Here is a 142,766-nt window from a genome sequence, read left to right as displayed (position 1 = left end):
ATGGGGCAGCCCATGAGGCCCCGCGGCAGCATTACTGGGGCGGGGGCGCGGTGGGGGCCGGTCTGGGATGGAGGCAGGGCTGGAGCAGGAAAGCAAGATCCCAGGTTTCCCTCCAGCCCCCGCTTTGCCAAGGGGGCCAGCCCCAGCTTTTTCCTTCCCGCGCAGGTGTGACCCACACGCCGTCGGGGGGAGCTGGTCTGTCCCCTCAAGTGGCACCGGGACCTCTCGGAAAGCGATTCATCCGTTTGCTCCAGCCTCGGGGAACAGCCTGTCGGAGCCACCGGGGGGGGCGGGGGGGCTTGTCCCGGACCCAGCCGGGCCGGGGCTGACAGCCAGGGCTGCGGGGCGGCCTCTAAGGGGTCTGGGTGCCCCTAGACGGCGCAGGGCCCCACTCCCCGGCGGGTGCGGGTCGCCCACCTGCGCCCTGTGCGGGGGCGAGCGGGGGAAAGGTCCGAGCCAAGCCCCCGGCCCGGCTCCCCGGCTCCCGGCCCCAGCACGGAGCGAGCCCGGGGACCTGCGCCTGCCTGGCGCTGCAAGGCGAGCTTCGGACCCCGCCAGGCCCGGCCCGGCCCGGCCCGGCCCGTGATGGGGGGCTCCCCCCCCCAGCCGGCTCCCCCCGGGCTCTGGGGCCGCTGCCGGCGGGGGGGGCCTGAGGTGCGTGGCAGCGGCCGCCGGCAACAGGCCGCTTGTGTCGCAGAGAGAGTCAGTGTGTGAGTGTGAGTGTGAGTGTGTGTTCGTGGCATGTGTGTGAGCGAGTGTGAGTGTGAGGCAGCTGGCGGTGAGTGGTGGCAGCGTGTGTGTGTCTGTGTGTGTGTGTGAGTGTGAGGCAGCTGGCGGTGAGTGGTGGCAGCGTGTGTGTGTGTGTGAGTGTGTGTGTGAGTGTGTGAGTGTGTGTTCGTGGCGTGTGTGTGTGTGTGTGAGTGTGTGTGTGAGTGTGAGGCAGCTGGCGGTGAGTGATGGCAGCGTGTGTGAGTGTGTGTTCGCGGCATGTGTGTTTCGTCTTGGATGCATGCTTTCCGTGTGTGTCTGTGTGTGAGTCCGTGCCCCTGGCAGCCAGCCGCCGAGCCGAGCCGGGCCAGGCCGAGCCGGGCCAGGCCAGGCCGGGCTGACGCGGGGGCTCTCCGGGTCACACACGTGTCGGGGCTGGGACCGGAGCCCGGGGGCCGCTCGCGGGGCCGCCCCAGCTGCTCCAGGCACCATCCCCGCAGTGCTCCCCCCGGGTAAGGGCCCGGGCCCCGGCCCCGGCCCGAGGCAGACCGGGTCTGTTTGGGGAAGGTCCTGTATTGTTTCTTGACTTTAGCAAAGCTTTTGACACGGTCTCCCATAGTATTCTTGTCAGCAAGTTAAGGAAGTATGGGCTGGATGAATGCACTATAAGGTGGGTAGAAAGCTGGCTAAATTGTCGGGCTCAACGGGTAGTGATCAATGGCTCCATGTCTAGTTGGCAGCCGGTATCAAGTGGAGTGCCCCAGGGGTCGGTCCTGGGGCCGGTTTTATTCAATATCTTCATAAATGATCTGGAGGATGGTGTGGATTGCACTCTCAGCAAATTTGCGGATGATACTAAACTGGGAGGAGTGGTAGATACGCTGGAGGGGAGGGATAGGATACAGAAGGACCTAGACAAATTGGAGGATTGGGCCAAAAGGAATCTGAAGAGGTTAAATAAGGATAAGTGCAGGGTCCTGCACTTAGGACGGAAGAACCCAATGCACCGCTACAGACTAGGGACCGAATGGCTAGGCAGCAGTTCTGCAGAAAGGGACCTAGGGGTGACAGTGGACGAGAAGCTGGATATGAGTCAGCAGTGTGCCCTTGTTGCCAAGAAGGCCAATGGCATTTTGGGATGTATAAGTAGGGGCATAGCGAGCAGATCGAGGGACGTGATCGTTCCCCTCTATTCGACATTGGTGAGGCCTCATCTGGAGTACTGTGTCCAGTTTTGGGCCCCACACTTCAAGAAGGATGTGGATAAATTGGAGAGAGTCCAGAGAAGGGCAACAAAAATGATTAGGGGACTGGAACACATGAGTTATGAGGAGAGGCTGAGGGAGCTGGGATTGTTTAGCCTGCAGAAGAGAAGAATGAGGGGGGATTTGATAGCTGCTTTCAACTACCTGAAAGGGGGTTCCAAAGAGGATGGCTCTAGACTGTTCTCAATGGTAGCAGATGACAGAACGAGGAGTAATGGTCTCAAGTTGCAGTGGGGGAGGTTTAGATTGGATATTAGGAAAAACTTTTTCACTAAGAGGGTGGTGAAACACTGGAATGCGTTACCTAGGGAGGTGGTAGAATCTCCTTCCTTAGAGTGTTTTTAAGGTCAGGCTTGACAAAGCCCTGGCTGGGATGATTTAACTGGGAATTGGTCCTGCTTTGAGCAGGGGGTTGGACTAGATGACCTTCTGGGGTCCCTTCCAACCCTGATATTCTATGATTCTATGATTCTATGATTACGTGGTTGCTGAGGGGGGCTTATTCAGCAGGCTGCTAAACAAGGTGGCAAACAGTCACGGCAAAACATTAAGGAAGGGGAAATTAGGCTGATTAGCAAGACCACCCTTATTGCTCCTGTAATTGCCAGAGCTGCTCTCCCCCCTGAGGCCTGCTTCCCGACGCAGCCAGGAGGCGCAGGGTTTCTGAAATGATTTGTGTCAAACAGAGGAGAAGCCCCACAAAATTGATTTGAATAATTGTTCTGCAGAAACATTTGCAAAGCTGAGCCTGGAGAATTTGACCTCCTTGTTCCAGCGAGCAAAACAGATCCAACGGGCATCGCCATTTGGATATATGTGGAGACCGCACTGCTATTACTCCGGCTTGTTCTGGGTTCGAATTCCTCCTCTTGTAGCCTTAGTCCCACCGGTCCTGGCTGGCTTCTTTGAGTCCTTTTGCTCCCCCATTCCAGTCTGTCTTGGAGCAATTCCTTGGGAAGTCCGCGGCTAATCAGATCCTGGCCCATGACATCCATCCATCTAATGCTGTGTCTTCCAACCCTTCTCTGACCCTCCATTCCTAAATGTAACCCTGTTTTTGGTACTTGCCTAAAGCCACCTAAGCCTGGATTTCCTCAGCCTTTCTGTAGTTGGTGCCATCTTCCCACTTCCCCTGATTTGTTCATTCTGAACATGGTCCATCAGTGTAGCTCCAGGCATCCATCCAGCTCTTTCATTTCCACTTTCTTCAAGATCTGCCCCTGATTCTTCCCCAATGCCCAGCATTCGGAGCCAGGCACCAGTACAGGCCTAATTACTGCCCTGTAGAGCTTACGTTTCAGTTTGAGACATTCTTCTACTGCTGCTCACTTCTCTTCATTTCGTCCATTGTAATTGAATCTTCCCAGCTACAAATCCATCAGGCGGAAATCCTCACCTCTCCGTGCCTGAGTTTCTCCTGCTGTGAAATGGGGATAATGACATTGACTTGCTTTGTAAAGTGCTTTGAGATCCACAGATGAACTGTGCTAGGTAGGCGGTAGGTGGTGTTATTCTCTTCATCCTGCTCGCAATCTCACCAACCCCAAATGATAGCGTGATGTGCCTGGTCCCACATCCTGAAGTTGGCTTAAGAATCATGATAGGTTAAAAGTAAAATAATTTTAAGGTCTTTTTATTTGCCTTCTGAGTTTGGAGTGTTTCAGGGCCACATTTTCCAGCTTTTCTCTGCAATCATGAGGGCTAAAACTTACTTTTTCTCTTAAATAACACCAGAGAATTTCATGGAGGGACTCGAGCAGATTTGCAGTTTTTCAACACAACTTTCTTTTGTTGGAAAAAGCGGATTTGTCAAAACTGAAACTTTTCATGGCAGTGTATTGGTTTCAAGGAGACGTTCCTCGGGAAGGTCTCTCAGGTCCAGGGTGAAATTGAGAGTGACCCCAGAGCAGCCAATAGCTCATGGTTCAGGGCAAGTGCCTAGGATGCAGGAGATGTGGGTTCAGGGCTGGGCCATACCCCTGCTGGTGCCCTAACTGCTTGGCTATAGTTTGCTTGGGTGGGCTCTTTCAGTGCCTCCTGATGAAGCCATTCCATTGTGGATACATTAAATACTGAGGGAGGGAAGGAATAACTCTCTAGCCTGGTGGTGGTTGGGGGCCACTAGCAGGCACCTGTAACCTCACAGAGTTTCCCATGTGAGAGGAGGGAGAATCTGGCCTGCAGCCACTTAGGGGTAGAAGCTACTCTTGGGGGAATTCTGCATCACTGCACATGTGCAGAATTCATGTCGCCCGCAGATTTCTTTGCTTCCCTGTCAGAAGTCAGATGATTTAGTTGGGGATTGGTCCTGCTTTGAGCAGGGGGTTGGACTAGATGACCTCCTGAGCTCCCTTCCAACCCTGATATTCAATGATTCTATTCTATGATTCTATGAAGCCATTTTTCTGTGGGGACGCAAAGGGAAGCCCGCAAGAGTGGTCATGCACCTCTCCCTGGCAGTGCAGGCAGGTTGGTTTGGGCGCCTGGAGTAGCTGGTAGAGACATAAATCACTGCTGGGATGGGGTGTGGGTGGGAGGCTGTGCAGTCGTGCGTGAGAGAGAGAGACGCTCTGTCCCTCTTGCTCGCTATCGCAACATGCTCAGCATGGAGAGGAGGGCTTGGGGGTGTTTCTTAGGAGGTAGACGTGGGGCAGAGCAGAATGTAGCAGCCTGCCTGCTTAGTGAATTGTTCCCATTGTCTTTGTGAATTCCCCCAGGAATATGAAACAGGTGTAAAAGTTTTAAGGCTCCTTTACACTGCCAGAGTGGTTAAAGGACATCATGGTTTTAGAAATGCTTACAGTGTTTTAGAGATTAGAACTGGTCTAAATTTTTGGAGTGAAAAAAATTCCTATCAAAATGTGCTCCATGAACTGTTTGGTGCTGACCTTTTTGGAGATGGTCAATAGCCAATATAAATTCTCCATCCCTCATTTGCTCTTCAGTTGCCTATGATGTAACACGGAGCATTTGGCTCCATATATTTGTTGCCTAATAACTGGAAATAAAGGGTCAAACCAAGCTACATTACTATTAGACAAAGGAAGTTTGGGGATTTCCTCCAATCTGCCCCACTCTAATTCTCCATCCATTGTATTGTAGTTTAAATAAATAATTTCCCCCCCAGTTAGAAATTACATAAACGGGGTTATATTAATAAAACAAAACAAATTTTATTAACTGCAAAAGGTGAATTTTAAGTGAATATAAGAGATGACGGACAGAACAAAGCAGATTATTGATCAAATAAAGCAAAATATGCAAGCCAAGCTCAATATACTTAAGAAACAGGTTACAAAATGTACATTCTCACCCTAAATGTTATTTTAGGCAGGTTGCAAAGTTTCTGTGGTTCAGAGTTCCAGTTATATTCTTTTTCAGACTGGACCCTATCTCAGTCTGGACTCTCCCGTGCCTTCCCTTCAGGTGGCTTTTGCAGTCTTTCTTCTTGGGCAGACAGGCCATGGAGAAGAGGAGTCCTGTTTGCCTTCCTCCCCACCCTTAAATTGGATTTACATAAGGCGGAAATCCTTTGTTTCCCAAACTTGACTCCCCTTCCCTTCCAGTGGGAAGTTACAAGAAGTCCCAGGTAATGTTTTAGTATCAGGTGACAAGACCACCTGACCCTGTAGTATCGCAGTGTCCATGAGTCAATGGCAGTATGCAGCGTTCACAGGAAGGCCAAGCTTTTCACAGCCCATTGTCCTTGCTGATGGGTCATCACCCTGTCTGGCTTTTCTACTGTTGTACCTGAGGTGTTAGCAGTGGGCGTCACCCAAAGTAGCATAGTTGAAATACAGATAATAGTCAATATTCCTAACTTCAGATATAGAAATGATACAGGCATACAAATTGGATAATCACATTCAGTAAATTATAATCTTTCCAATGATCTTACAAGACCCATCTTGCATAAAGTACATCTCAGTTATGTCATATTCATATCATAAGCATATTTTCATAAAGAATATGGAGTCAAACATCACATGACTCAACAGATGGATGTGTCTCATGTGTATCAGCTGACTGTCCTCTTGCATTATGTGCTACCTAGTGGAGCAGCTGAGCATTTCGAGACCTTCATAAACATCATCAGCCACACAGGGGAGAAACTTGCCTCGTACCTATTCGATTTCCTCACCGAAAATGGGATTGACATCAGCCTTTGTCGTGACCAAAGCTATGACAATACAAGCAGTATGAGTGGCAAATATTCAGGGAGGCAGGCAAAGCTAAAAGAGTGCAATGCTTTGGTTGGTTACATGCTGCCCACTCGCTCACCCTTGCTGGCCAGTCTGCCATGGATTGTTGTATTGAAGCAGTTTCGTTTTTTGGATTTGTCCAAGAATTTTACAACTTTTTCTCTGCATCAACCAGTCATTGGACAATTCTTAGCGATTCGCTACCAAAGGGATGCCTGAGTGATGCAATGCACACTTTGGAAACTGGTATTTTGTGTGAGGTCTGGAATGATACACTTCAGCCATTCAGCAGGTGCAGTCTAAGCTTGCAAAGTGCTCAGATTGACCTTTCCATTGCTGTAAATCTAATGAGGAGTCTTGGAACTGTTCTTCAACAATTGCGGGATAGTTTTGATGAGTATGAAATTCAGGGGGCTGCAAGGACTGGTAATCATGAGTATAAGTCAGCCAAACGCTGGAAAAGACAGAAGACATGTGACAATGTAACTGCCCACTCATTCAGTGACAAGGAGGCCTCCAGAGTTAATACCTTCATTACAATCATCAACAAACTGAAGAGTTCATTAGAATATTGGACCAAGGCTTATGAAAATATTGACAAAACCTTTAGTGTACAGACACATTTTTCGCCTAACATTTCAAGTTCTGAAGTCAGTGAAGGTATCAAACGTCTGTGTCAGAAGTTCCCAGACAATGTCCCAGTAGATTTTACTAAAGAGTTTCTCCAGTTTGTTGAATTCACATCACATCACTCTCCGAGAGAGAGAGAAAAGATGACGAAAGCAAATCTATTTGGATGTACCGAGTTATCACTGAGCCCAATGTGATTGAATGGTTCCCGAATGTTGAAACTGCCTTACGGCTGTATTTGTCACTAATGATCACTAGCTGTAGTGGAGATTGTTCCATCTCTTCTCACAAGGGTCAGAAATGTCCTCGATCCACCATGACTCGAGAGCTCTCAGTGTTTTGTCCCTCTTGAGCACTGAGAATGAAATCGTCAGGTCTTTGGATTATGATGACATCATTCGTGACTTTGCCACAGCTAAAGCTAGGGGGAAAAATTGTTTGTTTGAAGAATTGAGTGTAGTGAGAGTAGAATAAACTTGTTAATTTGTCGTAAATAAATAGTATGTAAATATGTACGTAGATAAATGTTTGATGACTTCATACTTGTTTTTGCAATACGTAATTCATACTTAGGCCCTTCCCTCCCATTAGCTGTAGACCCCTCATAACCCTAGTCCGGCCCTGCCCCGGAGCAGCAGCAATGGGGCCTGGGGCAGCCCCCCGACCCGTGCCGCTTCCCCACCCCCCAGAGCACCTAGGATTTAGTCAGGGGTGTTTATAATACAAGTCGTGGACAGGTCATGGGCCATGAATTTTTGTTTATTGCCCGTGACCCGTCCATGACTTCTACTAAAAATACCTGTGACTAAATCGTAGCCTTATCCATAACTGATGTGGTAAGCCCGGAGGTGCCAGGGCTCTGAACTGCCAGGCCCAGAGGTGCCAGGGCACAAATCAAGCCCTGCCTGTGTCCCTTTCTCTGGGTGGCTCATGCAGTCCTTGTGCTCAGGTGAGAGGAAGACTAGGACTGCCCTCCACAGTGCATGAGGGTCGAGAGGAGGATGGCCCCTTCTCCCACCCCTTCCCCCTAGGGGCAGCCCCTTTCTGTCATTATCGTTTGACTCGGAAGGACTGACTACCAGTTGGTCGCGAGGGGCCAGATTCTGGTCTCATTTCCCCCCGCCCCGCAAGGCAGCCACCCCAGGGCAGGCTCTGGGTTCCCCCCCTTGGCCCCAGGGGAAGTACCCCTGAGTGAGCTGAGCGTGGCCAGCGGGACGGCTGGTGCTGTGGCTGTCCTGCACTCCTGCCAGCCGGCTCAGCCTTGTCTCTGCCTTTCCCAGAGGAAGGGGCCGCGTCGTCGCTGGCGAGTGCCAAGTCTGTGTTCAGTAGGAAGGCCCTGGTGAAGATGCAGCTCCTGAAGGACGTGGTGGGGAGCGACACGTACAGAATCAACAACAAGTACAACGACGCCTACACCCCGCTGCCCGTGGAGGAGATCATCCGGCGCTCGGAGTTCCTCATCGGCCAGGAGGTGTCCTACGACCTCCTCGGCAACAACTGCGAGCACTTTGTGACGCTGCTGCGCTATGGGGAGGGGGTCTCCGAGCAGGTAGGGGTGCCGTGGGCATGCAGCTGCATTGAGTATGGGGCAGACAGGCTGCTGTCTCCTGCACGGGGCGCGCTACTCCCCTCTCCTCCCGGGTGTCCCGCAGGATCTGCACCGTGTCCACACGGCACCAGCTTGACCAGCCCTGCAGCAAGCTCTGTGCAAAGAGGCCAGCACCTAGGGCTTTTCTCGCTCAGTTTGCAGCAAGGTCCCCCTCCGAGGGGAAGGGCTGGTGGGGTGGGACACAGTGCATGCTGCAAACTCAGAGCTGCTGAGCCTGGCCTGGCTTGGCCGGCTGCTCTGCCTTGATTGCAGGACTTGCCCAGCCACACAGCTTGCTAAGGAGTCCCACTTCCTCTGGCTGAACCCCCCCTGTTTGCAGCGAGTGAGACTCCTCTCTGCTCAAAGCTGCATTATCCCAGGGGTAGCAGCTGCTCTCCAGCTGTGATCCCAGCATGCCCTTGTCCAGCAGCGTGCCCTTGTCCATCCACCTTGTCCAGGGGGCTGCGGGGGTGGCTTCCACAAGTTCCCAAAGCGAGGGGGGACGTTTTCTCAGTGTGGAGCTCACGCAGAATTTGGTCCTTTCTCCCTGATGCAGAGAAACCCGCGTGGACTTGGGCGAGTTTTGTTAACTGCAGGTTTTGTCGAGAACAAACCTGATATATGGAAGTCCCAGCAATTTAAACCTGTTGTGGTGAATTCTGGGTGTGTTTTGTTGGGGGAGATTTAAACCCCGTGGCCTCTACTGGCTTTGCACTGGGGACACTGCTATCGTGCTGTGCAGAGAAACCCCTGCACACTCAACTGAAAATGTGCTTCTTAAACCCGTCCTGCCTCTGGCCACAAGGGCGAGCGATATGCCGCCTGACCACGACCCCCACTGACTTCAGTGGGCTTTGGATCAGGCCCAGGACGAGAAGCTGAGGACCAGATTCTGATAACCAGGAAGTCAATGGAATTCACTCCAGATTCACAGTGGCATAACTGAGAGCAGCGTTTGACCCCATGTACTGTCTGTGGACTGAGTGCAGAGCAGACATTGCTTTGCTCAAAGGTGAGTGACCTCCTGACATGAGTCCTGGGCCTGATTCTGATCTCACGCTTGCATAAATCAGTAGTTACTTGGAAGTCCCTGAATTCCACAGGCAGGAAGCCAGTGTACTGTGAGATCAGCATTCGGCCGGCTCTGCTCTGTCTCGTGCATGCATCTCTTGTATCCACTGTGTTCATCACGAGAGATTGTTCAAGTGTGAAAAACCCAACGTTCGTGATGTCGTCAGGCAGTTTTGTGTTTCCTTTGCAGGCTAACAGAGCAATCAGTGCCATTGGGTTTGTAACAGCTGCTGCGGGTGCCGTCTCATTGTTGGGCTTTTTCCAGAACAAATCCAGGGAGCGGCATTATTAACCACATACCATGGTAAACTGACAGCATGTGATGGTTGGATTCCAGATTGGAATGGAATCAGCTCAGTCCACGGATAAAGCTACAATAGACGCTCGTTGCCAAGGACGTCACTGTTGCCAAGGTCACTAGCTGTATTTTTTGTCATAGCAACTTGTATTCAATTGCAGATGATGATTTTCTTGCTAGCCTCAGTTGACTCCCTGGCAAATTCATCCTCATTGGTGCTGTTTTGCTGGTGACTGGGCCCGTGAGCCAACAAAAGAGCTTTATACACAATTGCTGCTGACAGTGTTTTTATAGACTTGACTTGCTGGGTTTTTTCAGTGAATAATTTATATTTTTTTTACCTGTTTGGAGAAATGTTTTTATGGGTTTTTAAAAAGAATATTAATGAAACTTACAAATATTCTGCGGGGCCTTTTCCCCATCCCACGACCGGTGGGTTTTACAAGTGGAAAATCTCAACTGCTTAGATTGGTGGTGTGTGCTGTGTGGTGTGTCACTGTGCACCAGGGCGTATGCTGCACTTGCAATGCTGGAACCTACAGCTGCTCTCCAGGCCACAGGAGATGGGATGCAGGAGCAGGTCCCTTCTCTTGAAGAGGGAGAGAAGGGTCCCTTTTTATTTTTAAATGAGTGTTTTGTCTTGGATGAGATGCTCTTTTGCTTTAAGAAACAGACCTGTTTCCCACCTGTGAAATGATTCCTGCGTGCTGTTCCTCTGGACCGGTCTAGCTCACTCTCAGACCACCAAGTGGGGGCAGAACCAAGAACGCGACCGCAGCATTTTCTGGCTACTCTGCGCTCCTGCCCAGCCCCCACTATTTTTCTAGACTGCCCGTGCTCAGACGGGCTGCTATAGCGGGTACCTGCTAGCATTGAACCCTACCTCTCCGGGTTCCTTAGTGACCCCTGGGGCTTGGACCTGCCGTGAACCACGATGGGGAAAATAACTCTAAATCCTGCAAAACCAGTCCTTGGTCTGGAGCTGTTCACCCCCCAGAGCCTCAGCCAGAAACTGAGCTTGAGCCCGTGTTTAAATTCAGTTCTTGGGCGTTTCCTTCTGCTGGTTGGAGGGTAGATACAGCATTCCTGAAGTGGTGTGGGGAATGTGCCAAAGAAAGCAAGTTGCATGTATTGCAGATTCTGTTAGCATCGGTTCACCTTCCAGTCCCATGTGGGTGACACCTGGGTTTTTTGTAATGACTCTGGTTTTGTGCTTGAGTGATTTAGCAGCGTTCTCACTGGCTAGCAGCTGGTGTAACTGGCCCATTGGTTTGGAACTGTTCTTTGAAGCCTGAAAACAAGATACTAACTCCAATGCACACTGTGCCACTCCATGGACTGCAGTCGTGCGCAGGCCAACCCCAGGTCCGGCTCAGGGTACTTACTGCAGAGTTGTCTGCTGTTGAACACGTCCCTACTTGAATCAGAGCTTTTTTATTGATGCTTGTTTCCGTGTCTGGGGGACTGAGTCTGACATCTGGGTGTATATTGTAGTGCACTGTTGTCTAGTATTTCCCTTTCTTCTTAAACTAAACTGGATATTAAATACAGCAAAAAACAAACAAACACCTACTTCCTATTATAATAAATCTGAAAATAAATCTGAGCGTGTGTTGTGGAGCCAAGGGCCATTTCTTGGCAGATGTTATTGGACGGGTAAACACTTTCCGAGTAAAGGAGCTGCATTTAACCAAGGTCTGTAGGCGCTCAGCCTCTCATGCATGGATGATATCTGAGCCCTGAACTGCACTGTTTCAACTTTCACCATCAGCAAGGTGGGTGTGAAAACAAAGAGGACCAGACTTTGCACTAATTCCCCTCATTTAATCCCTTGAACTCAGTGGAGAGACATGATTGTTACATGAGGGCTGAATTTGGTGCAGTATGTATACATGGTTCAGCCATATGAGTCTGAGCCAGGGAAAATCAGACTCTGGGCAGCGAAGTAACAGGTGTTTTCTCTCTGGTTCTGCCTGCAAATTCCCATTACAATGGATAGGTTTTTGCGGTTAGATTGAGAGATGACTAAAACTTGATCTTCCCTAGCCAGGCCTAAGCCTTATAAATCAAATTTACCCCACTCCACACTGAAGTCACTGGGGTTGCACTGTTGAAAAGTTGTGAGGGATGTGAATGGAGAATGTGTCTCATTCTCCTTAGTATAAATATAACTGTGCGTGACTATGCCCACCCCCAGCCCAGCCCCTAGAGGAAAATTTTCAGTGTTTTAGGCCTTCATCCGCTGCATTACGGTAGGCTACTCCTCATTGGTCCCATTTCTGCAGCCAGTACCTGTGCAAGAACTGGAGGATGCAGCTCTGGATGGGGATGATGTGGGGGTCTGGGTGGGGATAACATCAGGCTTTGTGGGGATTACGTACGTCACCTGTCGCATCTTTAGCTCCTTCAGGTAGGGAAGAAATTTTCTCTCTGAACAACACATCTTTGCCATTTGGTCTTTAGGTTTCCATATTGGGCTGGATTTTGCAAATTTACATACACGTCTTTCCCCATGCCCAGAAAAGTCATGCAGTCCCAATACACCACCCAAATTCATGAAGTGCTATGCAGGGATCAAAGAAACATGACCCCAAAAACTGCAGCTTGAAATTCTCCCAAAGAACTTTGAAAGCAAAACCCCAGGAAAAATCAACTCTATTTTTTTTGTAATTGTAGTTTGGCAGCTTACACAAGAGTCTTAGTAGAGTACATTGACTAGCCTGGCAGCAACAGCGGAGAATCAGATGCTCATTGTTTTACAGGGAGTTTGCAAAACTCTAATCTTCTTCAGCATATTTGTAATTGGACAGAAAAAGTGCTCAAACAGTCAATAAAGCTTCATAGAAAATGGTAATTCGCCATAAAATAATTCCTGTCAAGGGTACAGCTGTAAGAGACACTGCCTGCATCTCTCCAATGACTTTGGGTTTGTGTGTTTACACAAACCCCCCTGAATCTTTTACCAATGAAACTGAAAATATTCTAGGTTCAATATAAACAAGGAAAAGTTGTCATCTTTGGCTTCTAGTTCTCTTTGTCATGTTCATAGATTGGGTTGATGTAGATTTCATTCTTGCTGTTTTCTGCAAAGTCTTTTCTCTTCAAAGGAGGCCACTTTGGATCCTTCTCCAGCTTCCTCTGCCACTTCCGATACTGGCTGTGAGACCGGAATCGAAAGCATTTCTTAATCAGCAGCCAGAGATGTCTGTTTTGCAGGACGACATCCTGTGAAGTGAAATAGAGCTGCTAATACTGGCTCCCCTTAAAGCTCTGAAGTGAGTGGAGGAAGCCTACACCTGCCATTCCCCTACTACTAAAGCAGCGTGGGTAAAATTCTGCCCTCACACACAGGAATATTGCCTAGCCAGGGCCTGATCCCACACTCATGTGCACCCCAAACTCTTCCAGGCTTCCAGATAGGTTCAGTCTCATGCTTCCAAAGGGAATACAAGTGAGAAGGAGCAGTGTAGTCCGCACACCAAGGTGTGCAGAAATAGGGTTTGGTTTATTTATCAGGTTACTTGCATTAGACGTGTTTAGGGTACGTAGTTTTAAAGGAAGATAATGTTGCAGCTGAAAGGGAAAGAAGAATCATAGAAAATGTTGGGCTGGAAGGGACCTCAAGAGGTCATCGAGCCCAGCCCCCTGCACTGTGGCAGGACCAAGTAAACCTGGACCATCCCTGACAGGGGTTTGTCCAGCCAGTTCTTAAGCACCTCCTATGACGGGGATTCCACGACCTCCCTCAGAAGCCTGTCCCAGAGCTGAACTCCCCTGAGAGTTAGAAAGAGTTTCATAATACTTAACTTAAATCTCCCTGGCTGCAGACTAAGCTGTTACTGCTTGTCCTACCTTCAGTGGACATGGAGAGCAATTGATCACCATTCTCTTTAGAACAGACCTTCACATATTTGAAGACTGTCAGCAGGTCCCCCTCTCAGGGTGTTTTTCTCAGGAACAAACATGCCCGGTTTCTTGAACTTGTCCTCAGAGGCCATGTTTTCTAAACCTTTTATCATTTTGTTGCTGTGAGGCAAACCCACAGCCAGACCGGGGCTGCTCACTTAGCTAGAATGACTCATCTAGCTCATTCAAGGAGCCGGGAGCACAGATGTGTACCTGGTGCAGTTCACCCTGCTATCCAACACCTGACACTTCTGCGGCAAGAGGGAGACCCTGGCGCATATCTACCTCGAGTGTGCCAAGTTGCAGCCCCTTTTCCAGCTCCTCCAGAATCTCCTCCTCAGGTTCTGGCGGCACTTCTGAAACCCCATCTATGGCCCCACGAAGTCATGAGACCTCCTCATCAACCTTCTCTTGCTGCTGGTCAAGGCAGCTGTCCCCCATACCAGGAGGAGGAAGCTGGACAGGGAGGTGTTCTGTGACTGTGGGGCCTATTTCTGATCCTCCCTTAGGTCACGTCTCTGGGCAGAGTTCCTCTGGGCCACGTCCACTGGCTCCCTGGACGCCTTTGAGGAGCAGTGGACGGTGTTCAGGGGTCTCTGCTCAGTGTGCCCCTCTGGATCCCTGCTTTTGACTCTGTGATCCTGACTCCCGTCCCGGGGGACATATGTTGTCCCTGGAATTATTTGAGCTCTGGGTCCAGTAGCTCCTCCCCTTTGGCTGGGGGGTCGTTTAGATGTGGGCAGGCTTCTGCCCACCCATTCCCCACCCCAGATGCTCAGTACTACAATGACTCACCCCTCCAGCAGAACCTGCAGTGTCTCATCTCTCAGGTGTGCTGCAGCAGTCTATCCTGGGGCAGGGCCTGGATCAGATAACCCCGGGCACATGTATTTCACTCTCACCGCCAGAGCCACAAGTTAGTCTGTGCAACAGCAGCATTACTCGGCTACGAACCCTCCTGCTGCCTCGGGGTTTTACAGAACCCTGTGCTTATAGCCCGCCCTAGATCCTGACCCTGTTCCTGCCCCACCCTTGTTCGAGCCTTGTTCCAGCCCTCTTCAGTCTTGTCTATGCCCTATTCTGACCTTGCTCCAGCCCTGTTCCTGACCAGTTCCTGACACCCAGGCCCTTGGACTGACTCCAACCCAGCTCTGACCTTCGGTCTGCTTCCAGATTGTGACTACAATCCTGATTTGGCTTGTCTATGGACTCTGAGCCTAGTTCTGACCCACGGTGCATCCCCAGGTACCAGCATCCCCAGGTACTGCTGCTCTCAGCCTCTCTTGACTCTCAGTCCAGCTTTGGCCCTTACTGCTGTTCTAGACCGCCGCTCCAACCGCCAGGCCTGACTGCCTAGAATTCAGAGCCTGACAGTTGCTCTTCTCTGGACTCACTCCAGTTTGTCCACATCTTTTGTAAGGTGTGGTGCCCAGAACTGCACACAGGACTCCAGCTGCGGCCTCACCAGTGCTGAGCAGAGCAGGATAATTGCCTTCTATGTCATACATACACCGCTCCTCTTCAGAGGTGCCGACTTTCTTCTTTCGGGGTGGGTGCTCCACCCCCGAGGCCCCGCCCCCACTCCGCCCCTTCCCCAAGGCCCCACCCTCGCTCCGCCTCTTCCCTCCCCTGAAGCCCTGCCCCTGCTCTGCCCCCTCTCCTGAGCACACTCCACTCTCATTCCGCCTCTTTCTGCCCCCTCCCCCCAGCGCCTCCCGCCTGCTGCCGAACAGCTGATTGGCCAGTGGCTGCCCAGCATCCACCATTATTTTTTCCCCTTGGGTGCTCCAGCCCCAGAGCACCCACGGAGTCGGCGCCTGTGCTCCTATTTCTACACCCCAGAGTGATATTAGCCCTTTCTGCAGCTGCATCACATTGTGGGCACACGTTCATTCTGTGTTCCACTGGACCCCCCGGATCCTCTTCAGCAGTACCTCCACCATGCCAGCTATCCCCCCTGTCGTATTTGAACAGGAAGAACTCAGCACTTCCGCTAGACTTCATGGTCCTCAGGAAAATGGGTAAACTAAAACACTCACCTCCACAAAGACCGATACACAAAATGTGACAAACAGCATGATTAAGATGTAAACCCTCCAGATCGTTGGAGTGCAGAGAAGCTGTTGGAAAAGAAATGCAAGTCATTTGATTTTGAATGTGGTTTTAAGATTCTCATGGATTTCTAACAGTCTATAAGACCAACTAGTTTTATTTTTACATGGATCAGCACTAAAGTTAAAGAAATCTTAGTGCCATCTTATCTTCTCAGAGATCCCTGAACGGATTAAGTCATGTTAAAACACGGATCCTCTTCTTTTGCTTTCCTAGGGTGCAAATGACCTAAATGTATCTGAAGCAGCTGCTTGAAATGGGTTTAGTGACAGACAAGGCAGTAATTGCTTCAGCACTGAACATTAATGAAACCCTATTTAAGATCATGGGGTGGGGTGGGGTGGGGGGGAAAAGGAAGGATGAAGTGCCCACTAACTGTGTAAAAAAGGCTCCATTCTCCTCCTCGTCTGTGCTTGGAAAGGAGTTGTCAGGACCAGTGGCATACCCAGTACTCCCTCCCGCTATGGCATGCCTTTCCAGTGAGATTGGGGGAAGTTCCTCCCCAATGTTCAGGCTGTCCTTGTTTGGGGATAAGGCAGAAAGCAGCTCTCTGCACCATGCACCTGTATTCTAAGGATGAGTGCATTAAACACGGATACCTTTCCACAGAAGTTTCTGCTATATAGACACGGAGGAAAGTTAGCCAATGGTAGCATCACACCTGAAGGATGGGTGCTGGCAGGGGAGTAGTTAGGACTCCCTGCCCAGGAATATCCCATGTAGAATACAGGCCTGGTGGTTTCTATCATTTTGCTACCTGGTTGTGAGTACACCAATCGGAGCCCTGCCCTGCAGTCACTCCATGGACAAAATGTCCATTTAACAATGTGGAGTTTTTCTATCAGAGCAGGAGCATGGGCAAATCTGTCAATAAATCTGTAATACCATCAGATTCATGGATCACACTCTGCATTGCTTGTGCAAAGGTGGGTGCACAACTGGCTGAAGGACTCTGCTCCAAGAGTAGTTATCACTGGTTTGCTGTCACACTGGGAGGGTGTAGGTAGTGGAGTCCTGCCAGGCTCAATTCTGGGTCTGGAACTATTCAATATTTTCATTAATAACTTGAACAGTGGAGTGAGAGAGTGCTTATAAAATTTGTAGAAGGAGGGGTTGCAAGTACTTTGGAGGACAGGATTAGAATTCAAGATGACCTTCACAAACTGGAGAAATGGTCTGAATTCAACAAGATGAAATTCAATAAAGTCAAGTGCAAAGTACTGTGCTCAGGAAGGAAAAATAAAATACAAAACTACAGCACGGGGAATAACTGGCTAAGGGACAGTACTGCTGAAAAGGTTCTGGATGTTCTGGTGGGTCACAAACAGAATATGAGCCGACCAGGTAATGCAGTTGCAAAAAGGCTAATATTCGGGGGGGTTTTAATAGGACTATCATATGTAACACACGGAAGGCAATTGTCCCGCTCCACTAGTCACTGGTGAGGCCTCAGCTGGAGTATTGTGTCCAGTTCTGGACACGGCACTTTAGGTAGGATGTGGATAAATTGGAGAGAGTCCAGAAGAGAGCAAGAAAAATGATAAAAAGTTTTAGAAAACCGGACCTATGAGGAAAGATTAAAAAATGGGGCATGGTTAGTCTTGAGAAAAGCAGACTGGGAGGGGGACCTGATGAGTCTTCAGATATCTTAGGGGCTGTTATAAAGGACGGTGATCAATTGTTCTCCATGTCCACTGAAGGTGGGAGAAGAAACAATTGGCTTAATCTGCAGCAGGGGAGATTTAGGCTCAATATTAGCAAAAGCTTTCTAACTCTAAGGGCAGTGAAACTCTGGACTAGGCTTCCAAGGGAGGTTGTGAAATCCCCTTCACTGGAGGTTATTAACAACAGGTTGGGCAAACACCTGTCAGGGCTGGTCTAGATTTACATGGTCCTGCGTCAGAGAAGGGGTCCCATCCAGCCCTACATTTCTGTGATTCTATAATTGATCAAAATGCAGAGAGGGTGAAAAGGACACGCAACTTCAGTTCCACTTACCAGCATTCCCTTGTATACAGCACTGATATCAACAAAGAGGAGGAAAAGGCAAATTCCAAGCTGGATGAGCAGCAGGACTGAAAATATGTCTGGGGGAACAAGAGCGTTGTGGCACTGTGAAGTGTTTTGGTAACCAGAAAAACCCCTGCTACTGGACTGGGTTATTATTTATAAAGGGCTGGCAGCTCCTGTGACGTGTTGCAGAATTGCTATGCAGCATATCTCCTTGTTTAGCAAAACTTCCCAATTCTACCAACAAACAAAGGGAGCTGCAGAACTGAAACAAGAATGAGACTCCACACCATTCTGTCAGTAAAACTGCACATTGGTGTTACTGCCTGGGCGATTTGCCAAATGCAGGCTTTAACTAATTCAACCAGTGTAAACTAAAAGCCACCCTGTGGAGACACAAGCTTCTCACCAGGATAACATGGTCTCAAATGACAGGTGGTCTTATTCCCGATGTATTCTCTGATCCATATGCATAACCAGTGAGAAGAGGGTGAACTCCACACATGGACTATGGGAGCACATGATCCTCAGTGGTGTTGTGTTACCTGGGTGAAAGTATTCCCTGAAGTAAGGGCCGGATGGCTCAGGGACTTGCTAATCAGACACAGAGCCTTACGCTTCCAGGTTGCTAATATGTATCTTGCCCATACCCTCTATGTATGAAAGCTGTTGCCATTCTGCCTACTCAAGTGCAAGGAGCTGCTGGTTGCAGAGCAATTCCATGTGGCCAGGTATCCACATCACAAAAAATGCTGTCACAGCTGACACCAAGAGGCAGCCTTGGTCATTGCCTTGGTAAAGCAGCCGAGGCTGAATGGGCCATGGCGAGCAAACTGCTCTGTGACACCCTCCAGAGCAGGGTGAAGCACGTAGGAGAGGTGAGGAAGCTGGATGTCAGCAGCACCTTGCAGGAGCACTGTAACATTTGCCAAAAGGCAGCTCCCATTAAGAGCATTTGTGCCTGTTTGTCAGCATAGAAGAAGACTCTTCACCAGACTCGGCTTGGGAACTTGAAATCTGGCAGCTACCCGCCGACTGCTGCTCTACAGAACACCTTGGGGCCTACTCCAGTCTAAAGTACACACTGGAATTAACCCTCCTGTGGCTGAGCAAAGCTTTCCTCTTGCTTCTCTAAGCACACAGCTGCAGACAGAAAGGAGCTATCTGTTAATCAAGAGCTACTAGGGGGTCGTTCAATCACTCTGCAGAACTCAAATGAAAGTGATCGAATTTTGTGCCTTTATCACAGACTTTTTTGCTCCTGTCCCACAGAACGTATGCCGGACAGAGCTGGGTACCTTAAAGATCACAAGGAGATCTTGTTTATGGAATTTCAGCAAATAAATCTCCCCCTTTTTGTTATCTGTCTTCAAATTTTAACAAACAGTTCTGCCATTAATTGCTGTGTCGCTCTCTAAATGCCCACTTCCCAAATATGGCCAGTTCACCTCTCTTGGGTCATGCTGGTATAAAAATTAACCTTGGGGAAAAAGCCTATACTTGGGGCTTTGGCTGAGTCTGGCCTCCAGCTGGTGAAATGGGAGCTGTCTTCCATCAATAACAGCTTGCTATGCTGGTCATGGGTTCAAGTCCAGATAAATCACAAAAGGTGGAGGTAAATCAAAGCATTACTCTTAGCAAACTATTTGTCCATGTTGAGTAAATATCTGGAAAGCACATATTAATGCAGTTATACTTACAGTTAGTATAGATGGGTTTCCTGAATGGCTTTCCCTTGGAAAAGACAAATGCTAGAATTATGCAGTTGATTGAAGTTAGTGGCCATAGAGTGGTGTCTTCGTAGCTTAGAACACTGCTGGGGACATCTGTGGCATTTGCAGTTCCATTCCTATTTAGAATGGTGCTGACAGAAGACAGGGAGTGGTTTGCTGGAGGGCACTCTCTGCAAAGAATCACCAGTATTTATGAGGACAGGTTTCAGAGAGGTAGCCATGTTAGTCTGTATCAGCAAAAACAACGAGGAGTCCTTGTTCGTTATAAAAATAAATTTGTTAGTCTCTAAGGTGCCACAAGGACTCCTCAGTATTTATGAGGCACTTGCTAAGCTGTGGCTGGCTAGAATAAAGCAGCTTTCTCTATCATAATTTATCCACTCTGTGTTTCTACTGTGCCCATCACTGTAATGTCCTGGTGTCACACACCAGAATAAAAGCTATGTTTAATTCTGTTTCAAAAAGGCCTAACCTCCCTGCTCCACCTGGTTAACGCCTGTGCTCTGGGGGCAGCGATGGTAACTGGCATCCTAGCAGCCTCCACATTCATTGGCAAGTGTTCAACCATTAAAGTACAGAACATCATCGGCAATAAAGGGGCCCAGTCATAGCCCTGTTAATCCGGGAAAGTTCCCACTGCAAACCCTTGCCATATTTTCTGCCCTGAATGTGCATTTCTCCATGATGACAGGATATAAAGGGCTCCTGGATTTGGAGAGAGATTTTAAACTAAATAACACACAGAGAAGGAGCCTGATTCCCCACTCCGTTACAACAGTCTCCCCTCTAAAGTTAATCAAATTACACTAATGAAAGAGAAGGGAGAATCAAACCCAAGGTTGTCTTATGCTCCCAGGAGAAGCCATCTCACAACAGGATACCAGGAGAGGGCAGCATGGAGGGAAGCAGAGAGCAAGAAGTGGATTTGTTTGTTGACAACATGAAACTGAGGTTTGGGTCCGTTTATCTTTTTTTCTTGCATTAGCACCAGCTTGCTTCACGGTCCTGGCTATTCACTGTTGACTATGTGCATAAGGCTAATAGCAATATTCTCACTTTGGGCTAGACACTCCATTCTGCTGCATGCTGCAGAAAGGAACAAGTTCATAGAAGAAAGGAGATGAATAGATGAGAGGAAGAAAGTGGCTTCTGGACCTGTTCCCCATGCCAGGCCGCAGGCAGCCACTCCACAGCCGACTCTACAGTGTGCATGGGATGTGGAGTGTGACTAGCTGAAGGATGGAGAAGTCCTGGTGAGTGCCCAGTGCCCCCAGATGCTGCAGTACTGTCTTGTATTTCAGCATGCTGTCTCGGCTGGCAGCAGGATTTTGCAAGACTGGGATTAGAAATGGGAAGCAGAGGAGTTACCTGTGGTTGGCCATCTCTGAGTACCAAGGCTGCTGCTTCACAAAAAGGAAGCCACAGACCAACATGACTGTAGTAATGCCCGTATGGAGAATGACTGAGAGCAGCAAAGGAGGAGAGATGAGCTGCCCTGGAGGTCTGTAAGGGGCCAGCTTCGGGTAGGCCTGGGTCAAACTCACTGAAAAAGAGAACACACATTTCCTCTCAGAGACAATGCAGCCCTGGCTACTCCACTGCTGGGTTGGGTGCATGACCAGTCCGAGCCTGAGGCGAAAGCCCTCTGCATGTACGGCACACTGACTTGCCCACGTGTGAAGACTGCAAGGTTTGTCCAGTATAAATGGGAAAGCTGTGGCCTTATTCGCCCTGCCATGACTGCTTCTGTGGCTACATCCTGCCCTCCAGCCCTTCAACAGAAAAACTGCACCCCACTGAACAGCAAAGCAATGCATGTTACTCCACCGTCACCTGCTCACTCCCATGTCCTGGCCCTCTGACACTGCTGCTTAAGTACCTGCTGGGAGCCAGTGGGTTTAGTCCTATTGGCCCTTGGCCCATTGTCATTCAAAATTAGCACCGGAGTCTGAACATTGCCACAGAAAACATCACACCTTGGTGCTATGGGTTGTTGCCCTCTCAAAGGGTCTCTATAGGTCCTGCACTGTGTTTCCATGGGCCTGGTCTGACAGCCTCAGCCTGTATGATTATGAATTACTTGTTTTCCCGTAGCGCCCAGTGGCCTCAGCCAAGATCAGGCCCTGCAGTGCTATGTGATGGATACACAATAAGAGCCAGCCCCTGCACAAAGAGCTTATGATCTAATAGGCAAGGTATGCAAACAGTAGGCGAAATGGTGCATTATTGTCTCCACTAACAGATAGGGCACTGAGGTACAGATTGATTTACTCAAGGTCACACAGGGAGGCTATGGCAGAGCTAGGACTTGACCCCAGCTCATCAGAGTTCCAGCCTAGTGTCTTAATCATCAGCCCACCCTTCCTCTTCCAGCTGCCGTAGGTGTCTGAATGCTGAATGCTCTGGACAGGAGAACTGTGGTTGTGGGTTCTGGGCCAAAAGGTTCTGGGCAAAACCCTGCTCTCAGTTCCACCCAGGTAGCCCCACTGAAGTCAGTGGTTATGGTGTAAGCATCAGCAGCATGTGGCTCGCTTTTTAGATTTCTAAAAGAAAGCGAAGTCGATTGTTTACACACACAAAGACTTAAGCACACCCTGTGCTGAGCTGCTTACTTGTTAAGCAAACCAGAAGGGTGATGACAACATCTTGCATAAGGTACTGGTAGCTCCCAAAGATCTGTAGTTGCTGAAAGAAAGAAAGAAAGAAAAAAAGCCCATCCAAGGTTCCCAGGATAGCAGGTTATTTCATTGTGATACACATTTCCATGGTACCCACCAGTTGAGTATCAGCCCAGACCAGTTTATCTTTGTCCTGTCTCTACGAAAGCATAATATTTAATATGACTTCAGAGCTACATAATGCCACTCCCGGTACTCTCAAGTCGAAAGGCCCAGCCCAGTCAGTCTGATGGACCAGCTCCACAGCACAGCCCCACTGAAGTCAGTGCCAGTGTACACCAGCTAAGGAGCTGACCCTGTACAGGGTTCCATGAACTGACACAAATGACGGGGCCAATTTCAGCCCTGCCCAAAGCACATACAATTGGCAGTAACTTCAGTGGGAGTGGCCGTGCTGCCAGGCCTGCCATTGTCCAATGTGAGGGGAACGCAGACGAAGCTGTTAAACCAAAGTTGGTGGCCGTGCATATAGGGTTAAGACTTAGTACCTGGTTTCAGCTATTCTGATATGAAAACAGATTAGTTATTTTATTTAATCAATAAGTCCTGCAGAGCTGATTTTTTTAAATAGCAATACACTAGCTATGCACAGATTTAAATACTACAACAGCAATCTCCTGCCGTTTCTGTGCTTGTACATGAATGATCTTTGCCGGCTGTGCTTGTCTGCTCTTCCTGTGACATCACCAGCGTCTGATGTTACTGTGTTTACCAACTCTGCAAACATTCGTGTGCTTCACTTTACATACGTGAGGGGCCCCACTGAGCTCCTTCACACTATGGTACCTGTGCAAAAGGAAGCACATGCATAATTCAGCAGGAGTAGAACTTGCACAAGGATTTCAGTATTTCTCCTACACAATAATAATAATAGTCTTGTGCTCAAGCAATGACACACAGAAGAAACCCCTTCCTCCTACAGCATCTTCCTCATCTTTTCTCACATAAGAGCTTTCCCCAGCATTCCTTTGTGGAGACTGGCCCTTTAAATTTGGAAAGCGAGGCAGCTGTACCCCTAAAGGAGCCATTTTGTTACCGGTCCTGCTTGCTGTGTCTCCTTCTCTTCCAGCTGGTGAGTACTCCTAACTACTCTGGTGTTTTCCCTTTCTTCTGGGGGAACCGGCCCATTTTCACAGGACTCATTCTGTTGCCCCCTAACAGTAAATGTGACTGAGTTCCACTATTTGTTACCCAGCTCGTAACACCTTGACAATCCTTTGGAGCAATGCAGAATTTTTCTTCCTAGCTATGGGCTGTTAATTAGGATTACAATCTGGAGAAACACACAGCTCATTGATGAGAGATTGGTTTTAGACACATACCCAGTAAAGCAGAGCAGTGCCAATAAACTGAGTCAGGCCGTACAGGGTCAGGTACTTAAACACAGCAAAAGAAGCAACCAAAGCAGCACGACCTTCCCTGTTAGGAAAAAAATTCTATGGTGACTATAGAACAAGCAATTTTAAGAGCTATAGGACTCTGCCTAAGAAAAGCAGCTCAGTTTGTTTGAATTTTAGTTCCCGGTGTTACGAGGAAATTTACTTTGTTTTTTCAGGACCCATTTTGGATATTTATATGTGAGTGTACTCCTGATTTTGCACTAAAGGTTTCAGGGTAGGTGGTGACTGTTGTGTGACTACAGATAACAGAAGTTGCATAGGGAACAATCCTGACGCAGTGCTTTGAAATAGCAGTGTGTAAATAACATACTAGAGCAGAAAGCCCATGGTGAGATTGCTTTACCTGATCAGCTTGGGCACACACTCTACGTTGGGGGTTTGCGAGGTGAAAGGCGAAGCCACCGACGCCTCCTGCTCTGACAATGATATCCCTGCGTGGGCCATTTTCAAAGCCTGAAATACACCAGTGTATGAGCAGGACAAGGCATTACTACAGAGTCCATCACCCTGCGCACGTGAACTTGCTCCTCACAGTATGTCCTGTATGTTTTCTGGTGTTTTGTCCAATCTTGTTCCAAATGTCCTGACCAACTGATCAGCCTCTATTCCAAAGTCTAGTGTAACCTCATTGTCAGGAGGTTTTTCCTTCCCTTCCTTCTTTTCATCCCATGATTCCTATTTGTATCCGTTTGAACCCTAATTCCTTGCCTGCTTTGTTTACACCCTTCCAAAATCTGTAGGCTGTTACCTCCCTTCTTAGGGCTTGTCTTCACATACAGTGCTGGAGTGGCGCAGCTGCAGGGGTGAAGCCGCTACTATGCTACGCTACACCTGTCAGGGATGGTCTCGATAATACTTAGTCCTGCCTTGAGTGCAGGGGACTCTCGAGGCCCCTTCCAGTTCTATGATTCTATGCCAACAGGAGAGCTGCTTCCGTTGGCATAGTTACTCCACCTCCCTGAGAGGCGGTAGCTCTCCCGTTGACATAGCCCCGTCTGTTCGGGGGGTTAGGTCAATATAACTACGTCACTCAGGGGTGTGGATTTTTCAGACCTCTGAGTGACATAGTTATAGTGACACAGATCTGTAGTGTAGATCTGGCTTAAGTAGCCTCTTGGCCAAGGTGTTATATCTAATCTTTTCTCTTAGATCAACCCCTCCCGTCCCCTACTCATTTTTTTTTAATGTCTGTGAACTCCCTTGAATTTATTAATACCTTCAGACTTCCTGTTCAGTACCCTTAGAATATGTGAGTGATTTGTGAGCCAAGCTGTGTAAAGCCAGTTAACATATTTCATAGTTAGAGCCCTACCAAATTCACGGCTGTGAAAAACACGTCCTGGGCTGTGAAATCTGATCTCCCCGGTGAAATCTGGCTAATGCAAGGGAGATCAGATTTCACAGAGTTGGGTGACTGGGGAATAGCGGCTGCTGGCGGGGAGCCCAGCGCCGAAGATAGTACCCCCGCCAGCAGCAGCGCAGAAGTGAGGGTGGCCTGGTTTGTGGGGGGTCGTCACTTTGGACTGGGGCAGGGCTGGCCTTACAGGTGGGTGAGCGGGTGACCACCCAGGGCCCCGTGGTCAGGGTGGTGCTGTGGTCACACACCCCCCATACACACACAGCCAGCCGAAGGCCCCTTTAACTCCCAAGCGCTGGGCCTGGAGCTGGGGAGGGTCAGGGCTGGGGGCACCCCAGCCAGGGGCTCCTACTGCATGCTGGGCTACAGCTGCTAGTCTTGGACGGGCTGCAGAGGGCCAGGACTTCCCTTTCCTCCGCAGGGGCCGCTCCGGATGCCACTCCAGGAACCTCCCTCAGCTGCAGGAAGCCCTGAGGCTATCCGCCGGAAGTCCAGCTCTGAAGGCAGTGCGGCTGCCAGCAGCAGCGCAGAAATGCGGGTGGCACGGTACGGTGTTGCCACCCTTACCTCTGCATGGCTGCTGGCGGGGTGCTGCCTTCAGGGCTGGGTGCCTGGCCAGCAGCCGCCCTCCGGCTGCCAAGCTCTGAAGGCAGCAGCACAGAAGTAAGGGTGGCAACACTGTGATCCCCCTACAAGAGCCTTGCGATCCCCCCCAGGACCCCGTTTTGGGTCGGGATTCCCACCGTTACAATACTGTGACATTTCATATTTATCTGAAACCATGAAATTTACAATTTTTAAAATTCTGTGATCGTGAAATTGACCAAAATGGACCATGAATTTGATAGGGCCCTATTTATAGTTAATGACTAGGCTATTCCACCATGCATCCCAGAAGATTACACTGTAAAAATATAAGAAAGGAGCATTCCTATCCAATGTTTTTCATCATACTGAATAACTCTAGTTGGATTTACATTTACATGAAGAATTCCATAAAAGAATGTTTCTAAAAGGGACACATTGAAGGATATATTGTATGTTCTGACAACCTCATTTGGACAGTGCTGTTAGAATGTTTCATGGCAGTAGATTAAGCTACTCTTTTCATGGCACTTGGCAGAAAGACAAAAGGAAGGACACCGTTTCAGGAGAATGAGGGATTTTTGTTTCTACGTACCCCGCAATCATTGGCTCCATCTCCGCACATACCCACATAGTAACTGAGAGGGACAAAGAAAAAAATTAATAGGTGAACTTTGTTTTATCATTTAACATACTCTCTCATACACTCATTTAGGATCTTCAAATATGTCACATCAGAACGAAGAGGTGACTGACTACACTTCACCTACTGCCCTACTGCAGGAGAGTGTGTTGGTCGGGTTAGAGGTGGCTGTTTTCATATGGTACTTACTCCAATTTTGTGTTTTGTTTTTAACTTGCCTACATTTTAACTTTCCCAGATCGTTTATGCATATGTCAAACAGCACAGATCTCAGTACAGCTCCTTGGGGGGCCCCGTATTTGCCTATCTCCAAACTGACCATTTGTTCCGACCCTTTGGTTCCTATGTTTTAGCTGGTTACTGCTCCATGAGAGGACCTTCCCTCTTATCCCATGACTGCTTAGTTTGCTTAAGAGCCTTTGCTGAGGGACTTTGTCAAAGGCTTTCTGAAAGTCCAGTTACACTATACCATAGTTTTATCATTGAGTGTGGCTGGAAAGAGGCAGACCCATCACCATGTGACCAGCCAATTCTTCACAGACAGGTTTGGGAACCTCTGCACTAATATCTATACAACATGCTAGAAAGTGGTTTTGAGAGTTCAGTCGTGTGACCCATTACTGAGTAACAAAGGAGGCTGCAGTGTTCAGCATGGGGAAACCTACGCTGTCTTTGTCCCTGCTCTGCACTACCTCAACAGTGTATAAGCAGGGTTTTCAACCTCCAGAGTGGTCATTGCATCAGAAGCAATCATTTTACCTTAAAAAAGTTACAAAAAGTATTTCTCTTGCTTCTGCATTGCAGACAGTGTTTACAAACAGTGTGACATCTGGCCATGGGAAACATTAATTTCAACATTAATGCCTGAATGAGCCAGTTTCAGTCCAGTATCATGTGCCAGATTCTGACCTGCTTTTCGCAGCCTGGGGTAACTCCACTCAGCTCAGTTGGAGCTACGCTGTGGTAACTGAAATTAGAATCTGACCCATGGACTTTTATTTCATCCTGCCACTCGTGCGTAGTGGTGCCTTTTATATATTATACTGTAGAGTGTAGTGGCTAATATTGGTCTAAGGCTAAAGTCACTACAGTTGTGTATAGATAGATTAGGTGTGAATTTGGGTGGAAGGGGACCATACACTGTGAGCTCAGAGGGTACATAGAGGTTTTAAGCCTGGAGAAAGGGAGGGGGAGAAAGCTGAGTTCGTAATCAAACGTAAAGATACGCTGTGCTTTACTTCTCTGTGTGGCACTATCTGTTGTAATTATGGTTACAAAACGTTCTACTGAGCCTACTTCAGTTTTTGAAATTCTTCAACGAGGCTGGATTTCTGCCCAGGAGACATTCTAGCAAAAACAGTCCCATTCACTAGTATCTGTAGAGAGAAGAACGTTGAGGTACTAGATTGAAAAAAAAAACCCAAATATTTTTAGCGCTGTTAGGAATCCAGTGTCCCTTGTATGATATTTAGCAGCATAAGGGAGAATTCAGCCCTGCTTCATTATTGAATCAGCTGCAATAGCATCTTATTGCTTTTTATAAAACCGTTCACTTTTCTTCTTTGATCTACAGACGGCATTGGACCAAACCCCCCACTCTGAACCTCCCCCCACATGTTGGAGTTTTTGGAATCTGAACCTGATTCTTCTCATAAAAAGCTGTACCAAAACCCAGGGTCACAAGACCCACAAACTTCGAAGTGTTAAAAATCCAGTTCCAAAATAAGGGCATGACACCAAGTCCACTGAGGTCAATGGGAATCTTTCCCATGACTTTAATAGACTTTGGATCAGCCTGTAGGAGTTTGCAATGTGATCCCATCTCTGTGTGATCATTTTCCTGCTCCATGAACAGTATCCCTTTAAATTTAGCTCAACTCTTCAGGATCAAGTAGGATCGCCAGTCTATGTGATCCTTTTATCATTCACCAATAGCACTAGTGACCAGTTTTATTAGTTACTACCACAGCTCTAGAAATGCTGATTCATGCCTGTGTGTTTCCCTAATTAGACTGTTACAATTAAATGAATTCTGTGCTTCCTCTTATCTCCTTGTGAGACAGATGAACATTCAAAATGCCCTAAATGGGCCATTTTTATATACTGCTCATGTGAAACCATGATGTTATAATAGGATTTTCGAACTGCACAACAGACAGTGACAAATTCTCAGCTGGTGTAAATTGGAGTGTCGCTTCATCAAAGTCAATGGCACTACAATGAATTCCAACAGCTGAGAATCTGGCTCAGAGATTTTAAAAGAGCACTTCTGTGGTCACTGCATGTATCATGGGATGGGCAGCAGGAGGTGAAGATTTTTGCTTTTGAGTTCAAATTTTCACAGTTCAAATGCAGCCCAGGTTGATAGTGGCCACTAGTCAATGGCTGTGTTGGTGGCCGACAAGAAATGAGTTGATGTTCTTAATTAAATTCTAAAGGAAAGTGGTAATTCCATTATACAGCTCACTCCACAATTTTCACTCTTATTTGAATCCTCAGCAGAATGAACACTGAGACCAGCTAAGAGCAGAACATTCAGGATAAATTTGGGGAACATGGGGGCCATTGCATGGTCATGGTCTCTTTGTTGAGAATGAGCTGAGTGACTCTCACACCTGTTTATCAGTATAGCACCTTTGAAATTCAAAGTTTTTGTAAGAAACAGCTCTTTGTTTCCTCGCAAACTTACTTTTGGCAGCAAACTCTTGAAATGCTTCACTATAACCAGATAGGATTTTCCATTCAAGGCAAAATGGTAATTGTTACTTTCCCTTTCAGGAATGGTCCTTTCCTCAATATTAACACATGTGTCCTAGAAATCAGACAAGAGTTACTCCTAGACTGGGATCATAATGTCTTAACGTATGATTAATGAAGGGGACAAATGTAACTGCTCAAACCACGACTGTATTGCGGTCTTAGTGGCTAGAGAAATGGAATCTAGAAACCTGGGTTCCACTGTCTTGTAATAGACCTTGGAAAAGACATTTAACCACCTTGTGCCTCAGTTTTCCATCAGTAAAATGGAGAAAATATTTACCTCACCTACCACCCCTTTGTAAAACTTTGTGGCTCTGTCTCCATGTGACTACTTAGTTGTGATCTAACACTTGTGAATTACTACATGTTAACCAACGTGATTGTCAGTTATGCTATAGAAATTACACTGAAGTTTTTTCCAGACACAACATATGTTTCTAGTTGTATTTAACCATAGAGCCCTACTGGGTGAATGAGACATGCTATATATCTGCAGAGAACTGTTATTATTTACTATTATATTTTATGAGTTGTTCTGAGCTGATGGCTATATCAAATATCACTCCCCCAGCTGATGGAAGATTTAAAAAATAATCCTTCATGTTTCCTCAATCCCTTCATGTCACAGCAACTTCAAGCCTATTGGGCAAAGCAGTAAGAAAACCACTTTTCACATGTTAAAAGCCTCAAGGCTTCATTAAATCCCATCAGCATTTGAAAAGTGACCAACACCCCCAGTTGTGCTTACAGTGATTCCAGATGCATTTTGTTTGCTATTTTCCATAAGTTGCCAGGTAATGGATGCTGGGGTGGGTCCTTCTGGTTCACTTGCTTCAATGAGAATCACTTTGCTGGTCTTGGAAATCATTTCAGAATTTTTGGCCACAGTAACAGCTGTCTGAAGGTTGTCACCTAGAAAACAAACAAGTGAGGCAGACTGTGGCAACAAATCTGCTCTTCCGTCTACTGTAACTTTACTGTGCTACACACTCTGCCCACCCCCACTTTTCTCTCCCCAGTTTTTTCTAGAGACCAGAGGGCTGATTCTCCACTGTTACACTAGGGGTATGCTGCTGTAACTGTTTAATTCAGTGGCGTTGCTCTAATCTAGAGCTAATGTAACAGGGGCAGCAAGTCCATGGACCAGATCCTGCGAGCCATCGGCTCATGGAACTCCTACTGTCCAATGTGGGAGTTCTGCACCTGGAGGGCTACAAGGATCAGGCCCAGAGATGATACCTGTGACCATAACGCTCCTGATGCGGGCAGCGCTGAGTTCTTCCAGGACAGGCTTGGTCTCTGCTTTCAGCCGATTTTCCATTATCAGAAGGCCAAGGAACGTGAGGTCAGACTCCACCTCCTCCCTGAGAATGAAGATAAAAACACCCAGTGAGATTGTTTTGATAGTGTTTGGGTCGGGAGGAGAATCTCAGTGCAGCATTTGTTTTATATAGAATCCACACGGGAATGGCAATGCACCTTTCTTTCCAGTGAAACGTAACTCATACTGAATTCGAAGCAAAGCTGATTCATTTACATTTCTACAGCTTTCCACAGACTGCCATGCCTCTACAACATGGTTGTGTGGACTAAGCAGGAAGCATAGCCAGGGCACACACACAGACGCGAGATATCTTCAGGATCAGAAATCTGCTGTACCCCCTGGAAGACAGCGTACATGGGGAGGAGACATGCCTCCTTTCTGCTCCCATCCCCAGCTGCTCGTCATGCTGGGCTGGCAGCATGCCAACACAGAGCTAATGCAAAGATGAAGGTCATGGGGGCTGAGTTTAACCCATTAGCTTACTTGGCAATTAGCAGTGTAGGGATCATGCTGAATGGCTTAGCTATTCCTGGATCCCTCTCCACTGGCAGGTCGTGCAGAGTTGGAGTGGAGAGGTATGCAGTAGTGATAACAGGACATTAGCAAAGCTTACCTCTCTAAGTTGTCCAGTTCCACGTCCTTTCCCATGTTTAGTGCTTTATGTGCCAGTGCAATCACTCTGAAACCTTGGGTCGTGTAAACCTTAAGCTCCTTTATAAAATCAGCTGGGACTGTTTAGAGGAGAAAAGAACATGTGGACAAGTCTTATGGTTTTAGTGACTTAAAGAACATCCAGTCTTTGGTTCTTTTCTTCTATGGCTTAATTTCTGGGGAGACAAGTTGTGTGCATATTATTTTTTAAAGAAATAATGGACTTAATATAATTTTATTGTCCAGGAGAGGACTGGACAGTACAGAACATACATTTTTAGGGAAAATCTGGGACTGGGGGCATGTTGGGATCACCCTGCAGTATAACCCAGGCTGGTGAGAGCCTGAATGTAGTCACTCAGGGTGTAGCATGCATATTGTTTGTGAGCAGCCCAGGGGAGAGCTACTTCAGCAAGGCACTGTAAGGCACCTAAGGTTTCAGGAGTGTCACAGCCCAACCACTCCCCCCGGGTAAGGATTGTATTCTGGTATGCCACAGTAAAACCCACCTATGATCTTGGTTCCAATTAGCAGCCTCTTCATAAAATATCTCCCTTGTTTCCTGGGCCCGTCTGCCTAATTCAGTCATGTCAGGGCCAGTGTGGGGAGTCCACAGCATCACATAGCCCATCCTGGCAAACCCAGGCCAGCAGAGGGTGCCCATAGAAAGGGTGTAACGTAAGGCCTAGCAGGTCTTGAATCTGGGCATGCAGAGCTGCCAGGCATGCAACACTTCCAGTGGCAGCTGTAATTAGCTTGCGCTCCACTATTCACAACTGCTCTGGCCACAGCCCACAAGAAGTCCCACCTCAAAGAGTCTGACAAGCAGCAGCCTCATGGCTCCTGATTGGCACCCAACCCTATATAAACCCACAGGACATTCTGGGAAGTGTTCAGGCAACAGTGTGGATCTTCTATGCCACCATGACCACGTCTGCCCTTGAATGCCTGGCTTTGACCTCACCTTGATGTGGATCTCGTCTCCTTATCTGGACCCTGACTTGGACTCTGGTCCTTGGTATTGACCCCAGCCTGGAACTTGGCTATGAACTTCTCCACCAGTCTCAACCTCAGGTTTGACCCTGCTCTGCACCTTTCTAGTCTGAGTTCTTCCACTTAAATGCTGTGTAACTTTTTGGGTGAATCACCTAATATTTCTATGCCTCAGTGGGAGCTTTCTTTGATGGCAAGCAGCTGGCTTTGTGAATGGGCTGGGCTGGGTCCAGGCCAGGACAGAGACGTGAGAAGCTTCTGTTACTGCTATAATTTACACTGGTGGGGGGGAAGGCCCAGGACCAAGAGAGGCACAAAGGTGAATTAAAGCTACTTTTGCCTCTTGTCCCTCCCTCAGTTGTGCACAGTGTGAGTTGGAAGTAGCTAAGGCTCAAGCCTGCAATCTACAGTTGGATCTGATAATTCCATACAGAGATTTTAAAGGCAAATGTAACTTTAGGATGGTCTTAGAGACTTTAGGATGCATCCGATGAAGTGAGCTGTAGCTCACGAAAGCTTATGCTCAAATAAATTGGTTAGTCTCTAAGGTGCCACAAGTACTCCTTTTCTTTTTTCAGATAGAGTAAATCATCATAGCATCTGACTGTACATCAAATCAGCTACTGGACCATGCAAGAAGGCCATGGTAACTGTGTCAATGAGATTTACAGGTGCACAGTAACTCTCAAGGGCAATTCCCTTTTGGACTGAGCAAAAATAAAGATATATATATATATATTTACACACATATATATGTTTCCATACCAGTTTCTGGTCTGCAAAAGCTGGTCACCATTTCTGGTGCTCCTTTCATATACAGATCATATGGGTCCTTCCCAATCTGCTGGGTAATGACAGACATCCTCTGCAGCCCGGAGGAAAATGGGAACTGATGTAGGATTGCTATCCCATCCACTGGAGTCTGAGGAAAGGTCAGGAAGGTAAGATGTTAATTAGATGCTCAATTCATTTTGCAAACAGAAAATCTATCCTTTGGCTAGACTGGTATTTGTTTCCTATTGTGAGTTCTCTCTGGAGTTGAGTTAATTAGTCTGAGGGCTTTTCACTTGCTACCTTTAGCACATGGGATCACAGGGACCAGACACAAATTGCACAACATCTAATCTATTTCCATACACTTTCCTCTAGAAAATTCAGGGCTGTTCCCTATAGCACATTCTTCAGTGCTCAGTCCCGGCTAGCTTTTAAATAGTCTCTGAGGATGGGGCTTCCTACCACTGCTTCCTGTGGCAAACTATTCCACAGCTTATAGACCTCCGTGGGTTTTTTCCTCCCTGATAGTCAGCCTATGCTTTCCATCCTGTTTTGTGCTTTGTTCTAGTCTGCCTTTCATTAGCCATTTTGCATTTATTTGTGTGAAACCCTTTGAGAGCTAAGGGAGAAACGCTTGGAGTAAAGTAATACCTGTAGTGTTCTGTTTATTTTTTTCTCAGTGTGTTACAATGCACGTCTTTTCCTATAGATTAGTTCAGTCTGGTAACCAGGGTATCTGATCCCGTTCAGGTGATTTGTTAATATCCAGTTGTGTCAGCTGTTCCCTGCACAGGTTTCACTTTGAATAGCCTAGAAAAGCACGTTTGCTTTGTCATAATGTTAGAGTCCTCCTCTCCGAGGCGTCTGTCCTTACTTCTTAGAATGTCTATTTTTCATCTCTAAGACTCTTCCCAAGTGTGTGAAAGAAACATGCAGGAAAACTCTGCTGCTACCAGTATAGCAAATAGTTTTTGCCTCAGCCACTCAGGGAGCAGCCAGTGAGGGTCCAGCAGGCGCATATAGAAGGAGCTGCGGGGAGCGTGAGTGCACTCTGCTTGCAGGGACTGGGGAAGCAGGAGATGCCCCTGTCTGGTTGCAAGGGTTAGGCACGTAGTTGCTGGCAGGGATGGGGAAGTGAGGGAATAGCTTTTGGCTAGCTGCCAGGACTCACTTAAGACAGGCCAGGGGGAAGGGACTAGGTATGGAACTGTTACCTCCCGGAAGGGGGCTGACTAGACTGACCCAGCTGGAGAGCTGGGGTCAGAGGACTAAAGGCCAGGCAAAGAGTCCGCAGGGAGGAAGCCCTGGGAATGCTGCTCCACTCCAGAGCAGGAACTTCACATGTAAGCTGGCCAACTCAGGTATTGAGACAGGCCCTGTTGGTCAGACTGAGGACCAGGGCGGGCTACAGAGATGTTGGTGCTCAGGGAGGGCTACAGGGCATTACTGAGGACTTTGAGATAGGCCCGGTTGGATGGTGTATTCTGGAAGTGGGGGACAGTGTACGCAACTCAGCCAGAGGACTGACTCACTGAAGACCTGCCGAGACATCCATCGGTTGGAGGGGGGCGTTCGCGAGAGGTGGGTGCTGCCCTGCTGAAAAGAACTGAAAGATTGCAGGCACTGTCGGTCAGAGAAGGGGGCACTCGTGAGAGGCAGGTGCTGACCCCGTTACAGGGACACCTTTCATAAGATGCAAAAATAGCATAAAAGAACGGTTGAGGCAATTTAAAGCTACCAGCCAATTCTCAACATCGGAGAGGTAAATGAATGTTACTTCTGCTAGAAGTTACTTACACACCATAATCTTTCTGTTAAAAACAGAGAACTCACATTTCTAGCATTCGGTCCTGGTTTAACGATTACACTTGTATCTGGTACTCCAACCTTACTATGAGCTGTACTGGAATCTTCCATTTCCTTTGTGGGGGAGGAAATTACACCAATAATAAAATTAGGACATTGACCAGGAAGCATTCAAATATTCAACCTACACCTATGGCCACAGGTATACTTAGGGATGTGCAAAAGTTCCAGTCTTTGAGGGGTTAAACTTTGTGCTCAAGTTTTCACCATTTCATATTGGTTTCTTTGCACTTCTAAAATGTGGCTTTGCAATATTTCACAAGCGAGGTTTGTTTGGTTTTTTTTGCTGTGAGAATGCAAAAAAACAAAAGCCAACCAACCAGAAAACATACCTTTCACTTAAAATGTCACACTCACAAAACTGCCAGCAGAAGCTGGATATCTCAGCTCTCCTGGGCTGATCCCATGGGTGCTCATACATGACATCCATGCTTTCATATGTCTGTCACCAGTGTAAACACAAAGGGTGATGGAATACAGGTAAATTTAACATTCATGGGTTTTACAAGATGTTGAAGGTAGACTCATTTAGACAATGAACCAATTGGTTATGTCATAATCCCTTGTTTAAAACAGGTTAGGTAAGTCTCTGGAAAGAGTAATACTGGACCCTTCCTGCTTTGGTCAGAGCATTTGGCTAGACACACTGGGAGGTGCCTGCCAACCACAATCTGGGGTGTCTATGGTTATGAGAGATCACATTTTTCATTGGCTCATGCTGTGAACACCTGTTCTGTTGGTAAGTCCCAGAGTGTAATGCCCACTTCTCCTGAGCGCTAAACAACAAAGTAACACGCTTCTATAAAAAGCACAGGTGCATCTGGAAGGCAGTGTTTAGAAAAGGGCCTTTAATGTGTCCTCACCCATGTTAGGTCAAAATTCTCCTCTCCATTATGCTCAGTGTCTCCATCATATACTGCACAGCCACAGGTCAGCCACGCTGCTATTGCTTGGGGGAAGAGGGGGCAGAAAGGACCATGAAGGAAGAGTCATGGGGCTCTGTGGGATTGAGGGTTGTCATCTTTCTGAGGTAAGTACATCTGACCCTTTCATGGCCTATTTGAGGGCACCCTAATTGGGTTTCAGGCCTGTACCCACCACCCCTCTCTGGGCAGAAACCTGCCTCCCCCTCCCTCCAGACCAGGGATTTAGGCTGCAATTTTCTCCTACAACTCACTGGTCACCTGAACAAGTCTGAGTTTTGTTCAGCATCTGCCAACCTTCTCTCTCCTGGCCACTATGGCAGGGCTAACCAATGACCAGCCAGCCATCATACAGTGGAGTATCTATTTAGAACCAAAGCATTAGAGAGAAAACATAACTTGAAAACTATACCCAGGTGATGTGAATGCCCGTCTGAGCAGGAGTCGCCCATCTTCCACATGGAGACCCCAGTAGGTTTGAATGTCCCTCGAACCCTTTCTGTAGTCTGTCCCTCTTATCAGTTCTTGGAGCGAGTGAGAATGACTCTTCTCCCATAGCAGGCTGCCCACTTTATACAATTCTCAGTTCTTTGTCTGCTAGTCAAAACCACTGTATGCAATTTCCCCAGGGGGGTGGTACTCCTATAGCCTTGTTTACCTGTCTAAGGATTTGCATTAATTACCCCCTAATGATTTTTAGTTCCTGATATCAGAAGCATGAATAGACTAGACTAATGCATAGACATTGCATTGCTTGTTCTGTTCCAAAAAAGAAATTAACACTTTCACACCCGGCAGGTAACAAGATGACATGGGAAACTGTGTCACAGTCTTTCATAAAAACAAATCAGATGTTTCCCAGGTCTCCATCTCTCCTTATTTTAAAAGTGGACACAGCAAGGATACTAGACCAGTATCCTAGGGAAGGCCATAGGCTTGTGACCTGGAAGACACATCTGCAAGTTATTTCTTATTTCAAATGTCTATTCATATAACACATTTTCCTAACAAGCTGGCATACTCTATTCATTAAACAGTACAGAGCTGTTTGATAACCATCCCATATTTTTTTCTTAGTACCTACTGGAGGGATATGCAGTGGGAGCGCTCTCACATGCCCCCTTAGCCATGGGTGGCAGGTATCATAGGCTGGGGGAGGCTGTGCCTCCCTAAACAGCCTGGGGTGGTTCCACCCACACTCTGCCCCAAGACCTCCTCTGCAGTTCCCAACACTCTGCCCTGGCCCATGTGGTGCTCCGGGGCTTCAGGTGCCGGGGGCACTGCAGCCGTGCCACCCAGCCATGGTGGGGGTGCTCTGGGCTTCTGGGGGGGAACAAAAAGGGAGAGGGAGGGGGGACAGGACTTGGGCAGAAGGGGAGGGGCCAGGGGCTAGCCTCCCATAATGGCCGGGTCACCGGCCGTCCATGCCTGAGCCCTGCCTCCCCAAAACCTTTGGAAGTGAACCTGAGACTTGGGCTTTCCACTCCTGCCTCCCATCCAGCCCCTGGAGAGTGAGGCTGGTGACCCTCTGCTTCTCAAAGTGTCAGCCACTCAGCAGGATCTTGGGGGTCCCCACCCATTGGGTATTATAGGAAGTAACTCTTTGGGGATGTGGGGGGAGCAAGGTAAGGCTGGCTTTCTGCAAAGCTGCTCTTAACCGTGCAGTGATTTTACTAGCTGAGGGATCCAAACCCTCTGCCGAGGAAGCATCTTCCCCACTGCCAATTCCTTTCTCTGCCCCACCTCCTGGTAGTCAGGGCTTGGGGACCGCTGTGGCATCACTCCAGGCTCTCTGGGGGAGGAGGTAGTATACTGACATCCCCACCCCACTGAGTTTCCCATGTGTTCCCCACACGCTGAGCTGAGCCACCCTGCTCAGGGTCATTCACAATTCAGGGATCATCAGGCAGTCAGAGTGGGGGAAGAAGTCCCTCCCCTTCTTCCTGGCTGTGGTTACCTCTGCTATCTCCTAAGCAGCTACTGTATACTTGGGCACTTCCAGCCTTTGGGTGGATACCATAGATTTGGCAATGCTCCTTAGCTGCCTCAGGTTCCCCACTTTCAGCCTGAATCTCAGCCACAACCATGCTCTGTTCCACTCAGACCTCGTTCTCAGTGTGGGAAACTCACATCTCTCTGCAGATTTAATCCAACACAATGAATAGGTTTACACTCAAACTTATTTTCACAGTCAGCACAGCTCATCCACGTTCCTTTCTTGCATCCACCATGTGGGGGAGATTTTTAAATGTCCTGTTGAAACACACTGCCAAAGCCTTCACTGCAAGCAGGGGGAGGTCGGGTTCTGCTCTGTTACACTATAGTAACTCATCTTAAATCAGCTTTGTTGCGCAAGATTCACATCAGTGTAACTGAGAACAGGATTTGGCCCAGTGACTTTAAAAAGTGCCTTGATTTTCTTTTCTTCTGATCTGGTTTTTTGTTCCAAAGATTTTGGGAAAACAAAGGTCTTTCATCAAAAGGACTGAGAACTGAGACTTGGTGGGTGCGAACAATCCACACACCTGAGCACTGTAGCTATGTCGACTCCACCCCTTGTGTGGAACCAGGTGGGTCAGTGGAAGAATACTTCTGTTACCTAGCTACTGCCACTTGGGGAGCTGGCTTTCTTACAGCAATTGAAAAACCCTTTCTGTCACTGTAGCCTGCATCTACACTATGGGATTATGACAGCACTGTGTAGACATGGCACTGGAATTTCATTAGTTATTACATATTTCTTCCACCAGGCTATGTAGTTGCTTGCCTGATGATTAAGGGAATGCTCTCAAGGATTTGCATACTGTGTACATGCAGTTAGAATAATTGTCACGTTACCCAGCAAGTGCCCTCAAACATTTTCTTGTCCAGTGGGTCTCCCTGTATCGTCTCATCCAGAACTATGAGTGAATGACAGCTCGCCATGGCTCCACACAGCAGTCCCCAAGGCAAAGGAGTACCAGAGGCAAAGCTGTGGACGTTCTGGAAACTGATTTAAAACATAGGGTTAGTGTCCAATTTCTTTACAAATAGAAATGTTTAGATTCATGGGGACAAATCCTCAACTGGCGTAAACAGGTTCCTCTCGGCTGACTTCAGTGGAGCTATGTCTATTTACAGCAGCTGAGGAGGATCCAGGCCCCAGTCCATTTGATATACAGGCCTAATCTGCTCAATGAGCCAAAGGTGTCTTAAACATAATTAGCATGGAGCTTTACATTTGAGCTTCAGACTGTGTTATTACTGGAAAGATAATCTCTGAGGGAATCGGGTATGAATACTACCGTTAACACAGGAGCTTTAGAGCCCTGCTTGACAACTCCTGGTATTATTTATTAAAAGAGATATCTTGGAAACTTAAGACACAACAGAAAAGAGTGATGACGCTTCCTGTAGTCTGCTACATCTCACTGAGCGAGACAAGGTAGGTGAGGTTATATCTTTTACTGGACCAATGAAAGATAGATATTACCTCCCCTACCTTGTCTCGTTCATATCCTGGGACCAACACAGCTACAACACTACAAACATCCCACTGAACAGTTTCCTTTGGGAGCCCAACAGAGTGTTGGTGAAGTGTCAAAGTGACACGCTTGACTTCACTGGGCCTGATTCTCCACGGCCCTGCACTATGAGTTATTATTTACCTCGGTGTCAACACCTGTGAGGGGCCGCTGCTGGTGTGAGTGGAGAATTCTGACTTGTTAACATTTTACATCCACCCAGCACAAGTGTAAATGATGACACAAGGTGCAGTGCAGAGAATTATGTCCAACCCCTTCATTTATATAAGTGGCCTTAACATCTAAGGACCTGAGACACCTCGCACTTACACCTGTTTTAAAACCTGTATTACTCCACTGATTTACACTGGGGCAAGTCAGAAGAGACTCAGGCCCCGAACATTGCAGTGTAATGCAACTTTCCCTGAATATGCTCTCTCCTCCTGCCTGAGGCAGACACGGAGCATAAATCAGTTTGGGCTGAGTGAAGTCTTTGCAATTTCATCCTGGATTATTTCTCCCCCACTATAATCTTGATTCTTCTCTCTTTCCTATGGCTCTAGGACATGCACCTACCACACAGCCTAGCACTGTCTGTTTTCTTTGAATGTATCTGCTACGTGGCATATTGAACTAACAGGAGGCCCATTAAGTTTGAGGTGAGCATAGTAAAAAGAAGCTATAATTTATTTATCCTCCTTTACTACTAAATCAGACATGGTGAAATGCAACCCATGTGGAGTTCAACAATGTTGAATATGGCAATATGAGATCAAAAGCAGCATTGCATTGTGGATCCTGTAGTCTCTGTGAGCCACCAAAATCTGTTCCATTTCAGGCAACTTAGATAAGCCCTTGGACTCTTACTGTAATTTGGCAAATTAATTAACTAATGCTTGTAAAGCATTTTAAAGCAATTAAATGCTGTATAAGCTTTCTTGCTGTTCTTTTATCTTGTTTAAAAGTACAAAGGACATTTCACATGCTGAGTGAAATTCCTTTACTGAAGCTGCATAGGTTTCCGAGGGGTAGCCATGTTAGTCTGTATCAGCAAAAACAACAAGGAGTCCTTGTGGCACCTTAGAGACTAACAAATTTATTTGGGCATAAGCTTTCGTGGGCTACAGCCCACTTCATCAGATGCATGGACTGAAAAATACAGTGAGCAGTGTAAATATTACAGCACATGAAAGATGGGAGTTGTCTTACCAAGTGTGGGGTCAGTGCTAACGAGGCCAATGCAATCAGGATGGAAGTGGCCTATTCTCAACAGTTGACAAGAAGTGCTGAATATTAAGAGACGGAAAATTACTTTTTGTAGTGACCCATCCACTTCCAGTCTTTATTCAGGCCTAATTTGACAGTGTCCAGTTTGCAAATTAATTCCAGTTCTGCAGTTTTTCATTGAAGTATATTTTTGAAGTTCTTTTGTCGAAGAATTGCCACTTTTAAGTCTGTTATTGAGTGTCCAGGGAGACTGAAGTGCTCTCCTACTGGTTTTTGAATGTTACAATTCTTGATGTTTGATTTGTGTCCATTTATTCTTTTGTGGAGAGACTGTCTGGTTTGGTCAATGTACATGGCAGAGGGGCATTGCTGGCACATGATGGCATATATCACACTGGTAGATGTGCAGGTGAACGAGCCCCTGATGGTGTGGCTGATGTGGTTAGGTCCTATGATGGTGTCCCTTGAATAGATACGTGGACAGAGTCAGCAATGGGGTTTGTTGCAGGGATTGGTTATTGGGTTATTGTTTTTGTTGTGTGGTTTGTAGTTGCTGATGAGTATTTGCTTCAGGTTGGGGGGCTGTCTGTAAGCAAGGACTGGCCTGTCTCCCAAGATCTGTGAGAGTGATGGGTCATCCTTCAGGATAGGTTGTAGATCCTTGATGGTGCGTTGGAGAGGTTTTAGCTGGGGGCTGCAGGTGACGGCTAGTGGCGTTCTGTTACTTTCTTTGTTGGGCCTGTCTTGTAGCAGGTGACTTCTGGGTCAGCTGATACTCACATCTTCTTGTCAACTGTTGGAAATGTGTGACGTCCACCTTGATTTCAAAATCTGAAATGATGCCCCTGTTGACACCTTATAGAATTTCCTAGTACATCAATGTCAATTTTATTTGCAGATAATATCTTTTACTGGATGTGACAAAGTTCCTCCTCTACCTTGGTAGGTCTTGCGCTTATTGGTGGATTTGCTTGCCTCAGAAATTAACGGCAGCCCTCAGTTTCATGGTTTTTGTGAACCCACAGTCCAGGTCAACTTCTCCTGTGTCTGACCAGGAGTTGGGAGGATTTGGGGGGAACCCGGGCCCGCCCTCTACTCCGGGTTCCAGCCCAGGGCCCTGTGGATTTCAGCTGTCTAGAGTGCCTCCTGGAACAGTTGTGCGACAGCTACAACTCCCTGGGCTACTCCTCCCAACACCTTCTTTATCCTCACCACAGGACCTTCCTCCTGATGTCTGATAATGCTTGTACACCTCAGTCCTCCAACAGTACGTCTTCTCACTCTCAGCTCCTAGTGCCTCTTGCTCCCAGCTCCTCACACGCCCACCACAAACTGAAGTGAGCTCCTTTTTAAACCAAAGTACCCTGATTAGCCTGCCTTAATTGATTCTAGCAGCTTCTTGATTGGCTGCAGGTGTTCTAATAAGCCTGTCTGTCTTAATTGTTTCCAGAAGGTTCCTGATTGTTCTGGAACCTTCCCTGTTACCTTATCCAGGGAAAAGGGACCTACTTAACCTGAGGCTAATATATCTGCCTTCTATCACTCTCCTGTAGCCATCTGGCCCGACCCTGTCACATGAACCAATCTCTGTTGGTGAAAGAGACACCCGGTGGCCAGAACCTGAAGAAAAGCACTGTGTAAGCTCAAAAGCTTGTGTCTCTCACCAACAGAAGTTGCTCCAATAAAAGACATTACTTCATCCACCTTGTCTCTCTCATATCCTGGGACCAACACAGCTACAGCAATGCTGACTACACTGAACTGCACAGTTAACTCAAGTGAAATAATCATGACATTATTCAGGGCTATTTTCCTTTTTGTGGTTTCTGAGCTTTTTGCCAAAGAAAATGTTCGGTCTCTGCCCTGTGGGAGACTCTTGGGGCTTGTCTACACTGGCACTTTACAGCACTGCAACTTTCTGGCTCACTTTATCACTCATCATGATACAATTAGCTCCTCTGTGCTGAAGTACCCGACATGTTGGCAACCACTGCTAAAGTCTGGGATGTTGATATAATGCATATGCTGATCCCCTGCGAAAGATGATGGGCAGCTAATCTCTCCTCAAATGTATTTGAGCCAAATGGAATATGCGCAGTGCAATGTGGGTTTAAAATTAATTTTAGAACCATGGTATGCACAACAAACAGCTGATTTTTGGCTGTAATAAACAAGTTGTGAAATTACACACCACTTGTCACCTCCGGCTCTCAAAAAATTTTGGAAGGGGAATTGAAATGGAATTTGTTGCAGAGGGGTGGAGTCTGAACGTTTAAGTCTGATGAGCTTGGCTGGTAAGGTATGTCCGTTGAGGGTGGTCTGGATGTTAACAGTGGCCTAAGTAGTTATTTAATTTATTTTTAAAGTTGTTTGCGGGACAGATGGTTGGCTAGACAGAACAGAACAACGAGGGAAGTGAAAGAGGCAAAGCAACTTGTCCAACAGGCGAGGGAATGAGCTGTGAGGAGAACCCAGTTCTCTTGACTCCCACGCCACTGTCCTAGTCACTAGACCGCATTGCCCCTCTCTTTACTATAGCTGGGCATATGAGGAAGCTCCCTCATGGGTAAGGTTTGGATGAACTCTTGGCTGTTTAGACAATATAGCTGAGATCTGCCAATCACTAAACACAATCCCAAAATACAAAATCCATTTGTGGACAAAGATCTTTACCAGCTTCCTTCTGAAGGGATCAGCCCCCAGAGGTCCAGTCCATCTTCTGTTAGGGTGCCAGTCTAGGTTCAAACAAACATCTGATTATTTTATTAGAAGTTCAGGCCCTGATTCTCTGACTAAAGCTAGTGTAAATCAAACTGCACTGAAGTCAGTCATGCCAGTGTAAAACTGGTGTAGTTGAGAGGAGAACCAGGAATACAAACAATACATTTACAACAAACTGCAGCAGGCTGGATACTCAGTTGTGAAAATCATCCTAGCTCTGCTGAAATGAATGGAGCTGAACTGGTTCATCCCAGCCCAGGAGCTGGCCTTGTATAGCTGCAAACATGAAAATTAAATGGTATATTATGGGCAGAGAGAGTCAAGACATCTCAGGAATTTAGAAAGGGGTTTTAGAACACAAAGCGTGAGCATTGGGAATAAAAGGAAATTATGGACCAAATTCCCAGCTTACCTAAACTGGCACAATTCACACAGTGCAGTGGGACTGTGCTGGTTTGTACTTGCTGTAAATCTGTCCCATTGTTTTCAGGACAGTTTCAGTGTCTGGAGTTATATTATTCACCACGTGTTAAAAGACAACAGAATTAATGTAAAAACCAAAGAAAGATCCAGAGATGAATCTGGAGGCAGTGTCTGGGGGGAACCAGGGTCTGGTCCCAGTCTGGAGGCAGTGTCTGCCTGGGGGTGGGGACCACGTTTTGATCCAGTTACAGCCCTACACAGAGCCCCAGCATTGGTTGTTCCTGCCTGAGGTGGAGTCATGTGTGTGAACTCTGTGAGGTTGGGGGACTCCACAGCAGTTGAACCCAGCCTCTTCCTGCAAACATGCACAGGAAAGAGATTCTCAGAGACCACAGGGACACTTGAGAAACTGGGCTTTCAGGAGCTAATCTGTATTGGGGCTGGGGACGGGTGTGAAATAGCAGCCACTCCATGACCTTTGTTGTGTGTGATGGTTCCTAGGCAAGCACAGATCCCAGGGTCCCTCTGCACCATGCCCCAGAGCTGGCACAGAGCATGCCTCGCTGGCAAGCAGGCTGCGTGGTGGCACTCATGCCTGTGTGGCTACTGCCCCCACCCCTTCAGCTCCCTGAAGAGGGTTCTGCCTGGAAAGCTTTGTGCTGGTCCTGGGTCCAACATACCCAGAGCAGGCAGCTTGAATTTGACTTCTTGGCTGTGAACGAGCAAGAACAAAAGTGCCAAGAACATTTATGGCATTAATAGAACAAAATCCCAAACCTGCAAAAAGCATTAAAATCTATTGTAGCAATCTTGCTTTAAAAGCCATAATACGTTTCTTACTTTGTCAAAGCAAACCAGGTTTATTTGCCCGCATATATTGATCCTCTGGGGGCTGATGCAGAAAATTTTCTTATTCTTCAGCCTCTTTTGGGCATAAACAATCGCTGTTGTCAAAGCAGCTGGTATTGCAGGAGGGATAGAAGTAGTGAAGAGGAGTAGCGCCATTGCCACTGTTTCAGCTACTGGTTTCTGGAAAAGAAACAAACACAACAAACCTGTTGATGATCTTTTTACTCTTTGAAGGTTCAAAAGCGTGGACTGTCTGAACAGACGCTGCATGTGCAGTGTGATGTTCCAAACACCTGCCTTACTCAGGGCTCAGAAGAAAGGAATTTCAGTGGGGAAGGAATTCCATGATCACGTTACTAATACTTACCTCGTGTTGTACATACACACACACTGTATAGATCAGTCCAAGCACACCGATTAGTATAAGGATTATGATGAATTTTAAGGCATCTCTGTAGAGTCTGAAATTCATGGGCTTGGGGTAGAGGATGGACCTCACCAGATCACCTTTGGCTGTGTTGAACCCTATATTAAGACAAGAACCACAAATTGTATATGTTATCTAATGGCATGCTAGGTTGAACACAATTGAATTAGGAGATGGATAGTATTATAAAGACTTTCTGAAGGCAATACAAAATATCTGGCCAGCTCATGTAGGGTGAAATTCACCAACAGTCAAAGACCCTCCATGTCATAACACCCCACTTTACACCTTCACCTGGGTGGTGGTAGCAGATCCCTCAGTGCACTCTGTGCCTCTGGGAGGTGGATTTCACCCCTGCTCTGAATGCACAGGCATGGATGGGTGAGATCTGGGGAAGGATCGTTGTACCTATGCTTATAGGAACCCCTATACTGGGAGCACAGAGGGGAAGCAGGAGACACTATTCTGTAGTAGGGCTGGAATAGCAGCCACAAAGGACCTTGTCTGTGGGTTTGGGCTTTAGTCCGTAGGCTCCGTCTACACTGCATATGGGAGCAAGCTCCCAGACAAGCCCCCGGAGGGTTTTGTGAGGTAGACAAACCCAGGCCCATCTACTGAGACTGCCGTCAAGGGAGCCCAGTAACACTGGTCGTCTGGAATGTGGGCCCCTGTCCACTAGGAACTAGACTGAGACCCACCAAAACACAACCATCAGATGGGAATAAATAACTTCCAGTCTCTGACATGGGCTGGATTTGAACCAGAGATGTAGCTTTACTATATGTCCCCTGGGCCATCTGGTCCCCACCACCCTGACCAGTAAAATCAAAAATAAATACCAGTTTGCAGCACAACAGCTCTCACTGGTCCTTTGCCTGTGGGCTTGGTCTGGATGACCTCTGTTCCACAGAAGAGGACATGTCTTCGGTAATCCTCTGCACTATGTGTTTTCCAGGACCTGGTGTTCTCAGTATGGGGCAAAGCGGTTTTAGAGACTGGAATACTTTCACCTAAAGATCATGTTGTACAGTTCCAGTTAGGATGTATTTAAATTCCATCAGATTCTGAATATATATTAATTGCACATTCCCTATTAGCAAGAATTTTTAATAAATAAATAAATAAATTCACTGAATGATGGCTATGATTTTTAAAATCCGAGCACTTCAGACACCTCCTTGGTAGTTTTCAATCTAAAGACGTGGGTCAAACTTTGCCCTCAGACAGACACAGTTTTATAGTGGCTAAGTGTATATGCGTGACACCGCATTCTGCTACTGAAGTGTGTGTATCATTATCTGCCCACACAGAGCGCATTACAACATCCGAGCATTTAAAAACCATTTTTTTGTGTTTGATGTATTTCCTGTTCCTGACAATACATTACATAGATCTGGTTTCATTTTTAGTAAGAAATTGAGTTATGCTGAGCAATTTAGAACTAATCAGAAGCCCTTCCCAAGGAGACTGCAAATTATTCAGAACACTGTCTTTCCTTATTTTGCAACAACTCATTCTGACATAGGATAAACAATTTGTAATCAGAATTGATAAAAACATATCTCCAGAGAGAGAGCAAAGAACTGCATGGAGACAAAAGACAAATCAAAATCCAAGTTTATACCTGTGAGCATGCCTTCATCTACAATACAGCCTCCATCGATCAGGATAGCATCACATGGCAAAGAATGCTTCTTTCCTTCTAAAACAAGGATGTCTCCTGGGACCAAATAACGAGACTCCAGCTTTTTGCAACCTATAGTAAAATATCAAATGAAGTGAGTGCTCACTTAGACACAGGTTATGATCCACAGGAACATATTAAGGCCTGCACTACACAACCAACCTGCCTTCCTCCATTGGTTGGTTTCGGAGGAACCACACTTATGGATCTACAGTGGTACAAGTGAAGACGCTTGTCTGCCTGCCTACCTTGAAGTGATGTTCCGAGGCTTAATTAGTTAATGTCTATAAATTGCTTTGGATAGGAGAACCTGCCTAAGGTACCTATGGGCCCCATTACCATGGTATCTGAGCAACTCACAATCCCTAATGGACTCAGCCTCACAATATCGCTGGGAGGTAGAGTGTAATCCACGTTGCACAGATAGAGAACCAAGGTGCAGAGAGACAAACTGAAGAAGTACTTGTGGCACCTTAGAGACTAACCAATTTAGCTACAGCTCACTTCATCGGAAGCTTATGCTCAAATAAATTGGTTAGTCTCTAAGGTGCCACAAGTACTCCTTTTCTTTTTGCGAATACAGACTAACACGGCTGTTACTCTGAAACTGAGGTGAGGAACCCTGTAGTAGAGCAGGGAATTGAGCCCTTGTCTCACATGTCAATGGCTAACATCCTAGTCACTGTACTATAGAATTACTTTACCCAATTTGTTCTTGATACTGAAATACACCTGCAAGCAGATAAGCCTAAGTATGTCTGTGTACTTCCAAATGCAGAGTTTGACCCTCTATTGAATTAGAAGGGGTAGGGGGAAGAAGGCCAACTGGACATCACTCACCTCCGTCCTTTGTGCAAGCTGTAACCTGGACTTTGTTGTGTTCCTCAACAAGGTCATGCAGCTTGACAGATTGCTGTTGATTGGGTAGCAAATTAAGTGTTGAAATACTAATACAGAACTTGTGCCAAGCAAAACATTATACTTTAGTGATCAAGAGTAAGCTTCATAATAGTGAAACTGAACTTAATTGGATTATAAGAGGTAAGATTCATACTCCCTATGTTTTCCTTACTAATCAGGAAATGTGTTCAAAAGGTTTTCCCCTAGTTAGACAACAGAACAAGCTATACAGTGTATTGAGGCCTGATTTTCCACTCATTCAAATTTCACAACAGTAAAGTTACTCCTGCTTTGCAACACTAAGAAATGAATCAGGCTGTTTTCAATGACATTTCCAGTCCCCAAGTAGTGAATTTCCACATGTTGGTCCATTTTCTTCCCTGCTAGAAAGGGGCTCAATAGAACAACTGAGTGTAAATATACAGTTATTACAGAGGTTACTACTGCAAAAAAACAGAAACAGAATCTATACTTTTGGTCATTTTAGCTAGGTATCTCTACATGGCAGGTGGCTGCCTGTAATCCAATTTAGCAATTTGCATATCCAGAGTTCTAACCTGATGAGGTGAAGTATCACAGGTTTGGGCTGTGTACAGTATTGTAGCAGGGATATGTCACCTTAATTTAAAAGTTACTTATAAAATCTAGTCATAGGTGTGGGCTTCTTAATCAGTGTTCTTCTTATGAAAACTTCATACCAGTTGGAAGAAGACCCTGAGGCTCAAAAAGCTGTCACTCTTCATGCTAAAAGCTTGGACTTTGACCTTGCCCAAGAACACCGCCTAGCCCATTGTTTGTGTTCTGGGTGCACTGGAATGCTGGATGTGCACACCAATTGAAATGCCACACTGGGGCTTGCTTAGACCTGTGTGAGGTTTGTGCTGTGCATTTGAGCTAGGACAGTAACAAACTAGAAGTAACTCGGTGCCATAATCTACTCCAACAAGGACAGTAGATCATCTGTCTCCGGGGTGGTGGTGAACAGGGCAGAGCCCACTATCACTTGCTCTAGGATTCAATTCTTGTAAGTACGTGACTTAGTAATTCAGTGGAGGTCATATGTAAAAGATGTAGGGCCATTTTTCATTGGTGACTCACACTGTAGCTTGTTACACATGGTTTACAACCCATGTTTAAGTGATAAAGCAGTGTCCCTTGCACCAAGATGACAGTCAGTCGGAAGTCTGAAAGCTGACTTTCCCACTGCCTCCCCCTTCCACTGCCACCTCAGCAATGTATTTATGTCACTCAGTTTGCAAACCACGGAATGCCAAACTGCTGAAATTAAACTACTTTACCACCCAGCCAAACCTTGTCCCAAATGCCTGAATTGCCTGTTCCTTGAGCTTTGAAAATAGGGTTATTTTTCTTTGTATAGTTTTTTGCAGTCGGAGTTCGCTGCCTGGCCAAGATGGCTGGCAGCTCTGAATACCAGGAGAGGCTATTCTCTGTACTTTTAGCCTGACTTAAAGGCAGGAAGTGCCAGAAATGTTAGGAGTATTTGTCCTCACAAACAGCCTGGTCCTGCAAAGTGCTGAGGTCCCAGAGCAGTGGGCAAGTACCTCATCAGGTTGAACTAATAAATTCTAAGCCTGGTATGCAGACTAAATGAAGCGATTCAGGTACATCTTGGATAAGCATGTTAGCTTTGGGTGCATAGGCCAACTCGGAACATTTTTTGTGGCTTCATCTGAAAAATACAATATCCTTTTCCTCAGAGAATGACTGAGGTAAAGTGAAGTTACTGGAAGATGTGTCTAAAAGGCAGAAATGTATTAACTCATCTGAGAATTTAAAACTACTCCCACATATTTTTTTTTTATGTTAAGGCCTGTTATTTGCAGGCTCTGAACCCCCTTGCACTTTGGGGAAATCCAAGATGGATCCAAAATTCATGGATGGCCCAACTCTAATCTTCAGTGAATTTGTGGAATCTGCAATAATACCAGCTAACCAAAAGCACTGAGTGCAGAAATTGCTTCTTATTCTGTGTCTGAGAGAAATGAAAGCATTACTGCTGGCTGAACTGGGAAACTGATGACACGAATAGCAGCCTTACCTGTCTGAGGTCATACACTGTTAAGCCAATAGAAATGACTGACAAGATTATGATAGCCATGGAATACTCGATGTAACCTTGGCTCAGCCACAGAGTCAGAGTGAAGGTTTGGAACACATAAAAGGGATTTAAAATCTGCAAACACAAATGTATCACACCGTCAGGAGAAATTCACAGGTTGTTCAGCGGCCGCTTACATGTGGGACAAGATGAAAAGGTTTCACCAGAGATTTCAAGGAATCTTTTCAGTGTAATTTAAACCAAAATTGTGGTGCTCGTCACAAGCCAACACTCTCCCATGGTGGTTCAGGGGACTGATCGCTTTCACCTCCACCTTGTCGATTTGATCTGGCTCAGAACTAGTTGCCATCTGGTGGCTGTGCAGTGATTTCTCCAGAATGAATTGGTGGTCTCAAGCTGTCTAGATACTAGCCCTCTCTTCAGTCATTAAACTAAAGGCTCCATTCTGGAGAAGTCAGCATACCCACTGAAGGCAATGGGATCTTTGTCTGCATAAGGCTAGCACTGAGTAAATAATTTACTGAAAAATTTAACTCCTGAATGAAAATTATGGGAACACACTTTCACAAATATTCGCCCAGGTGTAAGGAATGAAGGGTCAGGAGCAAAACAAAGATGTACGCTCAGCCAATACAGTAGTAGCCCAGCCAATATTACCACCAGGGCACCCCTTCTCTGACACTTCCTTGTGCAAAGCACCACAGCTTTCAGAGACCTGCCTAGAGGCACAGTCCTAAAAACCGTCACGCATGAGGCTGCACACTTTGATGCCCATGTAAAGTTCAAATTAACTAGCCTGTTTTAAAGTGCTCTCCTGGAGTTCTCTTGGGCATTACAATTCCCGCACTCAATACTGAGTGCAGTCACTTCTGCAGAGAAACAGCAGCTGTTTAGCAAGGTACAGCAGTATGAATGAATAGTTTAGGATACAAAGTCAAAAATACTTTCTGTATTTCAATTGACAAGGAGAATTTAAGGAGACAGAATGTAGGACACTCGGCTAACCTCTATCCTTGCAAAACGTGCTATTGGATTATTAATGATCAAACCTGAAATTGTACACCTCGTCTTAAAGATGGTGACTCCTCACACCAGGATGGGTATCAATCTAGTACTGACCCCGAGGGAACAAGTACTAAGTCACCAACACCACTTGCTGTGAAACCTATATTTTTATTGGGGGCTGGTCACCCATCAAGGTACCGCTCATGTCTGGCTCATCGTATGAGATACAATGAGTTCCTAATCGGAAGTAGTGTGGCTACACCCTATATGGATGTGCTCATATGCAGAATAGTCCTGATTTCTCTCTTACAGAAGCTTTACACTAATGTAATTTCAGTGGATTTACTCTTGATTTATACCACAGTGACAACGAGACCAGAACAAGACCCAGCAATCGCATTTTTCTTTTTTAATGCGCCATCTATTTTTATTTACACTGTACATAAAGGGTCAAATTGTCCTCTGTGTTATACCCGTATAACTCCATTGTAGTTAAAGGAATGGAACTGGCATAACTGAAGGGATGACTGTACCATGTATCACTGAGTTTTTTCTACACTGCTTTGTTTTAGTAAGAATCTAGGCCATCAATTGCTGAATTCCAGGGTAGAAAAATGAAATATTACTCTCAAACGTTTCTGAGCTATCTCTGCAAGTTGCAGTGGGGGAGGTCTAGGTTGGATATTAGGAAACACTTTATTCACTAGGAGGGTGGTGAAGCACTGGAATGGGTTACCTAGGGAGGTGGTGGAATCTCCTTCCTTAGAAGTTTTTAAGGTCAGGCTTGACAAAGCCCTGGCTGGGATGATTTAGTTGGGGATTGGTCCTGCTTTGAGCAGGGGGTTGGACTAGATGACCTCCTGAGGTCTCTTCCAACTCTACTCTTCTATGATTCTACGATTCAAATAACAAGACTTAAAAGTAGAGATGCAGCTTACCTCTCTAAAAAGTAACTTCCAAATAGGACGAATTTCAACTTCAATGGCATTGGGCCCACACACTAACCTCCTGTATGAGATCATGAATTGGTTAATATCAGAGAAACAAAGTTCCCTGGCATACGCCCTTATAGAAGGTCCCTAGCTCTTTCAGTTCAGACCTCTGATGTAATTAAGAATTCACATACACAAAAAATGACATTATAAAATAATGGTAAAACCATATCTTAAAAGTAATATCAAGAACACAGATGGTTGATTGGGACAGAAGTCTATCAAGAAGCTATTGAATCCAAGGTGGAATTACGCTGAGACCAATGTTCACTTGTCTCATGCAATTCATGCAAGTTTTATAAAAGGCCGAAAAGAGTCTTTGATCTACCACTGACTCTTGCTGTGAGCCTGGCTTGGTAGACTGGTGAAACATGGCAGCACCTCCTCCCTTCATCTCCCATTCTTAGGGCCAATTGTAACCTCATTGAGTCAATGGCATTTCTCCAGATTTACATTTCTGTCACTGAGGACATTCATGATTATGCTCCTCAGAGTGAAAGTTGCATTCATTTTTGTCCACCCTCTCAATGTCATCAGTGCACTTTACATTACTACTGAAGTAAATGGCAATAAACTGATGTGAAATGTGAGTACGGAAGAAAAGAATTGGGCCCGTACGCGTATTTAAATCTGAAATACTGAATAGACTAGAAATGCTGTGGACTGTACCTGATATTCTGTTCTTCGCACGTCAGACCAGTTCCAAACTTGTGATGTATGTCGTAACATGAGTTGTTGTCATCTAGCGATCTAGGATAACCATGAGAAAGCTCAAACAATGATGTCCTGAAAGGAGCTTTTGCTTCTTCAAAGAACTTTGTAACAAGTGGTTAAACTCACCCAACTTTCTGGAACTGCTTCACAGAGAGATCCCAAATATACCGGATTTTCTGTACCTGGATGCTTCTGACCTGCAAAACCAAATAGCACAAATGCCATTTAGAACACCCAGATTCACTGTATTACAGGGCCAGTTCTCTTCCTTGATGTGTGGATATAATTCCAGTCAAAGTTAATGGGAGCCACAGGAGGAAATTGAGATAAGAGCTTTCATCCGCCTCTTCACCTAACACCACGTATTGTATACATCCATCCATGACTTACTTTTAATTCTGGCTTCATTATGGCTCTGTTTATGACAGAATCTTTGTCAGCAACAAAGAGACTATCTGATGTATCTCTAACTGATAGATTCATTGTGGACAAGTCGATCCAGGTCACCTTCTTTCTGGTGTATTTTTGAAATTCATCCTAGAGGAATAAAGAAAAGTTCAGTGTGCTTTGAAGGAATGACATATTCTTAGTGTAGGTCTCCGTGTAAAGCCATGGCAGAGACTGGTAGTACATAATTACAGAACTTTTGGTTAGGAGCCAAGAACAGAGAGCTTCATTACGGTCTGCTTCGCCTAATGAACTCTGTCTAGGTCTAAAACATCGCCCATTTTAATCATGCTTCCTGACCCTGGAAAACATGTGTTTCCCAAAATGAGGGCTGCAATATTACTAAGACCTTGCTATAGTAGAAAATGAGAACCAGTGTAACTAAATTTGATCTAATTACACAAGTGCAAATGCCTAATACAAATGCACTTAAACCAGTTTAAATTGTGCTTTAATCAGCATAGCTTGGTGTGGTCAGTTATTAGTCACTATTACAACAATGCAGTAAGGTATTAATTGTTTTAAGTGCATCTATATTCAGGATGTAGTGCATATATTGGGGATCTAATGCATATTAGGTGTTTGCACTGATATAATTAGTGGAAGTCTAACATAACTCAGGCCTAAGATACAGCTCTCTAAAATTCAATCCTACAGAGTTTCTCTCATGATATTAGCCACATGCATTACACAAAAGACAGGCTCAACCATATTTGTTAGGATTGACCCCTCTGTTGTGTCCTGTCTTCTGCATTCTTGGGGGTAGGTAGGGTAAGCAAATACAGAAGAAGTTAGCATTCTGCAGTGTTATGCAGTAATCACATTGGAATGAGACCTACTCTGATGCTAGTGGTTAAGCAATGGGGATATGCAGTGTACACGAGGCATCTAATACTCAGTGGTAAAGTATCTGAATTCTAGTTAGTGTAACCCTAACCTCTGCACAATAGTTTTGAATCACTTTCCCTGAAAATGTCTGTATGGAAATGATTTGGAGTTAGTGGGCTCCTCAAATGCCTGAATTCTCCCTGCCAGTCTACATCTGAACTCGAGTATTTACACTGGAAAATACTAGAAAATTGCTATTACACACTGAGAGAGTAGGACAGGCTGCTTAAGTGTGTGTGTGTGTGTCTGTCTGTCTGTGTGTGTGTGTGTGAAAGCTTTATATGAATTAATAAGATCTCCAGTTAAAAGTACATTTTACAGTGTGCACTTACTGTTGTTCTAAGCAATATGACATCTGCTTCTTGCAAGTTACATGGGATGCAGTTTGCCCACACATCCCATGCTGGCTTCCAGTAAAACAGAAGGAGAAGAGCCCCACAGGAGAAGATATATCCAGCAATGCACATGGCTTTCCGGCAGCCTTGAGTTTTGTAGCCAAATATCTCCTGTGGTACAAAGACAAGACATTATTTTGAAACGGTTTGACATTGAGACTTGTTTTAAAGGGCAGAGCTGCAAAGACTTTCTAGCTAATACACCCCCTCTAAGCAACCCCGTTTTCAGTTTGGGAGATGAAACTGTGTATCAGCTAAACGTCATTAAAATTAAGGCAAAATATACACCAAACCCACCAAAACCAGGCAGTATCACATATTTAATATGGAAGGAAAGGCCCATTCTCAACCTTCCATCCATGTAGCTTTGAAGAATTAGCTTGATCCTATAGTTTTCCCTGCCATAATCCAGCTGTCTGTCACAGTAATACTTCTACTTATCTAATTCATATATAGTCTCAGAGCCTTAAAACCCCAGCTATCCTGCAGCAGCGGAGTGTATTTGTACAGGAACTTTGTGTTACTGCGGGGAATCTACCCTGCAGGACAGAAACCCCCTTGAAGTTAGGAAGACTTTGCATGGTTCTGAATAGTATATCTCTGAGTTTCTAATGTGCTATCAATGTAGTATCTGGGTGCCATATACATAATTAAGGATGCAATTTTTTTTCCTGCCTGATGTCCCATAATGTGGTTCTTAATCATACACAGAACCCTGACCACCTTTCTATGATCCTTCATTATCTTCCCTGTTTGTCCTTCCACTTTCATAACCTGGCATGCTGTTGTAGTCATAATAACATTCTATTGTTAAAAAATTATTACTGCGTTTTCTAATCCCCATGTTTCTCCTCCAACTGCACCTTGGATTTTCATGTACATTAGTCTGCTTTATGTTTGGTCCACACTTCTGACAATCACCTGTTATGTGTGCTGTAGCTCGTAATGCTTTTATTATGGTCCGTCCCTTGCACTCAGGACCCTGGGTAGGTGTCTGTGCAATAACTCCACACCTACAAATCTGTCTAAAGTGAACAAACGTGTAGTGAAATCCTGGCCTCGCTGAAGCCCAACAGGAGTTTTGTCGTTGGCTCTAATAGGGCCAGGATTTTCACCCCCTGAGTCTGCTCCTTCTCCACTCCACAGTAGCTCCCAGGCTGGTGTTTTGCAAACCAACTACTGGGAAGACCTGCTGATTCACAAAGTGCCCACTTGGATTTCCACAGCCAATACTTCACTGACACTGAAAGGCCGTTTCCAAAGTGAGTACAAATGAGATCCTTTCTGCATAGTGCCAGAGGGGTCAGCCCTTCTTAGCATAGGGCCAGAAGGCCCAACCCTTCTCAGCACAGCGCTGAACGGCAGGCACAGCAGTTCCGATGAAACTGCATGCAGCAGCCTCTGTCTGTGTCGCTCCTCAAACGCCATTTTTCCCAGATGTGGGCAAGTGAATAACTATTTTTTGCTGCCTGCCTCCACCTATCTTCACCTTCATTGCTCTCGCTCCTCCTTTCCCCTCACTGTTCAAATGTTTCCCCAGTCTGCTTTGTATCTCTCCTTATTTCTTAGCCCACTTCCTGGTTCTTTCACCCCCCTGACTGAGGCTCACTGAACTCTTCCCCATCACACAAACCACGAAGGCATGTTATTCCATTGTCCCATCCCACTGCCCTTCCCCGCAGATTACTCCCCTCCCTGCATCCGTCTCTACTCCCAACACTCCTGGTTCCTTTCTTCCCTACGACTCCTGTCTGTCCTCGACACACGCCGTCCGGGCACTCCCACAATGTCCTGTGCCCAGCCCCTGTCTCTGTCACCCCACTGCCAGCATAGGGCCTGGTTCCCTACCCAACACATGCATCGTTCTCCTCTTGCCCCTGCAAGTCCTGTTTCCCTTCCCCCCGCCTCAAAAATCCCACCCAGGCCCCGTCTCTCCACCCCACACACAGTTCCCTTCCCCAAACCAGGGGCCTGTCCATGTCCCCACCCTCCTCCCCTCCCTCACATTCTGCCCCTCCAGGGACCTGTCCCCCCCGCACCAGGTGTGGCTCTCCCACTCCCACACACGGTGTCCCATCTGCCCCGCCCTCCTCCGCCCGCCCCGCCAGCCGACACCGGCAGCCGCCCTGCTCTGCGCCCCTCCCGCGCTCCCCCCCCCCCCTTCCTCCAGCACCCAGCCGGAGGCCGGGCTGCCACCTCTGAGGGACAAAAACCCACCACCTCCTGCCGGAGCCCACACCGTTGCCCGTGTGCCCCTGGCGCCTTTCCCGGGACCGCCACCTCCCAGAGACCATCCGCGGGACACCTGGGGAGGCAGCACCCGGGCAGAAATCTACCTGCCTCTCTGTAAGAGCGGAGGGCATTTGAGTCACCCTGTGACATCCAGCGCACCTCTCACTAGCGGGGGGTGTTGGCCAGAGCTTGGTCGGTCGCTCCCGTGTTCATGCTCAGCAGTGTAGTGCAGGAGACACCTACATCTTGTCACTTGGGATAGGGGAGGCGAGGACTGGCCGTGAGGGCCTCTCGAGATCCCTTCTGTCCTGTGATTCTATGGCTCACGCAGGTGCAAACTATAGGCACACTCAGGTTTTAAGGTGACTGGACTCGGAGGAACCTTAGACCCCAAACAGTCACCAAATCCTTATGGGAAAGTCCTATGGAATTTAATAGTAGTTAAAACAACAGCATTCTCCAAAAGCTTAATCGGATTACCGAGAAAAAATATCTGCTGACTTAAATGGTGAGTGAAATCCTTTCTTTTTCTTTCTTTTTTATATATAGTTCCATAGCAAGAATATAATTTTCTATTAAATTCTCTTGGTTGGTTAAAAAAAAATCTGTAGAGAGCTATCATTCTCTATCAATCTCTATCGGGTTTGTGTAAAAGGGAAGGGTCAGCATATTCTTCCATATGTTCATTTGAAATACAAGCATGAAACAGACATCACAAACTTCTCAGGTCCTGCAAGGTGAATGGGAACTATATGTTCACTTCAGAACTTTGCTCTGATTAATATTGCCTGTTTGTAGAGTTCAGTGATATGTCTGAATCCGTAACGGACTGGATTTTGATTAACCAGCTTACAACGGAAAGATTACAGAATTGGTATTATTCACTTTTGGGAATAATGGACTTAACATATTTTGTACTGTCCAGGAGAGGGCTGGGCAGTACAGGACATAGATTTCTCCCCAGAAATGTAAGACGGGGTGTATTGGGGTCACCCTGCAGTATAACCAAGGCTGGTGAGAGCCAGGGTATAACCCGTGTGTGGCTGGCAGGCTGCAGTTACACACAGACACTCTGGGTGTGGCATGCATTCTGGAAGGCTGTTTGTGAGCGGCCCAGATGGGAGCTAATTCAGTAAGGCATTGTAAGGCACCCCAGGTTGAAGGGCAGGGGTGACACAGTCCCCCACTGCTCTGGATTGTATCCTGGTATGTCACACATCCATCCTATTTAAATTTTTAACTAGTGAAAGGCCCAAGCCATTGGATTTCAGTCTGGTTTCAAACACTCTGAATTTCTGCAGTGTGGTTCAATCTCTGTTGAGACAAGGACCAACTGCATAATTTGTATCTTGAGCCAGATGCTGAAACATCAGACAGACATATGCACATTTTGATGCTTGGATTCACGCCCATCTTTACTCTTCATCCCTCTCCCAGCTATACACAAAGTACTTACATTTCCTCTGGCATGAGCAACTGTATCTATAGACTCAAATCTTGTATAACTCTATTGTCTGTAAAGAACAAACCGCCCCAGGCAGTGGAGGAGGACTTTAAAACTGGATGGGTCATTTCCATTGCTTGTCATTATGACTTAGGGTTGTTTTTTTTCTTCTGCTGCACCTTTACAGATCCTTCTCTTTTGCCAATATGCATTTTCCAGACTGCAAGGGTCTATTCCTCTCTCTCTCTCCCTGGGAAAATCCTCAGAGAATTACCTAGACCCACTTTAGGATTGAGTCAGCTAAGACAAGGGAGACCCCATGTTCAGAAATGACTGGAGGAAATTCACATGGGTTCAACACAGTCTGCTGCGCATGACTATAAATCCTCTTAATTCCTTTTCCCACCTTCATAATCCCTGAAAGTAATGCCTCGCTCAGGAGAGCAAATGTTGCCAGCCACCCACATTTAAAAGGCTTTGCAACTAATAATCAGGTTCTGAGAATCAAATTATGCCAGCAATATTGTGTCATCCACGCAAGCTAAATAAAATATAGGTGACTACTTAAACCACTCACAGGACATTGTAGGTCCCCACTTGTTTGGAGGTATGTGACTCCCCAGACCCAGCCTCTGTTAATAAGTACATTTAAAAAAGAAAATTTCTATTTTATTTCATCCCGAAGGATTCTCAAACTGCTTAACAGCACTTGTAAACTTAATATACTCACTATAGTAGGGATCACATACTCCAGCACTGAAATACAACCACCTCTGTATGGGGTAGGGGAGGGAGTCTCAACTGCTTAATCTTCTACAGGATAGAAACCAAAGAAGATCATATCTGGTGGAAACCACAGGGAGTTTAGGAAAACAGAATGTAATTCCACATGTTGGAACTTGGCTAGCGAAGCCAAACTCTTAGCAAGTAGGTTTCACCAGTTTAATCTAAGGTGGGATTTTAAAATGATTTAGTTAAACAGACATAAAGAACCTGTGTAGACACTCTTAGTTCAGTTTGAGAGTGGTTTATTTGATTTAGCTTAAACCTGTTCCTAATCAATTTAAATTAAAGCCTGGTTAAACTGAAATAAGAATATCCAATGGGAGCTGCTGGAAGCGGCACAGGCCGAGGGACGTACTGACCACCGCTTCCAGCAGCTCCCATTGGCCTGGAGCAGCGTACCGCGGCCCCTGGGAGTCGCGATTGGCCGAACCTGCGGACGCGGCAGGTAAACAAACCGGCCCGGCCTGCCAGGGGCTTTCCTTGCGCAAGCGGCAGAACAAGTTTGGGAACCACTGCTCCAGTGGAACTAGTTCGCTCATCACTTGCTAATTAGACCAAATGATGCTGAGCAATGCGAGGATGAGAAGTGAAAGGACTGGCTGTCACAAAAAAACATGGCAGCATGTCCAGCTATGTGGCCTCTCTAATTCTGTGTCCCCTGAAGCCTGATTGAACTATATTGAACAAGTTGGACTGCAAAGGAGGAGTTCACAATTGATAGTAGATCATGCTTTTGCATTCTTAAAGTCAATGAATTATGTGCCCATCGTCGTGGCTTCTGATCTCTGAGGCACACTCAAAGACCGAATGCTGTGCAGGACAGCCCACATCCTGCCAGAGGAATGCTACTCCATCGATCAAACAGTAGTTTAGGTGGAAAGAGGAGCCATGGGCCATTCCCCATCTGAACCAGACTAGCAGGCTATCAGAGCGTGTGTGTTCTCTCCACTGAAACAGCCTGCCTCCCCTTCTTCCGAATAAATGGACTATGAACAACCCAATGGCTTCCGCTGACCTTGTCCTTTGTGATGGTGCATAAAGAGGTGGGCACTCGTAAAGGAGGTCCCAAATCTAATGCGTCTTTATAGATTAAAATTAACACCTTTTGCTGAACCTGGAAGCTGATGAGACACTAGTGTTCATCTATGCTGGTGAACTCTATGTTCTTTACTAACTGATGTAACTTCTTGGGGTTATCCCTTCGAAGTACCCAACCAGGACTTTAGAACAACCAAAGAACAGACTGCCCCCAGAGATCCCATCCCAGGTTTTACACTGAACCTAGCATAGGAGTGAGGGTATATGCCCATGCACTGCACACACAGTTGGGAAAGCTCACAATAAAGTACCTCACTGTCAAGTCTCCGTGCTTTGATTTAAGCAGCTCCCCAGTCACCTGGGACCTGACCGATGAAGCTGCTGAGTGCTCATTAAGTTGAGCCCTGAGTGGAGCCTTTGAAAGAAAACGTGCGCTAAAAACCTGAAGAAAATTGGGCAGATCTTCAGCTGATGAAGGTTCCTGCTGCAGGGTATATTAAAGGCTGGTGAAATGGGATGGAACAGGTCCAGATTCTCCTGACTTAGTGTTGACATAGCAGGTAAACACTTGCTCAGCAGCCAAAGTGGGGTTTGGTTCTACACCATGTTGTTGACCCTATGCCCTGCATCCCATCGACAGGATCATCCAACACAGATCCAGCACAAGAGGAGCCAGCTATGATAATGTATGGACAGACAGCTCTGGAAGCCAAATGCTTAACGTTCAGGCGATAAAACGTATAGAAGAGAGGAACTGAGGGAAAAGACAGGACATTGATGATCATTTCTGCTGAGCCTAGGAACCTGTTTGTGGCATTAAAGATGTTGCAGGATGATGCCACCCAAAGGCAACATAATACTTGGGAATCAGGCGGCCATGGCTTTGGCAAGCAGAGCTGTGACACATTCCCATGGCAACTCAGCCCCATTCCAGCAGTGCTTTGTCTCTTGGTCTGATGAACTGGCACAGAATGTGCTGAGCTGGAGCCTTCAACCTCCTGAGCACACGCTCTTCCCTGCCACAGATGAGTGCAACCAAAGCACCACATTGTGCAAGGTAAAGAGAGAGTGTGTGAGAGAGAGAGAGACATCCTTTAACACCCCCCCCCACTGGGGCCAGACATGAGAGTACAGGCCCCGTGCGAGGCTAGGACTTGTAACAATAACCTCTCAAAGGGGTAATGAGCAAGAGGAGGATTCCTCCTGCTCCCTCTGGCACTCATGAGCAGTCTAGCTGCCCCATCTACAAGGGAGGGGAAAGGTGCAGGAAGCCTTTCATCTGTGCACCACCCAGGAAACAGCCCACAACTTTGTAACAGCATTGGGACTCCCCAGAGGCCACTGTTGCAGGTGGTCTCGGCATGTCTGTTTTTCTGACTGTACAGGAATTAGAACTTTGAGAAATGCTTTTCGTTGGTTGTGGTGCAGTTATTTTCAGCTGCTGGCCATGTCACCAGCAAAGTCTGCTGACAGCCTTGATTTGGCTAAGAATCATTCTTCAGCGTAGCTGGATGATGTGCCCAGGCTAGCCAACAAGACATTAAAACATTCCACCCCCGCCGTCTTGCCCTGTATGTGATATAGGAGCCCCTGCCATTCACCAGGGACTGGATTGAGACCCTCAGCTCTGTTCAGGGATGCTGCTTAACGCCAAAAGGCACTGCTAAAATACTGTAATTTACAAAGCTCAGCTATAAGATTTATATTTCTTAGGAAGTTGGGGATGGGTAAAAAGCTACAGTTGCATCAGGGGGAAACCTGAGAAGCAGCTCCTGGGGGCATTCTGCCAGCAGAGGACAGAGGCTCAAAGGTCCTCAGGGGGCTGGGTGAGGAGAGAGTGGAAACTGCTCTACTGTCAATGGGTGTAGCACATGCCCCTCCCAGCAGCTGTCCGCAGTGGATGCAGAAGGGTTAGGGTCACGGCAACTCTCCTTTCCTAGTCCCTCAGGAGCATCTGGCACTGAGAATGCTGCTAGCATCAGAGCATGGGCACCCGGATTCTAGCTACCCCTTGCACAAGTGCCTGGGAGGAGAAAGCCCCCTTCTCTCGCTCTCCGCACCACCACTCCTTTGTGCACACTGCCTGAGCTGCTAAAATGTGGAAGTAATTGTACTTCCAAAGCACTTCCCCCTGCTCCACCTTTCCCACCTCCCCCAAATGCTACAATCACACAAGAATGCTCACCACAGAAAAGAGATAGGGCTGATTCTATGAACATTAACAAAAGCATCCTGAAGACAGAGGTTAGATTGGCAAGCACATCTGGAGAGCAATGGGATTCCACCCTGGGGGCTGCAATGGCAAAGCTTAGTCACCCCCAGACTTACAGCATGGAGGATAGGACCCCAGAAATCCTCAAGCAAAATTGCAGCAGGGTGTGCCTCAGCAGGAGTGACTCAGTCCCAGCTTGGAAGAACTATGCAGGGTTGACTTCAACCAAGGAAAAAGAAAAATGTGACCAGTTTATAAGCATCTTCCCTGTGATCTGTTCACCTGCAAGGTGGTGTCCCATGTGAAGGGGTGGAAGCCCCATTGCTAAGGATGTTACGATTAGACTGGAGAAAGCCTGAGGAAAAGTACTGGTCAGAACAGTCCTTCACTGGCAGGGGCACTAGGTCTTTTTCCTTTCTCATTTCTGTGGGTTGAATCTTGATGTTCTTACTCAGGCAAAAAACCCCAACTGACATCAGTGAATAAATGACCTCAGGGTTTGACCCTCTGATTCAGCCTTCAACCAGAACCTATGCTGAAAACACCAAGCCCACTTTGAATGCTGAATTTAGCTGTAGAAAATACAGAGATCCATTGGAAATGGCACAGGCTGAGAGGGCTCAGTGAGGTGTAAAAGAAAACCAGAAATCACCCCCCTCCTTCCTTTACCAGCTCGTTTTCCTCTTTGGGGTTGAGCAATGCATGGTGATCCTTCCAGGACTTTTCTTCCATCAGTCTGGGTTAGTTTCACTCCAGGTTGTTGTCTCTTGGCTGGGAAGAGAGGTCTCGGATGCTGCTACTGACTTGAACTCAGGACATCAGTTAGTTCTCACCATGGTCCTATCCACTGCCTCTAAAAATCCCTGAGCATGCACCTTTGTTGTTGAACTGGCAACACAGGAAGGAAATCCATTCTCGCTTGTAAAGCTCTCGGGTATTTACTTATGCAACTCCTGCACGCCTCTCCCATCTAGTGTTATTTTGCTCAGTCATGTGAAAATTACCATTTAAAGTGACACCACCAAAGGCAAAATGAGGGAGGGAGCAAATGAGTCATGCCTCCTGCTGGGCCCGCCTAGAGTTCTGGGCACCTCAGAACCAAACAGGAGCTGACAAATTGAAGGGAAATCAGAGCAGATCAGTAACGACAAGGCATTGGAGGGGATTAGCGTCCATAGAGAGACACATATTTGGATCCCGAAGTTGGGAGATGTTGGGCTACTGAAGTCGGGTTCATTTCATTGGAGAGAAGTCTCCATTTGTGGTTCAAAAGAAGAGTTCCTCCAAAGTTTGAGTCTGGGATTTGGTGTGGCCCAGGCAAGGAAGCCGGGATGTGGTTATGATCCAAATTTCCCATGGTTCAGAGCACTGTACAGAACTATGGTTTTGGTACAGCTGGATGTGTTATGTGCGGTCAAGCAAACAGCCGATGACCCTCAGACCTGCAAGTGGCATTCAGTGGGAAATGTTGCAAAGCAGGGACCTGGAGGGGGGTTACCCTCCATGAGTTCTGCTGGCAAGAGAGGAGCAGCAGGGCGGCTCTGCATGTATCCCTTGTAACATTGTTTAGCAGCCACCTGCTTTGTCCACTGCTTGCAGGAAGAGCAGCCCCTTGGAGCGAGCTGGTGGGGGCCTGGAGCCAGGGTGGGCCAGCAGCCCCCACATCAGCTCCCCTAAGATCCCTGTGTGGCAGCCACCCAGCAGGAGATCAATTGCTGGGCAGTTCAGCTGTCCCTCCCCCACTGCCATGTGCCGCTCCTGCCCTCTGCCCTGGAGCTGCTCCCAGGAGCCTCCTGCTTGCTGTGCAAGGGTGGGGTGTCTCCCTGCCCCCCACTCCTGTACCCCTTCTCCACAGAGCTGTGGGGGGTGGAAGACACGACAGGGCTCAGGACAGAGGGAGCTTGCGGGCAGCAGCTGCTGTCTCAACTTGCTGATCTACTTAAAAAGGCAATGTACTTAGAGTGGGGTCAGCATACTTAAAGGGGCAATGCGCGTCTCTCACACACGGTGTGTGTCTCTGTCTCTCTCTGTCATGCTGCCTCCCCTCCCTCCATTCCTCCTGCCTTGCCTTGTGAGGCTACATTAACAACAATGTGTTAACCCTTGAGGGCTCAGCTGAATGCTAGTTTACCATTTAGCAGTAAGGCATTCCCTGGGAAATATCCCACCCTCTTACTTCACCACCTCAACCAAGCTTCACAATCACCATTGCTGTTAAATTGTTAAATTTTACAGTGTTAAATTGTCTATTTAAAACTTATACTGTGTATATGTGTGTGTGTGTATATATATATATATATAAAATATAGTCTTTTGTCTGGCGAAAAAATTTTCCGTGGAACCTCACCCCCCTTATTTACATTAATTCTTATGGGGAAATTGGATTCGCTTAACATCATTTCGCTTCAAGTAGCATTTTTCAGGAACATAACTACAATGTTAAGTGAGGAGTTACTGTATTTTAAACAGTCTTGTCCCATTCCTACTCGCCAGCCCCGTGTTTTGCAGAGCTAGTTATTAGGTATTAGCTTGAGGCAGGAATATAAATATTACATTACTTTGTGTTCCCTGCCCATTCTCTTTCTGACACAAGGTTTGATACATGGTTGAAAACAGTCTTTTGTCAAGGCAAAAATCAGAGGTCTTGGGGTTTAAAAATGTGCCAGCTTTTGTCTTGTTTCATTGCTACAAAGTACAACTTTGCATTCATTCATTAGGTGGGCCTAATCCTCCCTTGCCTGGCATGCTGGGAAATCCTTCACACTTGACTTTAGTAAGGCTTTTGATACTGTCTCGCATGACCTTCTCATAAACAAACTAGGGAAATACAACCTAAATGGAGATATTATAAGGTGGGTGCATAACTGGTTGGAAAATCGTTCCCAGAGAGTAGTTATCAGTGGTTCACAGTCATGCGGGAAGGGCATAACGAGTGGGGTCCCGCAGTGATCAGTTCTGGGTCCGGTTCTGTGCAATATCTTCATCAAAGTTTGCAGACGATACCAAGCTGCAAGTGCTTTGGAGGGTAGGATTATAATTCAAAATGATCCAGTGAAACTGGAGAAATGGTCTGAAGTAAATAGGATGAAATTCAATAAGGACAAATGCAAAGTACTCCATTTAGGAAGGAACAATCAGTTGCACACATACAAAATGGGAAATGACTGCCTAGGAAGGAGAGCTGCGGAAAGGGATCTAGGGATCCTAGTGGATCACAAGCTAAATATGAGTCAACAGTGTAATGCTATTGCAAAAAAAGTGAACATCTTTCTGGGAGGTATTAGCAGAAGTGTTGTAAGCAAGACACAAGAAGTAATTCTTCCACTCTACTCTGTGCTGATTAGGCCTCAACTGGAGTATTGTGTCCAGTTCTGGGTGACACATTTCAGGAAAGACGTGGACAAATTGGGAAATATTCCAGAGAAGCGCACCAAAAATTGATTAAAGGTCTAGAAAGCATGACCTCTGAGGGAAGATTGAAAAAACTGGGTTTTATGCTCAAATAAATTGGTTAGTCTCTAAGGTGCCACAAGTACTCCTTTTCTTTTTGAAAAAACTGGGTTTGTTTAGTCTGGAGAGGAGAAGACTGAGAGGGGACATAATAACAGTTTTCAAGTACATAAAAGGTTGTTACAAGGAGGAGGGAGAAAATTTTTTCTTCTTAACCTCTGAGGATAGGACAAGAAGCAATGGGCTTAAATTACAACAAGGGAGGTTTAGGTTGGACATTAGGAGAAACTTTCTAACTGTCAGGGTGGTTAAGCACTGGAATAAATTGCCTAGGGAGGTTGTGGAATCTCCATCATTGGAGATTTTTAAGAGCAGGTTAGACAGACACCTGTCAGGGATGGTCTAGATAATACTTAGTCCTGCACTCAAGGCAGGATAACCTCTAGAGGTCCCTTCCAGTCCTATGCTTCTATTCCAGGTGAGTGCAATTTGCTGCCACTGATGGGAATGGAGAGTTCTGACTTGCTAGAGATTTACATGCACTTTGCACGGATGTCTGTGACAACATAAGGTACCAGGCAGGGGAGAATCGGGCCCAGACACTATAGTGCTTCACATCCAGAGGCCTCTGTGCTTCCCAAGGGATTCATCCTAGAACATACACAATCGACAGGCCGACACAATATCGGTGAATGACCTGTTAGAGAAGTGAAACCCAGGCCAGGTGCATCTTTCTTCTTTTTAAAACAGACCAGCATGGGGTCGGGTTAGCTCCAGCTGGCCCAGAGGCCACTGCCGGATCTCACTGCACCAGTGTTCTGGAAAGATTCACCCCAGTGCAGGCTCAGGGTGCTCCAGTTACTGTCCGCCCTGGAGGGCTCTGCCAGGGAGGCGGTGTCCACTGGAGTGCTGTACTGCAGCAGAGATGGGCGAATTGCTAGGGCTGCTTGACAAATTGGAATTTTTTTTTCTGTTTTAAAAAACCAATGACCTATTTTTCTTTGATAATTTTCAGTGGGGAATTTTAAAGTAAATGAAAATATTGAACTGAAATTTTAATTTAGTTTCAGTTTGGGGATTTGCCCCCACCCCCATTTTCTCTCCCTTTTCTACTTTCCTTCCCATTTTGCCACCAGAAAAGGTGGAAAGTAGAAACAGGTGAGGAAGGGGGAACCTCCTTCCCCTCCCCCCCATCCTCTCTAAATATCTGAGAACCAAAACCAAAAATGTTTTGGGGTTTGCAAACAGACACAAACCATGGAGCTCAGTGCGGCACTAAATAGAAGATTTTGTTTTGTTGAGAAACTTCCCATGAAAAATTTAATCAAAACTCTATTTTTTGATGGGAAAATTTTTCAGCTGAAAAATTCTGACCCGCTCTAGCGAAGAGGGTTTCTCCTGGCTTCTCACCCCACCCGCCTGGGGCAAAGCCCAGGGGTACCGCTGCCGTTGCTGACTTGGGAATTAATTGGCTCCTTTGTACTGTAGCTCAGTGCTACTCAAAGTGGTGATCCGCGGACCGCTGCCGGTCTGCGAGCCATTGGCTGCCAGTCTGCGCGCACACTGGAAAATAAAATTTCCGGTCCCCCACATCAGATAGCTACAGCCGTGCTTCTCAAGCTAACAGTTCAGCTTCCCCAGTGATGGCAGCCAGGTGTGTGTCACTCCACAATAATCATGTTCAGTTCCACACGTTCACCAACAGGTGTTACCAGCAAGCTCTGGCTTGATGGATTCTGCTGCTGGCTTGCCTGTGTGCAACTCCCATTAGACCTTACACGACCTGACCCTCACAAGTTGTTCTCCTTTGTTGAACGTATAGACACCTGTTTCCAAAAGAGGCCGCAAGGTGGAGAGGCATCTTCTGTCCTTCCACCAAAACCAGTCGCCCCAGTGAGTGGTCCTATTCTGAGAGCCAAGGCTCATGAGCTAGGCAGAATTAAATCTACTTTAAGAGCAGGGAAGTTGCCTGTGACAAACTGAGGCCTATAGACTTTCCAAGGGATGAAAACGGAGTGTGTTGGAAGAATTCCAGAGGGTTTCGATGGATGCGAGGTGGAAGGAGAGGAGCTGGGTCTGACGTACATGTGACTCCAGCGGCAGCAGTTCGGTGTCATTCAAACTTACACATTAACAAAGCCACAGGCAGGAAGTCACCTGTATAGCTTGAAAAGAGATCCTGGAGTTAACAGGACTGAATTACTCCCCGCACACTTTCAAGAAAGTGAGCAGGGGGACCAGTGATGCTGCAAAATTTGCAGCTGAGATAAGATTATTCTGGTTACTGCAAGTGGCAGAAGGCTGAGGTGCACTTCCAGGGAGCCAGGGATTGGGAAGCAGGGGGCAGGTGAAATCCAGTGGTAGTAAATGCAAAATACTGCATGGTGGGAGAGAGAGTTTGAACTACTCAGACCCCATACATCTTATTGGGCTCTAAATTAATTGTAACTACTTAAGAGAGGACGTGCACAGGTCAGTTGAACCTCTGCTCAGTGTGCAGGTGCAGTTAAAAAAGCAAACAGAATGTGAGTGTACATAAGGATGGGGATGGAGAATATCACCATGCCTTTATATAAATCAGTGGGGCAGCTTCATCTGGGTGCTGCATGCAAGACTGGCCACCGCAGCTCAGTAACAGTAAAGCAGGAAGAGAAAGGGTTCAGAGATAGGCTGCAAGACTGATCAGGGGTCTGGAAAAAATACCATATGAAGAGAGACTGTAAATCTTAGGACTGTGTAGAGTGTAGAGGTGAATAGAGGGGGATGAAGTGGAGCATGCAAAATGATGACTGTCAGAGAAGGTGCTCCTATTTAGCCACTCCTGATACACCATGGGGCAGGGTCAATGAAACTGAAAGGCAACAGATTTCACTGGTAAAAGGAATTTTTTTTCCATAGCATGTAATTAGCTTGTGGAACTCATTGCCACTAGATATCATCGAGGCCAAGAATTTAGCAGGATTCCAAGAGGGGCCAGATGTTTATGTGGCTAATGGGAACATGCTCAGTTACCTGAAACAGTGCAAAACAAAGTCTGTAGGCAGGATCTAAACCTACAGGCTTCAGAGCATAAGGCAATTTCAAATTGTTGGGGGTTAGGAAGAAACTATGGTCAGGTTATTTCACAGCTGTCCACTAAGGGTGTCCTGCACCTTCCTCTGAAGCAGTTGGTGCTGGCCACTGTTGGAGAGAGAACATGGGCTAGATGTACGTCTGGTCTGATCTGGTAGGGCTTTCCCATGTTCCTGTCTGTTCTCTGGCCGAGTACCTCCCTCACCCATGAGGTGTAAGCTCCTGGCCTTCCCACAGTATTCTGGCCTCATGCAGGGCTTCCCCAGCCTCCAGCTCTGCTCTCACTCCTTCTCACCCCTTCACCCTGCTTCACCACTCCCTCCACCTCTGTCTTGTCTCTGTGCCTCCCGCTGCCTGGGCAGCTGCCCCTCAATCCTGGAACACCCTCCCTACCCCTGTGCCAAGCCCCTGCCCTCCACACCTCCAAATCCCTCTTTGAGTCACCCCCCGAGTAACATAGCGCTGAACCCTCAAAACACACCGGGGACCAGCTCAGCCAGTCTGGTCTCCTCCGATGGCAAGCCCTTTGGGCAGGGACGTGCTGTGGCCCTCAGTGACTAATCCAGGGTTGTAACCAAGAGCCAGGCGCTGAACGGCTCCCTCTGTTGTTGCTCAGACCCTCGGTTTGGGCCTGTCCCTGCAGCATCTGCACGCCTGTGACATTGGGAGCAAGTTGTTTGGGTTCTGTCAGGCTCCTTTGGTAGCTGGGGAAAGGCCGACTCACTGTCCTAACAGGACCTGCTGGCTTGGCAATCAGACTCCTTGTGGCTGAGGCACGTTCCAAAGAAACATAATCAGGGGTGTAGCTGCTAAAGGAATGTGAGTACTTGGGAGTAATGAGCATTGTGCAACACAGACTCAGAAACCCAGCACATCCCTCTCTGATGTGACTGGGCCGGATTATGATGGTGCTGTCCCAGGTGACAGCTTGGCCCGATAAAATGAGCCTCAGTTCAAGGTAACAACTAACATCAGTGGCTGTAGAATTAACAGTCCCTTCCCCAAGGTCTATTAATCTGGCAGGAGTCACTCACAGATTCATAACCACTGAGTGAGGAGAATAGATTGTTCCTCACAAAAATTCAGGGCATGTTTCCCTGGAGAACGTCCCCAAATGAACCTGATAAATAAATGAATTCACCCTCACCCCATCACCTCCCTCTGCCAGCAATACCAGGGCACTGGAGTGGGCATTCGCCTCTAGGGAGATCACACTGGTCCCTTTGCCGGGGCAGGCAGCTTTCGGTTCTGATGGGAGCCCTGCTGGGGTGGGGGACACAGCCCTGCAGGAGCCTTGTAATGAGCTCAGTACCCTAGTCATCGGGGAGGCCAAGGGGCACTTGCCTCCTTAAGCCACAGAAGAGCTCCCACTGCTCCCCATAGGGCATTGCCTCCAATGCCATCCAGAACCCACTGGGCATGAGCTGGCCCCTAGATTTTAAACGTGTGGTGGCTCTAAGGCATGTCTCCATGGGGAGGTTATTGCAAAACAAGCTAGGGGTGAATTACAAGTGCACTAGCTATTCTGCAGTAACTCTCTAAGTGGGCACTGTTCTTCCGCACTGAGTGCCTTTGTGCTTAATCCACTTCCTAGTGCCCCTGGGGTGCTAGAGCGGACTAGCTAGCATAGAATGCCTTTTCTGGGCTATTTCCCCATACAGACATGCCCTAGGTGAGCATAAGTGGGGGGCTCTCTTCCGTAAGGCTTCTGGACATTTTGCACCTGCTGCCTGTGGCAGGCAAACAGACTAAGGTGCCTTGATGAGGTGTATTTCCTGGTGACCTGTTGCTTGTGCCCAGGATCCATGTGCTCCCGGTTGGGCAGTGAAGGAAGCAGCTGTCGTCAGACCCCCACAGCGTCACTAGTTGTAGTAGTTGGAAGGTGCGTGGTGATTGGGGCGGGGGATTGCAGAAAGAGAAGGGGATGGTCTCATGGTTAAGGCAGTTGAATGCTGTGCGGGGGAAATGGATTCTCTCCCTGCCTCCGCCTCCGCCACAGAGTTCCTGTGTGGTGCTGCTAAAGTGTCGACCGAGTGAGGCTTTCCTGGTAACCGAAGCCCTCATTCACTGTCCCTGGAGCTGGAGAAGTTGTGTAGAATGAAGACCCCACCCCCTTCTGACAATGTTTCAGGTGGTGTTAGCAGGTCGTGTTGGGGTTGAAAAGGGAGGTTTGTTGCGAGGGGCAGGGCCTGTTGTTGTTATGGTCTGAGCCCATTGCCTTACAGAGAGGGGAAAGGAAAGAACAAAGACAGAAGATGCACTTCCTGGTGTTGGTGCTGAGTCCACCTGCAGCCTGGCTGCTGGAGAAACACAGGCCTGGCATGGCACAGGGTCTGATCAGCTGCTCCGAGAGCTGGCAAACTGGTACCAGCCTCAGGCTGTCTCAGGCACTTCTTTTAGCTGCCGGACTGGTCACAGGCTCACAGCAGTGTTGCAAAATACACAGTCTTGGCCAGCTAAGCCAGACTCTTATTACACGAAAGGCAAAGGGAGGGAGAGAGGAGAGACGAAATAAGGTGGGAAAGGAAAAGGACACATGAGGGAGGTGGTGACAGCGGGAACCTGAGTCTCACATCCCAGGCAGTGTTCAGGATTTAGCTGGAGCCGGTGGTGATGACTGGGGGATGTGGGGTTGGTGACTCCTTTTGGTACATGTGCCCAGCCTGGTGAGAGGGTGCTGTGTTAGCATAGGGACCGTGGGTCAGATGGGACATAACGCTGGTCCTAACCAACTGCCATCCTTAAACGCCACCCTGCCTCGTTGCAGTGGCAACGACTGACCCGATGGCCTAGCTCAGTTCCAACCGGCTCAGCATTGCTGAACATCCTCACACCACTTTTATTTAGGTGCCCAACTTACTTTTCCTGCCACCCCCACTGCCATTTCAATCAGTTCTTCTTCACATCCCAGCCCCAGCCATTGCACGGTGTTCCCACCTTCACCTGCTCCAGGTACAACTGCCCCATTTCACCACGGGTACAGCCGTGTGTTGGAGGCAGGTAAAGGGATCTCTTCCTTTAGCTGGCGGAGCTGTTGAAGCCCTTTCAGTTTCCTGGGGGTGACGGTTGCTGGATGAATGTCAGTTGTGACAAATTCAGGTGCTATTGCCCAGCCTGTAGCGTTCCTGCAGCTACCTACTCACTTGACGGGGGCGGATACGTTTCTGTACATGAGTTCTTAGGATTTGTTCTTTTGCTTTCTCAGACATTATGGAGCGGCTCTGGCCTCCAGTGAAATGATCCTGGGGTATCTAGGGATGCGATTAGAGGAAAAAGCTACACGAGCCTGCCACCCTAGTGAAACCCGGAACTGTAGGAAATGCTCATAGCAAGATATGAAACCACATGACATTCGACTGGTGTCAGGGTTTGTCACTAACTAGAAACTCACCCCAGCTTTGTAGAAAGATTCATGAACCAATCTGACCCTAGTGTAGGTATATCCTATCCTGACAGAAGAGGTTTTTCCATCGGTGTAAGAACGTCACCTCTGTCAAGGCTCATTCCCCACTCTGGCACTTCGAGTGCAGAAGGTGGGGGCCTGCAAGGACTTTAAAAATTAAAACTGGCCACTCCAGGCTTGTATTAAACTCCCAAGGTTACAGCTTTTCTCTGACCTTGGATTGGTAGATGCTGCCACCACCCGAGTGCAAAACCCCTTTGAGAGAACAGGAAGGTGCCCTTGGGAATTCCTTCCTGTGGGGTACCCTCAAGCTCTTTCATGCCCGCCCTCTAGGGAAGAGCTGGGGGGGGGGAGGGAGGAAATCAGCTGTTGCCACCAGCTAATTAAGTAACGTGGACAAACCTCTTAAGACACAAAAATCCAATTCTGTTCTGAAGAAAGGTAAATTTTATTAATAAAAAAAGAAGAAAATACATCTGGGAATTTTGCTAGATTTTAAAAAAACAACTACAAGGGGTAAGCGTTAAGAATAGCTCTCTTGAGGTCCAGCTTAAAGGTCACAAGCAAAACAAAAGCACCTGGGGTTAGCACAGAGGAATCCACAAGCCATAAAGAAATAAAAGGGATAAACCTAATCACATCTTCCTAGACATTTTCTGATCTGCTTACATAGCTGGGGTTTTAAATGAGTAGTTTCTAGGTATGATAGTGATGGTTTTTCATACCTGGCCCAAGCTTCTCACAACATAACTGCTTCCTGTCTGCGTCTCCCTGAGAACAACAGTAAGAAAAAAGGGAAGTCTTGTTTCAATTTTAAAAAGTTCTAGCCTTCCATGGGCTCTTTTAGCCAGGTGCCCACTCACTTCCTTTTACCTGTGCATCACAGTGAGACTTTTTAACCCTTTACAGGTAGAGCAATTAGAGAACAGCTACTAAGAGGGATTTTATAGCTATTGGCTGGCTGGGTGTCCATAAAAGGGAGCTACCCTCCGCCCCCTTCATTTATCACCACCTCCCTGAAGGGTGGTAGCTACATTGACAGAAGTCCTCTTCTGTCGACATAGCTGCGTCTACACTGGGGGAGGTTGGCAGCATAACAGTGACAGTCGGGCAATTTTTCCTCACACCCCCTGACCAAGGCACTCTGTCGATAGAACATTTTCAGTGTAGACGTAGGCTGGATGTGAGGACACAGCGAGAGGTCCGAATCAAAGATGACACCCAGGTTCTGGGCCTGAGTGACGGGCCAGGTGGTGGTGGGTGATAAAGGAGGTATCAGGGAGGGTTTAGGGTGTGTGGGGAGATTAGGGGCTGTGGTTTAGCTACGCTGAGCTTGAGCTCAGATATACGTGAGGGGTGTTAGAGCGACAGGCCGAGATTTTAGTCTGGACCGAAGGAGACAGGTGTGGAGAAAAGAGAGAGATCCGGGCACTGTCAGCATAGAGATGGTAGTTAAATTTGTGTTTGCAGGTGTGATTATGCAGTGAGAAGGGGACCCAGGCAGAGCCCTAAGGAATCTCCACAGAGGGTCTGTCTGCACTGGGTTCCAGCTTGAGCAGACCTACCCAAACTAGCTATGATAACAAGCGGAAGGAGCAGTAGGAGAAGAACCAAGATGAGTCAGAATCCTGGAACGCAAGGAAGGACAACATTTCGAGAAGAGCATCAGCAGCAGTGTTCAAGTCGGCTTGCCCGTCAAGGAGGATGAGGATTAAGTACTACTTCTGAGGTTGGGCTAGGAAGAATTCTCAGAACAGACTTTGGTGAGAGTGGTTTCAGGATGTGCCGGGTTGAAAGCCAAACTGGAGAGGGCTATGATGGAGAACACACGCACACTCATGCTCAAGTGTTCCTTTTAGAATGAAAATGGCTTTTCAATGTTTCAGATATATCAGTGTGAAAAATTCCTAGTCTCCTGAAGCGTCACAGAGAATGACAATATGCAGGGTGTGAAACCACATGAATCAGTGAACAAAATCCCTCTTCTGTTGACTATTTTATCAGCTTTGTTGCCCAGCCCAAGAGAGCTGGAGGAGGGGAGCAAGGCTGGGTGGGAACACTTGGGAGCCTGGGAGACCAGCACCTGGTCATTGGAAGCCTGCTGTAGTCCATAGAACGGGATACTTAATTTGCAAATCTCAGCAATTTTATTAGATTTTGGTTTTTTAGAAAATGGAAATCCCAGAAACACGCACTAATCAAGGAGAGACTATCTGGAGTCAATGTTTTAATATCTGGAAAATAGATTTTAATTTGAAAATAAAGTGCAGTCTCATACTACAGCTATATCATTTAAAAGAACAGCAAGAGTAAGAGCATTTGTGAGCATTATTAGAGATGGGCCTGACCCAGATTCCCGATCCAACCTCCAAACACAGAGATGGGGTATGACTCTGCGTTGCCCTAAGGTCCCTTTACGTTACTCTGGCAATGTAAAGAGGTGCTGAAGGCCTCCAATCTCCCCTTGGAGATTCTCATAGACTCATGGGGTCTGTCTATACTGCAATTAGCCACCCGTGGCCGGCCCATGCCAGATGACGCGGGGTCGCGGGGCTCAGACTTAAGTGCAGTGTACACGCTGGGGCTTGGCCTGCAGCCCACGCTCTGGGGCCCTCTCACCTCACAGGGACATGTACACCGCAATAAAACAGCCCCTTAGCCTGAGCGCCGCGAGCCCGAGTCAGCTAGCACGGGCCAGCCGCGGGATTCCACAGGCGTCACTTGACCACTGTATTTGGGGGGGGGCAAAGCACGCAGATGTGCACATTGAAGCCGGTTCCCTTGGCTCACTGGCGCTCTCCCCCCGCCTGCCGTGGTACCCGGGCTGCCGGTGCTGGAGGGGACGGAACAGCTTAACAGGGGGGCCCCAGGTGCTGCTGGCAGCCACTCAGGCACCGGCTGCTGCAGCCATGTCGCCGCTCTGGTGCTGCTGGGGCCACCTCCCTGTTGGGGCTGCTGCTGCCGCCAAGGGGACGCCACCTGATGGGCTCCTGCTTCCCCCCCCCATCCCATCCCCTTCTCTTCCCCATCCCCTCCCCCTTCCTCTCCCCTCTGTCCTCTCCCCCAGCCCACCCCCCCTTCCCCATTGTCTCTTCCCCCCACACCACCCTAACCCCTGCTCTGCCCCCCCACCCCGTGGGCACTCACCATTATACAGGAAACAGGGGGGCACTAGGACCGCTCCACCCCCTCTGCTCCCCACAAGCCGAAATGTGCTGTGGGGGAGGTGCAGCGTGGGAAGGACAGAGCCCCTCTTCTCACCCCCTCCCACCCCCGGCAGGCCGAGCAAAGCAAGCCCTGCAGGGCAGGTTGGCACTTGTAGAAATGGGGTGGGGGGAGTGGTACATGACCCCATGTAAACCCCCCACACCTCGCTTCTGTTTGGGGGGGGCAATGCCTCCCCCCACCTCCTCCAAACTACATCCATGTGGGTTTTTAATTGCAGTGTAGACGTAACCATAGATGTCAAGGCCAGAAGGGAACGTCAGGATTTCATAGGATCCTCTAGGCTGCCTCCTGCACGTTGCAGGCCACAGAACCTCACCCCCCTCCCCACTCCTGTGATAGGCCCCTGACCCTGGTTGAGTTGCGGAAGTCCTCAACGATGTTAAAGATTCTCCGTGTGAGCCAGCTCCCGGGCAGCAGAAAGCTGGTAGAATAGCTCTGCACTGTCCCTGTTGCAGCCTGGCTGGGTGATTCTTGGAGGGGGCTCGGGCTCTGTTGGCTGTCTAAGCCCCCGAGTGGGCCATGTGCAGCTCAGGCAAAAATCGGAGCAGCTGTGAGGCTGCTCTAACATACTGCAGGGGTGAGCCAGGGCCAGAAAAGCTTCCTTTGGTCCCTCCAACTCTGTTCCCACCCTGAGTGCATCTCAGCCTGGGTGGGTCATCGGGTCCCCGGTTTGGGATCTGAGCTTACCGCTCCAGTCTACCACCGTGATGGGCTGAATCCAAACACCCTGAACTGCTGGGATCCAGATTTCCAACCCCCAAGCTTCCATGACAGCTCAGACCAGGCCAGGACTCGGGGAGACCTTGTGTGGCAGCAGGAGGCCGCAGAAGCTGGGAGCTAGGGAACCAGAGGGTCTGTCTGTGTCCAGCCTCAACAAAGAGCTGAGTTCTGCATGCTCTCTGAGGGGCACTGCGGGCAGGAGCGTTGGCTCTGCTCATTACCAAGATAAGGCCCTGGCCTGCGCCGTGGCTGAGGACTCCTCTGACTTACCCCGGTGCCAGCAGCCACAGCTCGCTGGGGCAGTGCCCGCAACCTGGGCTGCCGGAGGGGGAAACCGTGTACTGGCTCTGTGCCACCAGAGCCAGATTTAGGGCCACGTTATGCTTCTGGTGTGTCACAAAGCGACCCTGGCATGGGGAATGTGGGCCCAGAAGTTCAGCCAGGTGTGGGGATTCGGCCAATCCCAGCTCTAGCCTTACATCTTTCAGGCCTACTCCTTTCATGGCCAGCTGCAGCCTTTTCCTGGGCATCTGCCCTGCCACTTCCTTCAGACCATATCCTCATTGCTTTCAAACACTGGATTCCTGTAAGCTACCCTGTTGTCCTCCACTGGTATCATCCTGGACTCTGAGAAGACGGTTTCGTTCAGAGGAGGCCAGGCTGAGTCCTGCTCCAGCATCCTTTGCAGCCTCTTGTAAAGGCTCTTGGACTGGTACTGGAAGCATTTTTTGAGCAGCATCCAGAGGGCTCTGTTTTCAATGACCGCCTCCTGCAAGAGTAAGGGCCAAGAGTGAACTACTGACAAGACTAGAGCATGGCTTTCCCCCTTCTACCACAGGACAGGCTTGGTACAAGGAGTGGGAAAGCAACTCTCCCACCCTGTCCTGCTGATACACATCACCTCACAAACCCTGGGCTGTCCACTTCAAACCCTCAGCTCTAACGCTCCTGTCGCTAGTTACACCCTAGCAACCCCACTCAAACCACTGGGCCTTCACAGCTCTGAAAATCAGTCCAAGGTACTGAGGGCTTCTGGCAATGTGGTGGATGGTGCTTCACTCCACACTGCCTTATTACTGGAAGGTGAGAGAGGAGTTCATCTCTCGATGTTCATTCAGTCCTGGGTCCCTTGGGGTAGCTGCCAGCAATGGGTGCCAAGCAGGGCCATTGATCCACTAGGATCTGGAGGGGGATCACCAGTGCTGCTCACATGGGCTTCCCAGCATCCACTGCCGGTACACCATTTGGCTACTGTTGACTTGGGATAGAATCGAAGCAGTGACCTAAAGAGTAAAGGTTCCCGTGATCAACACCCTGAACCATCCTCTCTGCACACAGGCAGGTGTATTTCCTTTAACAAACTCTGTGTGGCTCCAAGGAGCTGGGAACTCTTCAATACCCCATAGGTCTAAATTCAAGCTGCAACTCGCCTCCCTTCCCCACCAGCTTCACTGACCTGCTTCATTGCCATGCAGCCAGTGTGGGGGGGGGAAAGGAAAGAGGGTCCAGCATGGAAATAAGCCAGAGCCACATTGTCTCTACAGAGGAGGAATCTCATGCTTTCTGCATGCACACAATTAACTTCTGCTGCTGTAAACCAGAAGGGATCGCCAGTCTATGAATAATTCACATAAACAGCTTCCCTGAGAAGCTAAGTTGGGGGGTTTCTGGTCAAAGCCCACTCTGGATGATCACATTCAAACCTATCTAGGTGGCCTCTGCAGTTTCTGCAGGATATGGTGTTCTTCACCGCCTGCCCTACACCGCTCTCTGCAGTGTCTCTGCAGCTCGTGAAGCTGTTGCTGGATGTGTCCATGGTGGGCAAATGGAAAGTTACTCACTAGTAACCAGTAGTTGCTTAAGGACATTGCCCCATGCCTACCTCTGGGCACAAGCCGCCTTCTGGAGGAACCAGCCCGCTGGGGCTGCGTCCCTCCTTGTGGATATGATCAGTCAGGTGTGACTTCTCAATGAGAGCTGCCTCCCTTCCATCCACTAATCTGCAGCATTTGAGTGGAAAACTCTGCAGATGAGGAAGAAAATCCAAACCCTTCTCTGGCCCTGAAAGATGGGCCAGCACCCAGCAGACGCAGTGGTCCCAGTGCCGGCAGCTCATCTCATGGGGAAAGGTGCTGAGGCTGGCATGCAGCAGCCTACTGCCAGGTTTGGACATTTGGATCCCAGTGAGCGCTGCTTTTCTAGATGTTCCCGTGCTTGGTTGAGCCGGGGCAGGGACCTCTGCCATATGGGAGTGATATGCAGAGCTAACACCCTGGGAAAAGCATCCTTCCCCAGAACGCACTGTGGAGTTTTGGGAGCCGGTTGGGCTCCCTCTGCAGAAAGAGCCCTGCCGATAAGCTACTGCAGGGAGGGGAAGAATGAAATTCTTAGCAGCACGGGAGTCCCCCACATCTGGTGCCTGACCTGCCCAGTGCCGGATGCCAGGGATATAGTCCATAATTAGCCAATTGGGCACTGTGGTGCATAGGCCAGGATAGCAGAGGAGGTGGAGGGAGTACACAGTTCCTCTTGACCCCTGTAGTAGTAAATGTGCCCCCCAAGCCCAGGGCTGCTGTCGGCTGTTCCTAGCAGCCCTACCCGCGTGAGACTGTTGGTTATGAACGGGCCCATCTACAGACACAGCATTTGGCACTATGAGCCTGTGTAGCCGCGAATGCCACCTCCAATTCCACCGTGCAACCGAGTCCTTCCTTTCACCCCTTGTAAAAGTGTTTGCCATTAATTCTGCAAGTGACAAGGGAGTGGGGAGTGTCCAGACCCATTCTGCTATCTGGACAATCTTAAAGGTGAAATTAAACACAGGCTCTCACCTCTACAACAAAGGACACAGCAAATGTGACCAGCAGCATTATCACCATGGAGATTCTCCAGAAGGTGGGGGTGCACACGAGCTGGGAGAAAGGGAGATGGAAGCCAGTCAGCAATGTGTGTGCACCTGCAAGCATTTGTGTGAGCTGACATCATCAGAGCACAGCATCCTTGTTTGGCTGGATGTAGTAGCCACTACCTGCTGAGCTGACGGAGGTGAGCTTGCCCTCTAGCATGATGAAACCCTCATAAAGAAGAACTGAAATAGCCTTTAATCTCATGACTCAGCAGAGAAAATAGAGCTGCAGCTTTGCAACAGGAAATCTAATTTCTCTCTTTCTTTTTTAAAGACCAAGAGCGAAAGAGAGGTCATTCCCGCTCCGAATCCAGATCCAAACTTCCCAAAGGTTGGGTGTCTTGGAATCTCTGGTGTTGGCTCAACTCATTTGAGGACTGGAGCCCAGATCCAAAGTATGGATTGGTGCTTTCACCCAGAGTTTGGGTTCCCACGTTTTTCTATTTTTCCTCACCAAAGATTAAGGCTTTATCTATGATGTAAACTAAATTCCTCTCTTCCAAGCAGATTCGAATAAGATTGCTGTCATGACCATTCTTCCCAGAGCCAGTTTTAGTCTGTTACAGCAGCGATGGTGAGAATGTGTTACTGTGGGTATGGAACTACCTGGGATAATGCTTCCTTTAAAGTGCCAGCCAGTGGCTGATTCTGTTAACTGTAGCTGTCCAGTTACAACATGCTCTGCTTGCTGGGAGTTGCTCTGGAGGGAGAGGCATTTTCAGCATGGCTGGTTGGTAAGGAGCAGTGAAATCTCAGATCTGTTTCCTGCATGTCCCTATTTCCTGATGCAGTTACTGTAGCCCGGACATTGCTATCTGAACTCAAATGCTGCTTTAGTGCACTGTGGGCTCGGCCATGGTAGACTCTGGACTGTGAGCATGTGCCACACGTTAGACTACTGTTGGGTTTTCACGACTGTGACTCTGGTGTTGGTGCAAGGCGCTTGCCGGCAGCCCCAGGGAATGCCGTCCTCTCTCTGCTTGCAGAGCAGGGCCAGCATGGACGGCAGCCGTGCAAGCTTCCACACCCCGCCCCCGCCCCATGCTTTAACACTGACCTGGTGTGGCCACCTCCAGGTGTACCCAGTCCACAAGGACACCGATTGAGGTGGGTTTGATAATGTAGACACCTCTCCGGTAGGGACTGGACCGAACAATACACGTAGGTCTCTATCCAGCTATCAGGTGGTAAGAGTGCCCAGATCCAAGCTGGTTTCAGTCTGGCAACATAGAGGTGACCGAATGCATATACCCAGAGCCCCAGGAACTGCTCGGTCCTTCTCATCTGACTCAACCCTACTTTAAACTTAGCGTGGCTTCAGACTTACTGGAACACCCAGTGAGACTCTGTGCCTGATGTCAGAGGTGATCCTAGTGCAGACTGTTAATGAAATACCGTATGCAGTGGTGTTGTAACCATGCCAGTCCCAAGGTTTTAGAGGGACAAGGTGGGGGTTGTAATATCTGTTATTGGACCAACTTCTGTTGGTGAGGGAGACAAGCTTTCGACCTCACCTCACCCAGACCTGAGGAAGAGCTCTGCATAAGCTCAAAAGCCTGTCTCTCTCTCACCAATAGAAGCTGGTCCAATAAAGGATATGACCTCACCCATCCGGGGTCTCTAATGAAACACGGGGTTAGAGCACAGAGAACACGTCCTGACATGATACTTACATCCAGCTGTGAGTAGAGACCGTCAGTGTCGGCAAACACAAAGAAGACACAGATGCCCAGCTGTGCTGCTAGCACAAGTACAAATATGTCTAAGGGACAAGAGCAGTCAGGTGAAACAATGTGGCTGTGAGCGTCCTCAGCTGCTCACATGCACTCCTGAGTACCTCCCCCATCATTTACCATGCCATGCCAAACTTCACTGAAAACTGGGAAGAGTTTGGAGCAAAAGGAAAATAAACCCAGTAAAAGAAACCCAGCATTGGTCAGTCAAGGGCACACATGCGAGGCTGAGACAAGCCTTACATATATAGGTTTTAAGGCCAGAAGGGACCACTGTGATCTAATCTGACCTCCTGCATCACAGAGGCCAGAGAACCTCACCCAGTGATTCCTGGATCGAGCCCGGTAACTTGTGCTTAGAAAGAAATCTAGGGTGAAATCCTGCTCCTGTTGAAGTCAACGGGAGTTTTGCCATTGACTTTCATGGAACCCAGGACATCACTTCTGATCTTAATTAAAGACTGTAAGTGACAGAGAATCTATCACATCCCTAGGTAAGGTATTCTAGGGGTGAATTACCCTCCCTGTTAAAGTGTGCCCCTTATTTCTAGTCTGAATGAGTCTGTTGTCAGCTTCCAGCCACTGGATCTTGCTTTGCTTTTGTGTGCTGGACTGAGAAGCCCTCTGCTATCAGAAATCTCTTCAGGCAGGTACTTGCAATCACAATCAAGTCACCTCTTAACCATCTTGTGGAGAAATGTGATGCTCACGCCCTTCCCCGCCAGTGCCCCTATCAAAGAGCCAGACATGCAGTCCTCACTCTGGGTTAATTCAACCCTAAAGCAAGAAAAATTCCAAGAGAGTTTTGCCTGATTGGGAACATTAGGACCAGCCCCTCAGAAAGGATTATCAACCCAATGAACACCTCCCATTGCAGTCGTCGGGGCTGGACCCGCTGAGCATTTCCTGGTGGAATCTCACAGAGGTGAGGAAGGGAGAGCTGTGCTGCAAGGCGAAGACCTAGACAGCTTCCTAGGTTTTCTTCATTTCTGACTTCTGGTCGGGCCTTGTGAGCGGCCAGCTGGGGGCTCAGGAGTGCTTTCTCCCAGGTGGGCACCAGAGGCCATCAGAGCGCACTCCCAGACAGAGCCAGGGACTTTCTCTTTTTCAATTTGTCTTTGTGGGGGCCAGGCAGTGAGTTAATAGGCAGTCAGCTCTGGATTCTTATTACTATTCTGGCCCTTGACTGGGTGATGTTCTGGTTTTGGTTTAGTTTTCCTTTCGGATGGGCCCAGACTAAAGCCCTGAATCCTAATCCTCTCAGACACTGGTTTATCAACATGCTTCAGGGAGCACAGGCCTTCTTAGAGATACCCAAAGCAAAGGCTGGTGGGTAGCAGGCACTTTAATTCTGGTTCTTCTCTTTTTGACGTGTGTGTCTGATCCACATTAGCCTTGGAAAGGCCGCCCACCCCACCAGCCAACCAGACACCAAATACCATTTGTTTGTAGTTTGTTTCATACCAGTTCAGGGGAGCTGATAAACAGGCTGCCCTTTTCTAGATTCCTGTCTTACTGAAATGCACCCCAGTCACCAGCTCAGATCCTGAGCATCAAAGATCCACAAAGCCTGGGCCAAATTCTGAGAGGTGCTGAGCTCCAGGAACCATTGTAGCCATGCGTCTCAATCAGTTAGATGCTTTTGAAAAATTGTTGGTCCCCTATTTTTGAAATGTTGGCCAGCAAAGCTGTTGCCAAGGTGTTTCCTAGTGAGCTGGCTTTCTCGGGCTCTGAGCCAGGCCATGCTCTGCCTGTCGCACACAATCAGTGCATTGTACTCACAGTTAGTGTATACGGGCTGCCGGAAAGGCTTTCCCTTGGAGAACACCAGTGCTACCATGAGGCAGTTGATGGTGCTGAGGAGCCAAACTGTGGTGTTTTCATAGCTCTTGTAGCCATTGTCCACCCCCTCTCTGCCATCTGCATGCTCCATCCCGGTGAAGCTGATGGTGGCAGCGGAGGAAGAATTCTCCACATGGCTTTTATTCCCGCTGAGGCAGGCACTGCGAAGGAGGAGGCCTTGTGGTCAGTAATGGCAGCTGGCAAGGCTGTACCAGCCTCCAACTGGGACTCCCAGAGCGTTCTCAGTCACTAATGAATGGGCCTCCGGCAGCTCTGAGAAGGAGGTACCTTTTGTTATCCCGACTTTACAGATGAGGAAGCTGAGGCAGGGAGAGGGGAATTGACCTGCCCAACAGTGATGCAATGGCAGAGGTGGCAGTAGATCCCCAGTCTCCTGACACCCAATGCCTGGGTGCAAACCACTAGACCACACTTGCCCTTCCCAGATCTTTGCCATCAGTTGTAATGGGACCCAGGCGGCATATTGACATTTCCATGGAACCAAACAGGAACCTTGGCAGCAGTAACTACTGCCCAGATACTCTTTCTTTTGCTATTAGAAATTGTACCCAAGTGATCTAGAATTCCTGGACTATGCGTAACACACCAGGGCCAATGACTCGTTCAAGGAAAACCCCAGCCAGTCTCCACCAGCCTCCTCAGTGTGGCTGCCGAAGCAGACGCACGCAGAGTGAGTCTGAGCGCTGTGATGAACGTCATCAGGTGTTCACCCTCCCCTTGCCCCACCTGGCCTAGCAGTACTTGTGCTCTGGGAGCTCACTCTCTGGTCTCTCCTGCTCGACCGTCCTGCTGTGAGTTCAGCAGCAGCTATATTACACATAATTACTCCTCTGGGGCTGGGCCTAGCCCAGTTCCCAAGCTTGTCAATAGCTACATGTACGCCAGCCCCATTGTGTTTGGAGTCCTGAGCACGGGGCTTACCTGTAGATGTTGTGCTGAGTGTACCAGGGCTGCTTCTGGACGGTCACAAAGCCAAAAACCTGCATGCACAGACTGAACAGGATGTTCAGGACCACGGACAGCAGCAAGGGGGGGGAGATCAGCTGGCCCGGAGGCCTGTATGGGACCAGCTTTGGGTAGGCACCGTTCAAACTCACTGATAGAAGAATGGGGTTTTTTTTACTAGTACATCCAAGATACCAGCAGCTTAACACTATATTATCAGCCATTTAGGGTTAATTAACAGCATCTGACATCTGTGAAGTTATTTTGGAAAAATCCCAGGCCTGCTGTTCCCCTCCTGGGCACACTGGGGGCTAGCTTGGCTTCAGGGGAGTTACTCCTGATTTACCCTAGCATCAGGGAGAGGAAAAGCTCAGGGGAATATCCTGATGCCAAGCAGGGGGTTCATAGCAAGGAAGCTCTCATCAGGCACCAAGAGTCATGGCTGGCACTTTTAAAACTGATGTAATCGCGGTCTTTCCCCAGCTCTCTGAACCTCACCACGTGCAGAGCACTGCTGTCTGCCTTCACACACACACAAAGCACTGCAGGCCTAGCCCCCCGTCCTTACTCTCCGTGTTCTTCGAGCTCCCTAGGGATTTACTCTTGTCTGTCTCAAACTTGTCTTTCTCTTTTCCCTTCTCTCTTATCTAGCACTGGTTTCCGCCTTCCACCAGCGGTGCCCAGCTTTCTACTCCACTGCTTCTGACATCTGGCACGTCCTTATTGCACGTCTCTGCCTTAGCTCTCCGAACCATTTTCAACCTTAAACGAAAACCTCTTTCCTGCCTGGCCTCTTTTTTAGATCTGTGCGTCCACAGTGTTAGATCTTATGATGTAAATATGTAATCCTGGTCTTTAAATGTGGAGAGTGCTATGGAGAAAATTCATAGTAAAGCTGTCTTGTTTGTCTACAGTGGCAAGATAGAGCAGAGGAGAGTGTATCCATGAGGCTATTCCTTCCCCCACTTTCCCTTCTAACGTTACACTCACCTCTTTAATGCACAACGGCAATGCGCTGTATGGGCATTCAGTTTATTATATGCTGTATTATGAGTGGCCATCAGCTGCAGACCCATTCTCTCCCATACAGGCTTTTATGGAGCTGACTTGTTACAGCTGTTGCAGTGAATTATAGTGACAAGAGCCAGATCTCGGAACAAGCTGTGAATCCCCAAAGGGGTTCTAAACAAATCTGTTGGGCCACCCAGTGCTGGGTTCTACATGGTCACGCTGGCTGCTTGCACAAAGATTTTACTCTTTGGTCCCAGGGATTTTAACCTGTATCAAGGAGCGAACAAGCTTCTCTGATTGCAGTTGAACTGGGGACTTTGACCTTACCCCACTGGTTATGGCTTACTATCGGGCCCTCCCGCAGTGTACCCCTATGCTCTTTCACTTCCGCATGGCTTCCTCTGTAACTGCTGCCCCTGGGATCTTCCAGCCTTACCTCATGAGTAGAGAAGGCCCTGAGTTTCCTTTCCACCTCAAGTTTCTCTGCACGAGCTGCTGTTGTCTCTCTCCCATAATGACAGGTTCCAGAGTAGCAGCCGTGTTAGTCTGTATTCGCAAAAAGAAAAGGGGTACTTGTGGCACCTTAGAGACTAGTCTCTAAGGTGCCACAAGTACCCCTTTTCTTTTTTCTCTCCCATAAGGAATTCTCCTAGGTACTGAGAGTCACTCCAGATCTGGCTGCCTATCAGCCCAGCCCCGAGGATTTCCCATCTGCTCACAACCCTTTTCTCTTATTGCGCGGTAAGCCCTCTCTGCTGATTTAAATATACTGTATTCACTGCAGGGTAGCTTTCTTTTTCTTTTTCAGTGTGCAGGATTATACACATCCAGGGGGAGGAAATTAGCTGAGATCTATTCTCACACCGACACAAAAGGTGACTATGGAGCTTACTTGTTATACCAATTACAGTGGTAAGAGCCAGATCTTGGAATAGAAATTGGTAATTCCCAAAGGAGTTTAGTTGCTGAAAGGAGAAACAAAAAGAAAACAGAAATCAGACATTTGCCTTAGGGTGGTTTGTTTCATAAACCCACAGTGTTTCCATAGGGCTAATAATCTGCAGTTTGTTCTGAAAGCCTTGGGAATGCTATTCAGCCAGATAATCCGACAAAGGGGGTATTCACCCATGAAAGCTTATGCTCTGATACGTCTGTTAGTCTATAAGGTGCCACAGGACTCTTTGCCGCTTCTACAGATCTAGACTAACACGGCTCCCCCTCTGATGCTAGCCAGATAACGTGCACCATGAGTGACAGTCCTTCCAACAGAGGCACAGTCGCAGAGCTTGCACTAAATACAATCGTTTTGTGCATGGACATTGTGCAGGCTAATGATCCTTCCAGCTCATTCAAAAAAATGAAGAGAGACTGATCTGAAGGGGCAAGTTCTTTTCTTGATACCAGATGATTTCTGAATGCAAATCCCTCCTCACTAAATGGGAAGGCTCCATCCAAAGGCAATTTAGGGCGCCCTGGCATTAATAGCCAATGCACCCTTTTAACAGCTGAAAAGTTTCCCTGTGCTCATCTGCCAAAGTACCTCTCTCCTCTCCTACAGCCCCCCCTCTGCAAGTAATCCCTTAGCCTCTCTTCTCACCCTCCATCTCCTACGCACATGCCTTTGCCTGAGATAGCATGCTGCATCTTTCTTTCTGTGTGTGCATTTGTCCGGCTCTGCTTTGGGCCTGGCCCTTCTCCCTCTGAACTCAGTGGCAAAAGTCGCTCCATTTTACAGATGCGGAGACTGAGGCACAGAGCAGATCAGCAACTTGCCATAGGTCACACAAGGAGTCTGTGGCTCAGCTGGGAGAAGAAACCAGCTCTCCTGGCTGTGTCTTGGCCATTAGACCCTCCTCCCCCTCTACGGGAGCAGTGGCCTGCTTCTGTTCTAACTGACAAACTCCCGGTCCCAGAGCCATACCCAGTAAAGCAGGAGAACACCAAGATACTGGATGGTGCTGTACAGTGCCATGTACTTAAACATGCAGAATGAAGTGACAAGAGCAGCGCGACCTTGCCTGTGGCGGAAGAGAAAAGATGATACTGATTAGAGGATGGCGGGGGGGCGGGGAGTGCAGCTTTCCTCAGTCCTTTGAAAGTCGGGTTGAACAGCAGTGCATGAGTTATGGGATGATGAATCCCTGACAAATTATCGCCTGGGCCTGCACTTCTTAATCAGAATTCGGTAGCAATGAATTCCTTTGCCGCAATGCTGCTCTGCAGCAATAGGAAGTGACCCTGCTACACCCGACTCATGGGAGCAGTCCTGATGCCGGTCGCCTCAAGACACTGGCTAGCTAATGTTTATAAAGTGCATTGAAAATGTAAAGTGTGCTGGGGGTGCGAAGAGTTCTCAGTAAGGCAACAATACACCAGGGGGCTCTTCCCTGAGCTTTTCAAATCAATGGAGGAACACGGCTGTCTCAGCTGCGTGAAACCAGGGCCCTGGCCTTCCGACAATGAAACCCAGTAGCTCATCAATTTCAAGTGCAAACAAAGCAGAGGAGTGTTCTGGGAGGCAGCAAGCCTATTAGTTAGAGCAGTACCCTAGCAGTCAGGACTCCTGGGTTCTATTCCCAACTTTCCTACTAGCTCACTGTGTTGTGTAGATACAAATCCTGTCTCTTTAAGCTGTGGTGGGTGGGTTGTTGGAAAAGGCTCTAGGCAGAAGCTCTACAATAAAGCAGCAGAGAGAGAAGTGCTAAGGATAACACTGTTTCCCTTATTCTGATAAAGATCCTTGTTCAATGTCGGAAGAAAGTGACTTGTTCTGTGATCCTTGACCTTTGTCACATGATATGTGTAGCCTTGGGCAACTGATTTAGAGCCCAGTCCTGCTTCCCTTTGCTTCAACAGGAGCAGGATCTAGTCCATAACTTCCATACCCTGGTTTTCCAATCAGTACAATGGGGATAATGTTATTTCCCTACCTTGCAGGGCATTGCAAGGGTTCATTATGAGCTTTGAGATCCTCAGGGGATGGCACCGCAAGGTGTTATTTTGTTAGCTGTTTGCACAGTGTGGCAAGGCCCTGTGATGGAGGACACTATAGCAGTGCCCAGATTTAGCACAACAGACACGTGTGTCTCTTTCTATAGCTCCTTCTTCTTCTTCCTAGTTCCCTGGCACTGAACCCATTCTTAGCCACATGCTCCACAGCTGTGGCAGGCCTCCCGCTTCGCGGCTGTGAGGAAATGAATAGTCCTTGTAGTGAAAGCTGTTCTCTTAGACAGGAGCAGTGCAAAGCGCATCCTCAGGGCCATGGAGTTTGATGTATGTTCTGCTGTGAAAGCCCAGCTGTAATGTGGGACAGGAACCAATTTCTCTGCGATAGCAGTGTGCGAAGAGCCTGTGCTCACCTGATCAGCTCGGGCACACACTCTATGTTGGGGGTTCGGGACGTGAAAGGCGAAGCCACCGACGCCTCCTGCTCAGACAATGATATCCCAGCATGGGCCATTTTCAAAGCCTGAAATACACAGCGCTGGTCAGTACCCTCCTGCCGGCAATGCACACTGACTGGCCAGCCAGCCCGCCAATCAACGCCATCCGTGTACTCTACGGGGGCACCGGGAGCCAGCCAGTGTCACCCCAGAAGTGCCCAATACAGGCTGGTGATGGGGCATGGCCAGTCCCTCTGGGAGATGCTCTAACGCATCTCCTTTGTCCCCTCCTATGGCATGTCAGCTGTATCTTCCAGCTGCCTTCCCTGGCATACACCAGGACATAGGAGCGGGAACCAGAGGTGTGGGGGGTGCTGCAGCACCCCTGGGGTCCCAGTTGCTGTCCCCATGCACCCAGGGTCTCAGTTGATGTCCCGCATGCCCCGGGTTCCGGCTGCCAGCCCTGTGTGCCTGGAGTCCTGGCCTCAGCTCATTGGCTTTTAGGGGAGATGGGATTGGTCTCAAAGGCCCTAATTCTGTAACAAGCTCCACCTGTGGATGGCTCTGGTCCCTGGGTGGAACTCACTGAAGGATCATGGCCTAAGTCCGCTGTCCTTAATGCAGCTGCTCTGTGGAGAACTTGCTTCTCCAGGGCTACTAAATCTGGAGTATTTCCCTGGCACTGAAATGCGCTTCTCAAACAATGTTTAAGTTGGGTTTCCACTCACCCCACAGTCATTGGCTCCGTCTCCGCACATGCCCACAAAGTAACTGCAAACCAAACCAAACAGCATTTCAGCACGGGCAAAAGGGAGCCCTGTAGCGAGTGGGGGGGTTAGTTTAATGTTTTGATGGAAAGGGCTGCAAGGACTTGCAGGGCTGGAACCCAGGTCTGCTGGCTCCTGGGTGGCTGTGATGTCTACACCACCTCCTGACAGTGTGGGGACATAAGGAATAGCAGCTGGTAAGCCCTACGGGTTCTACCACTGGATGCCCCACCCACAGAGATCCTGGCTGGTGGAGCCTGCCACATTCCCTGACTGGCCCAGGCACGCTATTTAAGGCCTAGGGAAAACTGCCGGAGGCTGCCTTGGCTACTAGGCAGAGCACTGGCTTGCTGCTGCGAACAGCCTGCGGTGCACTCCTGACACCTTGCCTAGCTCCTGGTCCTGGTGCCCTGCTCCATTCCTGACATCTCGCCCTTCCTAGCTTCCCCTAATCCCACTTTGGCTGGCTCCCTTGGCTAACCCAGTGTGGCTCCTCGACCTTCACGCTGACCTGATCCTACACCGTGCCACCCGCATGGACTGCTGCTTCTGGCCTGGACCGTGTACCCTGAACTCAGACCATGTCCTCTCCAGCCTAGGCCCTGTCCTTGACCCGCCCGCCTCCCATAACTGGGGTCCTGACAGGAGCTACATTAGTGTAAGTTATTCTTTATGTTTCATTGGAAAAGTCCCAGCTGGCAGGCTGGGTGACTGAAATACGTCATGCCCAGGATTCTGGATTTTGTGTGCTCCTGAACTGGACTCACCTCAGCTGTCTATACTGAAGATTTTCTGAAATTCTCCCAGTTCCTCTAGTGCTGGTGCAGACTGAGCCTAGCTGCTTGTTCCACTGTGTTCTCTAACCCCAAAATAGGTCTTGGTGAGAGAGAGGTGAAAATGCCACCAGCATCAGCAGAGCTGCAACTCGGGGAGATTTCCCTAAATCTTGTGTGTAGGCGACAAGCTCCTCTTTTTCTTGCCAGTGAAGCAGCAGGACACATGTGAGATGGGTGAGACCACAGGAAAGTCTGAGTGCGGGACATGTTATGTTTTGGGCTGCCCAGCCTGCTAGCTGGGACTATAAGGCTATCACAGACCCCCTCAGTGGCTCTTCTTTAATGTGCTTAGGGGAAATATTTTCCAAGCTATATTTTCGTAGGAGACTCAGATTTGGGATTTCCTATCAGGCACACAGTTTCCAGTTCTAATTCCAAGCTGCTGGACAGGAGCTGATGATTCTCATTTGACTCCCTTCCAGCCTGTGAATTAATCCAGCACTCTGAATCTTTGAATGTTCATAAAAAACTTACTCCAACTTTTGAAACTCCTCCACCAGGCTGGATTTCTGACCTGGAGACATTCTAGCAAAAACTGTCCCATTGACCAGGAGCTGAAAGGAGAAAATGATTGAAAATCCTTTAGTGTGCTTTTTCAACTCCACTTGGTTAAGAAGTCCAGCAGTGATGAGTGTGAATAAGGAGCAGCATAAATCCTAAAACTCACTTCACATGGGACTTCTGCAGGATCTGAAAACCGAATGGGCAATGAATGAACCTGCACTGTGCCTCCGCTAAAAAGAAATCAGGGAACAAAGGACTGGCAGGTTGTTTGAGTCACCGGCTTAATCCTAAATATGCAATGGTTCAACTTAACTAGACTGTTGTGAGCAAAACAAGTCAAGAGCACTTCTAAGAATGATCTCCCCAGAATTTACTTGGAGCAGGGCCACAGTGCAAATAGCCCACAACTTACCTTCGGAAGTAAATAGCTGAAATGCTGTGTAATGACCTGGTAGGATTTTCCACTCATGGCAAAATGGTAACTGCTACGTCCAACTTCAGAGCAGAATCTTCCCCCAACTTGAATGTAAGTCTCCTATAAATCAGGCCAGAGTTATTTCCATACGATGGACTTAAAAGATGACCTAGCTGCACTCAAACCCTGGTGCTCTATTGTGTAGAGAGGAAGGATGTCCAGTGGTTAGAACACTAGACTAGGAGGTGGGAGACCTTGGTTCAGATCCCTGCTCCTCTGTGACCTTGGACCAGTCCCTTAGCCCCTCAGTTCCCCATCTGTATAATGGGGGGATAACAGTTCCTACCTGCCAGGGGTGGTGTGAAGATAAACACATGAAAGATTAGGAGGTGCTCAGATGCTAGGGGAATGGGACCAGGTAAGTAATGTAGATAGATATTGGCTCTTCTCAGGCCACAGCACTTTGGCAGTAAACTGTAGAATTAATAATACCCGATGCGGGACCTAGGATGTTAACAATGCTGCTGAAACTGGATTACAGGCAAGTGGGACCCACTCAGAACTTTGGGGACCTCTCCAAGGACACCTGCAGTCATCTTCTCCCATCCATCTACACCCAGTAACGAGCTCTGTCAAATAGGGATCCACTCCTCCAACAGTCAGTGACTCAGATTAATATTGATCTTTGGCAGGGAAAAAGACACCATCATGGGCACATGTCTTAGTGTCATTGTGTATGTGTTTTCTTACCATAATTACAACTTGTGTACGTAATTTTTTAAAACTGATTTAATCAATGTTTTACTTGCACACACAGGGATTTTCCTCTCTGCTCACCTCTGTTCCACCCCTTCTAGTCAGGGCAAGGCTGTTCCCTGCCGGGCATGCTCACAAAGTCTAAGGGCCAGCTGCACCACACAACATACCATATAAAGACACAGTCTTGAAACAGGTTTCAGCTACCATGCTGCGGTTACCAGTGGGACTGGGACAAACCTTTAACATGGCTCCTGGAAAGCCATTCTCAAGACTAGTCTAGAAGGGTTTGCAAAATCAGCGTTAACAAAGTCACATCCCAGTTCATTAAAATGGCAACACACTGAAATACGAGTAAAGCAATTTAATGATCACTTTCTCTTTAAACACTTTCCCAACACAGCATGTTCTGTAGCACAGATGGGGACTAACAGGCAGTCTCTGATGTCAGGGGTACCAGAGTAACCCCAGCGAGTTACACCAGCATCACTAAGATGGCATAGATGCCAGTGTACCATTTATTCTCCCATCACCTGAGACCTGCCCATTTAGCACTCACCAGGTTTCTGTAGCCATTCGGTTTGCTTTCTTCCAGTAGCTTCCAGGTGATGGATGCTGAGGGGGAACCTGATAGTTCGTTTGCTTCAACAAGAATCACTTGACTGGTCTGAGAAATCATGCCAGCATTTTTGGCCACAGTAACCGCTGTCTGTATGTTGTCACCTAGAAAAATCAAGTTGGGGGGGGGGGAGGTGTCATCTGCAGTTTTGTCTAATGTGGATTTTAAACCTTGAGGCTGGAGGAAATGTAAACTTTTCCCTGAATTCCATGTGATCTCACAGACTCTCGGTACCAGAGAGATTTCAATGGTTCTTCTGCATGTTTTTATAATACCGTTGCCTTCCATTCACAATGTACCGTTCATCCTAAGGATACCACAGAGCTTTACAATCCCTTTGATATACACAGAGTTCACTTTACCCACTGTCGAAACGCTGGAGTGGAAAATGGCAGTTGTTTAACAGCACAGAAAAATGGTCCACAGCCATTTTGAATGTGAATGAATTTTTCCAGCTCAGGCCTGCCTTTAAAATTAACATTTTATCTGGTCTGGATTGAATCCAGCTGAGAAAATACTAATGGATTCCCTGTCAGAAGGGGACCTATGTACCGGTTCAGCCTGGAAGAAGGTAAAAGAATTAACTGCTGAATTGTTGCTGTAACAGTGACGGAAAATTCCTCAGTTGTCCTGGCACAGCCTTAGAGTAGGCTGGGTACCAAAAAGGGGCAAAAACCAAGAAAGCACAAGCAATGTAACTGTACCATGAGAAAGCTCACTCAGTTTTTCTCCTGCCATCTAGGGTTGCCAACTTTCTAATCGCACAAAACTGAACACCCCTGTCCTGCCCATTCCCCAAGGCCCGGACCCCTGCTTGTTCCACCCCCCCCCCACCCCCGTTGCTCGCTCTCCCCCATCCTCACTCACTTTCACAGAGCTGGGGCAGGGGGTTGGGGTGTGGGAGGGGGGGTGAGGCCAGGGATGAGGGGTTTGGGGTACGGGAGAGGGTTCCGGGCTGGGGCAGAGGGGTGGGGTGCAGGGGTGTGAGGCCTCCGGCTGGGGGTACAGGCTCTGGGGTGGGGCTGGGTTTTGGGCGCAGGAAGGGTCTCCAGGCTGGGGGGCTGAGGGGTTTGGCATGCGGGAGGGAGGTGAGGGCTTCGGCTGGGGGTGCAGGCTCTGGGGTGGGGCCGGGGATGAAGGGCTTGGGGTGACGGAGGGGGCTTAGGGCTGGGGCAAGGTGTTGGAGGGATTGCGGGGAGTGGGCTCCGGGAAGGAGTTTGGGTGTGGGAGGGGATTCTGGGCTGAGGCAAGGGGTTGGGATGTGGGGTGCGTGTGTGTGCAGGGTCCCAGTGGCACTTACCGTGGCTCCCAGGAAGTGGCCACCAGGTCCCTGCAGCCCCTAGGTAGATGCGCGGCCAGTGAGGCTCCATGCGTTGCCCTTGGCCCCACAGGCGTGGCCCCCGCAGCTCCCATTGATCGCGGTTCCACCGCGGGGCACAGGCAGCCTGCGGCACCTCCCTGACCACCCACTGGCCTAGGGGCTGCAGGGACCTGGCGGCCAATTCCGAGAGCTGCGTGGAGCGAGGGCAGGCAGGGAACCTGCCTTAGCCCCAGGCCCCTGCTGTGCCATCGACTGAACTTTTAACGGCCCGGTCGGCACTGCTGACCGGAGACACCAGGGTCCCTTTTCGACCTGGAGTTAAGGTCGAAAACTGGACGCCTGGCAACCCTCCTGCCATCCCCCCACAGCACCCCGCTCTCCCACTTTCATTGCAGGACAAGGGGGACATGGGGGAGGGGAGGCAGAGAAGGGACAGAGTCATTGGCACGTTATGCAGAACCAGAGATGACAGCAAGAGGCCTGATAGCTGGGGGCAGGGAGAGAGATTCTGAGCCTAAGTCAGCCCAGCAGCTGGACTGTGGAGAAAGGGGGCCTGAGGGAGGAGGAAGCCAGGGCTCCATTAGGAGTTCAAGGGGCTGGGATAATTGTCTGAAGGGGCTGGGATGATTTTCAGGGACACACACACTGAGCCGCGACTCTAACACGGCTGCTTCCTGGGATACAATTGACTGAAAGTCACTATTTCTTCTACTCAATGCCAGTGACCAAGCCACAGCATAAAAGAATGTCCCTGTGTAGCTACCTGTGACCATAACGCTCCTGATGCGGGCAGCGCTGAGTTCTTCCAGCACAGGCTTGGTCGCTGCCTTCAGCCGATTTTCCATTATCAGAAGGCCCAGGAACGTCAGGTCAGACTCCACCTCCTCCCTGAGAATGAAGAAGACAGAGACGTGTCTTATTAATCTTTCTGGAATCGCAGTCCTGTTTATGTCAAATCAGCCTATTAGCAACATGAGGCCTATTCCAGTTCAAAATAGCTTTTTCAATTAACTAATTAGCTCTTCCAACACCCTCCTGAAGTATGTCTGTCAGTATTAGTAGATTTCAGAGGAGCAGCCGTTAGTCTGTATTTGCAAAAAGAAAAGGAGGACTTGTGCCACCTTAAAGACTAACCCATTTATTTGAGCATAAGCTTTCGTGAGCTACAATGAAGTGAGCTGTAGCTCATGAACGCTTATGCTCAAATAAATTTGTTAGTATTAGTAGAGAAGTTACCTACACCTGGAAGCTTTGCAGATCAGTGACCCTAGCTGGCACTGGTCGTATTTTGAAAGGAGACTGCCCCTTTCTCTCCCTGTTTCTCTCTGTACTTTCCTTGGTCTTGTGGCACCTTAGAGACTAACAAATTTATTTGGGCATAAGCTTTCGTGAGCTAGAACCCCCTTCATCGGATCCATGAAGTAAAAGATACAGGAGCAGGTATAAATACATGAAAGAATGTGGGTTGCTTTACCAAGTGTTAGGTCCAGTGGTGAGCTGGAGCCGGTTGGCACCGGTTTGCTAGAACTGGTTGTTAAATTTAGAAGCCCTTTTAGAACCGGTTGTCCCTCGCGGAACAAATTTAACTGGCCAAATTCTAAATTTAACCGGCCAAAAGTGGCCTTAGGCGCCGACTCCATGGGTGCTCCAGCCCGGAGGTGAGCTGAGGCGGGGGGGCACGAGGAGGGCTGCCCGTGCCGCAGCAGGTAACCCGGGGGGGGGGCACAGGGGAACCGCTCCCCACCCCAGCTCATCTCTGCCTCCCTGGCCCTGAGCGGGAAGCCGCCGCCTGCTTCTCAGCCTGCCCCGGCTTCCCGCCGAACAGCTGATTCACGGGGAGCCGGGGTGGGGAGGCAGGGAAGCAGAGCGGGGCGGTGTGTTCAGCGGAGGAGGCTGAGCGGAGGTGAGCTGGGGCCAGGTGCAGGGTGCGGAGCTGCCGATGGGTGCTCTGCACCCACCAAATTTTCCCTGTGGGTACTCCAGCCCCAGAGCACCCAGGGAGTCGGCGCCTAAGGCGCCATTTTGATGTGATCGGTGGGGGGAGCAGTTGCTCCCCCTGCTCGCCCCCTAGCTACGCTCCCCCGCCCCTAGGAGCCAGAGGGACCTGCCGGATACTTCCTGAGAGCTGCCCCAGGTAAGCACCGCCAGGAGTCCCCACCCCGCCCCACAGCAGGTCCCTCTGGCTCTTAGGGGTGGGGTGGGCACCCAGTACGGTGGCCCACGAGACCCTCCTGCCCGGTTCTGGGGGTAGTCAGGGGACAGGGGTGGATGGGGCAGGGGTCCTGGGGGGGCCGTCAAGAAACGCGGGGGGTTGGATGGGTTAGGAGTCCCAGGGGGTGGGGGTGGGCAACGACCTCCTTGTGGGGTGAGGAGGGAACCGGTTGTTAAGATTTTGGCAGCTCATCACTGGTTAGGTCAATCTAACGACATACATCAATTAACAGCAGGATACCAAGGGAGGAGAAATAACTTTTGAAGTGGCCCATTACAGACAGTTGACAAGAAGGCGTGAGTAACAGTAGGAAGACATTAGTATTGGGGATATTAAGTTGAGGTTTTGTAATGACCTAACCACTCCCAGGCTTTATTCAGGCCTAATCTGATGGTGTCTAGTTTGCAAATTAATTCCAGTTCTGCAGCTTCACGCTGGAGTCTGTTTTTGAAGTTTTTTTGTTGAAGAATTGCCACTTTGAGGTCTGTTATTGAGTGACCAGAGAGATTGAAGTGTTCTCCTACTGGTTTTTGAATGTTATGATTCCTGAAGTCACATTTGTGTCCATTTATTCTTTTGCGCAGAGACTGTCCGGTTTGGCCAATGTACATGGCAGAGGGTCATTGTTGGCACATGATGGCATCTATCACATTGGTAGATGTGCAGGTGAACGAGCCCCGGATGGTGTGGCTCATGTGGTTAGGTACTATGATGGTGTCCCTTGAATAGATATGTGGACAGAGTTGGCACTGGGGTTTGTAGCAGGGTTTGGTCCCTGGGTTCGTGTTTTTGTTGTGTGGTATGTAATTGCTGATGAGTATTTGCTTCAGGTTGGGGGGCTGTCTGTAAGCAAGGACTGGCCTGTCTCCCAAGATCTGTGAGAATGATGGGTCATCCTTCAGGATAGGTTGTAGATCCTTGATGATGCGCTGGAGAGGTTTTAGTTGGGAGCTGTAGGTGACGGCTAGTGGCGTTCTGTTACTTTCTTTGTTGGGCCTGTCTTGTAGTAGGTGACTTCTCAATACCCTTCTGGCTCTGTCAATCTGTTTCTTCACTTCAGCAGGTGGGTATTGCAGTTTTAAGAATCCTTGATAGAGATCCTGTAGGTTTCACAAACTAGTTTGCAAACTAGATACCATCAGATACCATCATATCTCACAGAGACACCAGATGGTATTTACTGAGTTAATAAATAAAAGTATGTTTGTTTGGTAACTACCAGCTCTGCAAATCCAACTTCAGATCGGAAAGTCAGGCTGGCTTCTTTTTGGCTCTCGCATCATCGCTGGCAACAAAGATGCTGGAAGCTAAATTCCACCCTCCATTACACCTCTTCAGCCTCCATGGCTTCAAACTCTGCCCTGACTCACACATGTGCAACGCCCTTGGCTTGCATAGAGTTGTACGAGGACCAGTGAGAGCAGGGTTTGGCCCTGCCTTTGGAACTCAGTTAACAATCATGTTGCTGCAGCACGGAGCCAGAACAGAACCCAGCTCTCTCCCAGATGTGGGCTGGATCCGGGGGGTCGACTGGAGGGAAAGGACCAAAACTTGTTCTTGTCACTCTGGTATGTGGGGTCTGATTCTGCAAATACTCACTGTGACCAGATCAGCTGAGTCGCAGGTGCCACTTTAAGGGTCACTTTTCAGAGCAGAATTGCACTTTGCAGTTTGACCCACAACTTCACAAAAAAGGCTGCCAGCAATATCCATATGTCACCTATTAGACTAGTAATATTGCCCATAGGACAAAACAGTATTGCGAAATATGTTGCACACCTATAAGTTTGGGTGTTAGGCTGGAGAGCTCAGGTAAATTCCTGCCACAGCCAGCAGAAAAGGTTCCTGCGTCCCTAGACAGGTCCACGATCCTGATTTTAAATGGAGACTCTCAAAGCCTGCCTCCTGAACTCATTCATTGCCTACTCCTTCCACAGCAGCGCTGTCAGCTCAGCCCACAGGGTATGTGTCACTGGAGGGTTAGCCTGGGCTCCTGTGCATGGTTTTGCCCAACCCACCCCATCCACACACACAACCCTCAAGCACATGCTTATTGCACTTTTGACCTTAAGTGTATGGGTTGGGGGATGGGTTAAAGCCTGCTCTGTGCTTTAGTTTGGGCTGGAACCAGGCTACTTTGCACTGAGGATGCAGGCAAGGTCATGTGAGAGTGCAGATAGTCCTCCAAAGCCCTTCCCACAATCTCCCTTCCCCACGGCAGGACAGCTACAGAGCGCAGTAAGTCAGTGGCAGTCTGTCTGTTTCTTACCTTGTTAAGCCAGCTGCCTGCCTCCCTCCCTGCAGAATTTTGTGCGCCAGTCCGATGACCCTGAAGCCCTGTGCTGCATAGAGCTGAAGCTCACTGGCAAAACTGGGTGGCACTGTGCAGGAGAAAAGAGTGACAGTACCCTGAACAAACCACGCCGAATTAAGCTCCCCCTTCCTGAATGAGGGTTAATCCCTTTGGGGCACACTGCATTAGAATGCAGTTGTGTACCTGTTGTTGTGGCATTGTACATTCCTGCTGTAGCTGGGCTGTGTGTGTGTGCAAATGAATGTCCTCTCTCAGCCTTTGAAGCCACCCACCGGGAGAGAAGTACATAGACTAGTTCAAACTGGATTCTCCAGAGACCAACAAAGTGGGATAAAAGCAGGGTTGTGAACTGGGTTGTGAACTGACTTGGGGGTTTCTTCCTGATCCAGCAAACCGACTGGACCCCGGGGCCACGCAGGGCCCCAGTCCTTAGGGGAGGATTGGAAGGACTGGGCTTACTGCGGCCTCAGAAGACTGTGCGCTTGTTCTGAACCAAAGCTCTGCCCTTGTAACCACGAAGAAGCCCCAAGGGTGGGGCAATGCCTCGTAAACTTATTAGCATGTGCAGCTTCTCTCACTGTTTTTAATACGTTTTGTCTATGATGCTTTTTGCCTTAAGAATAAAAGCTGGCTGGCTTCGAAAGAGCTGTGTGGTAACGTATATCTGTGCCAATCCCCCTGTGATCCGCCTCTGAAGAGAAAGCAAGCAGATCTGTTTAGGCAGACTCTCTTTGCTGGGAAATACACAGTGCAGGCAGGGAACTGTGCAGCTTTGATGTACCCTGGTCAGGAAGGAAAGAGACGCAGGTCTCCACCCAAGATCAGCAGTAGTTGTGCAGCTGGAAGCCTGAGGGAAATACAGGTGCAGTTGCCCTGAACAGTGACAAGAACAATGTGCTGTCAAGCCTAATCTGCCGTCTTTGGAGAGCTAAAGTGGTCTGGAAGCATGGGGCTGCCTTTGAACAGGAGAGAATTCCATGATCAGAGGGCCGGGGGCACCCCTCCTTCCCCATTTATTAATAAGCCTCGTGACTGATTCAGGACTAGCCTGATGAATTTGACTTGGCATAATAATAGTAACAAAACTTCCCTTTTCTATCACTGTCCATCCAAGGGTCTCAAATTGCTTTATCAATGTTAATAAACTCTCCTCGTGCCTTGCGAGGTAGGTGTGTTGTTCTAGCCATTTTACAGATGGGTAAACAAGGCTCAGAAAGTGTAAGTGACTTGACTAAGGACACAGATCAAGTGAGTGGCTGTGGCTAGATTGGAACCCAGGAGTCTTGTCTTCTAGTCCCCTGCTCTAACCATTAGCTCACGCTGTGAATCATATTGGTCATTTTAGCCAAGAGCAAAAAAAACCGCAATACTACCGCTTGGCTACTGTAGGCCGGAAAATCAAGAGGGTTGTCTTTGAAATATCTGCTGTGGAGGAGGCCACCAATTTGTACTGTCTGTTCATCTCTCAGCAGCGTCCTCTGGCTGAGCAGGGGTTGGTTAGATCCAATCAGATCCCACTCAGACCAGCCAGAATGCGTCACTGTCGAGTGATGGTAAAGCTCCAACTCCTGTCAGTCTGGATGTAAGAGTCTGGGCTCAGAAATCAAACCCAGATCTCTCCTGTCATAGTGCGGGCCCCGTACAGTTTAAAAGCCACATCTCACATATGTCTGAGCGTTTATAGAGATGTTACTTACTGGTTTCTGGTCTACAAAACTTGGCCACTGTCTCTGGAGCACCCTTCATGAAGACCTGCTGCCCCCCTCCGATCTCCTGAGCTATGACCGACATCCTCTGCAGGGCTGAGGAAAATGGAAACTGGTGTAAGATGGCAATTCCTTCCACTGGAACCTAGGAGAGAAGAGCAGGTACCATATGCTACAGCAGTGATTCTCAAACTAGGGGCGCCGCTTGTTCAGGGAAAGCCCCTGGCGGGCCGGGCCGGTTTGTTTACCTGCCGCGTCCGCAGGTGGGGCCCATCGCGGCTCCCACTGGCTGCGGTTCGCTGCTCCGGGCCAATGGGAGCTGCTGGAAGCTGCGGCCAGCGCGTCCCTCGGCCCGCGCCGCTTCCCGCAGCCCCCATTGGCCCGGAGCAGCGAACCGCGGCCCCTGGGAGCCGCCATCGGCCGAACAAACCGGCCCGGCCCGCCAGGGGCTTTCCCTGCGCACGCGGCGGAACAAGTTTGGGAACCGCTGTGCTACAGGAAGGCTATAACCGCAAGTCAAAGGGGTTTGTGCTGCTCCCAGGGCCATCGCAGGGTGCTAGGGCTGAGCCACGGGCGAGCACAAACTGTGACTTCTGGGCTTTTGTGCAGTGTGGTTAGAGTCATAGAATTTAAGGCCAGAAGGGCCAACCAGACCATCTGGGCTGACTGGCTGTATCTCCCAGGCCTCCAGCAGCCCCCAGCACCTGCACGATAAACCCAACAACCGGAATAAGTATCCCAGGCCACTGGAGAGCAGACTGATGTGCCACAGGCAGCGAACGGGATGGACTGAGCTTCACCAGTGCCCAAGCCCCTGCCATGGCAGGGAAAGGATGATGTGAGATGCACCCAAATGATCCTGGCAAGTGACCCGCACCCACACACTGCAGAGGAAGGAGAGGAACCTCCAAGGTCCCAGCCAGTCTGGCCTGGGGGACAATTCCTACCCAACTTCACTTACAGCGATGAGTTAGACCCTGTGCATGTGAGCACCAACCAGCCAGCCAAGCACCTGAGCAAGGGAGAGAGAGAGAGAGAGAGAGAAAATGCTCGGTGCCCCCTCAGAGCCCTCGCCCTCCCCAGCCAATGTCCTGTCTCCAGCCCCGGCCGGCCCTGATGCTTCAGAGGAAGAAAATCAATCATTTGATCTGTCAGAGGGGTGATAACTCCCAGAGCAGAGGGGAATGATTCAGTGAGGAGTGTAGGGGTCAGGAGCATCACGCTGAAATTTTAGGCAGGAAACCTGTAAGCTGAATTTCAGGAAAACCTTCCTGGACAGTGAGATCCAATTTTTATACTTCACTAAACACACAAGTCACGGGATCTGTGTGACCAGTCACTCGTGAATTAACATAGAATTAATAGACTGGTCCATAGCCCCAGCTGATACATCTCTCTGATATAATAACAGATAATAATAATAACCACTGGTGAGTAGCCCCTAGTAGAGCCATCGATTCCAAGGAGGTAAGGGTGTCACAACCCAGCCCTTAGGAAAGTGCTGGATTATTTTCAAACCAGCCTGAAGCAGTTATGGGACATTTGCCTTTCATTTATTTTCCCTGTCCAGCTCTGCTAGCAGGTGCATGGGCCAAGCCAGACCCTTGGTCCTGCCCCCTTTGGGGGTATCAAGCACCCCCAGGGGAGCAGGGACACAGCAGCCCCTGCATTCCCACAAGGATAGGGACCATGACTCTCCCTGGCCTTTATACAGGCCACACAAGGAGGGGAGGAGTATTCTAGTGCCCTTCCTCCCCTCAGTGCCCCCTGCCTAAGGGCCAGGCACACTCTGGCCGTGTAGAAACCTAGGGAACTTCAGCCTAGCCCCAGGGGTATGTTATCTCCACCTCACAACCCAGGCTGAGTGATGGTCTTTGCTCAGGAAGGGACGAGTGGTGAAGTGAACGGCAGCGCTGCGGAGATAACACCTCCCTGCTCTGTGGCCTGCAGCGCCCAATCCAGTGAGCACCACAATCACAGCCCGTTTTCTTTCTAGTGATTAGAGAGAAAGCTCTTTGCCTCGATCCAAGCACAACGGTGGACTGGCGAAATGTAAAGGGGCAGGATGACTGAGGACTTCTTGACAGAGCAGCTAATTATTGTTGTCTCGAATTTAACTTAATTATAGATGGTGTGTACGTGATTAAAAGCTTACATTGCCGGCTTTGGGTCCAGGTTTAATAACAACAGCGTGTGCGAATTCGCCATTCTTAACATGATCTTCACTGGAATCCTCAATCTCCTGTTTATTCAAAGACAAAGAGGACCTTTTAGCTCGTACACTTTAAGATATATTCTACAATCTGCACTGAATGAAGGTCAATGGTGAATTAATAATCAAGTTCGCACCAGCAGGTTTCATCCAATACTTTCATAGTCTTTCACAGCAAACTTTTAGTGACCCTCACAACATCCCTTGTGAGGAAGGTACATATTATTATACATGGTGTAGGTAGCCCGATACGTCCTGTGATCAGACCTTGCTTCCGGAGGGGCAGTGGAGAGAGAATACCACACAGAGAGGGAAAAGGAAAGCACAGCACAGCTCAGGTGCTTGGAGGATGCTAGCTTCATCCCCTGGCCCCACGCCTTATGCCTGCACTATCTGTGCCAAGGACTGCTGCTCGAGAATGGGGCATTTTAGCCGCTTGTGATGCTGTGGCGTATCGCAGAGCAACTGAACTGCGCTGGGGCTTACACCATTGTCATTCATAGAGTCATAGAATCATAGACTATCCGGGTTGGAAGGGACCTCAGGAGGTCATCTAGTCCCACCCCTTGCTCAAAAGCAGGACCCATCCCCAATTAAATCATCCCAGCCAGGGCTTTGTCAAGCCTGACCTTAAAAACTTCTAAGGAAGGAGATTCCACCACCTCCCTAAGCAACATAGAATCATAGAATATCAGGGTTGGAAGGGACCTCAGGAGGTCAAAAGGATGGCAGTAACTTTGCCAAACTTTTACCCTTGGCTTGAAACCTTCCATGCCAGGTGTCTGCCACAGGCTGTGGTTTTCATGGGAAGATTCAGCCAAAATGATTCAGCAGGTTCTGGGGATGAGATCGGGGGAAATGTTGTTTTGCTCATGTTAACAAAAATTAGCTGTTAAGGATTTTTTTAGTAGCTCTAGTGCCAATTGGCAGGGGGTCGCCCAGGGTCAGAGCTGTGCCTGTTGCTGCTCCTCCCATGAAAATCTGCCCAAATTTGGAAATTGCAGTTTGCACACGCTCAGTAGAGATTTATTCAAGTGGCTGCTAAACTCTCCAAAGATTCCATCTAGCCTCAGCGTCCTTTGGCCCTGTGCATCTCCTGCGTCAGACTGGAATGGTTGGGCATGCTGCGTGCTGACGCTGCAGGGGCTGAGCTGGACTTTCCTTGTGGCTCCAGGCACCAGGACTGAGAGAGCAAGGAGACTGTCTGCACTTGCTTTCAGGGCTCCCCTGACTGGCTGTAGGGCAGCAAAGAGGAGGAGCAAGCCGCTGCGCTTTGAGTGCCGAAGGGTGAGGAACTGGAAAGGGGGAGGGATGGGGAGAGGGTATTGCAGGAGCCAGAGGGTGGCGAGAAGCTGGGGGGCATAGCCAGAATGGGGAGGAAGCAGTGGAAGACAGGAGCAGAGGAGGTGGGCAACGTTAACATTCTTTATTTAGGGTTTTTTTATGTCATTATGTACAGTCTACAGATGGGAAAACTGAGGCATACAGTAAGTTGCCCAAGGCCACACAAGAGTTAATGACAGAACTGGAAACAGATCCCAGAAATCACGACTCCCAAGACCCTGCTCTGTTCACCAGGGAAGATCCCATCCCTACACTGTGTATCTTGGCAGTCCAAGTCCTTCTGGAGGTGACTGCTTACAAGTCAGGTTCTATTTCATTTGTTGGTTTGTGTTTTACTTAGTTGATGCTGCCCTTTAAAGAGCACACAGGCCATGGAAGTTAGTTAAGAACATAATAACGGCCAGGCTGGGTCAGAGCAAAGGTCCATCTAGCCCAGTATCCTGTCTCTGACAGTGGCCAATGCCAGGTGCTCCAGAGGGAATGAACAGAACAGGGAATCATCAAGTGATCCATTCCCTGTCACTCATTCCCAGCTTCTGGCAAACAGAGGCTAGGGACACCATCCCTGATTATCTTGGCTTATAGCCATCGATGGACCTATCCTCCATGGATTTATCTAGTTCTTTTTTTAAGCCAATCATACATTTGGCCTTTACAACATCCTCTGGCAAGGAGTTCCACAGGTTGACTGGGTGTTGTGTGAAGCAGCACTTTCTTCTGTTTGTTTTAAACCTGCTGCCTGTTAATTTCATTGGGTGACCCCGGTTCTTGTGAGAAGGAGTAAATAACACTTTCTGATTCACTTTCTCCACACCAGTCATGATTTGATGGACTTCTGTCACATCCCTCCGAGTTGTCTCGTTTCTAAGATGAACACTCCCTGTCTTTTTAATCTATCCTCATACGGAAGCTGTTCCACACCCTTAATCGTTCTTGTTGCCCTTCTCTGCACCTTTTCCAGTTCTAATCTATCTTTTCTGAGATGGGGTGACCAGAACTGTACGCAGAGTTCAAGGTGTGGGCATATCATGGATTTGTAGAGTGGCATTATGGTATTTTTTGTTTTGTTCTCTATCCCTTTCCTAATGGTTCCTAACATTCTGTTCGCTTTTTTGACTCCTGCTGCATGTTGAGTGGATGTTTTCAGAGAACTATCCCCAATGTCTCCAAGATCTCTTTCTTGAGTGGTAACAGCTAATTTAGACCCCATCATTTTGTATGTATAGCTGGGATTATATTTTCCAATATCCATTATTTTGCACTTATCCACATTGTATTTCATCTGCCAGTTAAAGCATTGTTGCTTCACTCTAGAGCTGCAGTTACTGCAATCAGCCACTAGATGCAAGTGAAATTTACCCCATCCCGTTTGCCTACGTCATCACGAAGCCAAATGTAAACTTCCAGGATGGGCTAAATATAGGGAAGACAGGAGTTGCTGCACTGGATTAGAACAGTGATCCATCGGGTTCAGAATCCTGTCCCTGACAGCAACCATGATCAGTAGCAGGCGTAAGAAAGCAGACTGGAAATCAGTAACAACATGCCTCAGAAGAAGTTTCTTCCTATCTCCCGTCATTAGTGACTGATTTAGGCTCTGAAACGTGAAGGTTTATATCCTTTGTAGAAATAAAGTAATCTCTCCTATCTAATATAAAGGTGGATGTTCTTTACCCACCTTTATCCTAACTCGTTTTAGGAAACCTGCTAAGTCTTGGCATCAGTGAAGTCCTGTGGCAATGAATTCCATTGGTTAATTATGGATTGTATAAAAATGCATTTTCTTTTATCAGTTTCAGAATGTTGCCTTTCGATTTCATTGACTGTCCTATTGTTTTTGACTTATGGCAGAGGGTATATAGGAACACTGATGTTTTAATGTCTCCAAGATTCAAATTTTTCTTCTCCTCCAGGCTTGTTTTAAAAATCCAGCATTCCATTCCCACAGTGTGTCTCAGAAATGAAACATAAGAGGCTAGTGCTGGTTTCATCATTACATTACTGACTGACAAGGAGGAAGAGTTAATTAAGCGGCTGAAATGGTTTTTGTCTAGCTGTGACTTTCAGAGTTCCAGAAGCTCGCTCCACCTTGTGATTTGCAGTATTGGTTAATGGTCCTATCCTTGAGTAAGACAGACATTCGTCTTTCAGTTTCCTGGCTCTTGAAATATCTTTTGTTGCAGAATTCAGCCTGCTTGAGCAAAATATATTTTAATACACTAGCCTTGTATGCGTGTGCTCCTACCCTCTACGGGCTAGAATTAAAACAACCTAGCCGTGTCTTTGCCTCTGACAACTGACGGATGTTCTACTTTAGCTTACTTCTAGCCCAGTCCAATAAGTACTAGCTCTTGGTCCATGCTGTGGAATAATCTTAGCTCCCTTGGCAGTCTGTGCATCCCAAACAGGACAAAAACAACGAAGAGTCCTTGTGGCACCTTAGAGACTAACAAATTTATTTGGGCATAAGCTTTCGTGGGCTATAACCCACTTCATCAGATGCATGGAGTGGAAAATACAGAAGGGCAGGTATAAATACATAGCACATGAAAAGATGGGAGTTGCCTTACCGAGTGGGGGGTCAGTGCTATTGAGGCCAATTCAATTAGGGTGGATGTTGCCCATTTCCAACAATTGACAAGAAGGGGTGAATATCAACAGAGGGAAAATTACTTTTTGTAGTGTTAACGAGGCCAATTCAATCGCGGTAGATGTGGCCCCTTCTCAACAGTTGACAAGAATGTGTGAGTATCAACAGAGGGGAAATTATTTTTTGTAGTCACCCAGCTGGTAGCTACGAGTAACAGTAGCTAGGGTGACAGAAGCATTCTTCTGCTGACCTAGCTGCGGCTGCCCAGGGGTCTAGGTCAGCATAGCTACAGCACGCAGGAGTGTGGATTTTTCATACCCCTGCATGCCAAAGCTATGTTGACCTAAATTTTAAGTGTAGACCAGGCCTAAGGAACTAGGCTGGGAATACAGGTGGGGCTCGTGAACCTACCAACCCCATCTAATCTGCAGAAATGCCAGAGTAGAAAATCATAGACAGTGGAGTGGTGAGAACGCAGGGCTCTTTTCAGGAAGAGCTATCCCTGCCCTCCTTGTGGAAGAAAGGATTCAGGATGGGACTTTCTTTGCCCAATATCTATTCTTTGAGCAGAGGAGGACCCTTCCCGTTGGTTTCTGTTTGGGAGCAGACTACCCGCAACAGTGAGTAAGGAATGGCCCCCACCTTGTGCCAGTACCAAGATTTTCCCCAATCTTAGAAAGACAAAGCTTTACCCAATTGGTTGCCTCAAACATTTTCAGGTCCAATGGATCTCCCTGTATCTTCCCATCCAGAACAATCAGTGAATGACAGCTCACCATGGTGCCGCACGTTGGTCCCCAGGGCAAGCTGTGACCAGAGGCGAAGCTGTGGACTTTCTGAAAGCTGGTTTATAAGAAAGCATAAAAGTAGCTGCGTTACATGGTTTAACTACAGCTCCTCTAATCGTAAAAACTACAAAACCATAGCACGAACAAAGGGCCGATTGAATCCCTGTCCTGTGATCAGGCCACATGAATTCTGCTCTTGGTAGAGTTGATTCTCTTTCATGTGTATCGCATGTGTCATTCTTTAACTCACTCTTCTGAGCAAGTCATCGTACATTCGAATCTCACAGTAAAGCAGACCTAGCCTCTGGCTCAGTGCCTACCTTGGTTTATTTGATCTTAAATAAAAAATAAATATTTTTTCATGAAATTGGCTCCACAGATGGCGAATTGCTCAGTGGATGGCACTAGAAACGGGTGTACTCTATGTATCCCCTGAATGCGCACAGAAAGACTGCTCCATTCTGCCTTGCCAATATGCCTCAGCCGTGAGAGAGGGGGAGAGGTTAGTACAGCCTCCGGGGCCCTTCAGTCTGCTGAAACTGTCAACAGGGGTGAGAAATAGTGACAGCTATGGTGGTATTCTGTGACATGGGTCAGCAGGATCTGGCTGAGACAACCAGCTCATTTCACAAGACCACTGAACAGCCATTGAAAGTAGCAAATTTCAGTCACTACCTATTGTGGCCAAATTCGGACTGTTGAATGACCCCATTAGCAATCCCCGGGGCTCACCCTGCTGCTGTGAAATGAAGGAGAACTACTGCGACCAAATCCAGGCACAATCCAACAAAACACAAGCTCCGTCTATTGTCAAAGACCATTACCTGTTTCCTTCAGAAACGATCACCCCCCATAGGTCTAGTCCATCTTCTGTTAAGGTGCCAGTCTAGGTTAAAATGGACATTTGCATTAACTTCACTTTGTAAAGACATATGACCTCTACGAGGAGTAAAATCAGGATCTGTTTCAAAAGATCCCTGCATGGGAACACAGGAAATGTCATACCAGTTCAGAGTAATGGGGCACTGAGCCACTGCCAGCTGCTTCAGCGGAGCTCAGTCACTGCGACTGATCACATGTGTGTAAGAGTACAGGGTCAGTCTCTAGTTCTGTATCATGCCATGGAAATGTCTAAATGACTGTAATGCTAGTAGACATTCTAGTGTGCGGATGTCTTGGACTAAGGCTGTGTCTACATTGCAATGGAGGGGCTGCCTTGCAGCATGGGTAGGCATAGCCTTGCTGACTTTCAGCAAGCTAGCACAGCGGCATGGACCTCAACATGGGGTCACAACGTGAGCACGTACAAGGGTCTCCGGGCAGCCTTGTATAGCCCATGCTGAAGCCCCTGCTGCTGCATCTTCACTGTTATTTTTAGCATGCTGGCTAGATTGAAGCTAGGGCCCGTGTGTCTACGGTGCTGCAGATCACACCTTTGACTGCAATGCAGACGTAGCCTGAGAGTTTGAAGAGTCATTATGGGACTCCAGCCACATAATGGAGTGGCCTCACTTCTTTAGACGATCCATGCCTAGGGGAGGCAGTGCACTCCTGGAGTGTTTGACCAGCCCCACATGTCAGTAATAGAGACTCAGCCATTCGAAATGCACATCTCACAATGCACCATGAGCACTGAACTATACCGCACCAAGGGGCCATACTGTCTGGTTTTGCTTCCATATCATAAGAACATGAGAACAGCCAGGCTGGGTCAGACCAAAGGTCCATCTCGCCCAGTGTCCTGTCTGACGACAGCAGCCAGTGCCAGGTGCCCCAGAGGGAATGAACAGAACAGGGAATCATCCCCTGTCGCTCATTCCCAGCTTCTGGCAAACAGAGGCTCAGGACACCATCCCTGCCCACCCTGGCTACTAGCCATTGATGGACCTATCCTCCATGAATTTATCTAGTTCTTTCTTGAACCCTGTTATAGTTTTGGCCTTCACAACATCCTCTGGCAAAGAGTTCCACAGGATGACTGTGCGGTGTGTGAAGAAATACTTCCTTTTGTTTGTTTTAAACCTGCTGCCTGTTAATTTCATTGGTTCGTGTGTTATGAGAAGGAGTAAATAACACTTCCTGATTCACTTTCTCCACACCAGTCATGATTTTATATCACATGTATATACAAAACAGAGAAAATGCAATACAAGAAATGATACAAACAATGGGGTTTGGTTATGGTTCCATTGAGGCCATGTACTGGAAGATTGAGTTGAAATGCTGTGGGAGAGGGTGCTCTGGCAGTAATTGTAGCCATCTCATTTCGCCTTGATTTGAGTCTGAGCCCCTTTCAGACTAAATCTCTGGCAGGTCTCCCTCTCTCTAGGGAGACAGAATCTTATTTGGCACAGCAAATGGATAAATAAGATAAAATGGAAAATTTCTCCCACGAGCTGTCTGTCACAAGTGCAACATTTTCTCTTCCTGGTTTCTGCAGTCTCACTTTATCCTCTGGTTTGATTCCAAGCGCTCCCAGCTTTTAATAAAACAATAACGAGTCCATCACACTCACTTTGTCAAAGCAGATGAGGTTGAGCTGACCACACACATTGATCCTCTGAGGACTGATGCAGAAGATTCCCTTTTTCTTCAGCCTGCCCTGCGTATAAATGATCCCTGTCGTCAAAGCCGCAGGGAGAGCTGGAGGGACTGCAATAGTGATGACATCCAGTGCCTTTTTCACCACTTCTCCTGCCTCTTCCTGACACAAAACAAATGCTGTTGTCAGCAAGAGAACAAAAGCTTGCACTAAGGATTGCGTACATAAGACTAGAACTTCATCAGCAAGCAGGTAATAATACTAGGGTTGTGACCAAAATCTTGACACATGTGCAAAAATCACTTCCCTGTTGCTGAAATGTAGCCACTTCTGGGGTGGAACATAGGAGCTGTTTACAAGATCCCAGCAACACCATACAACAATTTAGAGGGCAGGAAGTGAAAAATACTTGACCATATCCTGGGGTCCTATGTGGCCACCTAGTGCCATACCCTTGGCAGTAAAACCTGTCTATTATGAAGATTTCCCAGGTGGAAGGTGGGTTGTGCAGAGGTAGAGAGCAGATGTAGGTGCTGATATGCTACACCCCCTCCCCTGTTGTTGGCATAGCTGGGAAAGTATAGCTACAAAAATGGGGTCTGATTGGGATACTCCTATGAGATGTCAATCCTGGGCTACATTTCGGGCACCCTGGGGCCATTACAAGCTGGTCTAATTACAGCAGACCTCAGGCTGCTGTAACACAGTGCAGGACAAAACAGCACCAGGAGTGGAGCAGTGCAAGGAATAGCTTTAAATCCCCGTTTCACTCCATGCCCTGTGTGTTCTGGCTAAAGCCGAGGGCTTTGCTGACTCTGACTCTGCAGAAGGACATTAGGAAAACAGAAGGCAATCACCAGAAGGGCAGTTTACTGGGGCAACAGCCCTAATTACTGCAAAAATTGCCACAGCATCTTTAATGATCCTAGGCAGGCAGGTGTTTGCTTTTTTGTCTTGTCCTAAAGATGAGTTCAACTGAGACTGTCTCTCAAATTGATCATAATGGTCATACTGGGTCAGACCAATGGTCCAGCCAGCCCAGTACCCTTGCAGTGGCCAGTGCCAGGGGCTTCAGAGGGAATGAACCAAACCGGGCAATTCTGAGTGCCCCATCCCCTGCTGTCAGGTCCCAGCTTCTGGCAGCCGGAGGGTTAGGGACACCCAGAGCATGGCGTTGTGCCTCTGACCATCTTGGCTAAGAGCCATTGATGGACCTATCCTCTGTGAACTTATCTAGTTCTTTTTTGAACCCAGTTATACTTTTGGCCTTCACAACATCCTCTGGCAAGGAGTTCCACAGGCTGACTGGGTGTTGTGTGAAGAAATGCTTCCTTTGGTTTGTTGTAAACCTGCTGCCTATTCATTTCATGGGTGACTCCTGGTGTCTGTGTTTTGTGAAGGGGTGACTAACACTTTTTCTCCACAGCAGCCATGATTTTACAGATCTCAATCATATCCCCCCCCTTCGTCGTCCTTTTTCTAGCGAGACAGTCCCAGTCTTTCTAATTTCTCCTCATATGGAAGCTGTTCCATACCCCTAATCATTTTTGTTGTCCTTCTCTGTATCTTTTCCAATTCCAGTGTATCTTTTTAGTAGAGTTCTGTGCGGATACAAAACTGATATCTGCGGATGCAGATACCCACCTGTCAAGGTTCCTCCCCCACTCTGAACTTTAGGGTACAGATGTGGGGACCTGCATGAAAACCTCCTAAGCTTATCTTTACCAGCTTAGGTCAAAACTTCCCCAAGGTACAAAATATTACACCCGTTGTCCTTGGACTGGCCGCTACCCCCACCAAACTAATACTGGTTACTGGGGAAGAGCTGTTTGGACGCGTCCTTCCCCCCAAAATACTTCCCAAAACCTTGCACCCCACTTCCTGGACAAGGTTTGGTAAAAAGCCTCACCAATTTGCCTAGGTGACTACAGACCCAGACCCTTGGATCTTAAGAACAATGAACAATCCTCCCAACACTTGCACCCCCCCTTTCTTGGGAAATGTTGGATAAAAAGCCTCACCAATTTGCATAGGTGACCACAGACCCAAACCCTTGGATCTGAGAACAATGAAAAAGCATTCAGTTTTTTACAAGAAGACTTTTAATAAAAAATAAAAGTAAATAGAAATAAAGAAATCCCCCCTGTAAAATCAGGATGGTAGATATCTTACAGGGTAATTAGATTCAAAAACATAGAGAACCCCTCTAGGCAAAACCTAAAGTTACAAAAAAGATACACAGACAGAAATAGTTATTCTATTCAGCACAATTCTTTTCTCAGCCATTTAAAGAAATCATAATCTAACACATACCTAGCTAGATTACTTACTAAAAGTTCTAAGACTCCATTCCTGTTCTGTCCCTGGCAAGAGCAGCATACAGACAGACACAGACCCTTTGTTTCTCTCCCTCCTCCCAGCTTTTGAAAGTATCTTGTCTCCTCATTGGTCATTTTGGTCAGGTGCCAGCGAGGTTACCTTTAGCTTCTTAACCCTTTACAGGTGAGAGGAGCTTTCCCCTGGCCAGGAGGGATTTCAAAGGGGTTTACCCTTCCCTTTATATTTATGACACCACCGATATCAAGAGGATATCGGCGGAGCTGCAGAGCTCTACCAGGAACTGCAGTGGACAAAGCAGTAGCCTGTCAGGCCGCTGCTCGCAGGAGCCAGTGCCCAGCCCGGGCAACTCCTCCAGCGTGGCTGTACGGCTCCCAGCCCTGCTCACTGGGGTAGGTGCTAGGCTCCCTGGCGGCTGTCCCTGGTTGCGCTAGAGTGGGCAAGCGGCTCACACGCTCCTGGACAGGAGATGCAGACCACTGCCACACTTACAAAAGTGGCCTCTAATTTGGGCACCTCAATTTCTGAGGGACAGCTGGAGATACCTACGGTGTGAATGGCAGATGTGCTGAGCACCTGCAATGCCTGCTGGTTTCAGCTATGTTCACAGATGCTCAGCACCTCTGAATATGGTGCCCAAGAAGTCTCAAGCTGGGGCCTGCAAAACTAAGGCACTGAAAATTAAAGCCACTTTTAAAACCATGGACCTAAGTGACTCACCCGAGACCACAGGAGACGCTGCAGAACTGGGATTTGAATGAGGAATTCCTAGCTCGAACCACTAGAAGGTGCCATATCTGAAGCGTTACGAGTGTCCAGGCTGTGCTCACCATTCCTCCCCCACTGTTACTACATCAGACCACACGGTGCACCAATCTCACTGGATTTTTCTGTTTGTCATAGGTAACTCAAAGGTGTCTCTCTTGTTAGTATGTCAGCACTGATGGGAGCTGACACATTCAATATCTGACAGGACTGAATTTCAGGTAAGTCTGACAATATGGATAGCCAGGTTCCTGCAGCTTTGATTGTCTCACCGTGTACGTTATGTATTCCAAGTGAGAAAGTTCAATATAAAAGGAGAAGTGTAGACCAGGACTGGGTTGCATTTTAAACACACTTTCCTGGAAAACAGCTTGAGGTAAAAAGAAAAGGAGGACTTGTGGCACCTCCGAACCAAGTGTCTGAAGACTGACTAGGGAATATATTTTTCCCCTTTGGAACAAACTGCAGAATAAGATGTTTTGCCTCTGAGGATTTGGCCTTTTCATTGGCTTCTCCAAACATGGCACAGTTCCTAGCAGCTTTCAGAAAGCTGCCTTTTCCAGTCCGGCACTTGTCTGTGTGTCACCCACACCCCGGAGCCCATTTGTGATTTTTTTTAAATACAGAAACTAGGAATGTGCAAAAGTGCAGAACATATTGCAGATACTTCCGGTGGTGTATTTGTTGCATTTCACATCACCTGCCTTCCTGCTCTGAACTGTTGCATTCATGAAATATCGTGGCTATTTTGACATGAACATGTGAGCATTGACAGCATGCTCAGTACCGTATGAGACCCAGCTATGAAGAGAACCTTCATCTCAGAGAGCAAGCTAAAGGACACACTGGGGAGACTTCAGAGGAAATGTTAATATAGAATATTGGTGGGAGTTTGTACCTTAGTATGAAAATGTGAAATGGTGCTTTTTTGTTTTTGTTTCTGTAAAAACAATGTCATTTTAAAATGACCCCACATTCTAGTGCAAATATGTAGTGAAAATAAGACCAAATTTCATAAGTGCAACAAAATCTGAAGACACTCCACATTTTTGTGCCTTCTGAATTTTGTTGTGGTGATTTCTCCCACTTACCCCGTTTAGTGCAAAAACACACACTGCATAGATCATTCCAATGGTTGCAAGCACTATGAGGCACATCAGGAACCGTAAGGCGTCTCTGTACAGCTTGAAATTCATGGGCTTAGGGTAGAGAATAGACCTCACCAGGTCCCCTTTGGCTGTGTTGAAACCTGAAGTGACAAACCAAACCCACAAGACATCAGTAAATGGTGAAATTGGTTCTAAAAGTTCATTAAGAAAAATGGTGGAATGAGAAGATTCACAGCTACTGTAACTTAAAATGAGAGACCCAGATCTCACATTACAACTTATAAAAGCTACTGTATGGAAACATTCTTTCCAGAAACTGTGATATTTGTCTTAAGCAACCATCAGCATGTCCAATCCTGCAAACACTCACTACATGGTACTTACTACGATCAGCAGACCCATAGGGTGACTTCGGGAGGACTAAACACAATAGTAAGTAATTGTGTGATTGGGCACTCAGTGATCAAGAAACGTTGATTGTCTAATAGGTTTGCCTTCAACTAAAGATCAGACAACATTGTACTGTAAACCTCGGGGATTCTTTAAAGTGATTGCTTGAGCTAGAGGATTCTCTGTGGCAGGTGCTGGTCTTTTGTGCTGGTTTTACAATACAGAAGAAATTAAAGAGCATTGTGAGGATGTTTGGAGTCTCCTGTCTGTGGCTGAGCTGTGCCATCCACTGCTAACCCAGTCCTCATGAGGGCTCTGTGAAACCCGTTGGTTTGTGGAAGGATGAGTTTCAGGGAACCTTACTACTGGATCTTGGGAAAGCAGATTTTTACCTTGAGTTTCAAATTCACCTGAACTCAGAATCTCAGTCTGAAATTTGGCTAAAACAAGCACCCAGGCGAGTTGCATCAAATCAAAAGGCATTTTCTGAGATCCCTCCATCCTCCAAAAGACCTACTCTGCTGCTGCCCTCAGCTATCTTCTGTGGTGAGGCAAGTGCCTCTCTAGCTCCTCTTCTGCTTCAACTTCTTCAGTGTGTGGCAGGGTGGAGGGGTAGCATGGCTGGTCTGCTGTCCTCTCTTACTACTTTTAGGGGAAAGGGAAAGACATGGAGAGGTGGACCTGCTCCTCTTTCTCCAATCCTCTGCATCTGCCATTCTCTCTCATCACCAGAAGTTGATCCAATAAAAGATCTGACCTCACCCACCTGATATAGCATTAGCAGTGTTGACTGTTGACCCCTGACCTGATCTTGGAGGGTCTATAGTTTTGGGTAAAATAATAATGGAAGTTTCTGAAGCTGTAACAGCAAGCTGAAAAACTAAAATACATGTATTAAGAATAGGCTTGGCGAGAGGTTTTAAGTATTAAGTGTTACAGGCTTAGAGTGAGGCCTAGAAGTTAGCAATATGCATCTTGTGATAAACAGGGTAAACCAATCAATGAACAGATGGTAACATCTTACGGGCTTTCTGCAGTCAGAGCTAACCTCGGTGATGTATCAAAACTATTGGGAAATGGACAGATGCAAATGATTGGTTTAACTATCGGAAATGTCATTATGGGCAACTGGCATACCACATATGGACAACTGGAACCCTAAAATTGGGCTTCCAGAACACCAGATATGAATAGAGGGCTGTGACTTGATCATACATGGTCCAGATGCATGTGGGTGGAATGGAACAAGGTGTATGAAAGGTTGTCAAACCAGCCCCTAGTTGGGACACCAAGGATGACCAAATGGCCGAAGCCTGACTACAAACAAGCCCCCTGTAATGATCTCCACTTTTTCTTTTATCTTAGCTGTTACTTACAACTTTAAGGAGACTGGTATGTCAACATTGGGGGATTGCTTTATGTGAAGCCAGCCTAAGGCTGTAAGCATGCATGATCCAGGGGGTGTTTTGTTATACATATCTGGTTTTGTATAGTTATGCTTGGTTTTATTTGGATTTTAAGTACCATCTTCATGTTTTGATTTGTGTGCTTTACTCATCTCAACTCAGTGAAATTTCTCATGTAGCCACCTGAGTAGAGAACCTGTTAGTGACTTGTGCAATTTTCACCCTAAACTCATCCAAGGCTACAGCAGGGTCAGAGCAGTGTAGTCTCTTGCCTGCTCTCCCCCAGTGAGGCACTGGCAGAGCAGGCTGAGCACACTCGGGTGTTGTTCATTCCTTTACACTCTGGTGTGTCTCCTTTGCGCTGAACTCAAACTCTCAGGATCAGACTAACTCTTGCGGCCTGGCATATCCACTGTTGTTTACAAAGCTAGATGCTTGTGCAAACACATGGACACACATCCAGAATGTGATGCCCCACCCAAGGGAGCTCTTCCCTGATCACAAAATAAATCACCAACAACAGAAAAGCCATCCTCACTGAGCCATCCTAGCCCACCACTTGGGCACAGGACAAGAGCGTGGCCTTCCAGGGTGGTGCTCAGCAAACCTGGGCTCTGTTGAACTGAGTCGGAAACCCCTTGCCAAAAGCACCCTCTAACCAGGCATCTGAACTGGGGGGGACTGTTAGCTGGAGCACAGCGGCCATGGTGTCAGACCAGGAGGGTGTCAATCCCACAGCTAGCCAGGTCCTGGAGAGGAGCTGAGTATGGGACTCTGTTCTAGCATTTAGGACTGTGTTATTGTACAGTAATAGTCCCACACAGAATACCTGGGCGATGCAGGCTTTAGGGCTAACTCTGTAGCATGCTGTCATATTTTTTTTTAAAGGGTTATGCCGAGCAATACAAACAAGAAATAGCAGTTTGGTGCAGACAGAGATCTTGGCCAAACGCTGCTCTCAGCCAGGCTGGGGTAAATTTGGAGTAAATCCATTAATATCTGTGTGACTGGTATGACAGGGGATTGGGCTCGTAGGGCACAGCTACCCTGCAAACTCACATCCCCCCACCCCCCGTGGCAACAAGTCTGAGCCCTGGTCACCTGACTTGGGCTTGCAGTGCTCATGCTAGGGGGCTAACAATAGCCGTGTAGATGTTAGGGTTCGGGCTGGACCTTGTGCTCTGTGCCAGGTGTCAGCACCTGGGCTCCAGCCTGAGCCTGGAGGTCTATCCAGCTATTTTTAGCCTCCCAGCTTGAGCCCTGCGAGCTCGAGTCAGTTGAGCCAGGCTCTGAGACTTGCTGCTGAGGGTCTCTTTTTGCAGTGTTGACGTGCCCTTAGCCTGGGCAAGCTACTGCATCAGAGAAAAAGCACCATGAAGAGTGAATTGACTGACCGGTCCTCAGCACAACAGCTCTCGCTGGCTCCTTGCCGTCCGCCTTGGTCTGGATGAGCTCTGTTCCACAGAAGAGGACATGTCTTTTGTAATCCTCTGCGCAGCACATTCTCCAGGGCCTGGAGTCATCGGCCTGGGGCAAGTGGGTCTTTGTTACTGGAATGCTTTCCCCTAGAGGAGATCGGATTGCATTAAGGAAACTGCAGTGCCTTCCAAATCCTGGGTGCATCCCTTTGAAGCCTGCACAGCAGCCATTTGTAGTGTGTATTGTGGTAAGCAGCAGCTAGCCCAAGTGGTGACAAACAAGTTTGGAAAATTATTATTATTTCTATCTCTGGCATTCATGACTGTAGCGGCTGAGTGTCTCACAATCTTCCATGTGTTTATCCTCTCACCCCCCCTGTGCGGCAAGGTGGGGCTGTTGGCCCATTGTACAGATGGGCATGGAGGCACAGAGAGAATAGGTGACTTGCCCCAGCCCACACAAGTGAGTTCATGGCAGAGCAGAGAAGGGAACCTGGCTCTACCAAATCCCTTACAAGTGCCCTGACCACTGGAGCATCAATGCCTGCACGGGTGTGTCCCTCTCAGGTGTGCATGGGGCTGCACAGGCAAATGAATAAGTGTCCAGATTCTGCATGTGAATAGTCCACGCTCAGGTCAAGCCTGCGCCCTGACTCACCCAGGTAAATCTAAGACCTGATTTGTCCTTGCTCACTGAGATCAATGATACTCCTCACCTGAGTAAGGATTTCAAGAACAGGCTTTCAATAGCTGCTCACCGTAAACGAAGACCTGAGTTGCTGCTACCAGCATCCAGCCTGTTGGCTCCCAGGTGTCTGGCTGTTTGGAATCTGACACTCAAGTGACTCAGTTATTCCCTAGGGCAGTTTAAATATTTCATTACCCAAGACAAGGGGAAGCTTTTAGTCACATGCCTTCTGCTAACAAATATTTTAGCTCTGTCCAAGCAGAACGCACCCAGTGGGCTGCTGAGTATACCAGCTGCTTTGCATCCTAACCTGACACGGATTTGCAGTGGGGAACGTCAGCCGGCTCCGTCATTGCAGGAGTAGTCAGGCAGCTCAAACTCTCTGATCCCCTGTCCTCAGGTAAATCCTCTGAGTTCCTCGCCCTGCCCTACTGCTTATCTCCTCTGCCATCACTGCAAAGTACAAGATTGTGCCCTGACAGTTTTCTCTTCAAAGACTTGCTCTCTCCAAAAAAATGTGTCTTATGCAACGGTTGGAAAGCCACAGCTTTGTGGCGTCTGTGACTTTAAGACGGGCCAGGCACCGTCCTTACCTGTCAGCATGCCTTCATTTACAATGCACCCACCGCTGATCAGGATGGCATCACATGGCATAAGGGCTTTGCCCCCTGTCAAAGCCAGCACGTCTCCTGGCACCAGATGGCGTGACTCTAGCTCTTGGAAGCCTGCCGACAATATGAGATGCAAACCTTTAGCGCTGATCTCTCACGTAAGCAAAAAATAGTTCCAAGCACACCCCTGACAAGGCCAATTGCTCCTTGCTTTGTAATGTTTTGTAAGTAGAGATGGGCATAGTTGCCAGTCTGTCTGCGCCTCTGAGCCCCGTCCTGGTCTCTCTCTAAGGGCACCCTCTCGGGTGTCCGGCCTGGAGCCTTTACCCATCCCAGCGTGGAATTCCACCATTCTCCCACTCTTAGACTGAACCCGGGGCTACAGCACCACGGGTCTCAGCTGTGCTTACCTCACGGTCTGACTGGGCTTGGTGCCAGTCGTTTGGGAATCTGTGAGCAGTGGTGCACAGTGGCCAGCCTGCTGAAACCAATGTATTGTGGATGTAACAGTCGGAACAAAGCTTTTAGAGAAAAGGGATTGTAAAATAACAATCAGGATACATGAATGTCTATCCTACCTAAGATTTACCCTCCCCGATGGTAACTGAGGCAGGCCTAACTTCTTTGGACACCCCAGCAGATGCTTGTGTCTTAGTCTGGTTCCCCCAAACAAATACCCCTCTCTTGAGGGAATGCCTTTTGAACCCAGCCTGGGTGTTCCTGGGCCTTTGCCTGTCCTGGCATTGACTCTTAACGTCAAATGTCTGCAGAGAAGTGGCTTATCTTGAGCCATTCTTTCCTTTCCTGCTTGTTTTTCCCTACAGACCCCATTAACCTAAACCCTGGGTTCTCAACTGTGGGGGGTGCATCAGACTTTCGGGGGTGGGGGGTGCACGGCGAGCTGGGCTAAATTTGAGTGAGTGGTGTTGCAACCTGGAGTGGCAGCACCGCTCGCTCATGGGGGTTCGTGTTTGGACCTCCCAGAAGAGTTGAGCCTCTAGAAGGGGTTTTCGCAAGGGCAGGATGAATATCCTTCCCGCTAGCAGAAGGGGGGGCTTCAGGTAAAAAAAAACCCTAAGTGGGGGCATGATTTCGAAAAGGTTGAGAACCCCTGACCTAAACTAACGTATTCATAAACATCCCGATTAGCAGATCACCATGCAATGTTCATCATTATTACAAAACAACGCCAGATCTGTCACAGCAGAGGGGTCTGAACAAGGACCCTGGAAGCAACCCCCCTCTCGCCCCCCCCCATCTGGGGAAAGTTTGGATCTGGATCCAAACACGGAGACTGAGACTTATCTCCTGAATGGGTCCAAACAAGAACTTTGGATCCAAACACCCTGCCACCGAGCAATCTGAATCCATCCTCCTCGCTTGGCCCTGTTTCTTGTTGCTGCGGGGGGCCCACACTAGTGGGAATGTTCAGCTGCAGAGGTTAGACAGGCACCATTGAGGTACATGGTAGCTCTGGCAAAGACGACTCTACTCCCCCGTGCAATGGGTTAGTTTTACCAAGGCAAGGCATGGCCATTTAAACCACACTAATGATACTGTACTTATGAGATTGATGCATGAGAACACACTTCAGCGTTCTTAGTGATGTGAGCCAATTGACTGGAGCGAGAAGAAAGGGAAAACAGTCCCAGAAGAAATTTTAAGAGGTCAGTTGTTGCCCTATTTACTCTCAGTGCTGACATGAGCTGCTGTAACACTGGAACTGAAAACAAAAGAAACAGAAAAATGGAACAGGACGCACCTTTGTCTTTCCTGCACACAGTGACCCTGACACTGTTATGAGACTCCACCAGCCTGTGCAGTTTCATAGATTGCTGCAAATCGGGGAGGGAGAGACAGAATGAAGCGTTCAGTGTGAACGGCCGTACAAAGAAAGACATTATGTAATTCAGTAACTAACTCTTACTGTTGTTTGTTGTTGGTATTGCTGCATCTACCAGAGCCTCAGTCGGGATGGACTGCGCTAGGAGATGTACAAATGTATAGGAAGATAGAGTCTGCAAAGTGCGGACAGTATCATCTCATTGTAGACAAGGTGTAACAGCTGGGTGTAGCAAACCACACCCTGGAATGTGGAAGGGAGGATGAGGGTAGATTGTTACATAGATGATTAGTCTTGCCAGGGGGACTAACTAATAGTTCCAAGATACAGAAATGTTTATCTATCATTTATAAAGGCTGGGATCTCCAAAGGAGCCTTATCCCAGCCTACTCATCTATATCTATATCAAGCAGCTCCCACTGAGAGACAGCCTTCCTGGTATAATCACTTCGACAACCTAAACGTCTCAGATTCTTCAGCTTTTCCTCGTGCCGCTTTGTTCATGGCTGAGAGGATAGGGCCAGAATCTTCCCAAACTAAAGGAATCTACAGACCCTTGGCAATGTCTAACCATTACATTGTCATTGTCCTTATCTTGGTGCCAGGGGACTTCATCCACACCACATCCAGGGATAAGGAGGAGAATTTACTCCATAATTTAGCACTTGTTTAAGCAAAAGGAAAATCACATTTGCTGACCAAGTGCCAGTGATCTATTGTACACTGTGAAAAGGCGATCTTCTCTCTAATGTACCTTCCTGTCCTGCAGAGTCCACTTCCTGAGCAGGATTTGGGGACAATCAAAGAGCCCAACCCCAGAGAACCCATTCCAGGTTTTGCATGCTGAGGCAAGATTTCAGGACCCTTGCAGGGGGTGGGTGGATACGCCTGCAGTGCAGACATGGTCAGTAAGCTCCCAGTTATGTACCTCACTATTGACTCTTAGGGCTGTGGTTCCAGGCTCTTTCAGTCACTGAGGCCACAACAACGGCACTGATTCAGCCTAGTTTTATTACTGAATAGTGACTGAAACTGTGACAGCGCTGGCCTGCCGCCAATGTGAAGAACTAGCTGTTTGTTCTGTACCAGGCTGTGTGTAACATGCAGTGTCCTCTGAGCTGGCTGGCTGGCAGCAACAGTAATCCTTTCCCCTCTCCGCGGGGCGGGGTTCTCACCTTTCTGAGGTCATATATGGTTAAGGCGATAGAAAGGAGGGACGTGATTATGATAGCGATGGCATACTCCTTATAATCTTCAGCGAACCACAGACACACGCTGAAGAGTTGGAACACGTAAAATGGATTTAAGACCTGTTTGGAGACAGAACAGTAGCGTAGGGTTGCCAGGTGTCCAGTTTCCGACTGGAACGCCCGGTCGAAAAGGGCCATTAAAAGTCCGGTTGGCGGTGCTGTGGCCAGCAGGTCCGGCTCCTGGGCGGGGAGGCCACGGGGCTCCACGTGCTGCCCCTGTCCCGAGCACCAGCTCCACACTCCCATTGGCTGGGGACCATGGCCAATGGGAGCTGGGGGACAGGGCCTGTGGGCGAGAGCAGTGCGCGGAGCCTCCTGGCCCCCTGCTTAGGAGCTGGACCTGCTGGCTGTTTCTGGAGCGCAGCGCGATGCCAGGAACAGGCAGGGAGCCTGCCTTAGCCCTGCTGACTGCAAGTTACCCGATGTAAGCCTGTGCCCCAACCCCCTGCCCCAGCCCTGAGCCCCCCCCAAAACCTGGAGCCCCCTCCTGCACCCCATCCCCTCATCCCCAGCCCCACTCCAGAGCCCATACCCCCAGTCCAGAGCCTGTACCCCCTCATACACATCAATTCCCTGCCTCAACCCACAGCCCCCTCCCGCACACCAAATCCCTTGGCCCCACCCCCCAGCTGGAGCCCCCTCCTGTACCCCCAAACCCCTCATCCCTGGCCCCACGCCAGAGCCCGCACGCCCAGCTGGAGCCCTCGCCCCCCTCCCACATCCCAACTCCCTGCCCCAGCCCAGTGACAGTGAGTGAGGGTGTGGGAAGCGAGCCACTGAGGGAGGGGGAATGTTGTGAGCATGGGGTGGGGCCCCAGGGAAGGGGCGGGGCAGGAGGCGGGGCCTCGGAAGAGGGACAGGGCTAGGGTGTTTGGTTTTGTGCGATTAGAAAGTTGGCAATCCTACAGTACTGAGGCGTAAAGAAGGCATATTTATACTGCTCAGATATATTCAGCTCATTCAATCCAGTTAGAGATGGGCCTAAATCAGGGGTTCTCAAACTGAGGGTCGGGACCCCTCAGGGGGTCACGAGGTTATTACATGGGGGGGTCGCGAGCTGTCAGCCTCCACGCCAAACCCCGCTTTGCATCCAGCATTTATAATGGTGTTAAATATGTAAAAAAGTGTTTTTAATTTAGAAGGGGGGTCGCACTCGGAGGCTTGCTGTGTGAAAGGGGTCACCAGTGCAAAAGTCTGAGAACCATGAGCCTAAATCAAAGCTCCCCCGTGCTAACTTTGACAGCGCTGGCTGCAACCTGCACAGCCTGGGCCCGTCTCTGTTAGCTGGATCCGATCTGGAACGCTGGATCCAAACACCCTTGATCGGTGGGGAAGGAAGTTTGGGTGTGAAGGTCTCAGCTCAAGCCCGTTTCTCTAAGAGAAGTGGAGCAGAGAAAGTTCAGACCGTGGAACGAGGGTGGAGTCACACAGGCCACGTTGTGCTGGCAGGAGGAACCAGCCTAGCCAGCTGATGCTGCTGGATTTATTTTACCAGGTAACTAAACTTTTTGTCAGTTAGAAGATTACTTTTGTGGTTAATGATACATTCCTTGTGGAGCATCCTAGATGTGCACAGCCCTTCACAAGACAAAGGGGCTGTAAAGCCTGCCCATGGCGCAGACAGAAAACACAAAGCAGCAGGTCAGGCCTGGAAGGGGGTGGAGGGAGGAATGGTGAGGAGATCCGTGTGTGACAGTTACCTGGAAGGGTTTTAAGATGGAATTTGGAGGAGGGGGAGCGTGCTTAGTGGAGGGTGACCAAATGCCCAACCACCCATGAACTATATGTCTGCTCTTCGTGCCCAAATAGCCAGCAAAATAAAAGCAATGGAAATGCAGTTTACCTCTTTGATGAGTAGTTTCCAAATAGGGACAACCTGAATATCAATGGCATTTGGCCCACATATTAGCCTCCTGCATGGGGTAAGGATGGAGAGCTATTAAAGGAAAATCTGATTTTCTCACTCATTTAACTGTGCACCCTGACAATGCGACTCAAGCAGCTGCAGCTCCCACCTCCAGTGAGAGTTAGTACTTATCCCATTTTAAAACATAAACACACAAGGCTGCAAAAACCTTGGCTCCAAAGAGAAAGAGACAAGATGTGATGTTTTCCATGTGCTAGTTACATAGATGCATCAGTTCTGTGGCCGGTAGAAGCACAGACCCAGGATATCATAATTGTCTATGCACTAGTGTGTACACAGAAGTGTGAGTGCACACTTTGCACACCCAATCAATAGACTGCACAAATAGCTGAAGAAACTGCACGTGCTAATCGGCAGTAAGATATAAACATGGCCAGTTGCAAGTGCAGTCATCGCAGCTGAGCATGCAATCATAAGTAAGCGCACAAATGATATGCCCACGTTTTTGCACATCCAGTTGCACGCATACAATTATAAACATCTATACCATAGATGTCAGTGTCAGAAAAGCTCTCTCCGTCCATAAGAACTGCATGCACAGCTCATCGGCATAGTATGGGTTTAAAGAAACAAATGTTTCTCTCACGCAAAAATCCCTCGTAACCGGTGTCAAAAAATTCCATACCTAAAACTAAATGTTTTAAATACAAATCTCACGGTATTAGAGCAACACGATCGGTGAGGTCTCTCTCACCAACAGGAGTTGGTCCAATAAAATATATCACACCTCACCCACCTTGTCTCTCTAGTATCCTGGGACCGACCCAGCTACAACTACCCTGCATACAAATCTCTCTGCATATCATTTAGAGCATTCTGAATGTAAAACTGAATGTGAACTCAGTTTAGGAGTTGGATTATTTGCAATATACAAACAAATGAATGCAAAAGTTTATTCATTTATTTTGCATTTGTACTGTACAAACACCTAAAGACTCCAGTCGGGTCAGGACCCTATTTTCCAGAAATGCATTAATTTACTGGAATAAACTCAATAGTTAGAACTCATTAATTTCTAACAATAATTTATTTACACTGAGCTCTGCTGAGGGAGCTCCACTAGAAGCTAATCTGTGCTGTTTTATGGAGACTTGACTTTTGTTCTTAGTTTGCTATTTCTCTTACTCAAAAATAAATCAGACTAGAAGGCTCTGGTTACTTTTTGAATGGAAACACGTAATAGTGATAAACATTTAGAGACACATTTCCAAAAGTTTCAGTAGGGAACTGAGCCCATCCTCTAGTTGTCTGTGAATAATTTTTCGTGTAAAATCATTTTCATGTACAGTCCTGCATGCACTTACATCTGTGCGCACAAGTAGTACGAGCAAAATTACACTCACCGGTAATAGTGTAAATACAATTGGACTGTGCAAAATTATCAGTCACATTCAGGCAATTGTCCCTTTAAGGACCAGTGTTTATAAAAGAGGCCAGCACCAAGCACGTGAAAATCTGGTCCTAAACATCGACTTAAATCCATCGTACTAACTACTTAGGACATGTTGCAGTGTTACCTGATCTCCTGTTCCTCACATTGCAAACCAGAACCAAATTTGGCGTGTATATCTGAACAAGTGTGACTGTCTTCTAGGGACCTAGAAGACAGAGGAAAAGTTTTCCTGATGATGTCATTCCAAAAGAGGCTCCATTTCCTTAGAGAACTTTGTACCCAGCAGGTAAACTCACCCAACTTTCTGGAACTGTTGTTCAGGGTTGTTCCAAATATACCGGATTTTCTGCACTTGGATGCATCTTACCTGCCAAAACAAAGAACAACAGCAGCATTTGCAAGGTATGGAACAAAAACGTGCTCACTTCTACTCATAGTTCTATAAATATAGGGACGCTAACTAGGGCTGAATTCAAGCAAGACTGATTATAGTGCTGGGGAGGGCACAGAAAGCACTTGGAGGCGTTTGCAGCCACATTGCAGTCTCCTTTGGTCGAAGATACACACTGACAATTGTCTAATTTAGCCCGGAGTTTAGGAGCGCTCCTGAAGTTCTCACTGACACTAAGTGCTCTCACGTGTACCACCACACTGTCACTTGTGGCTGGCTAGATGATTCTGTCCCTCCTGGTGGACAATAACCCAGCTTCAGAGACACAAACTTTTCTCACTTCCTGGCTGGACTACGGCGATGCAGTGTACCTACCTGTGGAGCCATCAGCCCCCTGGAAATTCTAACTGGTATAGAATCCAGTATCCTCTCTCCTCAGCTCCGCGAGCATCAGGCCTATGCCCTCATTGCACTGGTTTGCCATAGAATACCATGTCACATTCAAGGCCATTTGCTTTCATGAGAAGTGTGGAGGGAAAACTCTGCTCATGTGTTCTCTGATTTACCCTCTTAGGGCCCGGTCCCATGAGACGTTGCACACTTGAATGGGAGAGAAAAGGGCTCAGCTCCTTGCAGAATCAAACTGTAACATTACAATAACTCTCCATTGCAATAAATAGTTTAGAAGGCACGGCGATTTTATACTGGCTTTTAGGAAGGGGCCTGTGACCTGGGATTAGAGGATTATGCTATTTGCTCTTGGCCGCTTTGAAAACTTGTTTGTCTACTTAAATGTTTTGACGGATATGCAAGATTTGCTGAAAGGCTCTGTTATTTGAGGACTATGGGGGGTTTAAAACATGATTAATTCCATCCCCTGAAGAATGTTATGAGTCACTCTCCACTTTCGCACTATGCCTGTGGATTGAAGTAACTGGCACTAAATTTACATATGGATGTTTATATATTCCCAGGAGAAATAAAGCTTTGTTCAGATCCAGTTAAGGGTGTAAAACTGTATCAGTAGCTTTGGCTAGAAACCTTATTGGAGACATCAAAATAAATGCTAACAAGTCAGGAATGTAGTTACTGAAGATGCATATAACTTCTGCATGGGACTCCCAGCCCTGTGGCCTAGGGGCTAGGGGAAAAGGCTGGCAATCAAGAGACTGGACTTCTAGTTTCAGGGATTACACTGATTTACTGTATGACCTTGGGCATGTCATTTAACTTCTCAAGGTGATACTTGCCCTATCTGTAAAATGGGGATAATGGCGCTTACACACATCTATAGAGGGCTTTTAGATCTCCTCAAATCAATAACTCACCTACCATCTCCCCAGACTCATAGACTCACAGATATTAAGGTGAGAAGGGACCATTATGATCATTTAGTCTGACCTCCTGCACAACGCAGGCCACAGAATCTCACCCACCCACTCCTGCGATAAACCTCTCACCTATGTCTGAGCTATTGAAGTCTTCCTTGGCTTGGTTCTCCAAATTGTGTTTGAACCATTTGCAGAGGGAAGGAAGGATAAGGCCTTAGTAGGGGCAGTCGGGTATGTAGTATCCTACCTCGGAATAACGGTTGTAAAATGCAGTTTGGTGCAGCCAAAGGCAAAAAACTGAAATGTTTTCCAGAGCCAGGGACAGAGCGCAGCCATCCTGGGGCGAGGGGATGAAATAGCAGCACCGAGAGAGGGAGGAGACCAGGAAATCTCCAATTTCATTCACTCTTCAATCTTCTCAGCTAGTGCCGTACACTGGGCCACCAGCTGAAGTCTGGGGTGAAGTCTGGGGTCAGGATCTTGCTCCCACTCCCTGTGTTCACTGTGGTGTGGAAGCTCAGCTATTCAGTCACTTACAGCCAGTTTCTCCTCTAATGCCAGGAGCAGCCTATAAACCAGTCTGTTAATTCCTGCGCCAGGGCTGGGGCTTCTGGGGCGCTTACAGCAAGATGCTTCTTGGAGGGTTCTCCACCCCATCTCTTCCCTCCTTCCTCCTCCTCTCCTTTGTAATACTGATGCAGCACCTCCCTCAGAAGGAATGACAGGTCTTCTTTCCCCTCCTCCTTTTTAGTGGGGGAGGCAGGAATGGCCTTCCCCCCAGAGAGTGAGGGAGAGGGCCTGGCTGACAGGTCTTTTCCCAGAGAAGGCCAGTAGAGTACCCTGATCTTCACTCAGCTAGCTCTACCTGTTGACCACGGCACTCATGCAGCTGCAGGCTTCTTAATTCCATGTTAAATTCAGGCATGTCTCACAAACAGGTTTCAACCTGTCACACACACACACACACACCCCGCACACACACACACATATTTTTATTTATTTATTTGTTTGTTTGTTTTGCATGTCCCCAAAGCAGCCTCTGATTAGTGCAAAGGACTCTGGGGCATGTCTCAGGTGGCCCGCATGCAAGTCTTTGCATGTGGAGTCATGATAAGAACATGTTAACTCCTGTTATATGAATCATGTTTTAAAGTCACTTACTTTTAAATCTGGTTTCATTATGGCTTTGTTTATGATGGAGTTTTCATCAGCAATGATTGGATAATCTGATCTAAACTTGTTCAGTGCAGACACAGAGATCCATGTCACCTTCTTCCGGGAATAAATCTGAAATTCATCCTAGAGAAACAGAAACCAGAAGCCATCATAAATTTGCACAAAGAAATCCTGCACATAGTTGAGGTCCTGAAAGCATGTTTATTACAGTCCCTGGCTTAGAGAATGATAACGCTGAACTGTAATGGGCCTGCTTCTCAGCTGCTTTAAATCCGCATAGCTCCATTGTCCTCTGTTAAACTATGCTAATTTACACCAGCCAAAGATCTGGCCTGGAACTGGAACATTCAGCATGAAAAGTGGGGTTTCACTTTTCATTGTCTAAGGCTTTATTAACAAGAACAAAGGTTAAAGAAGGTTTTAGACTGTACAGGACTTGCATTTGTTTTTCACACGCTTCTCTTTGAGCATTTGATTCTGGTGAGCAGAATGCTGTCTGACATTTATATTTGATTGACATTTCAGAGTTGATAGACAATACCGTGTCGATCATGCAGTGTCACAGACGTTCTCCTTTTCTTCTTACTGTGCCTGGGCTTTTCAGGGGCTTTCTAAGCAAAACAGTCCCACCCTCCGGACATGCAGTAAAGACATGCAGTGTTACTGTTCCCTGTCTGAGTATCCTGAGCAGGGGGTGGGGAAGGAATGGATCAAAGGGAGGTGGAAGGGAAGGAATGTATTCCAGAAATCCCATGTTGTACAAGAGCAGCCCCTTCCCCTATGGGGCTGTGCTCCTGGACCCATGAAAGTGTGGATCTCACATCCTTGCCCTGGATTCACCCTTAGGGACCATAGTGGGTTATTTGGATTAGTTGTGGAGGCCCCTCTTTTGTGTACAGGGGTTGCAGAGACCCTCCTTCATGGCCACTCTGCCCACTCACCATGCAGCCCTGTTGCAGGGCTGAAGTGGTATGGAGGGCGTTGGGCAACATAAAACATATCATGCTGTAGGCCAAGGATTCTTGACCTGAGGATTGTGATCACCCTGCCCTTCCCATAGTGGAAGGTGGTTCTCAGCTAGGTGGGAGGGAGGCTCAAAGAAGAATGGGGAGGGGATGGAGAAGGCTGAGTACCACTCTTGTAAGCAAAGATAGAGGAGTAATGGTGACATCCTCCAGCAACCTCAAAATGTAGATAATAAATTATCTAGAAAATATGAGTAACCTAAAGTAATGGAAGGTGAGCAAATATCAGTGTCCAAAGCATTCAACTCACATGTGAATACAAACTCTGGTATTTGCATGGAAATCTGTCCTCCCTGCAACACTTAGTTAAGATGCAGAACCAGGTAAATAACATTAATAGAAAGCCAGTTGCTTCATTAAAATTAGGAAAACCAACAAAAAGAATAAAAGGTTATGGCCCTTTCATCACTGTCGATGAAGCTAATGCGCCAGCCCTGCAGTTGAGCTAGGAGGCAGAAAAGAAGAGAAGGGCTCACAGTTTGTCCAGGATTGAAACATTCTTTGATAGTCAATGTGTCAGCTAACCAGCCTCTGTGGTGATGAGCTGTAAACCCGTCACAGTGAAGCTGATGATAAATTATGAATGCTGATTGGATAAGCTGAAGAAGAGAAATCCCCCTTCCCATCCAATGACAGCAACCTAATCAGATAAACGCTAAAACACAAAAGTGCCGTTTTGATGCAAAGAACCCAGGAAGGAGCTTTTAAATTGTCTGCTGCCCAAGGCACACTTTGACAAAGGCCCCTGATAACAAGAATGTTAGATATTATTCAATCCTTGTTTAATTACATAAAGGCTAATTTAAAATCTCGTTTGTTTGGAAAGTACTTGGCATGGCAAATCCATTTAAAATGACACATGAGAACCCATAATTACAAATGCAAGATGAGCTTGGGATTAAAAAGGCAAGATTAGACCTCAAACCTCAAAAGAATATTCAGGCTCAGATTTAATTCGGAGTGAAGTTTTGGGTTGTTTCTTGTTGGTTATTGGTGGCATACATGACACAAAGTTGGGGTTAATGGGGACAGTGCAGTTCCCAGTGGACAAGAATCCAGCTAATAAAACCTCCATTCTAACAGCCTGGATGGCCCTCTCATCAGAGGGAGCAAGGACTGACTGGACATGGAGCATGAGCTCCCCTTCCGTCCCTAGAGATGGTCCCTTTGTGTCAGAGTTGAAGCACATTGGCAGGCAGCAATATGGAGCCACAGCTGCACCTGTGCTGTGGGTAACCAGGGGGTTTCAGTCTCCAGTTCTGTCAGCTCAGCATTCTTGAGATCTGAGAAAGGTTTTGAATGGCCACAACTCCACCCAAACTCCATCACGAACATCAGTGGGGAGGGACAGACCCACATGGAGGCTGAAATGGGGAGGAGTAGACATCTTGGACACCATCCAAAGAGAAGACTCAGATAAAAGACAGCTAAGATTCTGGAGCATAGTTCTGTGGCATTGGGTGAGCAAAGGGTAGATTCCCTAGCAAATGCCACAGTCATGGAATCACAAGATACATGGGGCCTCTCCCTACATTATTGTGAAGCATCCTGTCCATGTGGCTGATGCTCTCTACTCCACATGCATTGTATGTATCTTGTAAAGCACTTTGGGGTCCTTTAGATGAAAGTTGCACACTGTACATTGTTGTTATTTTTATTATTTTATTCAGCATCGGCAGTGTGAGAGATCCAGCCTACATGGATTCCCTCTACTTCCCATTATCTATGTGTTAGCAAGTAATTTACAAAGGAAAATGGGCACCCACTGTTGTTCTGAGCAATGTGACGTCTGCTTCTTGCAAGTTGCAGGGGATGCAGTTTGCCCACACATCCCATGCTGGTTTCCAGTAAAACACAAGCCGGAGAATCCCACAGGACAAAATGTATCCAGCAATGCACATGGCTTTCCGGCAGCCCTGGGTTTTGTAGCCAAATATCTCCTGTTGAGCAAAGAAAAAGAAAAGGTAATGAGAAGCATTTTATTTAAAGAAAATGTTGAGAACACAACATTATCCTTTCGTCCAGAACTCTGTGAATGCCCCCGGAGTTAAAAGGCGGTGACTGGCATTGTGCTGTGAAACTCCCAGCCACAAAAAACTCACCTGGTTGCATGACAGCCTTAGGCCATATTTGTAGAAAACATGGAGGCCTGGATGGAACAATATTGAGCTTTAGGCTGGAGTCAGCAGCCCAGCCTCATGGCCTCTGCCCTTTCCAAGCGTAGGGGAATGATGGGCCGTTACCACCTTCCATTATGGTTCGAATGTTGGGGCTCTGAGTCTTGTTAACAGGCCATTATCTTAACCCATAATAATTAATAATCATCTTCAGCACTTGAAATTCAGTGCTGCCTTATCAGACCTGTTGCTCCATCTAGCAGTGATCCGGGTTCCCCCCATTTTGTCAAGCTGCCAAGAGAACTCCCAGGGAGAAGCAGAATCACTAACTCGGCCTCCTCTTCAACCTCTTCCAATTAACATCTGAACATGCTAAAACTAGAATGGTCCTTTCCGGGAGACACAGGATTTAAATACCAGGGTGAGAAATCATGAGGCTGACACCACATGCATGTTGTCCTGGTGTCTAAGACACTCCCTTGTGTTCTTACACCCATCTGAGCAGCCAGGAAGTCTATGGTTAAAATAAGTACTAAAGGAAAGGATAGATGCCCCGGGATGTTCCTGTATGGACAGCCAATTATAGTCATCCATTGTCATTTGGCAGCGGTTCCTCCCTGCTTTGAACATGCCGAGCTCCAGTGCCAGGTCATATGAGGCACTATGCACGTGTTTTCTCAAGCCTAAAATGATAACACAATAGAGGCAAGCAGAAGTGACTCCACCCAGTGTAATGCATTTTGGGAGGCAGTGATTTCTTCTTGCAGAATGTCAAGGTGGATCTGCCATTTGGGGTGCGTCCTGTGGCACTGTGAGTCAGTCAGGCTGTTTTTGGTAGCTTTGGGACAGGGGTGCTGTAAAGTATGCAGCAGATTGAGGCATCAAATGGCAAAACAGCAGGTGCTGCTCATCATCGATGATCCACAGAGATGGACATTAGAGGGGAGGTAGTCAGAGAACCATAGGGCGGGGGAAACTCTGCAGTTCATCTGCTCAGGAAGCCATTGAACCAAATACCATGACAGATAATCCTCAAGTGGCAGAGATCTGGCCACACCTAAGTACAAAGCACATTTCCAGGCCATTGTTGTCCCAGAACACCGGCCCACAAATAAAGCTCCTGACATTGTAGCTCTTAAAACACTTTATGGGTAAACATCATTATCCCTATTATACAGCTGAGACAGAGAAACACTAAGCACCAGTAGAGCCAGGAAAAGAATTCAGCTCCATGTCTTATCTTCTTCCCACAAGAGAAGTTCTGTGATGCTCTCAAGCTGCTGTAACATTGATAGTTTGTCCTGGCAGGGTGCATATTTTACCTTGTGGAAATGAGCACTGACATGGGTTCAGATCCAGTTGTTTGCACTTTGAGGCATCTGACATTCCTGAATTTGAATGTTAAGGAGTTACAAAGGAAAGTGAGAAGGGGGAAGATAAACATAGGACACCAACGTCTTCTCTTTCATTTCTGAGAGCAGGGCCCAAACTATGCAGCTGGGATCCAGATTCAGATCCAAAGTGATGCTTTCCTAAAGTTTGAAAAGGTCTGGAGAAGAGATTCTGGTTCAAGTCCAAAGATAAACCTAGCTGGTTAAGTTTGGATCCAGATCCTAGTCTGAACTTTCCCAGGGTTCAAGGGTAGGGGTGGTTGGGTTGAACCCATCTTTATTTTGATTTAGAATAAAATATTCCATTTCTTTTGCAGAAGAGGTTAGTGATGATGTTGGCTGATGATTCATCAAAGCCCTAGTTTGCTGGACCAGAGCCATTATACAGGTTTAATAAAAGATAGTTTATAAGTAAATAGCTCTAACCTGAAATGGGCAAGTGATGCCATACTCACAAACCACCTCCAGCAGTATTTGTTTCTTAGTTTTGAAAGTTAATTGACTAAGGGAAATTCTTGACACTTTTTTTCTTGCATTGCTATAATTCAAAAACAGCAAAATGCATGTTTTTTTTCTGATTTGTGGAGAAGAAAATGTCACCTCTGGGCTGAGCACCTGCCATGCTTTAGCCCGGAAGCGATATAGCCCAGGAGCTTTGCAGAAAAGGATCTGGGGTTACAGTGGGTCACACACTAAATATGAGTCAACAATGTAACGCTGTTGCAAAAAAAGTGAACACCATTCTGGGATGTATTAGCAAGAGTGCTGTAAGCAAGACACGAGAAGTAATTCTTCTACTCTACTGAAAACACTCGTAAGACCTCAGCTGGAGTATTGTGTCCAGTTCTGGGGGCCACACTTAGGAAAAGATGTGGACAATTTGGAGAAAGTCCGGAGGAGATTAACAAAAATTATTAAAGGTCTAGAAAACATGACCTACGAGGAAAGATTAAAAAGATTGGGTTTGTTTAGTCTGGAGATGAGAAAAACTGAGAGGGGCCATGCGACGAAGTGGGGATTTTCCCTTCTTATGTTGTATGTGAACCTTTGTGAGTCTTACTCTTTTGCATGAATGTGTGTGTGTGCTTCAGTTTCCCTGTGTATTGCACCAATGTCTGGGTGGTGGGCATAAGGGGGTGTGACTTTTGCGGAGGCTGCTCCAGCTGCCTGCACCGATGCTATAGCTGCCCCTTCGTAACCTGAGACCCAGGAGTGGGATGCAACCACGTGACTCATGGCCCAGGAAGCGAGATAAAGGCCGGAGGAGAAGCAATGGGCAGGGCAGGGGCTAGGCAGCTGGAAGTGAATCAGTCTCAGCTGGTTTGGGGCATAGGGGGAGGACCAGAGCCCTGGCTCTGGGCTCCCCTCCCCACAAGATAGACTTGGCTGAATTTACAATTCCATTTTGAGACTTCTCAGTTAGTACACATTAAGTGGATTAAAAACTGGCTATGTTAATTTTATATGGGTCTAGTATTTAATCAGAATCATAGAATATCAGGGTTGGAAGGGACCTCAGGAGGTCATCTAGTCCAACCCCCTGCTTAAAGCAGGACCAATCCCCAATTTTTGCCCCAGATCCCTAAATGGGCCCCTCAAAGATTGAGCTCACAACCCTAGGTTTAGCAGGCCAAAGCTCAAACCACAGTACCATGTCAAACACCTTACAGAAGTCAAGTATATTATGTTAACACTATTACCTTTAGCAACCAAAATTGTAATCTCATAAAAAAAAATGTTAGTTTGACAGGTTCTGTTTTCCACAAATCCATGCTGATTTGCATTGCTTACATTACCTTCCTTTAATTCTTTATTAATTGAATCCCATTATCTTGTCCAGATCGATGTCAGGCTGACAGGCCAATCATTAGCTGGGTCCCCCTGTTTACCTTTTTAAAAAAACTAGCACAGCATTAGCTTTCTTCCAGTCTTCTGGAACTTCCCCAGTGCTCCAAGACTGATTGAAAATCAACATTAGTTGTCTAGTGAGTTCTTCAGCTACTCATCTCTTTTAAACTCTTGGATGAAAGTTATCTGGACCTGCTGATTTTAAAATGTCTAACTTTTGTAGCTGCTGTTTAACATCTGAGATTCTAGTGGAATTGTCAAAATCTGATAAGTCACAATCTGGGTACAACCACAAGAGAAGCTGTACTGTAGACAGGGTCTAAGGCCAGTTGTATTAATTTAGATGGAATAGGTGGGCCCAAAGAGTCAAAGGAGATAACATAACCCTTTCACTGTCCAACATTAAACCATTTTAAACAAGGTTCAGGGTTTGGTATACAGAGACTTCAGCCTGCCTGGCTGCATGGCAAACGCCATTAAAAATCTTTTAAACTTTTTTTATTAAAGATACAGAAAAGAAGGAAAAAAATTAAACCATTTGAAATGTAACGTATTGAATAAGGTTTTCATTTTAACAACAACCCTTGTTCCCTTTCCTTTTAGCTGGAGAGTTTTTAAAAGTGGGGGGACCACTTTGTTTGATAGTTATTGGGAGTGGACCACATACACCCTGACTGAATTGGCCTTGTCATCACTGGTTCTCCACTTGTAAGGTAACTCCCTTCTCTTCTTGTGCCAGTGTATAGTTATGCTTGTATCTGTAATGTTCATTCCATGCATCTGAAGAAGTGGGTTTTTTACCCACAAAAGCTTATGCCCAAATAAATTGGTTAGGCTTTAAGGTGCCACCGGACTCCTCGCTGTTTTAGCTGCATCTTGGGTGCCTAAAAACCTTTGATGCCAGGCCCGTACTTTAAGAACAGAATTTCAGACAGGAAGTCCATGGTGGAAGTAGAACCCAGGTCTTTCAGGGCTCACTCCCTATCCAGCAGACCAGCCTCTCTCTCTGCTGCATGCTGAAAAAAATGACAGATGGGAGCAAAACCAAGGCGGCCAATTCTCTGAGACTCCTGCAAATAGTCCCAGGATGGATGTCATGGTTGACAGCATGAAAAGCAGCACAGAGGTCAGGAAGGCTGGAGAAAGAGAGACAGATGAGAGGAGATCATTTAACTCCCAAGGGGTGGCAGGTTCTGCCCCAGGCTGGGTCATAGAGCAATGGCTGCTGGGCAATTTTAACTGAAAACCATTTTGTTCGGTCATTTTTTGTTCTGAGTTTGAGAAAAGGAAGGAACGAGAAAGTGTCATGTAAGTATCAGATTTATTTATGCCTCAAATTCTTAGGGTTTCAGCTGTGTTCAGGCCAATTACAGAACAAAGAACAGAAACTGCATCCACAGAGTCCATAAAGTCTACAATTATTGTCATGATAACACCCCTCCAGCCATAGGGAGGAAGGGAGAGAGGCAGCTGGGGGTGTTAGTGGGTTATAGATTATTGTAATAAGCCATAAAGCCAGTGTCTACATTCAGTCTATGATTTTTTCATATCCCGCAAAGTTATGAGTGTAAACTCCCAGTCACATCTTTTGAAAGTGTTATGCAGATTTCCTGAAATATGTGTTAACCACTTAGGCTAAATAATGATTACTTTGCTACTGCAAAGAAAGTGAATACTTAACATCAATGGGTGAGCATTCGCTAAAGGTTAAAGCAGGTGACTATGGCCCAGGGCCCCTGGATTCTCTCCGTGGCCCTGCTACTGACTTATTGTTGGACCAAGCATGAGTCATTTGCTCCCTCTGTGCCTCAGTCTACCTATCAGTAAACTAAGTCTCGCAATAGTGTTATGAGGCTTTACCAATTAATCTAAAGCTGTCAGGCTTGCTGCTGTTGCCAGAAACTTTGCTTATACAGAGAACAGATTTGTTGGAAGCGAGAAGCAGAATTTGTTGTTAATCATTTCCCATCACCGCTCCCTCCTGTCAAGGATTATTTACACAATTGTCATGTAAACCACTGTTATTTGTGGCTAAAATAACATTTTTTTTTCCAAGTGACCTGTAAAGCGGAAGGTAAATGTAAATGCCAAGCAAATTCTTGTATCAGTCTTCTCTTCAGGGCAGAAACTGGCCTTACCAAACCGTGAGGAGCCCAAACATCTGCAATCGAGTATTGCAGTTCTGTCAATCCCATCACCAGGTTTTTTCTGCTTTGACAGCAGGATGGTAACCTGAGAGCAACAGTTTAAAAGTGCTGTTCCTATAACAACAGGTAATAGGATTAGATTTGAAAGACAGGTTGAAGGACTCACAAGGAATCTAATAGTGGAGTCTATAAGAACTAGGAACTCTTTCATAAGGGTCTGCTCCAGTTCCCAGTCAATAGTAAAACTACCAGTCACTCCAGTGGAAATAGGATTGGGCCTTTCAGTGTCCATCTTGTGCGAGGATTTAAATATTTCTATGTCAAAGGATAGAAAGCTACAGGGCCAAATACTGGTCCCAGCTCTAGCCCCTTTCCACCATTCCGGGAATGCAAAGGGGTCAAAGCTCCCCTAGTAAAGCAGCTAAGGATCCCTCCAATATGAAGGATTGCTTTGGTGGGTAGATTGCTGATGTACCTGACTCTACATCATCCCCTTCAAAACTTTACCACAGCGATTCATAGATTCCAAGACCAGAAGGGAACATTGTGATCACTCAAGGGTACATGTACCCTTGAGGGTACACAGAGGTCTTCCAGGGGGTACATCAACTCATCTAGAGATTTGCCTAGTTTTACAACAGGCTCCATAAAAAGCACTAGCGAAGTCAGGACAAACTAAAATTTCATACAGACAATGACTTGTTTCTACTGCTCTCTATACTATCCACTGAAATGTAAGTACAATATTTATATTCCAATTGATTTCTTTTATAATTATATCGTAAACATAAGAAAGTAAGTGATTTTTTTCAGTAATAGTGGGCTGTGACACTTTTGTATTTTTAAGTCTGATTTTGTAAGCAAGTAGGTTTTAAGTGAGGTGAAACTTGGGGGTATGTAAGACAAATCATAAGAATGGCCAGGCTGAGTCAGACCAAAGGTCCATCTAGCCCAGTATCCTGTCTTCCAACAGTGGCCGATCCCAGGTGCATCAGAGGGAAAGAACAGAACAGGGAATCACCAAGTGATCCATCCCCTGTCACCCATTCCCTGCTTCTGGCAAACAGGGGCTAGGGACACCGTCCGTGCCCATCCCGGCTAATAGCCATTGATGGACCTATCCTCCAGGAATTTATCTAATTCTTTATCAGACTTCTGAAAGGGGTACAGTAGTCTGGAAAGTTTGAGAGCTACTAATGTAGTCTGTCCTCCTGCATAGTACAGGCCATCCTCAAAATAATTCCTAGGGCAGATCAGTTACAAAAACATCCAATCTTGATTTCAAAATTAGCAGTGATGGAGAATCCACCATGACCCTGGGTAAATTGTTCCAATGGTTAGTTACCCTCATTGTTAAAAATGTACACCTTATATCCTGTGTGAATTTGTCTAGCTTATGCCTCGAGCCATTGCATCATGTTATACCCTTCCCTGCTAGATTGAAATCTCTTGAGTAAATATTTGTTCCCCATGCAGATACTTGGACTGTGATCAAGTCACCTCTCACCTTCTCTTTGTTATGCTGCATGGAGTAAGGTCTTTGAGTATATCTTAGTTGTATGTATGGTGGGGGAAATAGCTGGATTTTGTTGTGCTCTGACCATCCCTGGCTGATGTAATGGCTCTAGGAGGCTGTTTATAATCTGTTTGCCTGCTCTAAATTATGCCAGGAGTTGAATAAATCCATAGCCACCCTGGAGATCAGAGGGATGCAAAAGTAGCGTGCAGCCTTCTTTTCCCCCTCACCACCTGCTGTACACCAAGCAAAGCTCTGAACAATCTATTAAAACCACCTTTGATCAGCATCTCTTGAAAAAAGGATAATCCCTAAAACAAACCATCCCCTTTCCTAACCCACCCACCCACCAACCCTCTGCCAGGCAAATATTGTTCTGTAAAGACTCTTTTCCTTCCACTATCATTGTGAAAGGCGATTGGGTCTGCCAGATGCCCTGAAAGCCAACAAGCTCAGGCTCTGTGGGACCCCAGGGAAATGAACCTCAGCTTCTGAAAGATCCACTCCTGCCAGTCTTATTCAAGGAAGTAGGCTTTAGTCACACAAACAGTCCCATGATGGACACGAGGAAGGGTGGACAGCTCTTAAACATATGGGTATTGTCACTTGTGCCGTAGCTAGAGCAGCAAAGAGTGGACAACGCTGGACACGTCACCTTAGAAATGTTTCACATCCCTTCTCATTACTGCTCCCCACACAGCCTCCAACAAAGGTGGATAGAAAGTTTCTCTGAGAAATGAGATTATCTTCTCCAGTTTTCAAATGAGCCGTCAACATACTTTTAAACTGTCAATGGTATTTCAGTCTGAAACAACTGACGTCTGCACAATGTAAACAGGAACATTATTACACTCTTTACCAAAGAGTCAAGAAATGTGTGCCAATAATTTGATTCCGGAAGATTCAATTAATGCTAAAAACAAACTAAAAATGTAATTGTCAGGGATCCCCAGGATCAGTGCTCTGGGCCCAGCTTTAAAACGGTCTCTGGGAGGAGCCTGTCAGTGGGCCAGACCCCCTCTTCCTCCTGAGTAAGCCACGTAGCTTCACTGCCTCCTTAGACTGGCCCTCTGGGACCTTCTGCATTCCTGCTTCACATCCTGAGCTCTGAGTCCCCCTGAGACAGACCCCTGAGGGAGACTGGTACAATCTGAGGGAGCAATGCACTTGGACCAGTATCTGCAGTGACACTCAGCCAGCACTGTCAGACAGTAGGGTTTATTAGCTGACTACAACACAGTATAAGCAGTCCTTGGTTAGCCTACAGAAATGAAGGTTACAGCAGAGTCCATTCTGGTTAGCCCAGAGAGCCCAAAGCTCTGTCCCTCTGCTCCGTCACTTAGTCTGACCTGCTCTGTCAGATTCTCAGTTCCCCCGCCCCGCCGCCCCGCCTCCTCCAGCAGCCAACACTTAACTCCCACCTCACACACTCAGGCATTTGTTCCAGAGCTGGAAAAATGCTGCTTGGCTCCCTCCACAGAGGTGGCGCAATCCATAGTCTCGGTTGCCAGGTTTGAGTGTCCCGGTGGCTGAATTTGCCATTGTCTTCACGGATTCTCCAATGATACGGGGATTAAGGCCCACTTAGTCCCAGACAGTGAGGTGCCGCTCACACCTGTGTCCTAGCCTGCCCTGAGAGCAAACAGATCCTTTTCACCCACTAGGTAACCATGCAACATATAGGGGAAACAGAGGCACACAGCAGCTCCTCAAAATATCTCAGAAAATTCCCACTTTGTCACATTAATACAATTAGAATTTTTTGCAAGACCAGTGGAGGCATTTGTGGAGCCACTCTGCACAGCAGCCAATGGTTAAAAATGAGATGTTTTGTCCTGTTTTAGGCCCTAATCTTTCAATGAATCCATCCCTTTGTAGATTGTATACTCTTCAGAGCAGAGAAGGACCGCGTTTTCTCTTTGTCTGTTAAGTGGCATGCACCTGTATAGTGCTATGTAATCATCAGTCATTGTCTTTGAAGGCTGTGTGGAGAGCTCTTCTCTTGCCTCGGAGCGCTGCTCTCAGGGTCTGTCTACACTGCAGTTGGCCGTATGTCTGCAGCTCAGGTAGGCATCCCCGCCCTAGCTTTAGCTTAGCAACACAGCTAAACACAGCAGTGAAGATGTGGCGGTACAGGCTTCAACACAGGCTAAACAAGCCCACTGGAACCCTGGGTGCTTATTTGGATTAAGAGCCTATGCTGGAGTCCATGCTGCAGCACCTTCCCTGCTCGTTATCTGCGCTGGCTCGGTTAAAGCTAGGTGGGGTCTGCCTATCTGAGCTGGAATCAAACCTCTGAGGGTACTGCAGGCATCCCCTCCTTGCCAACTGATTAAAACTGATTCCACACAATTTCATTTCAATTTATTTTAATATTAATGAAGCCCTTGGTTACTGTCCAAAGCTAAACTCTGGGCTGTAGAATTTTGCTGTAGAACACACTAAGACTATTGTTCCAGGCTGAGAGAGGGATAAGAGGAAAGACAGTGACTTACCATTTCATTCTCCTCTCCCTTGCTGAGCAATGCATGGTGACTCCTGGCAAACTTTTCCCCCATGAAAAACTTTTCCCACATGAAAAACTTCAGACTTTTCCCCCAGGAGTCCACTAAAACACCTTCAGGACAGATCTTCAGGGTTAGTGTCACTTCCTTGAACTGAAGTGATTAATTACCTTCCATGCTAAGGAACTCCTAAGTGCACACCTTGCTTATGACACGACCAGTATTCTGAGAAGACAGCTCCTCCCCATCTGTAGGGTTTGTTTTCAGGTGTATATGTCCCTCCTGTCGTCTCTTTGCTGTTTTTGTTAACTGAAGTTGCTGCTTGGAAGGAGACGTCCCACATACAAAGCCGGCTCAGGGTGGTGGAGGAAGAAAAAAGTTAGATCTGCTGAGTGTCTGCCATGACTTGACTTCCAATCACAGCTCCAGTTCTGCAGCAAGTACTGCTGGCAGGCAGCCTTAAGGGGAGGGCAAAAGGAGAATACTTCACCTTGAAAGATTATGGGATTTATTTGGGCTAGGGAGTGTGCCTGAGAGAGAAAAGCAGGCATCATTATTCTTCTATTACATACTTAGCAACCTGTTGAAACTAAGGGCTCAATCTTGATTACATGCTATTCAGTGGGAGAACCAGGACTGGGCCCTAACATTCCAAATCATGGCCCTCCTCTGTGCAGGTGGACCCAGAGTCTCACCATGCCAGTCAGCACGCAGGGTTGGGGCCCATATCGGGTTATCAGGGTTGTCATTATTTATTATTATGAATGCCAAAAGTGTTTCAGGTCTTACAGTGTAACTAGATGAAGCACTGGGCCCTGATCCTGCCACTGGGGACCCTGGAGTCCGGAGGGGCCCCACTGACTTCAGTGCTGCTCATGGGTGGATCTGACTGCAGCACTGGGGCCAAGCCGACGAAGCAGGCACGGGGGCAACACAGCAATTTGCCCCCTCCTTTCCCTTTGTCTCTTGGATGGTTTTAATTGTCAGACTTGCCTCTTCTTGCCCTTCCTTTGCCTTTTGACTTGCCCAACATTTCTTCTCAGTCATCTCGGTAACTCTCACTCATTTTAATTATTTGTCCTGCCCAGTGGTTTTTGGGTTTTTTTGGTTCTTTTCCTCTTCCTTGTTTTTATGTTTGTTTTAACAAGCAAAGGATCAGACACTGTGGTGATGACTACAGCATGGAAATAGAAGGAAATAGAGATAGGAACTGAGCCACAGAAAAACAAGCAAACACAACTCCTCTAATTATTGTAATACGGCTGAAACACTATGTAAGAATCAAGAGTTTCCCACGATATTTTATACTCACTAGTATTTTATTCTCATCTGAGATGGGCCCAAGAGAACCCCAAATCCAAATATCCCCAGCACTGGGCAAGTTCTGGCCCAATGTCACACTTCCTGAAGTGACCATGACCGGAAGATTCAGAGGAAGAAAAAGAGGAGAGGTGAAGAGACGGAGGCCAGTCCACATGGAAAAGTATCTGATGCTACCTGTGACAGATGGCAATTTCCTGCAATATGCTTGAAAAAAAACTTATTGAATTAAGTTTGTGTCTCTAGTGTCGTTTTGTATTAAATGCAAAGGTTATTTATTATTGGGAGCCAGGATTGTATGCAACCACTCTAAGGGACAGATGGGATGTGAACCCTAGGAAGTGTTATGATGTTCAAAGGACTACATTGACCAATGAGTCAGAAGAGTGGATTTTTGGGACAAACACTGTCAAGTGGTTTTCCTGGAAATCTCTAGAGGGAGGCGAATGCAAATTTCCATCTCCAGTTATGCAAAAACTCAGCTTTTTGAAGTTATGCCCTGAGGAGCGAACCACTGTGTGCTGATTACCTGTTCCTGGCATCTGAAGATCAAAGGCGCAAGCTGTATAAAGGAAAGATGGAACTATTCATGGATGTGCTGTTCTGAGCATAGGATGTTATGAACTTGTAAAGATAGAAAAATCCCCTGTGTGGGTTTGAAGGACTGACACCTACTGAGCCTTTGTTGGATGATCTCTGGTAAGCTTATCAGCATGCATCTAGGTTCTTGTATGGTTTCTAACGTTTTCTCTGTAATGCTTTTGTCTTGAGAACAAATGTACTTCCTTAAAAATTGCTGCATGGTAACATTCGAGTGCAGCTTGTTAAGCTGTTCATAGCCTCTGGCGGGAATGCAATGCACGGATGCTAGCATTTTAGGCAGTATGTCTTGTTATGGATATCCCAGTGTAGACTGTTCAGCCTGGAAATACCCCAGTCAGGAGGGGGAGAGAGATCCATGTCTCTGCCCAAGAAAGGTGATGTTTGGGGAGCTGGAAGCCTGAGAGTGGGTACCCTTGGCAGCCCACAGAATGGGAATACAGGTGCAGTCCCCCTGAACTGTTATACTGCCACCAATGTCTGCCAGGGTCAGATGCAGCGAATGGGCACAGGATGCAATGTAAATGCAAATGCAGGCTCTGGCAAAACTGCATAGTATTCAAACCCTTGTCAGAAACAATGGTTAAAATCTGGGTGTAGTGGGGCCATGCTACCAGGGCTTCACCGGGCAAGGCTACCCGAGAGGGAATGGGACTTCGGAAAAGATTTTACAGCTCCAAACTGTTATCTTTTCTGACTGATTTCCATGGGCTGGAGAGGGAACCATAGGCACCTCCAACACACCACATTCCATCCCACCTATGGTGTTGCCAGCTGTCATGATATGTGGTGTTTCTCTTTATCCCAGAAGTCAAGTTGTTACCTGAGAATCTCAACTTTCATTTTCTATCCCTCATGTCTGCAGAGGAAATTGAACAGGTGTCTTCTAATGACTCTAAAACCAGGAGACAAATATATGAACCTCCAGTGCATCATTTTAAAGTCTCAAGATTTTTAAAGACAATCTCGTGACTTGTGAGACCTGACTTGTGATTTTTTTTAAAGGTTGGGATTGGCAAAATGATCACCCATCCTTCCCCTGCCTGCCCAGTCTCTGCTGCTATTCCCAGCACAGACCCCTGGACTCCAGGGTCAGGGGAAAGGGCAAGGGTGAAGCAGAGGTGGCTGAGTCACCCTTCTGTGTGGCAAGGGGAGTATAATGCATGCAGAGGGTCCTAACCACGCAGGGCTCTAAGGGACAATTATGGGTCCATGTAGCTATTCCACTTTCTCGGCCCAATCCAACTCTGATTAAAGTCAATGGAAAGACTAGGAGGACTTGTGGCACCTTAGAGACTAACCAATTTATTAGAGCATAAGCTTTCGTGAGCTACAGCTCACTTCTTCAGATGTGACTGAAGAAAGACTCTTGTTCCAGTGAACGGTTCCAGAGTAGCAGCCGTGTTAGTCTGTATCCGCAAAAAGAACAGGAGGACTTGTGGCACCTTAGAGACTAACCGATTTATTTGAGCATGAGCTTTCGTGAGCTACAGCTCACTTCATAAGAGTCTGTGGTATGGAGGGTTCTTTCTCTACACTGAAAATAATGAAAAAGCAGTTTAAAAGAAACTAAACATTTATGCTTTATTATATTTTTGGCAACTTGATATCCTTGTATTAATAGCCCAACCCAACATGTAACTCAAAGGGCCCCTGAAGTTGATGGAATTTTTCCATTGACTTCAGTGGGCTTCAGATCAGATTCATCAGGAGCAAACTTTTTTCTGGGTTTGCTGGATTGTCTTTTAGTTTGACGCCCTCTACTGTTAAATGTCACTATTACATCCGATGAAGTGAGCTGTCGCTCACGAAAGCTTCTGCTCAAATAAATTGGTTCGTCTCTAAGGTGCCACAAGTACTCCTGTTCTTTTTGCGGATACAGACTAACACGGCTGCTCCTCTGAAACCTATTACATGTTGGTGGTCAATCTGCACATTTAAAAGTCCCTCCATGATAATGTTTTCCACAGTATGCATCTGATGAAGTTACTGTTACTCTGAAACTTGTCATGATAATGTTGTGTTTTCTCATCCATTTCTTCATTGAATAGAGCATACAAAACCAACATGCACAAATATCAAAAGGTAAGGGTTAAATCAAAACATCTATAAAGCAAAGGTAGAACTAAACAATTACAAGGCCAGATTTAATAGAAACAAATCTAAAACAGACGACAGCA

The 142,766-nt window shown here is 47.6% G+C and overlaps 3 protein-coding genes across 3 annotated transcripts; 1 reads left to right on the top strand and 2 right to left on the bottom strand.

Annotated features, from left to right (window-relative positions):
- The first annotated feature begins 5,959 nt into the window (after positions 1-5,959).
- Positions 5,960-9,756, top strand: PLAAT1 (phospholipase A and acyltransferase 1). Its single transcript, XM_073358875.1, has 3 exons — positions 5,960-6,170; positions 8,086-8,354; positions 9,655-9,756. The coding sequence occupies exons 1-3, from the start codon at positions 5,960-5,962 to the stop codon at positions 9,754-9,756; spliced, it is 582 nt and encodes a 193-aa protein (XP_073214976.1).
- Positions 9,757-12,786: 3,030 nt separating this feature from the next.
- On the bottom strand, positions 12,787-62,176 carry LOC140916840 (probable cation-transporting ATPase 13A5). Its single transcript, XM_073358726.1, has 30 exons — positions 62,114-62,176; positions 53,670-53,843; positions 52,393-52,539; positions 52,129-52,199; positions 51,958-52,038; positions 51,235-51,304; positions 49,271-49,405; positions 47,152-47,224; positions 46,252-46,383; positions 45,467-45,637; positions 44,568-44,725; positions 44,192-44,380; positions 42,881-42,942; positions 38,316-38,466; positions 34,522-34,608; positions 32,680-32,836; positions 30,884-31,001; positions 30,186-30,310; positions 29,695-29,858; positions 28,876-28,998; positions 27,483-27,562; positions 26,139-26,181; positions 23,945-24,054; positions 23,524-23,620; positions 22,136-22,208; positions 20,892-21,066; positions 19,491-19,693; positions 17,779-17,867; positions 15,708-15,788; positions 12,787-12,987 (listed from the first exon to the last, which is right to left on the bottom strand). The coding sequence occupies exons 1-30, from the start codon at positions 62,174-62,176 to the stop codon at positions 12,787-12,789; spliced, it is 3,603 nt and encodes a 1,200-aa protein (XP_073214827.1).
- A 13,688-nt stretch (positions 62,177-75,864) lies between these two features.
- On the bottom strand, positions 75,865-138,720 carry LOC140916839 (probable cation-transporting ATPase 13A4). The gene is made up of 30 exons (XM_073358725.1): positions 138,658-138,720; positions 128,910-129,083; positions 126,104-126,241; positions 123,517-123,587; positions 123,345-123,425; positions 121,744-121,813; positions 119,826-119,960; positions 118,570-118,642; positions 116,790-116,921; positions 115,485-115,655; positions 112,277-112,434; positions 108,057-108,245; positions 106,366-106,427; positions 105,446-105,596; positions 100,763-100,849; positions 98,599-98,752; positions 96,857-96,968; positions 93,139-93,263; positions 90,995-91,158; positions 89,677-89,799; positions 89,235-89,314; positions 87,886-87,928; positions 87,134-87,243; positions 85,696-85,792; positions 84,667-84,739; positions 82,740-82,914; positions 81,738-81,958; positions 79,896-79,984; positions 78,149-78,229; positions 75,865-76,086 (listed from the first exon to the last, which is right to left on the bottom strand). The coding sequence occupies exons 1-30, from the start codon at positions 138,718-138,720 to the stop codon at positions 75,865-75,867; spliced, it is 3,624 nt and encodes a 1,207-aa protein (XP_073214826.1).
- Positions 138,721-142,766: the final 4,046 nt, after the last annotated feature.

Source organism: Lepidochelys kempii, chromosome 9 (assembly GCF_965140265.1).
Source record: "Lepidochelys kempii isolate rLepKem1 chromosome 9, rLepKem1.hap2, whole genome shotgun sequence".
NCBI classification, from domain to species: domain Eukaryota; kingdom Metazoa; phylum Chordata; order Testudines; family Cheloniidae; genus Lepidochelys; species Lepidochelys kempii.
This window is presented reverse-complemented; position numbering and strand designations above follow the sequence as displayed.

What these genes read in the sequence shown, in the direction of transcription:
- PLAAT1 (XM_073358875.1), top strand. Translation starts at nt 5,960, where the DNA reads ATGACTCAACAGATGGATGTGTCTCATGTGTATCAGCTGACTGTCCTC. An exon ending in AAGCTATGACAATACAAGCA is followed by an intron (nt 6,171 to 8,085) that starts GTATGAGTGGCA and finishes TGCCTTTCCCAG; the next exon opens with AGGAAGGGGCCGCGTCGTCG. An exon ending in GGGAGGGGGTCTCCGAGCAG is followed by an intron (nt 8,355 to 9,654) that starts GTAGGGGTGCCG and finishes TTTCCTTTGCAG; the next exon opens with GCTAACAGAGCAATCAGTGC.
- LOC140916840 (XM_073358726.1), bottom strand. Translation starts at nt 62,176, where the DNA reads ATGGAAGAAAAGTCCTGGAAGGATCACCATGCATTGCTCAACCCCAAA. An exon ending in CCAAAGAGGAAAACGAGCTG is followed by an intron (nt 53,844 to 62,113) that starts GTAAAGGAAGGA and finishes TTTGTACCACAG; the next exon opens with GAGATATTTGGCTACAAAAC. An exon ending in GTGTGTATGTACAACACGAG is followed by an intron (nt 44,381 to 44,567) that starts GTAAGTATTAGT and finishes TTTCTTTTCCAG; the next exon opens with AAACCAGTAGCTGAAACAGT.
- LOC140916839 (XM_073358725.1), bottom strand. Translation starts at nt 138,720, where the DNA reads ATGGGGGAAAAGTTTGCCAGGAGTCACCATGCATTGCTCAGCAAGGGA. An exon ending in TGTGTGCCCGAGCTGATCAG is followed by an intron (nt 85,793 to 87,133) that starts GTGAGCACAGGC and finishes CTTCCGCCACAG; the next exon opens with GCAAGGTCGCGCTGCTCTTG. An exon ending in CTGTGTCCTTTGTTGTAGAG is followed by an intron (nt 76,087 to 78,148) that starts GTGAGAGCCTGT and finishes TTACTCTTGCAG; the next exon opens with GAGGCGGTCATTGAAAACAG.